The sequence below is a fragment of the Phyllostomus hastatus genome, unplaced genomic scaffold, assembly GCF_019186645.2.
Source record: "Phyllostomus hastatus isolate PE091 unplaced genomic scaffold, TTU_PhHast_1.1 phas_contig_38, whole genome shotgun sequence".
Taxonomy (NCBI): domain Eukaryota; kingdom Metazoa; phylum Chordata; class Mammalia; order Chiroptera; family Phyllostomidae; genus Phyllostomus; species Phyllostomus hastatus.
In genome coordinates, this window is record NW_025333869.1 from 3,883,634 (window position 1) to 4,027,812 (window position 144,179).

The following is a 144,179-nucleotide window of genomic DNA, read 5'->3' on the forward strand; positions in this document are numbered from 1 at the left end:
TGGGCTGAATCCAGCCCTCCACCTTGTTTTATCCAGCCTGGTGCCTTGTTTCTATCTGCCGGCAATGCTGAGCTCCTTGCCTCCAGTTAAGGAGTAGTTACATTTATACAGTCCCAAAATTACATTCAGCCCTTTGAAGGCAACTTTGAGGCTGATATGGCCCCTGGTGAAAATGAATTTGACACCCCTGCTCTAGTGCATGAAATGAATACCAACAGTATGATGTGGAAAGAGGAGCAGGGCCTGGAGGAGCACAGAGTGACTCTCACAGGAAGCTCTCCAAGAATGTGTATGTGTGAGAATGGTAGGGGACTTGCATTAGATGTGGTGCACAAGTGTGGCATGTTTTGAGTTTACTGTGCCTGAGAGATAGGGTACCTGGGAAAAGTGAGCGATTAGAGTAAGCAGGAGCCAATTCCTATAGAACCTCACCTGCTGAAAGAGCTTCTGAAGCTTGCTAGGACTCTCCTTATCCTACTCAGTAGGTGTAGTGGAGCCCCGAGCATAAATTGCAAACAAGTTCCCAGTGCTAATGCTGCTGAACTTGGACCTACACCTTAAGAAGCATGCCCTGGAAGGACTACATCCTATGGGTGATGGTGAGAGAACCAGCTAGCCAAGTAGATTGATGTCCACTTCCAGCTCAAGCTCCATGTCCAAGATGCAGACCAAAAATGTGCTGCCCCTTCTCAGATGATGTAGGTAGAAACCTCTAAAGTTAATCTGATTAAGCAATTAAGGATGCCATTGAATTTAAAGACCTAAAACATGGTGTCATTTATCCAAAAGTTACATCCTCACAGGTGTCCTTGTTTGCTCCACAAACACCTAAGCACCTATTTGGTGCTGCCCACTCCATGAGGCACTGTGGGATAGAGATAGTCTTCCATCCAACACAGTGATCACTAGCTATTTAAATTTACATGTTCAGTCAGACTGGCTACATTTCAGTGCTCAGTACCTATGTGTAACTAACAGTTGCTACACTGGACAGTACAGATACAGAACCCCCCCATCACTGCAGAAAGTTTTCTGCTGGGCAGTGCTAGTCTTGAGGGCATGATAGACACTGAACACATTAAAGGTGGCTGAGCTAACTTTAAGGAGTAGAATGAGGTTTCATGAGCAGTGACCTCATAGGGCTCAGGCATTGTAAACCATGTGGCAGTAGGGTGGTCCAGAAAGAAGCAGGTGGGAGTTGCCTTCTGTTCTAGTATCATTCTTTCTTCAATTCCCCAAGCTCCACCTGCTCCTAACAAATCCCTTTTCTGTAGTGCTCTTGAATGTGACACATGACACCACAAAGAGACCCTTCTTGAGCTGCATTTTGCAAACTGCTCTTCAGAAAGATGCCATCAGGTGTCCCCCACGTGCCCCCGCCCTGGGAGAGACCCCCAGTGCCAAAGGGCACTTAAAGTTCTGATGAGTCTGACAGGAAAGGAAACTTTACAATCTTAATTTAGCTTTCCCAAACTTACATGACCATGTAATACAAGGAGCTCTTGACATCTTTTTGGGTCTGAATTTGAGGAAAGCAGGACTGGAATACACCACCTGTATAATTTTTGTTTTGTTTTTTTTCATTTTGAAAAGCCCATTGTCAGAATATGCTGTGCAGATGAGAACTACTTGCTGCTCATGAAAGGCTGTGAGAGCCCTGGCAGTCTTGCCTTGTGCCTGCAGCACAGCTGTTTGTCATTGCCAGTCCCACACAGAGCAGGCACATGAGGGGAGCAATGTGTCCTTTTATTGATGCAGGTATGTCCAGTTACACCAACAACTGGCATACTGTGTTACAGTACAGCTTTATACTCACAGTTCATCTCACAATACCAAAACAGCATAGTTAGGAAATGTATCCAACTGGGAAAATAAAGTGGTAAACACAGATGATGTGCCAGTGGGCATTAGAACTAAGGCTCCAGTGATGTGTATGTGATAGGAAAGCTCCATAACACATGTACAGAAAATGTTCTAATGTTATATTCCAAATATATACTCTTGAGTTTCAAGTCTTTATCTCAAATACATAAGCAAAACAATATGTACTATCAATATACAACATGTACTATCTAAAACATCTAAAAAGTGCAAAAACACTGTGACAATACAGTGTAAATATTCTTGCTCCACCCAGAGCTAAAGGTGACATCAGCAGCCACTTCCTTCCTGAGGCCTTGCTCCACATCTCTAGGCTCTCCTAGGAGCTGTGGGAATTAGCAAGTGACAGGCTTCCAACTGCAGGCTCCTACAGAAGCCAGGCATATGAAGAGAGACCAGGGAGCAGTTCCAAACTATTCACAAACAAAACCTCCTGCAAGGAAAATTGAGTCCGCATGAGTTGCCCACCTCCCACTTTCTAGGGAACAGGGCAGTCCTCCTCCCACAGCCAGGAATGAGTGTGCTCCTTGAGTTTGGGATTGAAAAACACCTCCAAATTTTGGGGCAATTGTGTGTAAGCGGGCTCCAGAAGTTGCTGGCCTGGCTAATTTTCTGTTTCAGATTTCATCAGCAGAGCCCCCACCTAGAGGGGAGGAGCCACTGTCCACTGGAATACTGGTCTATGAGTTGCTTCTTTTTACTTGGTACTTGGGTTTTGAAAATGGCCCAAGTGTTCCCATCCTCAATACCCTTAGTATGCTCTTCCTTACAGCTAGGTGTTTCTTCCAGTTACAGCCTGGAAAACTGACAATTCCATAACTCCCCACACCTGACATTATTTTGGATTTTCTGTTTTTCTAAAATGTAGTTGAAGAAAGATTTGCCAGACATATTCCAACATAAAAATATGCTGCCAGGTGTCCCTCTGCCTCTCCCAACCCCATAAATCCCTGATAAAAGAAAAGGAAAATGTAAACTTTGGAAAGCCTGTGGTTGGTGGTTTGCTTCCAGAAGTGTGCAAATGAGACCTCCTGCCCTCCCAAGGCCCCACTGGAACCTGGACCCTCAGTGGCCCAGGCTTTGAGGGCAGGTGCCTACAGTCTAGGGCCAAGGATTCACAGAGCCTCTTGTCGCTTGGGGAGGGGGGGCGGTCAGAGCAGAGTGGGAGACAGCCCTCCAGTACCCTCTAAGGCACTAGCCCTGATGTCACAGACACTGACTGGGAGGGCATCTAAGCAGGTAGGGCTCACATTAGTTTTGGTTGTTTTTTTAAATATATTTTTCATAAGATGTGAATATAGTCAAAAGTAGAAAATAAAAATCTACATTTCATTAGACCAAGATGTTATCATGGATGCCATCTCCCATGATACTCTTTCCCCATCCCTCCCAAAACCAGGGCACTGCCCTGTTATTTAAAATCAACAACAACAACAACAAAACTGTGCCAAAGGTTGATGGATGAAATAATTACCATTTTTTCCCATAAAAGTTATGTACAAATGGACCCCAACCAGTGAGGCCACCTCATCTCAACCCATTATCAAGATTAAAGCTTGGTTCCCAGGTGTGCTTCATCCTGTGTCTGCAGGCTGCATCCACACCTTCAGGCTCTGTTAAGGAGAGTAGCCCTAAAGGTGGACAGAGCACAATAGTCAGGTGCTGGCAGGCCTTTCCCCAAGCCAGCAGAGGGCAGACCCATACTTTCAGTGGAGGCCTGTTCTCCAGGAACTGGTCATGGAGGGGAGGAGTCAGGGACATTCAAACTCCAAATCCTCAGCCTCCTTTTGACTGGCAGCTGTACTAGGGACATCTTCCTTTCCCTGGACTGTGTGTGTGTGTGGGGGGGGGGGGCCTTCAGCTGCCTTTCAGAAGGGCACATCTGGTATGCTCACTCCCACCCTACCCCCAGTACTCTCCCTTCCTTGCATGGAGCCAAACTTGGGGATTTATACAATAGTCCCCTTCATTTCCCTACCTTAGGGTCTTCCAGCTGTCCTTTTCCATGTGGTTTTCAGGACCTTCACTTTCAAAGGAGGCGATGAACAGTGCTGGGAAACAGGGAAGCCATTCAGAACCCATGTCCACATGCAGTCAGCCTGCCTACTATACCAGTTATCCCTTCTCAAACTGTCATTGTAGGGATGTAGCTAGGCTAAGAAGTAACTCCTAGGCCAAATGGTATAGTGACCTCTGGCCTGAACTCGTCCATGGATCCATCAGGCCTAGGGCTCCCAGCTTCCTGCTTAAGGACACTGAGAAGTTGCCTGGTTCTGTAGCACTGGCCCAAACCCATCCTGGTTCTCTCATGTGGCCTCTAGGGCCTGGTCTCATCTTGTCCTTATCCTTCATCTGTCAACTGACCCACCCTCATGAACTCACCCTGGGAGCTGAACTTCCCCTGTGTAGCATGGGGGTAATGATCAAGCCAGCCCCCAAGGGAGTCAGGGGAACAGGGACATGCACCTGTGCAGGGAGGGGGCTGCTGCTATGCAGAGGCAGCCTCACCTTCCTCGCTGTAGATGGGCGCTGTAAGCAGATAACTCTGAATCTTCTTGTCCTTTTCAAAGGGACACTTTACTTGTGTCCATGTCATAAACTCATGGATCTGTCTGGAGATCTCCCAAAATTTCTGAATGAAAAGAGGACAAATTGGATGTTCACTTGTCACCATAAGCTAAAAGGGCAGGGGATATAGATTCTGGGGTCTGCCTGCTGCTCACTTCTCTAGTCCCAGCAGGTTGAAACAGTGACTGCACAAGTGACTTCATTGAAGCACTTTGTGCAGCATCAGCACAGCAGGTGTCTCAGAGGACACTCTCTCCTGCCCTCTGCCTGGGCCATCAGGCTGGCAGCAGGGACCCCAGTAGGTCCCCATCTGTGACTCCAAGATGAGGCAGGCATCCCAGCCATGACTAGCATAGCACCAACAACTAGCACATGTCATAATGTCACTCTTTTGGGCCTGTGTGGGAATCTGTAACTCCCTCCCATCCCTTACCTGTGTGGGGTGAACACTAGACAACCTAGCTCCCCCTATACCTCCCCAAGCACCTTTGTCCTACCCTCATGCCTTTGGCCAGACAGGTGTTCACTTACATCTGGAATTCTGCTGCCTCCTCTTCCCTGCTCGAGTCCTTCTTGCTTAAAGCCTTCCCAAATCCCAAATCCCCAGGGGTGGCCCCTTCTCTGTCTCCCTGGTTGAATCAGTGCTGGGACCAGCATCCTGAGTGAATGCAGGTTCCCTGTGGCTACAAGCCCTATAACCAGATCATCCACCCAGAAGGTCAGTGCTGCTGTCACATCTCAATGTCAAATAGTGTGACCTACCTTGTAGATGTCAGTCTTAAAGGCCCTTCTGCAACAGGAGCATGGCTTTGCTGCTCTCCTGGCAAAGATGGATTCTTCCTGCCTTGGGGCAAGACTGGGAGGTCTGCCCTGCCTTATACTAGGACAGCCAGCCCCTCCCCTTGGACCACAGTGGGGCTGAGCTCACCTTGAAGTTAATGTGCCCATTGGGCAGGTGGTTAGTATGGATTTTGTGCAGGAAGTAGATGTCCTTAACAAAAAGATTGAACACAGGAATAACAATCTTCTCTTGGCTGCTGTTGGCTGTCTGAGACCTCTGTGTGGCCCCCTGGAGGGCTGTGCGGTAGTTGCAGAAGTTGCTGGATGGATCCATGTGGTGCTGTGGGTAGATAGGAGGGAGGACACACATGGTGGGTGGTGCTCCCCTTGCACTTCTTTGCAGAGCAGAACAGAGAACAAGCTGATAGGGAAGGCACTTCCCCTCTGGGCAACTTGATTGTCACTCAGAAAAGGCCTCTCTTCCAGGAGGGAAGCCCAGAGATGCTGAGCTGAGCATAAGGCCAAGGCCTTCAGGGTTGGGTCTGAGTGTCATTGGGAAAGCTGTAGAGAAGTCTCACAGCCCACACACAACTCTTCCCTGCCCTGCTGAGCCTGGGTCTCCTCCTTCCTTTCAAAGCCTTCCTTCGCCCCTCTGCTTGCACTGATAACTGGCTCCACAGACACATGTTTGCAGAAAATTAGTTCTATGATCAAATACATCTGGGCAAGGCTATGACTGAGCTTACCTGTCAGCTTCTGGCCACCCAGATGATCTAGTGCTGTGAAAAGTCAGATCAGAAAAAACCTATCTCTGCTTAGTTAGCATCAATCAACAAGTCTCATGGGCTCATTTTTGTCAAACTCTTTACTACTCCCCAAAACTCGCTTTAGGAGATGCCAGATCCGACTGAAATCAAGGATGAAAAGAGCTCAAGCTACTGGCCTTCCCAGTGTGGCCAGGTCAGGTAGGCTCAACAGTCCACACCAGCCAGTGCTGCAGGTAGCAGGTCCTAAGCAAAGGGTAGGTAGAATGTGATGGGAGGCCCTCCTCATTAGGCCAACACAGGATGAGGTTGGGTGCCTACCTCTAAGACATCAAACTTGGCCATCTTAACTTTGGACCATGTTTTCTTCAGCCGAGCCACAGGACTGAGGTTCATGCCAGCTGCAGAGGACAGCAGGTAGGGTCAGGATGGGGAGATGGGTCACACAGAAGCTGGGTGGGAAGCCCCAGGCCCAGACACTCACAGATGATGGCCATCATAGAGTTGAAGTTTCCAATGTTGAAGCACTCCCGGGCTACATCGATGAAGAACTCCAGCATGCGGGTCCGGTGCTTCTTCTTCACTACCTGGGGAGCAATCAGCAGCCTCAGCATGAGCTCCAAGATGGGGTCTTGGGTATCTTCTCCACCATCAGTCCCTGAAGGGCATCTGGCTGGAGCTGCCCTAGGGCCCACAAAGCTGTTAGACCAGGGATAGCAGACGGGGGGTGCCGGCAGTCTGCAGAGGCAGGAAATGCAGCCATGGCATCTCTGATGCTGGATAAAGGAAGGAGGGCAGGCTGAGAGAACTAAGGGACCCTGTACTGGGCAAAGAGTGCACTCCACAGATGGTCTCAGTCATCACTGAAGTCATCACTGTTGGGCGTGGTGGGGGTGGGACTCAGTACCTTCAAGGCCCTACCAATAGAGGCTTCTTATCTCTACTTTGTTTCAACATCTAAGGGGGCAGGAACATCTGGTATCTGAAGTAGCACTGTGGGATTGGGGAGGAGATGGTGCCACCCTGCCATATCCTCTGTGCAGTGCTTACCCGGCACACCTCAGTGGCCACTAGTAGGCTGAGGCAATTGAACCAGTTGTCATAGGCCTCCAGGCTGTAGGTCTTGGTCAGGTCCCCTTGGCACTGGGGAGAACACAGCAGGTCACAGGAAGACCAAGGATGCTGCCAAAGGGTGCTGCCAAGCCATGCCCCAAAATGGGGGAGCAGGAACCTTGGCCAGAGGAAGAAACTGAAAGTGATGTTGGATGGAGGCAACTGGACAGGTCCCCTTGGCCAGCCTGTGTCTCCAGGATGCCCAGGGACAGCCTTGGAGGACAGGCTGGCTGCCTGAGGTCCTAGGACTGTTAGACCCCTCACAACATGTATTACTCTATGTGGCCATCTGCCGAACACTTGGAGCAGGTGCCAGGAGGCCAGACCCACATCCACGGGGTTTTGAGGTCAGGCAGTCCAAAGGTACTCAGGTATGCTGGTGGGGTTCCCAGCCACCCTGCATGGGATGTTGCTGCCAGGCCCATCCTATGGCCACAGCCCCTCACCCTGTGCTTGTCTGGAGTGTCCACATGGCTGATGATCTTCATCAGGTCCTGGGGGTGAATGCTGCTGACTCTCTCCTGCAGTGGGGGAGATAGCACAGGGGGTGATAAGCCTGCTGCCCTTGGACAAGCCCCACATTTGAGGTGTAGGATATATTCAGAGCAGCAGCCAGGACTAGTTGGGAAGTGTATGCAATGGTCCCTCCTTGACTACAGCATCTAGCCAGTGGGCAGGCCCTGCCCAGGCTAAAGTACTCCAGGGATTTGATAGCCCCTCCCCCAGAGGAGAGGAAACAGGGCTTCAAGGGAGCAAGAAGGGAGCCTCAGGGTAATGACTGCCATGCACAGGAGAACTTCCCAGCCCAGAGCACAGGCAGGTAGAGGTGACAGAGTAGAGGAAATAGCTCTCACCCTTGAAGCCCCTTACCTCCTCCCAGGCCAGTCACTTCAGACCTTACTACCCCAGCCCCTCCCATTAAAGTAGGGCTGTTGTGCTCCTGGGGACCCAGGCACCCAGCATAAAGAAATCTGCTGTTTAGGTGGCCGCACACTAGCTGGAGGCAATGGTCAGGGCTGGCAAGCAGGGTTTACCTGAAACCCCAGTCTGCCTAGTGAGGGCAGCCCTGTAATGCTTATATTGAGAAAGATACTGGAGGCTAGTGGCTCTTGATGAGCATAAGTGAATGACCCCAGGCCCTCCTTGGACAGGCATATGGCAGCACTGACCAGCTCAATATGAGTCAGCTGCTGCGCCAGCACCATGGGGTCACAGCACACGCCCAGGATATCCTTCTGAGTGGTCGGTGGCTTGGCCTTCATGATGGGCCCTTTGTCTACAGTTGGTGAGCAGAGCCTCTCTCGAAGCTCCTGAAGCTGGCTCCGGGCAGCCAGGGATAACAGCAGGTTCTGTGTCATTTGGGCAATGGCCTTCTTCACTGTGCCACTCTCCTGTGGAGGTCAGGAAGCAATGGAGGCACCTGCATGGAATGGCAGCAAGACTACCACCTCTCTGCAGGGACCCATCTCATCCCCAGGGATATTCCTGACTTTGAGCCCACAGCTCTAACCAAACCTGCCATGAGCACTTGGGCCTGACAGAGTTGGGTAAGTGTGGGCTCCTCTGATGCCGTTTTGGAGATGGTGGCTTAGTGGGCTGTCCTGTGAAGAAGGGCCCCTGCCAGAGCAGGGCCAGAGCTAGGCTTCTGGGTCTGAAAAATGTAACTTCACTGGAGCTGAAGGCAGCCAACTGAGCTACTTCTCAGGGTCATCCTACAGCAAGAGGGATGAAGGCATCTAGAAAGGTTTACTCTGCAGTTAGGAGCCTTCACTCTCTGGGTGTGAACAGCACTGGTCCTTCCCAAAGCACTCCCTGAACTTTCTGAGCCCTCTGGGAGCAGCTGAACGTGTGGAGCACCTTCATCATCAAGACACAGCCAGCCTAGGCTCCCCCTGGGTTCTCCAGGTTCTTGTCTCCACTGAAGGCAAGAACAGGCTGGGAGCCAGGAAAGGTAGACAGGCTCTTACCCTTCTCACTAAGCCCTCACTCTACCCACACAGAATCCAGGAAAGGGTGGGGCCTAGGCTCATTCCACATTCTCAGGGTGAGGCCCACCCCACTGCTCAAGTTCCCCTACTTGTCAAGGGCAAGTCTGGCCCACTGCTGCCCAAGGTAGGGGAGATGACAAAATGGAGGCACCCAGCAGTCCTCATGGGGGAGCGACAGGGAAGGGGATCACATTCAGAACTGCCTCTAAGGACTCCTCCCCACAACACTCAAAGGAGCTCCACCAGAGTTGAGGGAGGACCTCACCTCATCACACTGCATGACCCAGTGGGTGATGGCCTTCAGTTCAGCCATGGCCTTCTCATCCTGGAAGTCACAGGGGAAGGCCTCTGTCCACTCCTTTAGCAGCTGCATGATCTTGGCTGAGAAGGTCTTCAATATGGCCTGAAGGGGTGGGCACAGAGGGAGTTCCAAACCACCAGAGTGAGCAACAAGATGATGAGTGGTATACCAACTCCCAAGGACCCCTGTGCTGGGGCACTGACAACTCCCAGCCCGTCCTCTTGGAGTTTTGTTATACTTGCTTTGTTTCATATCCCCCTGGTGGAACCTGAGAAAGACGATACCTACCAAGAAGGACTCCTGGTGGCTAACTGGACCCCAATTTTTAAAAAACAGCTTAGCAGCTATTTCCAAATGGGCCTCTCACACAAGCCATGCTTCAGAATCTTGCACTGTACTGCCTGTGGGCACTGTACTTCTCCCATGTGAGCCAGACCTATTAAAGGAGTTACTGGAATCTTATTTCAATCAACAAGACTGAGGCTTTCCCCATCCAATTGGAGCTTTGTAGCTATATCTCCATTAGCATCTTCATCCACCAGAGCAATTCCATTCTGATCAATCAGGACAGTGCTTTTGGGGATCAACGTGCAAAGATATGGAGTACTCATTTACAAGGAAAGACCAATCAGGGAAGAGGAGTGCGAACTTCTCTCTCTATACAAAGTGAGTTCCCCTCTTTCTTAGGGGGCATACTTTCCCTTTCCAATGCCAATAAAGGCTGCATTTCCCTGGCTGGAGCTGAAACACCAAAGAAGGCTGGCCAGAGTGCCTCAGAGCTGCCTCAGAGTTGTGCTGCTTCATAATTGAGCTGTAACACTATTGAGTTGTTCCATAGCCATGGTATTTTCACAGCTGTGCTATATCACAATTGAGCTCTTTTGCACTGAATAAAGTTTCTTTCTTCACCACACCCCAAAATGGGGATTCTTGTTGGCAGTGAATTGATGACAAAACCATCAGTTGGCACCGTTAATTCAGCTCTTTATTTTTTCATTTAAGTAAATTCATTTTCACAAAACTTGCCCCGTCACTACCATGGCATAGAAAACTAGTTTAATTTTTTTGTAGTTAGAAATTACTCATAAAAAAGAATGCAGTGAAAACCAAGCAAATTTTTTAGCAATAAATAAGAGACTCTTGCCTGTCTCCTCTCAGTAGAGGCAGGTTAACAAGTGCTGGGAAGGAACACAGACACCTGGAGGCAACCTCCTCCCCATTTTGTGTCATTAAAGGTGGTCCTGACAGTCCTGCTGTGGCTCCACGAGAGGAGAGGAGGGAGTGTCAGATACTTGGTGGAAGTATCCCCCTGAAATGCCCACATGGACCCACAACCACCACCACCCCTGCCAGCTCCTGTGCCACCATCACTTTTTCTTGCCCTTCCTGGTTACCTGCCCATTCCTGTCCAACCTGGATCATTCCAGGGTGCCCACAACTGCCCTCAGGGCCAGGCTCCTAGAGGACCCAACTCCACAGCCCTGTACCTTCCCAAGCCCCCTCTGCTTCCTCCAACCTGCCTGACTCTGGCTGCCCCAAGCCTCCAGCTGGTCCCTTAGTAATGATTTACCACACCTGGCAAAGCCTCCATTAGCCAGCCCTATGATCCCACAGATACTGCCTCTGGCCAGAGTCTAGTGCAAAGATATCCCAGAAAGCTTTGCTGTTATTTCCTCCAACTGCTGATGGCATCCACACTTATCAGGAGCCAGAGTCCCATCAGAGTCCTGCCAAGCATGTCACCATGGACAGAGTCTGGCAGGCTCAGCTCCAGCTCCTCTCCCTTAGCATCCCCACTCACCCTGTTCTGGGTTATTTCTACCTGTCCCTCAGGAACTTTTCCTGATAGCCAAGCTTTTGTCAGAATCTGTCCCTATCTCTGCCCTGCAGAACTCCAAGACAGTCCCTCTGAGGAGGAGACTCTGAGAAGGCATGGGCATTCACAGACCTTTGCTGCAAACCCTCCAGAGCTCAGCTTCATGGTGGGAAGATAGCAGGGAATGCCATTAAGAAACAGGGACAGGCCCTGCTGTGCCACAGACTGCATTGCCAGCTCTAAGAGCATGCTCACCACCCCCTCTTCTACACCAAACCCTGAGTTTCTCAGACCTCACCCCAACACCCAGGGCCTAAGAACTGAGCTGTGGTTTCTTAACCATCCTGACTGCCAAAAGCCTGGCTCAATCAGAAGGGACAATAGTGGCAAACATCCCTGTTTGAGTCACTGAATACTCATATGAGCAAGCACCAGACTGAGGGTACTGCTACCTGACCCTTTTGAGGAGGCAGTGACCTAGGTCCCTTTGGCTTCTTTTTCACCAACTGCAGTCAGGCTTCCATTGGAAGGTCCTAGCACTGATCAGGAGAGCTAGCAGAACAGTTCACTGGGGCCCTTCCTTGGAGGAGATGTGAATGCCCACCAACAGTAATTACTTCCACATCATGGGAGGTGAGCCATGTCCCAGGTATGCTGCCATCAGGGAGGACCCCAGGCTAGGCTCAACCAGACCCTGTCTTGCAGCTCATTCTGAGCATGTTCTCTTGGAGTAGGAGTGGGAGTGTTAGCCAGGGACACAGAGACAGGCAGCATCTGGTAAGCACACCTTTACCTTCTCAGACCCAGCCTCCAGCTGCTGCCTCTGCTCCAGGTAGATCTGCCCCACACGGACCAGCAGGTCATGAGGGGGTATGAACACCCGGGAGCTCAAGAGAAATGTGAAGATGTACGTTCCCTGAAGAAAAGAGGGGAAAAAGAAAGAAAAGGGAGAGAGGGAAAAGTGTAGGTCAGACCTGGCAGAGCCCCCAAGCCTGCTGCTCCACTTGGCCCTGCTACCTCCCAAGCCCAACATCACTATGAAAGTAGCCACATTATCCGCATGGTTTACTTCACCTTGGATTCCCTTCTTCTCTCTCACTGTCATCCAAATCCTGCCCACCTTGCATGGAACAGATCAACCCCACCTTGCCACAGCTCAAGGAGGCCTCCCTGATGAGCTCAGCTCCCAGCAGTCGTGCTCTGATGGGCTTCTCCCCACCCTCTGTCCTACCCCCAAATGGGTGCTAACATAGCACTGGATGTTGGCAAGACTCTTCAAACCTATGTGAGCCTGTTGCCTATTTCACTGTGCTCCCTGAGCCTGGCTCCAAGCCTGCTTCTTCTCCATGTTTTTACTGGCCTGCTCTATGGGCCCTTGATGATGGGGTGTGGCCTTGTCCATGGGGCAGGGTAGGGCCTCATTGACCTCAGTACCTGTGCAATCACTAATTTGTTATGGGCCTTGTCTAAAACTGCCACACCATGGCACTGTTCCACATGTATGTGCCCTCCTCACTGGGCTTTGCAGTGCAGACTCTGAGGATTCCTTATGATCTGAGCTGAAAAGTGGCAGAGGTAGCCCCAGCCACACCATGAGAGGGGTTTATGCAATGGACGGAAGGACAGAGGAAGAACAGACAGAGCCCCAGGAAGAAGGGAGGAGTTCTGTTATGGGTGGGCCACAAATCCCCAGAAGCTTAGTTGTCTCCAGCACCATTAGATAAATGCTGGGGCGGGGGCGGGGGGGCAATTCCTTCCGACTTTCCCTAGGCCATGTCTGACTCAAAAAGGCCAGGGAACCCAGCTCTGCCCTGTGGATAAAGTTGTCACTGGAAAGGCCAGTGCAGCTTGGCTCTTGAAAGGGAGCAGGCAGGCACAATGTCACTGATAGGGGAACTTAAAGAGTTAAAGAATTCAGCTTTAGTTACAGTTGATAGGCTTAAGTAATTAATGCATGTGTAAGGCTATTGTTCCAGAAACTAGAATATATAACCTACAACAGTGGTCCCTAACCTTTTAGCATGAGGGACTAGTTTCATGGAAGACAATTTTTCCTCGGATGGGGTAGGGTGGGGAGACAGAAACACAGAGCTCAGGAGGTAATTTGAGTGAAGCTTTGCTCACTCACTCACTGTGACAGAAGATGGAGCTCAGACAGTAATGTGAACAAAGCTTTGCTTGTTTGCCTGCTCCTCACTTCCTGTTGTACAGCCCAGTTCCTAACAGTCCATGGACTAGTACTGGTCCACAGCCTGGGATTTGTGGACCCCTGACCTACATGATTCCAGAAGGTCAACAAGCAAGTCAACCTTTGTGTCCCAGGGTATCTGTAAGTGATAAAATAATATCTGAGCCATTGTGTGCCAGGGAAAGAATGACTGTGATGCAAATAAAAAAGGTGTTGACCAGTAGATAAAGAAATAGTAGGAAAACTGCTGCCAGACTGCAATTCTTATCTGATTAACCCTTTTCCAAACCACTTACCTACCCTTTTCTTCTCCTTATAAAAAGGTCAGCTTGAGGTGAGATGTTAAGATGGTGTTTAGGGCACATTACCTCCCATCTTCTCATATCACCAGCATTTGGATAAGTGACCATAAAGATTCAATTCTTGTTTCTAATTATTCATTCTGGTAGTGACAGGCAGCACAAATGCTGACTTTCCCAGTTTCATTTTCTGGTGACTGGGGGAACACCATGAGGACTCTCCAGTAAGTCTGGGTATTTGACAGGGAGTCCCATTGGCTGCCTGGATTGGGGGCCCTGGGTGTGCTGATTTGGGGACTCCTTAGCAGCTGTCAAGTGATTTCAGTGAGGACTCTCCTCCAATTCTGGGCATTCCTCATTGCCTTCACTTTCAATCGAATTGCTGGTTCAGTGTTACAGTCTTGGGTTACAATTTAGAATGGTCATCAGAAATTAAGATGCCTTTTGGTTTGTGTGATGTTACAGTGCTCTGTCTGGTAGAATGGGCAGGGGATCCTCCATTCTGGAAACAGCCCTTTGAGGCTAAATCTGACTGATTGGTTAACCTATGCTTATGAACCTATGGCTAAAAATGGAATGTTTTTATTGCAATAATGCTTGGCTTATGTATAATTTGGACTCAGGAGAGTCCAGGCCACTGAATGGGTTTTTAAATTACTATACTACATGGCAATTAGAGTTGTTTTGTCAAAGATCAGGGAAATGGAATGAAATACCTTATGTACAGGCTTTTATGACTTTATACAATAGAGATGAAGATGCAGGACTAAAAGGAAATAGATTGATGGCCCAGAAAAAAAAGGGAATTTACCTGTGGCAGATAGCAGAAGCTCAGAAGAGAGGGACCAGGAAGATCAGGATGTCATGGCTGCTGTAAGCATGGTCAGGGTTCCCATGGCCCCTCAAACCCCAGGGAATCCTCCTCCTTACCCAACTGAGGGAGCTGAAGGAGGTGAGCCTGAACTTGTCTCTCCATCCCAAGCCCACAAGGGAACCAAATTTAGAAGAAGACAAGCCCCTACTGGGGCAGGGCAATATCTCATGTGAAGACTTCCAGTGGGAGTAGCGCCAGGGCCAGCCTGCTGGATATTATTGGGCATACACTCCATTTTCTACATCTAATCTGTTAAACTGTAAAATCTTATAGAAATGATCCTTCTAAAATGATGGACTGAGTTATGTCAACTTTTGCCATTCACCATCCCAACTGGTAGACTTACTGAATAAACCTTACTGAATATTTTGCTTATGAGGGATGAGCAGAGATTGGTACTGGATAAAGCAAATAAAGAGGCATGGAGACTGCACCAAGAAAATACAGATGAGGCTCCCAACTGTACTAACGCAATACTTTTAACTGAGCTCAACTGGAACACTAATGAGAATGGCCTTCTTCTCTTAGAGTATTATAAGATGTGCATCCTTGAGGGACTAAAGAAAGAAATCCCTAAGCATAAAAGTCTGAGTATGTAACATGGTGTAACAAAAGTGTTCTGAGGACCCCTTTGAGTTTCTTAGAAGAATACTTGTCAAAGAAATTAGATCGCACTTTGCGGAGGTGGCCAGCTTGCTTGAGAGCTGGGGCAGCCACCTATGAGCTTTTATAGGAAGCTGAAAAGTTCTTCTTGGGACAGCCATTCACCATTTATGCACCCCACCAACTGCTGAGCCTACTAGAACAAAAAGGAAATTTGTGGCTTACTGCTGGAAGAATGGGCAGGTATCAAGCAATTCTTCTTGACAATCCCAATGTCTTTCTCAAAATTGTAAATTAAATCCTGCCTCCTTTCTCCCAAACTCTGACTTGGCTGTGCTGAAGCATGACTGTACTGAAATAATTGATGAAGTCTATTCTAGCAGAATTGATTTACAGGACCATCCTTGAGAAGAGGCAGACTGTACTCTATATGCAGATGAAAGCAGTTATATGGAAAAAGGAAACAGAAAGGCTGGGTATGCAGTTGTGAGTCTGGAAGGAACAGTAGAGGCCAAGGCCTCACTGCTGCTTAGAAAGCTGAACTGACTGCAGTGATGAAGACACTAGAATTGTCCCACAAAAAGAAAGTGAATGTGTATACTGACTTGAGGTGTTCTTTCCTAATTTTGCCTGCACGTGGTTCCATCTGGAAGGAAAGAGGACTATTAGCCTCCAATAAAAAAAATTAAGCATGCAATAGAAATTTTAAAATTATTACAAGCTGTTCAGGTACCTTTACAGATGACAGTTATGCACTACCTGGGGCATTAGAAAGAGGACACTGAAGTGGGTAGAGGAAACAATCTGACCAATCAAGCAGCAAAAAGCCGCTAAAGGTACATTTATAATGCCTTTGGTATCTGTTTTAGACTTGTCACATTTTTACCCTGAATATTTGACTGCAAACTTACAGAAAGCTAAGAGCTTGGGTCTTGATGAAGAAGGCTCCAATAGTAAATGGAGAAAGATTAAGAAAAGGATTATATTGCTTCCTGAACATTAAGTAGAGCCAGTCATGAAGCATTTGCATAGTGAGCGACTCCACTCACTATGGAACAGATTCATTAACCACCTATATTAAACCATGACTCATAGGTCCTAGAATTTCTAAAGCCATAAGGAAAACAACAGTTAGATGTGTTGTATGCCAGAAGCATACCCCAAGACAGATTCCCATGAGAAGAAAGAAAGAAGTAATCCCAAGAACAGTGCCCATTTGAAGACTAGCAAATAGACTTTAACCAGATACTGAGGTTCCGAGGATGGAAATATTTGTTAGTCTTTGTTGATACATTTTCAGGATTGGTAGAAGTATACCCTACTAGACCTGATAAGTCCTCAGAAATAGTGAAAGCCCTACAGAAGGAAATAATTCCTTGCTTTGGCCTAACTGGCAGCATACAGAGCAATAATGGACCTGCTTCTGTTTCAGAAATTATACAGAAAGTTAGTAAATTTTATGAATCAGGTGGAGACTTCATACAGCATGGAGACCTCAGGTTTCTGGGAAAGTAGAGATGAATCAGACCTTAAAGAAAAATATAGCCAAACTGTGTCAAGAAAATCATCTCCATTGGCATCAAGCTTTACCTATTGCTCTGCTCAGGATAAAGGTGGTTCCTCAAAGTGGGGTTCAGTTGAGTCCCTGTGAAATTGTACACAGGTGACCATTTTAGGCTATGATTGGGGAGGGAGATATGTATTTAGATCAAGAAGTGAAGGTACAGAATTATGTACAACATTTAAATCAGACCTTAGCTGTGATTAATGACCTCACTTGTATTAGAGTCCTCTCTTCCACAGGTTCTCTACATTCCTTTGAGCCTGAAGATAAGGTGCTACCTAAGACTTGGAAGACAGGAAAGCCAAATAGAAGAAAAGTGGACTGAACCTAGGGATGTACTCCTCACTGCCCCAACCATGACAAAATTGTCAGGAATAAAACCTTGGCTTCATCACATCAGAATAAAGAAAGCACCAGAAGAACAATGGATCCACATGAAGACCTGAAAGTCATCTTTTGAAAACAATGACATATTCTCTTCCCATGTTATGGAGAACTTATTTCTTTCAAACAAGATGAAAATATCTGGGTATATTTAGTAAACATTTTTTAAATATCTCTCACTTTTGTCTTATAGGAGGAACCTTTGTTGAACAAACTTTTACTTCATGTCTTGTAGGTGTTTGTACTTCCCTGGAAAGCCTCCAAAATTATTAATATAATTGGGGACCTATGGTAAATCTAAGGACAGGGAAATGTTTCCTTTAAAAATCAGTAATGTAGCCCCAGCTGGAGAGTGTACAATCTTTGTCAATTGTACTAAATACCATTTTATGTTTTCAGCAGATTTGGAGATGAATTGCAAAACTATCACTAATATATTTTATCCTTCAGTCACATCAAATTGCCTACAGGATGGTTTTTAACATATAGAAGGAGAGTTTACTCCTATATGCTCAACAGTAAAATTATTATCTCCATATAAAACTAGTTTCCTAGAAATAAGATGATTAAAACTAACAGCGGGGGATGATAGGGGAACACAAGAGTTAAACATTTCAGCTTTAGTTATAGTTGTTAGACTTAACTGATTAATGCATGTGGAAAACTATTGTTTCAGAAACTGGAATACATGACCTATGTGACTCCTGGAGGTCAACAAGCAATTCAACTTTTGTGCCCCAGAGGATCTGCAAGCAATGGAGGTGGCATCTGAGCCACTGTGTTCTAGGAAAGGAATGTCCATGATGCAGATAAAGAATTCTTGGTCAGTAGATAAAGAAATATTAGGAAAATCCCCATCTGACTACAATTCTTATCAGATTAACCTTTCCCAAAACCACTTACCTACCCTTTTTCTTCTTATAAAAATGTTTGTTGTAGCGTGGATGGAGCTGGAAAACATTATGCTTAGCGAAACAAGCCAGTCAGTGAAAGACAAATACCATATGATCTCACCTTTAACAGGAACCTAAATAACAGAACAAAGAAATAAGCCAAATATAACCAAAGACACTGAAATAGAGGACAGGCTGACAGTGACTGCAGGGGAGAGAAGAGGGAATTTAAGGGGACAGTGGGAAGGGTTCACAGGAATAAACTTAAAGGATACATGGTCATAAACTAAGGGGAGGGTGGTAATGGGAGGGAAGTGGGGAGGGTGGGAGGGGGGACTGGATTGGGAGTAAAAAGGAGAAAACTGTATTTGAACAATGATTAAAATTAAAAAAAAGAAAAAAACTCTAAAAAAATGTTTGTTGTTTTGAAATGAGATGTTAAAATGGTTTTTAGGGTATATAATTGCCATCTTCTTGGAATGTCGGCATCTGAATCAAGTACCCATAAATATCCAATCCTTGTCTCTACTTATTGGTTCTGGATATGAGAGGCAGCACAAATGCCAACTTTTCTAGTTCCATCACCACTGCTATCAGAGGCAGAAGGGAATCTCATATGCCAAGTGAACTCTTTCTCTCCGTTCCAAGAATGTACCCACCTCATCTTGAGTTGAAGAGGAAGGCTCTGGATTGTAGGTGAAGCCTGGCCAAGGTGGTGTGTACCTGTGCCCTAGGGTCCAAATGCCAGCAGGTGTAGCAGGGCTATCCCCTCTTTATTCTGGACTATGGTGGTTCATGCACAAAGCAAACTTCCCAACTCAGGGACAGGACAAGTGCAGGGAAGGGCCTCACCTGGACTCTGAGGAATTGGCCTGACCTTTAGACATCTCTTCCTCCCCTTGGGCCCTGCCCATAAAATATGTTGTTTGCTTATGTTACCAGGACCATCTTCCACCTTCCTGGAGGCCACAGGGAAGTCACTCCTCACTGGCCTGCCATGACCCTCCCCTGGCCCTCCCTCCTCATCCCAGAAGGAGCTTCCCCTGGAACCCCGGTCACCCCACCTTTCTCCAGGCTCAGGCACTCACATCAGGGTAATAATCCACTGTGGGGACAAGGTGCTCCATCAAGGCCTCCAGGGACCCGGAGATGAGGCGTCCATCCTGGAAGATGAGGTCCCTGGAACCACTGGCCCCGCCTCCTTGCTCCCCCATTACAGGCTGCACCTGTTCACTACAGCTGGGCCCAAGTATGCTGGAGAAGATGATGGAAGTCTGGGGCATAGTTTCTGTGAGAGAAGAACAAGGCCATGAGACATCAGAACAGCCTCCTTTAGGTCCCCTCCTGGTCTTCATGGTAAGTGGTACACCATTCATGAGACATCAACTCATGTAGGAGGGCCTGCAGCCACTGGATGTCTGATAAGTATTTCTTCAGCACCTGCCTCATGTACACCATGCCTCATTCCAGGTGCCAGGACACATAGAACCCAGCCTCTTAGGATTCTGCCCCAATCAGAGAAAAAAAAAAACAACTATGGAGAAATACAACCCAGGAGGAGAACTTGAACATATGACATGGAAGAGGTGAGATGGGGCAGCCTTGTTAAGGTGATATTGGGACCCACCAATGTCATCAGCTGTGTAGCTCCCTAGGATAAGAAAGGAATGTTCTAGGCATAATGGATAGTGGGTGCCAAGATCCTGAGGCCAGTGTATGTGGAGGGGATGAGCAGGGAGAGTATCTGAAGAGTAATAAGCCAGATCATGCACATTCTCAAGGGCCAGATTATTGTGTGTTGTTTCTCTGAGTAAGACAGAAACTGAGGGAGCTCTGAGCACAGGAGTGACCTGACTCAGGGTTGAAGGTCACCTTGGCTACAATGTAGAGTTCCAGCAGTGAAGGGATCTGAAAACCAGTTGGTGGGTTTTGTCATAACCCAGGGAGAGATTTCTCAGGTCAGGTGGTAGTGAGACAGGCTAGTCAGCCAGGACAAGCAGAATAGGGAAACTGAGACAGATAGTTAAACAGCCAAGCAGTTTATAGCCACCTAGTAAATCACAAAATCCTATTTTCCCTAACCAAGGACACTTAAAAGTAAAAGGTTTACACTTCTCCCCAATCAGGGTGCAAATAGCTTAAACCACTTTACTCAGGGAGATAGATAACAAAAATCCAATTAGTGCCATTTGTGCCCACCATACCCAAGGATGGATAAAGTCAGGGGAATAAATCTTATTTTGGCACATCAGCGTAAAGTTGATGAATATGCTATTGAGATCTCCCCTAAGACCTCCCTTAAACTCCCAGCCTTTGAAAACCCTCAAGATGAAGGACCCAGCACACATTTTCCCACTGGGAGCACACCTGCACCTTTCCCTTTCCCCCTAGAGGTGTTACCTCTGCCTTTCTCTCTCTTAAACTCCAAGGGCCCTTCTACTACCTCAGTAACTTTCTAAATAAGCTTTCTTTTATAATTTGAGTTGTTGGCTCTGAAATCTTTCTTTGCTGAATTCAAGAACCAAGGTCCAATTTTGCCACCAACACCGTTGGTAACAGTAACAGAGGAGGAGGGGAGCAGGATTGACTTTGGACATGTAAAGAATGGTCTCTGGCCTGAGTGACTGACCAGCAAAGGGAAAGCATGAGGGTGGGGTTTGAGGAAAGATCTAGAACATGCTTTTGGACATGACCTTTTGAACTTGAGATGCCTATTAGACATAGATGTCGGGCAACAGTCTAGGGACTGGGTGTTCCCATGTTGGGGCTGCCCACTGTGGCCTGGCCCTGTGTAATGGAACAGAGGGTTCCCACCTCATGCTATAGTAAGGCCTCTTCTGGAAGCTCTTGTGAGGCCTGGGAGAGCCCGTAGCCCTCTGGTTCTCAGTTTCCTCACTGCCTAAGGCAGACAGCTGCACCTGAAAGGAGCTTTATGGGAATTTGCCAGCCTGAGGCCTTGAAAGATAGTGCTCCATCAGGCTGGCCTGGTGTGGCCTGAACCCCCACTCCCATCCCCTTGCTCAAATAGTCCCACCCTTGGAGGGCAGGCAGGCTGAGGTTGGAGTGGAGGAGCAGGGCCTTTCTGCCTTTATGGGGCTATGGCCAGGCTATGTCCTCTCCAGTCACTGGCAAGCAGGTGCCCCTGCCCCATTGCCTGCCTCCCCAGGCAGCCACATATCCTCCCTCTCTGGTGGCAGGGCTGCCTCCTCATGACTAGGAAGATGGAAAGTGCACACACCCTCCCCGGGCTCCCTTGGCCCTCAGTGCTGACCTTGCATTGATACCACTGCCCCTAGCCCCTCTGACCCAACTGGGGCAAGCCTCTAAACCATTCTGGCCTCAGCTGCTCCACTGTGCAGAGCAAACCATAGCCATGATTATTTTTCTGCCATGAGAGGGCCCGGGCTGTTGCCCTCCAAAGAGGGCACAGGCACAACAGGCCCTTTCCCAAAGCACAGCAACTGAGCCTCCTGGCCAAACACCTAGAAGCCTCCATAAAATCCCCTGGAAGTCCTTTGCAAGGAGGTCAAGAGGTCATGGCAAGTCCCTGCGATGAGGCAGGATTGGAACATCCATGGCCCACACTCAGTGCTGCTTCACCCAAGATGGGGGCTCAGATTTACAGACACACCACTCAGCACGTGTCACAATGCACATTCTTGTCCCTGCCTTATTAGAAACTTGGGGCAGGCCCTCTGTTTGAGCTCTAACAAGCCCTCTGGGGGTTCTGATGCAATTTAGACAAAGAACCCCTGACTTGAGCAAACTCTGCATTTTTTTTTAGATGTTGAAACAGAAGGGAAGGATCTTGGCTGAGGAAATCCTAAGGTTTCTAAGTCCAGACCAGGTGTCACTACCTCCAGGAAGCCTCTCTCGATTGATCCTTAGACTACTGATGCACAAGGCTGGAAATGACCTTCACATCCTTCTGCCCAGCTGGATCCTGGCCCATGATGCTCAGTAACTATAACAAAGGTGGGCTCTCCAGGCACCTCAGTACCCTCAGCTGTTCTGTTGTGCTATCACTGAGCCCCAGCACTTCATCTGAAACCCACGTGCTGTGAAGCAACTTCCCCAAGATCACATACTTCTGGTTTCAAAAGGTGAGTGACCTAAGGTGGTATCCTTGGTCAGCTGGACCTCCTGATCCTGATGAAGGCTTCTTCATCAGAGTTGGCATTTTTTGAGCCACTGGCCTCTCCTGCTGTTGAGGCTGCACGCTATTTTGAACTCAGCTCCAACTCTGCTGACCATAATGGGTGGTTGAGCCTCACAGGAGGCCACAGGACTGAGTTTTATGCAGGGCACAGGCCCACAGCTGCACCCACATGCTGTCTGGGTACAGCCCAGGAGGCCTATCACTGCAGCTTAAGGCAGTGGCACCTGCTGCAGCAGCTGGACCAGGGATCCCACAACTGGACTCCCCAACTGCACAAAATTCCATATTTGTCATTTTTTAATGATATCAATATAAGTATACATGACGTGTACATAAATGCTTAGAAAACATCTAACTACCCACAGCCACACTAACTATAGAGTGTATTGCAAGGTATAGAGAGGATATTCACTTTCTGTTCTAAATATTTGTAAGCTATCCAGTGACTTTTCTAAACAGCACATCAGTTTTTATCACTTTTTCAATAACTGTTTTTTAGTGCAAAAAGGCTCAGTCTTGAAATTGGCATTTTTATACAGGCACATTAAAGAGGCAAGAGCCCCAGGGCTGGGCCTGCAGAAGAGTAAGCATGACCACCTGCAAGGGTGGGCTTCGAGACCAGGGCCAGAATCCCCTTGGAGATGGGCAGAAACCACGGGAGCCTGGAGCAGATCTTCCCAACCAAGAGTCCTGCCTACATGTCACTCCTCTTCCCCTCTTTTGTGCACAGAGCACCATGGGTATCAGAGATGCCATGAACCCCTTCCTTGTCCCACCTCAGTCCCTAGAAGAGCCCATCCACTCCTGGCTATGAGCACCAGGCTCAGTGCCAAGAAGGAGGAGGCAGGTCCCCTAAGCAAGTCTCATTGGCAGGAATTTAGAGGCTTCTCAGGTTTGAATCCTTGCTTTGCAACAGGCCAGTTCCTTGTTCCCAAACAAGTCTCACAAGCCTCAATTTCTTCAGCTGTTAATGAGGAAGAGGACAGGACTATTCCTGCTAAGCCCTCTGGCATCTTTGCTGGCCACCCTAACCTGCCTTGTGGTCCCTGTGTTCTTACACTGACAATCCAGCAAGAGCAGGAACTACAGGTTCTAGCCACATATGTGTGTGTCCATCACCTTCACCTGGCACCCTGCTTAGAAAAGGGTCACTCAGAGCAGAGCCCAGAAAATCTGAGCTTCCTTCTTTGAAGGAAACACACAAGAACAGTCATAGTAAGAAAACAGTAGCTAAGACTCTGTATACTTCATACTAACCATCAGTGACATTAATACTAGAGCTTAATCACCTCATTAGTCCTCACAATAACCCCAAAGGAGAAGCCATTGTTCTCCACACACTGTCTGAGGACAGCCACAGAGAGGTGAAGTGCCCTAGGCCATACAGCTAGACCACAGCAGTGCCAGGATGACAGCAAAGGCAGCCACGGAGTCCTGAGCCCACTACTTCAGAGACTTGCTGGGAGAATTAAACCAGGCTGGCCTGGAAAATGCTGCACCCTAGACTTGGTATTACCTCCCCCTGAGGAGCTGACTCCTACAGACATGTGTGCTCAGTGTTCCCCAAAAGCACGGGGGTGCCCAGGACATAGAAGCACTGGGTTACTCTAGACACATAGGCCCCCAAAGGCCCCAGAGAGCTAGGCCCTTCAAGGATGCTCAAAATAAATGCATCCCAGAGCTGTAATATCACCAGAGATTTGTACACAGCATGCATTCTGAGTCAGAACACCTTAACTGTCTTCTGGAGTTTTAAATTCTCTCCTCAAACTTTGGGGCTGCAATTGGGGCCATTACCTGCTTGATCACTAAAATGCAGGACCTTGAGTTCCAGCCCAGGCTGACTGGGTCAAGCTCAAAGTTTTTTGGGACATGCTTGTCCCTTTGAGAGGTTTAGTCTGCAGGTAAAATGAGCTAGCTTCATCCTGTCAGTGCCTCTCAGCTGTGGCCATGCACCAGAATCTCCTGGGGAATTTTTTTAAAAAATCACTTTGACCAGCACCCACCTCCATGATTCTAATTTAACTGGCCTGGGGTATAGCCTGGCATTGCCATTTCTTCAAGGTTTTCCAGGTGGAGTGAGAAGCAGGAAACACAGGGAGCATCTCTCCTGACTTTGTGGACAGCTCAAGAAGCCTCCTGCGGCCAGGCCCAAGGGATAGGGAGGATAGCACTAGGGTGGACTGGCCTTCTGTACCTGCTTCTGTAAGGCCCAGGGATGGAGTACACAGACCTATGTCTCTGTCCCAAGTCAGCTAGGGCTGGCCTGGACAAAGCAGCAGCACTTTGGGGCGGGGGAGGGGGGGCAGTTAGGAAAGAGACTGGTACCCAGCCTGCTTCTTCTGACTCTCCTGTGTTCAGGCAGGAAGAAAAGCACCTTCTAATTAAAGTACAATTGGCTCACAGTCAAGCAGATGAAAGTGAATCATGCTGTCCTAAAATCCAGGGTTTGCAAGTTTCCCATCTCCCACGCAGGGTCAGGGGGATACAAGGTCAGACTCACACACCCAGAAGCAGGAAGGAGGGGTCCTTCTGTCACCTTGGGGGAGAGCAGGTTCTGAGTTCAGAGGCAGTGGCCACATGCTTGTTTCATACCTGGGTTAACCTGACTCTCTGAGGGCACCACCAAGAAAAGGAAGTCCTCCCTGTATCCTCCTGGCCAAGCCTCAAGGGGTGCCTAGGTGCCAGATGAGAAGGCCATATCTTTTGCCCCTGCATAGGCAGAGCAAGGGCTGCTTGGGCAAAGGCTCTGTCTAATGAGCCCTTTGCCACCTCTCTGGATGAGCTCCCATCAGCAGTGTCCAACTGCCACTAGCAGGTGGGTGGGCCAGATAGTCAAAGCAATAAGGCATAGGGGCTTCTTGTGGCTGCATTTTTGCCCTTTCCATCTTCTCACCCACTTTTTGGACTCCCCTACCACTCTTCCTGACCACAGGCAGTCCTGGCCCACCAGACTTAGCCAAGGTACTCCATCTGGCATATCACCTGCTGCTCCCCAGAGAAGAAAGTGGCTGCAGTAGGGTTCTACATCTGCCTCTGCTTCAGGGCTCATGCCTGCTCCCCTCACCATTGTCCAGCACAGGGGATGCCCCTGGGCTCTCACAACTCCATTCCTTTCACACTCTGCCCTTCTACTTGTGACCATCCATCTGCACCACCAAGACCTTTCCTGTGCTGTTAGCTCTGGGTCTGGTATTTCAGTGAGAGTCCAGGTTGAGTCAGGAGACACTCACAGTCTTGACCACAGTGGGGAAGGCTCTGAGCTATGGAGCTTCAGTTTTCTCAGCTGTACTGTTTCTTGCTTCTCCTTTCTTGCAGGGCTGTGATGGTGATTAGATGAGAAAATGGAAGCTAAGGTCATTTCCTGGGAGTCATACCAGATGCTATACTGTGCCACCCACATCTGTGCTTCAGTGTCACCACTCAGCAAACTCACACTGCTACCACTTCTGACCTCTCCTTTCAGCTGTCAGTGCCTCTCAGCTGTGGCTGCACACCAGAATCTCCTGGGGAGTTTTAAAAAACAACTTTGGCCAGCACCCACCTCCATAATACTAATTTAACTGGATTGGGGTATAGCCTGGGCATTGCCATTTTTTCAGGGTTTTCCAGGTGAAGTTGGAAGCAGGAAGCTTCCAATGGCCTCTGACCTAGACCTTACAGCTGCCAGCAGGCCACATGTCTGCTGTCCTGGACTACAGGTTCTCACCCTATGGATCCATCCAGTTCATATGCACAACCCTGAAGCCAGGGCAGGGCCAGGTAATATCTGGAGCAAATGTGGGTCTATGGGACACTGGACCCAGAAAGTAAATTCTGCTTCCTCATCCTCAGTGGACAAAAGCTTCACAGAGTCCACAGTCCCGAGTCCTATGAGAAGACCTCCTCTGTATCTATGCACTCTCCCTCTTCCCTCCCTGGACCACACTCCCTGACAAAGTGCTCACACATGAGATTTGCCTAAGGCTCTGATCTCTAGAAAAGCTAGCTCAGAGAAAAATGGCCATTGTCTTGTTTCCATATGCCTTCCCACATCTAGAACAGGCACATGCTGATGGCCACATCTGTCAGACAGGGACAATGGCTCCTGAACTTCATGATGCAGGTGTGGGAATGCATGAGGGGAAAAGGCAAGGAGTATGACTTCCAGCCCAGAACAAGTGTTTACACATCAGTATATACAGTGTCATGTCAGTACAGATGGAAACACCATTCTCTAAGCTCTGCTCAACTTGGCTAAGGGACTACTTCAACATGGTCCTCAGTCTCTGGGTCCTTTCCACAGGGTATAGTCTGGAGCTCTGAGTCAATGTAGCTCAGGTCAGAAGCTCTTTGTGGGGACTCAGACAAAAACTTTAGCTTCTGAGCATTTGCAAACACCCCACACTATACACACATGAACACATGCACAGTACACATAGGCACATACATACACAGTACACATACAGAAGACACAATGGCATGCACATGCAATGCACACATAGTGCACACAAATAAAGTAGACAAACAGTGTGATTCACAGTTCACACACATACAAAGCATAATGGCATATTCATACAGCATGCACAAACATACTGCATGCACACAAACAATATACATAGCACATATACATGCTACTCACAGTGTATGCACAGAGCATGCACAAATACACAGCACACACATAGTATTCCCACACAGTATGCACACACAGGGCACACACAGAAAACATGTGGCATGGCATATATACACACAGTACACATACAGTGGACACACAGTGTGTGCACATAGGCACAGAGTATATACACAGCACACACAAGAGACATCTCTTGTCTCTCTGTACAATGCACACATATGCACAGCACACAAACTGCACACAGTACATGCTTGGATACACAATGCACACATGTACACTTGCTAAGGAACACATTCCTCAAAGCATTGAGAGAATGGAAGCTGCCTGGACTGAGGGCTCATGGGAAGAAGAGGGAAGCTCAATGAGGACAGCCTGAGTATGAGAGACTTCTGAACCTTTTGGGAGAGTACAAGAGAGATCTTAGACAGCTCCAGTGCTGTAAGAGATTCTGGGAGAGATGGGGAAAAAAGAGTTTTAGGAACTTTTTGTAGATTATGAGCAAAATTCCCTTTTGCAGCCTCCTCAGGAGACTTTAACTAGAGATTTGAGGGCCACTCTCTGCTACAGTGCTTTCTAAAGTGGTCCCAGCAAACTAGGGCCAGGAGGAATCTGTGTCCATCCATCAGGTAGAAAAATAGAGAGGAGGATATCAAAGCTGGACACATGCCCTAGGAGGGGTAGTCCTGTGCATGCACATGTGTACACTTTTTGTGACCTGGGACACAGTCCTCCTACTCACAAACTCAGTTTGTACCTGAAGTGGCCTATAGAGATCCTTCACCTCGCTCCATCATTCCCACAAACCCATGGTCTCAGGAAGCAACGGCTGTAGCAGTGGCCCAGATTCTTCTGGGCCAGGCTGCAGGCCTCAATATGACAGCATGTGCACAGTCAGAGACAGCTGAGGGCATCAACTGCACTCGTCACTACACCTTCACAACTTTTTATATGCACTCACACTTGTCCAGCTTGAATAAGGGTTACATCTTTTCCCTAGTGCTTTTCCTGCATCCTGTACCAAAAGACCCAATAAGCTCCAAGGAGGCCTGACACTGCCCAATGGTCTTGTAAGACTCCCACAACTGAAGTCACAAACAGTACCTGGGTAAGGAATACAAATGATGGTGACTCCAAAGAAACATCTAGTTACTACAGTATCTGTGTGCAGAGTTGTCATGTTCACAACTGTTTGGGGCAGCCCTGCACACCTCTTTGGAAGTGTCCCCACACCCAGGGTCTCCTCTCACAGGGAGTCCTCATCTCTTGTCTCCCAGCCCTCAAGGGTGAGGGTCCCTGCCCAGAAGCAAGGCCTGTGGGCCACTTGCTGTTTAATCCCACTCGAACAGGATGGTAGGGAGGGGAGAAAGCAGAAAGAGACTCAGGGTGGCCAGGTGGGACAGGGGCCCCATCCTTTAGGAGCCACATGGGAGGGGTCACTGTCTGCCCACCAGTGGGCTCTCAAGCCCTCTGATGCCTAGCTACCTGCTCCCAACAACTGTTTTGCCCTCTAGGGCACATTCTGAAGGCAGGGAGGCAGGAGTCAATGAGCATTCACCCCCACTTCCCCACAGTACCTGCACAAAACATATTTCCCAGCCCAGAGGACTAAAGGAGAAACATTGGAAGGTGTCACTGGTGATAAGTAGATGGCTTCTGATGCAGTCAACTCTGCCCCAGCTAATAGTAGGAATAACAGTCTGGGAAGGGGACATTCTCCTGCATAGCTGATCAGGAACAGTACCAGGCCTCCAGTCAACTGTGAAAAAGAGGAGCTGGCTGGGGCAAGCTCCTAGTACACAGCCAGAATTTGAGGATCCCTTCCAGATCCTACAGTCTGAAATTCTGGAAATTTCTGAGACACATAGAAGCAGAGACAAGCTTTCTTTTGACTAACTTTTAAATGTTTATCATCAGAAGTTGGAGCCCAGTATGTGCTGGGTCTTACACATATCATCTCATTTGATGCAATCCCTCTAGCCCAGGAGGCAGTACAGAGATGCCCATTTCTCAGATGAAGAAGGCCTAAGTTTGTTCAGGCAGCAGTGGTGATACATCTGCCCAGAACTGCCTATCTCACAGCCCTGCTCCTTCTCAGGACTGTCATTTCTCCTCATCATTGTCCTTGGCCTAGCATGACCCTCTAAGCATCAGGTAAAGGCAGAGGCCCTCACCCTATACCTATGGAAAAACACTCATTCCTGGGCATTCTGCATATGATTCCAGGGATTGATGGGCTCCCAGAACCTCATCCGTGTCACCAAGTTAAGAATCCCAGCTTCCTGAAAAATGGGCAAAAATGGCCCATAGGGTCTACCCTACATGAGACCCCAGGAATCTTCCCAAAAGGGAAGGAGGGGTGCCAGTAGCCCCTGTCTCTACCAAGCTTTGCACGGGGTTCTTCTTTCTGAGGCAGCACACATGTGGGCTTCTATTTTTTAACTTACTCAAAAAAAACACATGAAAATGGAGACTATTTTTAAGCTCAGCAAGCTGCAAAGCATCACAATTAGCAACTGAAGATTACACATACTGCTAGCCTCCCTTCTCTTGGCTGGGAGAGAGAGAGACAGAGAAAGTACTGTAGAGAACAGGGTGCCAGCCTTGTGCCCCGACCCTGGTGGGCCACTTAATCAAGAGGGAAGATTTTGGCAGAGATTTCAGAATGGATGCTTCAGTGGAGCTGTCTTGAATTTCATCCTGGTTGCAAAAAATATTCAGCCTTGATGGGAGCTCGGCAGGAGCCCCACTGGCAGTTAGAAGACACAAATGGGGAGATAAACATGCTGGATACTTGGACCAGGACAGCAACAAGTGAGCCCAGCTCTGCCAGGGACCCTGTGCCAGCTGAGGCTGGGCCTAGTGTCCCATCTGCAAAATAGACTCCATCACATTTTCAGAGACTGATTGTCTGGTTCTCTGAAATCATGTGCACTAGTGTGTGGCAAGAGGTAGAGTGCTCCACAGAGCCCTTACTCCTTGCCCATTCATTCATTTGTTCATTCATTCACAAAGGTTAACAAGAGCCCACCTAGACACTGCAGATACAGCAATGAAGGAAGCAGGGCCCCCTGTCCTGCTGAGACCCCACAGGAGCAGGCTGTGGCTAGCATGCACAATGACCGCACAGACAAGGCCCTGATTTTATGGGATGGAAGAGGATCTGTGCTCTGGAGGAGGAAAAAGATACTGGCCTTCCTAAGGAGGTGAGGTCTGAGCAGACTTGAAGGACATTTCTGGAAAAGGAGGAGTGCTGTAAGCAGAAGCAGGGGCTGGAGCCTAAGCACTAAGTCCCCAAGACCTACGAATCCTTTATCTCATTTGGTTTCTGGAAACGGTCTCTGTTGAATACTTTCTACTTACTAACTCACTCCAAAATAAGTATTTCCTCATTATCTGCATCATCCCTGCTAAATGTGGATCTGTGCCAGGCTGTCCCCTAACCTACCCTAGCCCCTGGAGTCAGGTCACATGGAGTCAGTCCCCTCCCAGGACTCTGGGCAGGGAGGTATGGAGGGTGCCCTTCCTGCCTTCCTCCAGCACAGCCCAACCCAGGCCTGCAAGAGGTCTCCAGGTTGGCTCCTCAGGCCAGAAAATGAAGTGCCTCAGGATCTGACAGGTGACCCCCTAGCGGGGCAGTCTAGGGGGAGGGATTAGCAGAGGGTGCCTTCACTTTACAACAGTAGGGAACTCTAAGTCTGATCCTGCAAGTCAAAGCAAATTTGTACATGAAGTGCTTGTTTATATGCATGGTCCCCACCCTTACCACATTTTCAGGATTCTTTGAGCCAATGCTAAAGTTTCTAGTAATCTTTAGGGGGTCCTCTGCATTAGTGAGGATTTGGGCCTACCCTTTGGATCCTCTCTTGTCACACCACCTGAGGAGGGAGAGTGGGTGAGGGCTACCCCTGCCAGGTTAAAGTCATCAGGATACTAAAGGTGGCCTCTACACTCTGGAACCTGTGTCTCTAAATTATAACTAAGAATCTGCCTGCCTGGGAGAAGGAGAATAGAAAGCCGGATGTTCAGCTGATGAGCCTAGGGTCCCACAGCACTTATTGGCTCAGCCATCCATGGTGAAGGAGTGAAGGTCAGGTTTCTGGGAGGCCTCCTAGTTTGGACAGAGGCTCAGAAACACACAGGGGAAAGGTTGGAGTGCATTGTGCCTCTATTTTCTGTGCTGTGAGGCATGGGCTTATGTCTTGAGCCTCCTCCCTCCCACTGCACGTGGCAAGAATCAGGCTTCACCACCCTCCCCCACCACCCCAGCAGGACAGGTCAGATAGCAGAGGCAGCTGCGCCATCTTAGTTTCCCCATCATCTCACTTAACCTTCTGTCCTCCAATCCTGGTGATAACAGGGTGCTGCCAAGAGGGGGCCCCCAAGTAGGGATTTGGAATGGGGTCCAGAACTCAAGTTGTCTAGGAAATATTAGAAAGACATATAAAATGTCCTTACCGCCCCCCCCCCACCCACAGGTGTGAGTTGGGGGAAGGGGCACATGGAGCAGGAACATGGAGAGCTGTTTTGTGCAGCCACAGCTTTGCAGCTAATCCATGGCATGGTCATTTAACATATCTATAACCTTTAACTGGCTGCATAGATATGTTAAATAACTGTGACCATGCTCTGAGCCAGGGGGATGGAAGGAACTTCCCCTCAAGATGTAACTGGAGGGTAGGTCCCCCGAGTTACAATGCCTGTGTGGGAGCTTGGAGAAGATTAGCTCCATGACATGGGGCCACACCTTCCCAGACTCACGATGGCAGCTCAGTGAACTTGGAATAATACAGGAATGCTGGCAGGTGTAACTGATTGTAGGAGAAGTCAGAAATAGGGGTACAGAGGAAGATTGGTGCAGGGATTTAAACACAGACTCAGCAATCATTGAAGAGGGAGTCATGAGGTTTTTGCCAGAGTGGGGATCCCCACAGCTTTAGTAGGGGGAACCACCATGTGGCTTTAGCAGAGAATTGCCACTCAGCTTTGGTAGAGTGGCAACCGCCCCCTCCGGCCCCCTGCAGCTTTGCAGAGAGAGCCACGCAGTTTTGCCAGAGTGCAGACCCCTGCAGCTTTGGTAGAAGAGGACCACATGGCTTTGGGGTACTCCCTCTGACTGCGTGGCTTGGGAAGCAGAAGAGACTTTGCCTGGAAGAAGGGTGAAAGAATTCTTGCCAGTAGGCCATGAGAAGGTGTCACATGGCTTTGGATTAGAGATTCTGCCTGGATGGCTACACAGCTGACAGTATCAGGAGCCTGGACCCAGGACATTTGCTTCTTCCTGAGTTATGGTACCCTGAATTAGGGCAAGGGGAGAAGGAAGCACTGTGGGTGTCTGAGGGTATCCTAAAGGACTTTGATATTTTAATGAAGACAATAGGTCACTATTTTAGGTCTGTATAGCATTAAATAAACATTTCCTTTCCTTTTCACAAATCTCTGGCATTGAGAGATGCTTTTCCTATAAGGCGGCAGACATAACAAACCCAGTAGGGGGTCCTTTTGGTAGTAGTGTATTGGTGTACCCGCCTTGGCCCATTTGTTCTGTAACACTGGTTTTCCCCAACTGGGTTCGCAGACCAGAAAATGCAACAAAAGCTGGTAGATAAGCAGTAGAGGGGTCACTTCATCATGGCCTCTTGGGGTCCTGCCTGCAATGAAGGATGTTGTGGGGGAGATGGGAGGGCACTTCCATTTGTGAAAGACCCCAGGGTTGCTAAGGGCAGCAGGTATTGGATCCTCTGTCTGGAGAAGCCCAGGACTGCCTGCACCAAGTACAACCTGCCTCCCTTCTCAGGTCCTCTTTCCTCAACTCACTTCTCTAATTCCCCTGTTCTTGAAAGTTCACTGTTCCTCCCTCCCATTCCCACTCTGGAACCCAAAGCTTGTTGGAACTATTAGGACTGCAGTCCCTGGCTGGCCTCCAATCCCCACCTGAGGCCAGGCAATACTTGCCCAGTGACCCGCCAGTGGCCAGGCCCTCTGGGTGTTATCTACACAGAGCACAGGCAAGTAACACCTACTTAAGAGTCTTCTTGCTTAGCTCACCAACATTTCCAGAGATTCTAGATGGTGCAAAATGTTCTGGAAGCCAGGAGCCTGCAAACTGGACCTTGCATCTGCTCCCAGGGTAGCCCCAAGCCTGTCTGCCCCCCAGTTCAGGTGGTTGGATCCTAGAACAAGGACCCACTTTCCCCAGCTCTGCTACCTGTCCACATGTGGCTCCTCCACCCACAGGGATGGAAGGGCTGAACATCAACAATCCCCAACAACAGAAGCGTACAAGCAGGAAGCTCCCTGCTGGGGACTGTCCTTCCCCTCCACAAAACCCAGCTCAGTTCTCCCTAACTTTGAGGTGAAATGTATCCCCCTTAATCTCCAGAATCCTTGGTGATGCTTGCTGGGGTCACACAACACAGATACTGGCTGCAACCATAAGCTAGGGGTCCAGCAGGCTGGGAGTAAGGCCTGGGCACCCCATGAGCAGGGAGCCAGTACCTTCCTCTGCAACTCCAGCACCTATTTCACAGGTGGCAGTGAGTAGGGCATGAGGCTACTGTGCTTAGGACATGCTTAGTACCTGCTGATGTGGGTGTTCACCAGAGCTATAGAACACTGATGGACACTTGTCCTCAAGGTTAGTCACTCCCTTACTAGACACCGATTATGGAGGCTGGAGCTGCTCCCCTCCCTGATCCCACCTCTGGGCCCCACTCATCTTCTCATGCCTAGCACAACCAATGTGCCCCTCTGCAAACAGGGAAAACATGGAGAGAAGCTGCCTCCTGCTTCCAGGCAGGAAGGTCCATGGCCTGGTTGCACTGCCCTGTCCTGGCATGTGGGCTCTAGCCAGGGGCGGCTGGTTGGACAATGCCTGAGGTGGGCAATGGCAGGAATGACACAACTCTGTAGAGAGGCATCTTTAGTCCCCACCCTCCTCCCTCTGCACCCTTAGGAAGATACAGATACAGCTGGCCCCTTCCTTGCAGCTCCCATCTTGGCATCCTTCCAGCCCAGTGGGGCTACAGAGCAAGGGGTGAAATTTTCATATAAACCAGACTTCAAGAAATCATGTTCACAGATGCCATGAAGATGGCCATATTTATCCCCGTGTGCCCTCTGGGCTGCAAGCCAGGCTCCTGCTAGGAGGCTTCTGCCAGGAGGCCACTGCCATGGTAACCAGAGCTAGGCAACACCTTGCACAGCACTTCCTCTGCAAAGGCCTGGCCCAGGGACAGGCACAGATGCTAATAATTATGGCTTTATTACCGACACATGATTTATGTTTTTCCTTCTGAATTCCTTCCTATTTCTAAATATTATTTTCATTACTGAAGGAATCTTGTCATCTCCTCTTCACACTGCGGAGTACAAATTCTGCTAAGTCTGGGGTTTTTCTTCCTTCTTTTCTCCCTTTTTGTCCAGTCAGCTTCTGTGGCTACTCAGGGGACAAAATGTCATTGTCCACCAATAACCACTCCATTATTGAGACTGGGAAGGCCAGAGAATGAGCAGGTATGATTTCAGAGAATCCCTGCTCTTTCCTGCAGGGCAGGATGCTGTCAGGCTGGCTTCCCACTCAGGCCACTCAAGGCCCTCAGGGCTGTGAGAGGATGCCTGGGGTCTCCTATCCCTCTTCACCTCTGGCCTTTCTTGCTCTTGAGCCAATTCCATCAGTTTCCACAGGAGTCACCCATCACTCCCCATGTGGGTGGGTGACTCAAACTCCGGAGGCTGAGCTGCGCCTGGGCTTGGACAAGAGATTGTGAAAACTGAGATAAACTTGGGAGTCACTCCTGTCATTTCTGAGAATCCCCTCGAGGTACCTCTGAGGTGGAGTGGGGAGGGGGGCTGGATGCAGATTCCCACCTCAGCTGAAATTGCTCCTCTTATATCCCCTTTGTTTATGGAGCAACCACTTAAGACTGCTGCTAAGCAGAATCTGACCTGTGAGGGAAGAGGACCCCAGGTTCCAGGAGGGAGCACCTTCCCAGTTCTTTGTCTGAGAAGTGGCATGACATGCATGGCCATGAGCAAGCAAGGCATGAAGGAACTGTGTCAGAGCTGAGTGTTCTTGAAAGGCAGGGAGGCTGGGTCCCTCTGGATGAACAGGTGGGACAGGGTATAGCCATGGCTCAGGTCTTTCCAGGAGTGAGTGGCAGCCTCTACTGCCCCAAGGCTGACTGGGGGTGCTAGGATATGGAAAAAAAGAACAAAATTCTTCTTTTAAATAACATCTAATTAGACTCAGTAATAATTTTCCTTTGTGATTAAAAACAAATACAAATCCATTTCCTTCCCATGAATTTTCATCCTTTTGGCAAATGCCCAGAGTGGTACACCAGGAACCCACTGTGCTTCAGGAGCAGAAGTATCTGAGTCCCAAGCAAGGGGTTCAGAGAGGGACACCAAGCTGTCTGCTGGACCAAGGGAGGCAGCCTTATCCAGAGGCCAGATTCTCTCAGAAAAAGGACCAGAACATCTGTCTTAACTCTCCAACAAAAACATATCTCACCTCTTGTGTCACTCCCTGCATACACTCCCTGTGTCCCCTGGTCCTGGAAGTTTATAGCCAGGAGGCCAGAACCTGACCAGCCCCCAAAAGTACCAGTGGTACAGCCATCTCCATCCCTTCCTGGGCAGTGGACCCTCACACAGTACAGCATGCTGCTGGCATGGCAGATGAAAGAACAAGGCCCAAAGGGCTTTGGCCATCAACCCTTGGTATTAGGGCTCCAAAGCAGGGTAGCTAGGTCTGAACACTGGTGAGTATAACCATCATGACCTGATCTGAACCCAGGACCATCTGTGCAGGTTCAGGAGAACAGCAGAGGAGCAAGGTGAAGACTTGTGGGAGCTAGATAGCACCTCTGCAAGGGGATGATGCCTGGCCAGGGTCAGAGGGCCAGCCATGCATGTGCCCTGAGGGGCCCTGTGCTGGGCAGGCAGATTCGGGTCCTTCCTGAAACAGCCCAGCACTCTCACTGCCAATGAGTGACATTCATGACCATCTTACACATCCCCACAGCATCCTCCAAAGTATTCTTGTCCATTTTCCAGATAAGGTGCAGCCCAGGAGGCTAAGGACAACCTGAGGCCACACAATTGGTCAGGCAGAGGGAGCCAAGGAACCAGCCCTGGTCTCCTGCCTGTAGGCTAGTTCTTTTTGTCAAGGACTGAAAGTGAAAGGAACATTCTTAAAACATGTGCCTGCTGTGTTCAGAAGGTGGGCCTGGTGATGAAGCTGTCCTGTATGGGCCAGAGAGACAACTAGAAGAACAACTAGAACTTTCTGCATTTTTTGACAAGTGATACCCAAGAGATACCCAAGAGACAAGTGGTGGGAAGGAATGGAATTCTGCAGTGTGTCTCTCCAAGGGGGATAGAGACATAGAGAGACAGGTGCATAAATACCAAATCCTAAGCACAGGATGGCATGCTTTTCCATCAGAGCATTCATCCACATTATTCATATACCACAGCACCAATGAAACCCCCCAAAGAGTCCCTAGACTGAATGTACAGGTGACAGAATAATATGGCCACACAGCTGAACAATAATAAACAAAAGGTGAACCAAAAAAATTCACTACTTGATAAAAATTTCCCCAAATTATGTTCATGTTGAAAGCAATCAAAACTCCCACTACAGAAACATCAGAAAAAATCACCCTTATAACTCCTTGTGAAATTTGATATGGCCAAAGCTGTACTCAGAAAAGTTCATATAATTCAATATATTTTCAATAAAGAAGAAAAATAAAAACAAATGAATTAAATTCTTGATTGAAAAAGCTAAAAAGTGCTTCTAAACAAAACAGATGTACAGCAAACTGGAGGAAGGAATTACTAAGAGATAAATTAGTGAATTTAATTCAAGAAAGAGAGTAGAACTTGCTAATTAAATTCAAGAACTGATTTTGTTTGAAGATGCAAATTAAAAAATAAACCTCTGGTGATTCTAATCAACAAAAAGATGGAAGAAAGGAAGGAGACTGGCAAAGAGGGAAGGAAGGTGGAAGGGTGGAGTGTTGGGGCCCTCCCTGCCTGGTCTCAAGAAGCTGTAACGCCCCGTGACTTAGGCTGAGTGAGAGACCTCTGAATCAGGAGCCACTAAGGAGACAAAACTTATTTCCCTGGCATGAATGCTGCCTGTTCAGTGCTTGGCCTCCTATGCTTGATCAGTTAGCCAATGACGGGTAAGATTTCCCATGGGTGGGGGGGGGGGTCACCTAAGACAGGCATGATCATGAGGAGGCCTCAGGGAAGAGACTCAGGGCTGTGGAAATGAATGGGTGGTGCAGTCCAGACCAGACTCGGTGGACCCCCGGGGTAATCAGGCCTGGGACATAGAATATGCAAGATCCTGTGAGATCTGCTTGCTGGAGGATGCTATTGAATTAGAATATGAAGGCACAGGCAGGAAACGAGACTAGCCTTTTAGGTCTTGTAGTGATAACACCCCAAACTCTGAAACTCCAGAATCCCAATGGGAGTTCTGCCAGTACCTTTGAAAATTACCTACTTGCTTGATCTTCCCTGCCAGACTGGAATCCACAAACTGTGTCTGTATTCTTAATAAAAATGTACTGAGGCAGGGACTCGGCATGCTCTCCACTAGAGAGAGTGGCCGTTTTGTCCCTATTTCCCCACAGGACTCGGTTGTCCCTGTGTATGTTTTTCTCATGTTTTGATGAGCATCTGCAGCAGGGATGGATACTGCTGGCCAGTGTCCCCCACAGTGGAGGCTGGGGGGGGGGGGGGGAGAAAATGCAAAGATACAATTATTAGGAATGAAAAAGGGAATTTAGACACAGATATGGAGAAGAAACTTTAAAAGAATACATTATGTAACTCTGTGCTAAAAGCTCTGAAAGCATTTTGAACTGGGATATTATCTAGAAAATATAAATAACCAAAATAGACTAAAAGTGTTTAGAACCCAAACATCCCAGTAACCATACTACAAATTAAGTAAGTTGACAGCAAACTAAGCCTCAAGGAAAAATAAAAGCAAGCCATAGCTGATACCATTTCTAAACTAAATTATTTCAAGCCTTGGAGACATAATAATTTTATATGATATTTAAACTAGTTCAACTACAGAATTCCTATTCATAACTAATCATAACTCTGATTTATAAATATTATAAATATGTCCCTTAATAGAAAAGTACATATATACAGGGAAGTAAGCAAAGCATAAGAAATATGGTCAATACTATTGTGATAACTATGTGTGGGGCCAATTAGGGTGCTGGAAATATTGAGGGTAAAGTATATGATTGCCTAACCACTAAGCTCTACTCCCAAAACCAATACATCATAATAATAATAAAAAGAAAAGTACATATAAATTTTACCTTTGAAAATAGATGAAAAATACTCTAAGCATCATATCATTAGAATGAACTGGCAGCACTTTAAAACATAATCAAGTCTGAACCCTGGGATTTAGTCACTGGAACATGAGATTATTTCTCTCAGAAAACCTAGTAAATCAACACATTAATAGGTCCATGGAGGAAAGAAAGTTGGTGATTTTGCTGAATATAGGAAAACATTCAATGAAACTGAATATCCATTCTTGGTGTATATTATTGGCAATTAACATAGGAATGGAGTGTATTGTTCATAAAGAAGAATATCTACTTGAAATTTAAGGCCAAATTCAGACTTAACAGTAAAACATTAGAAGCTTTCTCATTAAAATGAAAAAGAAAGCCAAGATTTGTTATTATTTAATGTGTGTTGGGAACCACCTGGTTTCAGAAGCTGTACCCGCCCCCCCCCCCCCCCATGGCTAAGGCTGAGTGAGCGACCATTATACCATAAACCACTAAGTAGACAAAGCTTATCTCCCTGGCAGGGCGCACCACTTCTGCTCTTTTTACTTCACCCTGCCTGGCTCCCAATGCTTGATTGATTAGCCAACGATGGGTAAGATTCCTCCAGGGAGGAACGACCTAAGACAGGCACGATTGTGGGGAGGCCCTAGGGAAGGCCTCCCTAGGCCTTCAATGATTAATGAGCTTTACCTGTATTCCTGTGCAAAATGAACCTAATAAAAGCCCACTGAGGAAAAGGCTCTTGGTCTTTCTCCTTTGAGAGAATGGCTACCATTTCTCTCCAAGCAGGTCATGTCTTGGTAGACTTATTCTCATCTGTGGCAGACAGGGGACTCTGAGGGCAAAGCTCCCCCACAAATGTGACTTTGCACCTTTTAGAAACACAGTATAAGAAAATAAATAAAAGATGCATTAGAATTGGAGAGGTAGAATGTAACATATATGTGGTAATATGATTAATTTCTTCAGTTTTCCAGGAAGCCAAACTGAAAATCTATTAATACTAAGAGAGTTCAATTATCAATGACCTGACACACATTTTTTAAAAAAGAAATCAATAGCTTACCTATCTATCTCCCTAAGTACAGGTGTCCCCATCCCCAAAGACAACCCCATTCTGTCCATGGGGAGCAGACACTGAAATGCTCAGTCCAGTGGCAGTGAGGGAGGGGTACGTGTGAGCAGGTGCCTGCATGGTCAAGGGGCCCTGGGGCCTCCTGACTCTGCACATCTCCCAGCCATTGGCCAGAAACATGTTTTCCCCAGTGAGCCTGCTCCATCACCCAGGCCTGCCTCTGGCCCACAGCCCTCTCTCCTGGCCCATGACACTGCACCACTCTGTCCTCTGGGCTAGACACTGCTGGCTTCCAGTCTTCTCTAAGAACTTGCTGTCCATCTTCTAAGGATGCTACTCAGCCAGTCCCAGAATGAATGTGGGCTCCCTCTACTTCTGGTGCTGCTGCAAGCCTAGATCTCAAAGCCTTGGCTTCCACTTGTGTCCTAGGAAAGCAACCTCATGAAGGTTAAATGAGACCTGTGATCTGTCTCCCAGATCCTCTAACTCACACTGAAAGGCAGGGGGCAGCTGCTAGGACAGCTACACTGACTTTTGGAAAAGCCTTGGGTTGGTCCCAGCCCAGCAGGTAGGTGGCAGGTGGGTGTGAGCAGGTCATTGAGAGTGGGGTTATTTTGCTAGAGGCTGAGACACAGTACAGTGGGTTGTCTAGAGAAAACCTACTGGTGACTGTGAGGCCACAGGGCCAGAGCTCTTGGAAGCTGCGGTGTTGCAGAGGGCAGAGAAGCAAAGGTCCACAGTTGAGGCTCTGGCTGTCATTATATGCTTTCACCTGACCACTCACCCCAGGGCCCCTCTATATGTCTGTCTCTGTGCTTCCCCTAGTCTTGGAACCCACAGGCACCCAGCCAGCATAGAAGCTGGCACAGTGGAGGCATCCTGGTCTGGGAGAGAGTTCTGAACCCTGACCTCCTAGATGAACTCAGGCAAGCTGATACCCTTGTGGGCCTTGATTTTCCCATGTGTAAAACAAGGAAGCAGAACTTGGCAGTCTACACAGGCTGTTTCCTGACCATGGGATTGTTTCTTCCTTCCTTCCCTCACTTATTCAGTCAACAAACATCCATGAGGCCCTGCTGACCTGTGCCTCACACTTGGAAATAGAAGAACTCATGGACCTTGGGACCAGAAGAGACAGATGTAACACCATAGTGTAGTATGAGAAACTTGTGATTAGGGGTTTTGCTAGGTACTGAGGAGACATAAACATGGGAGAACTAACATTGAAAGGAGAAATGAGGAAGGGCTTTCTGGAGGAGGTGATTTTTTGAGATGGGCTGACAACAACCAGGAGTTTTCCAGTGAGTTAGGAGAAGAAAAAGCAGGGCAGTATCACAGGTCCAGCTGACACCCCAGTCCAAACTGTCTCAGCCCTCCTGTGGTCACTCAGCAGCTCTCCTCAAGTGTGAAGCTCAAGGATCCCAGAGGTATGGAGGAGGGTACAGGCAGCTTCCTCCGGTACCCCAGCTTCATCTTGGGTCCAAGTCAATCTGTACCCATCACAAAACCAATGTATAGTCTCTCCCCCAAGGTGGGGGGCCTTCCCAGAGTGCTCAGCCTTTGAAGACTACACCACTGTGGTCCCTGTGCTTGGTAGGTATGCGACCTGCAGGTGGTGCTGTCCTCTGTGCCCAAGGCACATAATAGCCAAGTCATTCCAGATACAGGGGCTCCTTCAGTTCACCTTCCCTCTCCAGGTAGAGCTCCCACTGCAGGAGGCCCAGCAAGATGGGGACATAGCACTTGGGCAAACTGGGCCCAGGGCCAGTCTGTCCTTAGCCAGCCTATAGAAGTATAGGCAGTGTGGTCAGGAAGTGGCAAGGGGCCTGAAGGGAGGAGCAAGCTCAGGCTCTGAATTAGCATTCCAGGTCAGATCTTTCCCAGAACTTTAGACTCTCTCCAGGGTGATGTCACCTGGCAGTAAGGTGGGTAGTCTTGCCCACATCCCTGCCTCCAGAACCTGCCACCCTGCATGTCACACACAGAAGCCCAACCTGAGGCTCCAGAAACATCCTGGCTGCCTGCTTCCCCTTGCTGTCCACTGCCTGCAACCTACCCCTCACCTGCCCACCTGCATTCTTTGTCACTTCTGCTGATGGTGATGCTGTCCTTCCTGGAGTGGCCTGTCTCCTCTCCATCTGTAGCACCACAGTTCTGCTATCAGCAAGGCCTTATGCTTTACCTTCAGAGTGTTTCCAAACTGGCCCTTCTCTCCTCCTCCACTGCTACCTCCCTGGCCTGAGCCTCTAGATCACTACATTGGTCCCAATGTCCTCTCACCTGCTCTGCTCTTGACACCCTGCCTCTAGTCTGGCCTCTAGACACACAGGTGGCTTCCTCTTCAAAGTCATGCCAAGTCTTTTTTTTTGGTGTACTCCTGTGCTCCTACTGTTACACATTTCCCTCACTCCCCTTCATCAGGTCTTCATGTATAGGTTACACATGCTAAAGCCTTCCTTGACCACCCTAACCAAGGTACAAATGACTCACCCACATTGGTAGTCAGTACTCTGGGCAACAAACTGTAGGACCCCTGCTTGCCAGGCTAAGCAGGATTGACATTACCAGTCCTGGTGAGGCACTCCTCTGGTCTCTAGTGTCCCCATCTGCACTTAGATATCAGCTTCATGCTAAGGGAGATTGAAACAGTTGGAGCACACTGCACCTGGATCACACTGCTAGGTACATCTCAAAGGGAGGGTTTTAATAAACAGTCGTGAAAATGCAATACTCCTTCATGCTCAGGATTAATTCTAGGATAGTTTCTTAGCTTACTTCCAGTACAGAGGAAGCTACCCCTCATCCTGGAGCCCATACTCCTTGAAACTACCCTGGAGATCCACTCTCCTGAAATACACAAGCATATGTAGTCTGTAAGGCAGAATCCTGCCCCTATACATGCCTCTTCCTTTATTTCACACATACCCCATATATAAGCATGCTGTAAGTTTCACATACTCTCACTCGCACCCAAGTGCCTACTTCATCAAAGACTCCCCCATCTCCTAGCAACATATCCAGGGCAAACAGGTGGTTCTGGGCCCTTCAAGTCTGAGAAATGACCCAGAGTCATCTTGGCTTTTATAAGCCTGCCAGTCCCAGGGGTGCCATCCACTTGGGCACCCTGTCTCCTGTCTCCCCTAGCCATGTTCACCTACAGGTGTCCCTACCAGATTTGCTAGTGCACTTAGCCATAGCTGATCACTGGCATCAGCAGTACCTGTTGGAAGGGCAGTAGCAACCTGGGCCACCCCACTCTTATGAGCCCTAGGAGCTGCCCATCTGCCAGCAGATGCCCCTGTGGAGACAATGCAGAAGTGATTCCCAAAGGCAGGCTCCCTCTGGGTCAGACAGAGGTATTCGGGATGGTTACACTCCTTCCCAGGAGGTCAGCACCCTTTCTCCAGCTCAGAGACACAGAAATCCCCCACAGTGTGGTCCTGCTATAATCAAGGGGTTGCCCTGGAGATTGTCCAAATTGCCACCTCCAGTACCTGCAGCCCTACCTGAGGCTCCAGAAACATCCTGGCTGCCTGATCTTTGCACTATCCACTTCTCTAAGCCTGCTCACAACCAGAAACGCTGAACAGGGCAGGGTGGGGGTAGGGGCAGGAAGGAGGTAAAGCTTGTCAGGGAACCAGGTAGAGGCAGGTCATGGCCCAAGAAGTTGGGATGGGGTCAGGTACTGCAGGAAGGGCCTCAGGTGGATGTAAGGAACAAGGATTGGGGGCGGTGAGCTGCTCAACTGGGGCCTGGCAAGTGAAATGCAGGGCCGGGGGACACAGGAGACACTTTAAGTGTCTTACCTTTTGCCCAGGAGGTTATAAGAAAGCTGTCTTTCCTCCTGCCTACCTCTTCTTGTTTACCTGCTATCTTACCACTTACAAGATTGACTACCAGGCTGAATCTTGATTCAGTATTTTGGACAGTATTTCTGTCTTGACGAATTAGTGGCTTTGCTGGGTCCATTGGCTGGACAACTTGGAGACAGCTGCCCTTTTCTTAGAGCTCTGTCCCCATCCCTACTTTCTCTACTAGAACTGAAACTCACTTCTCACTGCTTCAATGCCTGTACTATTGACCATGGCCTTTTATGGCTCCTATGGGTGAGCAATGGGGGAGGAGAAAGGCACAAGGCAGAAACAGCCAGGGCTGCAGATCGCTGGCACATCAGCAGTTCAGCTCTTTTTTTTCATTGTTGTTCAAGTATAATTGTCTCCATTTCACTCCACAATGCCCCCCTGCCCCACCCATCTCTGCCTCCCATCCCCTTTGGCTTTATCCATGTGTCCTTCACACTTGTTCCTTGATGCCCCCTCCACATCATCCCCTATTATTCCTCTCCTCCCTCCACTCTGGTTATTGCCAGTTTGTTCTTTATTTCAATGTCTCTGATGTATTTTGCTTGCTTGTTTGTTTTATTGATTAGGTTACACTTATAGGTGAAATCATATGGTATTTGTCTTTCACAGCATGGCTTGTTTCACTTGGCATAATGCTCTCCGGTTCCATCTGTGCCATCGAGAAGGGTAGGAGCTCCTTCCTTCTTTCTGCTGCATAGTATTCCATTGTGTAAATGTACCACAGTTTTTTGATCCATTCACTTACTGATAGGCACTTTGGTTGCTTCCAGCACTTGTCAGCCCTTAAATTTTCAAACTGTCCTTTTCTGCTGCATATGCTTCTGATTTCAGGCTAGCTGGATGATACAAAGCTCAAGCAGCCTCTGCAAGTGACTTGTGACACCACCAGGACCAGTCTGGGTACTTGTGTAAGGGAGTACAGGCTTAATGGGGTGTAGACTTAAAGAGGCAAGGCTGAGAGGCCCCAGGGTACCCCCCACAAGCCTAGCTTGGGGGTTGTGGAAAGCAGCAGCACCAGGATTGACAGTTATTTTGCATATCAATAACAGCAGGCTAGCTTCACAGCCTGCTTGGAGCCAGGGAAATATTCATGACTTTGACCTGTGATATAGCTGAGAAGCAGCTTTCCCATTACAGTGCCTATGAGCCTGGAGATGGTTTGTTCCACACCATCGGGCCACACTTGCCCAAACTAACTATGGCAGCCAAGAAAGGCAGAGAATACAGGAGTGCTAGTAGGTGTAGCCGATTGTGGGAGGAGTCAGAAATGGGGTTATGGAGGAGGTTCCAGGTTGGGATTTAAACAAAAAGGTGGCTTCCAGGTGGGACAGGGAGAATGTGACACCATGGGGCAAGAAAAGGGGTGAAATGACTCTCCCTGGCAGGCTCAGAGGAGGTGCCACCTGGTTTTGGATTAAGGACTAGAGATTGAGGCAACACAGCTGATGGTGCTAGGAACCTCGGGAGACCTGCGCAGCTGAGCACAGATTACTGGGAGGAACCAGAGGTGAGCTGCAGACTTCTGCTTTTTTTTTCTTCTGGAGGGGCAGCACTTCTGATTGCCATGTCCTGAGACTGGCCTGATTGGGCAAAGGGGGGAGGACAGGACTGTGTGTTTGCAGGTGTATCTTTATTTCTAAAGGGAGTGAGATTTAATGGTAGAATTCTGCCATTTTTCTGAACCTGTATAACATTGAGTTAAACAGTTTCTTTCCTTTTTACCAAACTCTGGCTTTGAGAACCACAGTTCCTAACAGAGCCACAGTTCCTATCATGGTGGTGGGAAAAGAACCATAGAATAAAAAGACCCAGTGGGGAGGGGCATTGTTTCTGTAACACTTGGGCCCTGGGCCTGCATGGCCACCCCAGCCCTTGAGATGGCTCCAAAAAGGATAAGCCCTAGGATCCTGTCTTGGAGAAGCCTGCCAGGCACATATCTCCTGTCCTTAGCCCTGTCCAACAGTCTTGCAGAACATCTGGGACCTACGGTGTCCACATTATTGTCTCAGAGAGTCCATGTGGACAGTTAAACCCCTTGCTGCCACCTTCACTGAGAGCAAGCCTTCTCCTCTGCCTCTCTGGATGTTACACATAGCCAGATGAGGTGACTGGGCTGACATGAAGCCCCAAGGTGTCTTCCTATATAGTCACAGAGTGGTTTCCTATGTGTGCTCACCCACAGAATTCACCAGAAACCCCAAGGACTTCCCCAGGAGGAAGGAGGACCCCTCTGCCCCTTGTCTCTTCCAGGAGCAACCTTGCAGCCATGATAGTGCCCTATCCTTCATTCACAGGTATAAGCTCAGCATTTATGTGTATACCTGGACTACACATCCTCTGTGGTGCCCAGTGAGAAAAAGAAACAGGAGTGCTAGGGCTGACTCCTTCTGGGTTGTTCCCCTGCTTGAAGCTGTGAGTGGGGGTGGGTGCAAGAAGCAAGGTCCTGTGGGGAGGGGTGTGGGGACCCACAAATGAACCCATTACCTTGCCTGAGTCAGCTTTAGAAAGTGGAGAATAAAGAGACAGAAGATGGTGGTGAGATAGGTGGGAGCGGAGCCTAGTTCTCTCTGTGCCCAGCTGGAACACCTAGCTGATCTTCTGAGGAACAGAGTGAACAGCCAACTGAATCCCAGCTTATATGAAGTTTGGAGGCCAAAAATTGTAGAGGACATTGAAAAACAGACGGTGAGGAGATTGCACTGGCACAATAAGGTCCCTGGAATCTGCGTGGGGACCAAGGCTGCTGTGGCTCCCCGCTGGGTGCCTGCTATAGGATACTTGGAGGATAGATCACCAGCTCCCTCCGCTACCAGAGCAGGGAGGGCAGCCCAGCACCAGGAGGGACCTGGATGCTTGAAGTTGCCGGGGGTGGGGGGGGGAATAGAGATGAAGTGGGAAACACACAGAGGCGGTATACACCCACTGGGACTGTGGACTATCGCTAGGACATTCATTACCAGAGCAATTGGGGAGCCAGGCAACACCTGGAGAAGGGAGAAGAGTTGGGTCATGTTGGACCCTGACCCGGATAGTCTCTACACTGATTAGAAAGTTGGGCTGTATCAAAAGCTGGGTGCTTGTTAAGAATGACAGGCTTAAACAAAAGGCTTTTACTAAAAAAAAAAGTCTCGCAGCTACTTTTTAAGGAACTCTTGCAGTGGCTGGCTCACCCCAAGGGTGATTTGAGCTGCACACCTGTGCTCAACTCAGGAAGCTTGCTGGGCAGCTGATTTGCCTGTCTTGCCCTGAGGCTAGTTCCAGCTGCTTGCCTGTGCAGCCTCACATCTGAGTCCTGCAACTTGCCTGGAGGCTGACTGGAGCCACCTGCCCTGTGGCTGATTCTGGCTGCTCTTGGTACCACTCACCCTGAGGCTGATTTGAGCTGACCAATGGAGCTTGACTCTCGCTGCTCACCCAGATGCTGACAGGTACTGCTTGCCTGGCAGTGGGCTCTGGCCATGGTGGGCTTGCAAAGATCAAGGAGGAGGTGTACCACACAGACCTCCATGCTACTGGTGGATTAAAGGTGCAGACCTGGTGCAGATGGACAGTGGGGGCCCAGCAGCTCATGGAGGACCTGGGCTGGAGGCTGGGCAACTGTGAATATTGTGACCCAGACCCGGTCCCCCTCCTCCCAAAACCATAGGAAGGGAGAAAAGTGAAGCTGGTCCTCCTGTTCCTGTGGCATCTAGGAAGACAAACAGACTCTCTCGAAAGGTTTAAAGCCATCAGGAGGCTTTTTTTTCTTTCCTTTCTCTTTTTCTTTCTTCCCTCAAGTGAGACAATAAAACCTGGAGTTGTGAAAGGTCCAGAGACAGACCCAAAGGGGGAGCACAAGGCTAACCCCCAAAACTGACAAACCGAGACAGATTTCACTTTGCTATCCCATAGAACTGGCATTTTATTGTTTATTTGTATTATTATTTTTTTAGTTATTTTGTTTTATTGGTATTTTTATTTCTCTTGTTTATGTTAGGTTTTCTTTGTTTTATTTCTCTGTTTAATTGAATTGTTTGACTGGTTTTCCTTATTCTCTCTTTCATGTTGTATTTTAGTTTTCCTTCTTTCACTTCACTTGTGTTCTAATAATATACTATTCTTGATCATGTACTTTCATTCTTGTTATCCAAATCACATATTTCTTGTCATACTATTGTTGTTCCAGTACTACTGTAAAATAATTGTTGTCCCATATAATTGTGCATACTACACAGCAACCCTCCCTCATCTTAGCCCACTTCACTTAGAATCCTGAGCATTATTATTATTGTGGTTAATTCTATTCTCTCTCACACTATGCCTACATTCTATCCTTTACTCTCACTATATCACATCATCTAACCTTGCACAAGTGCACTATTTTCTGGATTCAGCTCACAATCCTTCTCCCCTCTAACAAGAGTCTTATCTCTCACCTTTTATAAAAAGTGGCTATTTGGGTGAAATATCAGTCATCACCATACTTATCCAAAGACTCTCCTATCTCTTCTCTGCTTGTTGCTACTTTAAATCCCATACAATACTCTCCTGCTGTCTTAACCCACTTTGCCTACCCCCCTGCCACTGATCACATACAAGAATAGGTGGGAGCTGTGAAGATCAGTATATCTCCTGCAGGAGAAAACCCACCAACAAAGGAACCACAAAAGGTAAAAATCCAAGTACAATAGGAGAGACCACACAAACAGAAGAAAGGGCAAACCTAAAGCATTCAGACAAAGAGATCGAAGAGACCACACCACTGAATCCCATAGAATTCCTACCATAGAAGTTCACCCTACAAAAAGGCAGCCAGCTAGGGAAACATCAGAAACAAATAAAAATTATCACCTAAAATGAGGAGACAAACAAGAACCTGTAATCAAAAGAAATGGAAGTCTACCCACTAAAAGAGCTAAATGAAATGGAGGTAAGAAAACAGATATAAAATTCAACATAATGGTTATAAAGATGCTCAAGGAACTCACAGACAACTACAAGGAACTGAGCGAGAACTATAACACTATGAAAAAGGAAATAGAAACTATAAACAGACTTCCAGCCAAAATGAAGGCACAGGTAGACACACTGTGCCTCCTCACACAACCAAAAGAAGGACAAAAACAAGTTTAAAAAGAAAAAATAACTAGAACTGATACAAAATTGAACTGTATGGAAGTCTGACAACCAAGGAGTTAAAGAATAAACATTCACCCAGACTGGTGAAAGGGCAGAGATGGGCAGCCAGGTGGAGAGGACTCATGGTAAGTCAACAGCTGGAGGACCGGGGCAGGCAAGGCAGTGGCTGGCAGAGTGGATGGTATCCCACATTCACCTGTGGGTAAACCAGGAGGAACAACTGGGGAGTGAGACAGATGGTGCAACCCAGGGTTCCAGTGCAGGGAAATAAAGCCTCAGAACCTCTGACTGAAAAACCTGTGGGGGCTAAGGCAGTGGGATAAACTCTTAGCCTTTTAGGGCAGTTCGTTGGCGAGACCCACAGGGTCCTAGAATGTACACAAACCCACCCATCTGGGAATCAGCACCAGAAGGGTCCAATTTGCTTGTGGGTAGTGGAGGAAGTGACTAAAAGTTGACCAAGAGCAGAGCAAGCAGCATTGTTCCCTCTTGGACTGCTCCCTTACATACAGCAACACAACACAGTGACCTGGGTTGCCCTGCCCTAGTGAATACGTAAGGCTCTGCCCCTTACTACTAACAGGCATGCTGAGACAAAAAAAAAAATGCCCAAATGAAAGAAAGGATCAAAGCTCCAGAAAAAACATAACTAAGAGACGAAAGATACCCAACCTATCAGATGCAGAGTTCAAAACACTGGTAATTACAATGCTCACAGAACTGACTGAGCTCAGTTGCAAAATGAAGGAAGAAATGAAGGCTATTCAAAGTGAAATAAAAGAAAATATACAGGAAACCAACAATTAAAAGAAGTAAACTGGGACTCAAAACAATAACTTGGAGCACAAGGAAGAAAGAAACATTCAACCAGAACAGAATGAAGACACAAGAATTCAAAAAAAAAATGAGGAGTTGCTTAGGAACTTACTAAAACTTTAAACATCCCAACATCTGAATTGTATGGGTGCCAGAAGGAGAAGAGGAACAGCAAGACATTGAAAACTCATTTGAACAAATAATGAAGGAGAACTTCCCCAATCTGGCAAATGAAATAGACTTCTAGGAAGTCCAGGAAGCTCAGAGAGTCCCAAAGAAGCTGTACACAAGGAAGCACACACCAGGGCACATAACTACATTACCCAAGATGAAAGATAAGGAGAGAATCTTAAAAGCAGCAAAAGAAGAGGAGAGAGTTACCTACCAAGGAGTGCCCATTAGACTATCAGCTGATTTCTCAAAAGAAACCTTATGGGGGAAAAAGGGACTAGAAAGAAGTATTTGAAGTCACTAAGGCAAGGACCTACATCCAAGATTACTCTATCCAGCAAAGCTATCATTTAGAAAGAAAGGGAAGATGAAATGTTTCTCTGATGAAGCAAGTTAAAAGAGTTCATCATCACCCAGCCTGTATTATATGAAATGTTAAAGGGACTTACCTAAGAAAAAGATCAAAACTATGAACAGTAAAATGATGACAAACTCACAACTATCAACAACTGAACCTAAAAGACAAAAACAAAAACAAGGAAGGACAGGATCAGAATCACAGTAGTGGGGTTCACATGGAGGGTTATCAGTGGGAAGGGGGAGGGGAGAAAATGGGGGAAACAGTACAGGGAATAAGAAGCATAATTGGTAGGTACAAAACAGACAGAGGGAGGTTAAGAATAGTATAGGAAATGTTGAAGCCACAGAACTTTTATGTACGACCCATGGACATGAACTAAGGTGGCGGGGTGGGGTGCAGGGCAGAGGAGAATAACAGGGAAATATGGGACAGCTGTAATAACATAATCAATAAAATATATTTTAAAAGAAACTGTAAACAAAAACCAGGAAGAAATGAACAATAAAATTTCAGAAATACCAAACACACTAGAAGGAATTACAAACAGGCTGGATGAAGCAGAGGACTGAATTAGTGAGCTGGAAGACAAGATGAAAAAAAGCACCCAGTCAGAGCAGCTGTGCATAAAAAAATACTAAAAAAATATGAAGATTGCTTAAGGGAACTCCAAAATAACATGAAATGCAATAACATTCAAATCATAGGAATACCAGAAGGAGAAGAAAAGGAACAAGGGATAGAAAACCTGTTTGAAAAAATAATGACAGAAAATTTTCAGAACTTAGAGAGGAAAAACATGCACGTTCAGGAAGCACAGAGAGTCTCAATCAAGATGAACCCACAAAGGCCAACTCCAGGACATACCATAATTAAAATGCCAAGTATTAAAGACAAAGAGAGAATCTTAAAAGCAGCAAGGGAGAAACAAGAAGTAATATACAAAGGGGCTCTGATAAGGCTAGCAGCTGAATTCCCAACAGGAACACTCCAATCCAGGAGAGAATGGCAAGAGATATACCAACTAATGAAAAACAAAAGCCTGCAACCAAGATTACTCTAGCCAGCGAGGCTCTAAATTAAAATGGAAGGTGAAATATGGATTTTCCCAGACAAAATAAGGTTGAAAGAATACATCTCCACCAAATTAGCCCTACAAGATTTTCTAAAGGGACTACTATAAGAAGAGAAAGGAAAGAAGTGAAAGAGAGAGTAACACAGGTACAAAGGGGGAAAATGAGCAAATACCTATCAATAATAACCTTAAATGTTAACAGATGAAATGCTCCAATCAAAAGACATAAAGTAGCTGAATGGATAAGAAAACATGACCCACATATATACCTGCTTACAAGAGACCCATCTTGGAACTAAAGACCTACACAGACTGAGAGTGAAGGGTGGGAAAAAATATTCCAAACAAATGGACAGGAAACGAAAGCTGGGACAGCAATACTCATATCAGACAAAATAGACTTCAAAAGAAGGGCCATAAAAAGAGACCCAGAAGGACACTTCATAATACTCAAGGGAAGAATTCATCAAGAAGACATAAACATTATAAACATATATGCATCCAACATAGCAGCACACAAATACATTAAAAAAATCTTGGAAGACTTCAAGAAAGATATTGACAGAAACACTATTATAGTAGGGGATTTTAACCCCACTGTCAAAAATGGATAGATCATCCAAACAAAATATAAACAAAGATATTGCAGCATTGAATAATGTCCTAGATCAAATGTACTTAATGGATATATAGAGAGCCTTTCATTCTAAAGAAGCTAAAAACACATTCTTTTCAAATGCACATGGAACATTTTCAAAGATAGACTACACACGATAGGACATAAAAAAAAAAACCTCAACAAGTTCAAGAAAGTTGAAATTATGTCAAGAATTTTCACTAACCACAAGGTTCTGAAACTAGAAACCAACCTCAAAGAAAAAACTCAAAAACAATCAAAATCATAGAGACTGAATAGTGTACTATTAAACAATGAATGAGTCAATAATGAGATCAAGGAAGAAATCAAAAAGTTTCTGGAAACAAATGAAAGTGAACTCATGACAACCCAAAACTTATGTGAAAGCAGTCCTGAGAGAGGTTTAGTGATACAGGCCTACCTAAAAAAGATAGTAACATTTCAAATAGTCTAACCCTACATCTACAAAATCTGGAGGAACAATAACAAAGACAGCCCAGAGCAAGTAGAAGCAAGGAAATAACTAATATCAGAGTAGAATTAAATGTCATAGAGACTAAAATCACAATTCTAAGGATCAATAAATCCAGCAGCTGGTTCTTTGAAAAATAAACACAATTGACAAGCCTTTAAGTAGACTCATCAAGAGAGAAAAGAGAGAGGACCCAAATAAACACAATCAGAAATAAAAGAGGAGAGATTACAACTGATACCATAGAAATACAATGGACTGTAAGAAATTAATATAAAGAACTATATGTCAAGAAATTTTAAAACCTAGGTGTAGTGGACAAATTTCTGAAGGAGAAGCAAAAAGCCTGAATAGACTAATAACAACAGATGAAATTGCAGCAGTAATCAAAAAATTTCTGACACACAAAAGCCCTGGACCAGAGAGTTTCACAGGAGAATTTTACAAAGAGTTTAAGATAGAGCTAACCCCCTATCCATCACAGACTGTTCCAGAAATACCAAGAAAGCAGAACACTCCCAAACTCTCTTTATGAAGCCATAATCATCCTAATCCCAAAACTAGATAAAGACACAACAAAGAAAGACAACTTCAGGCCAATATCATTGATGAACATAGACACTAAAATCCTCAACAAAATATTGGCAAACTGCATACAGCAATACATTAAAAATATCATACAGAATGATGAAGTGAGATTCATCCCAGTGATGCAATGATGGTACAATATTCACAATCAACACATGTAATATATCACATAAAAAAAGGAAAGACAAAAATCACATGATTATATGAATAGATGCAGAAAAAGCATTTGATAAGGTACAGCACCTATTATGATCAAAACACTCAGTGAAGTGGGAATAGAGGGAGTATCGCTTAACCTAATAGAGGCCACATAAGAGAGACCTACAGCCAACATCATACTCAAAAGGGAAAAACTAAAATCTTTTCCACTATGATCAGGGACAAGACAAGGTTATCCACTTTTACCACTTCTATACAACATAGTATCAGAAGTCCTAGCCACAGCAATCAGACAAGAAAAGGAAATAGAAGGCATCTAAATTGGAAAAGAGGAAACAAAACTCATTATTTGCAGATGACATGATAGTGTACACAGAAAATCCCAAAGACTCCACCAAAAAACTGCTCAACCTAATAAATGAATTTAGCAAAACACTGGGATACAAGGTCAATATTCCAAAATCAAAGGCCTTTTTGTATGTCAACAATGAAATACCAGAAACAGAAATCAGAAAAAAAAATCCCATTTGATATAGCAACAAGAAAAATAAAATAACTGGGAATAAAACCTAACCAAGGAGGTAAAAGACCTGTACTCAAGAAAACTACACAACACTGAAGAAAGAAATTAAGGAAGACACAAACAAATGGATGCATATACCATGTTCATGAATTGGAAGAATTAACAGCATCAAAATGTCCATACTACCCAATTCAATGCAATACCTATTAAAGTGCCAATGGCATATTTCACAGATATAGAACAAACATTTCAAAAATGTATTTGGAACCATAAATGACTCTGAATAGCTACCGTAATTTTGAGAAAGGAGAACAAAGTTGGAGGGTTCACAATACCTGATATGAAACTACTACAAGGCCACTGAAATTTTGATACACCTGGTACAGGCATAAAAACAGACACATAGACCAATGAAACACAACAGAGAGCCCAGAAATAAACTCAAGTCTCTATGGTCAATTAATTTTCAATGAAGGGGTAAGAAGCATAAAATGGAGTAAAAATAGGCTCTTCAACAAATGGTGTTGGAAGAACTGGACAGCTAGATGCAAAAAAAAATGAAACTCGAGCATCAACTTACACCATCCACAAAAATAAATTCAAGGTGGAGAAAAGAGTTAAATATAAGTGGTGATACCATTAAAGTTCTAGAGGAGAACACGGGCAGGAAAATCTCACCTATTTCATGCAGCAGTATTTTCACTGATATGTCCCCCAGAGCAAGGGACATAAAGGAAGGAATAAACAAATGGGATCTCATCAAAATTAAAAGCTTCTGCATGGCTAAAGAAAACAGCATCAAAATAAAAAGAGAACCAACTGTATGGGAAAACATATTTGCCAATGATACCTCAGACAAGGGTTTGATATCTAAAATATATAAAGAACTCACATGACTCCACTCTAAGAAGACAAGCAACCCAATTAAAAAATGGGCAAAGGACTTGAACAGACACTTCTCCAAGAAGGACATACAGAGGGTCCAGAGATATATGAAAAGATGCTCAGCATCACTAGCCATTAGAGAGATGCAAATTGGAACCACAGTGAGATACCACTTCACACCAGTGAGAATGGCCATCATAAACAAAGCTAAAAAAAAAACAAGTGTTGGAGAGGATGTGGAGAAAAGGGAACCCTAGTGCACTGTTGGTGGGATTGCACACTGGTGCAGCCATTATGGAAAATAGTATGGAATTTCCTCAGAAGACTAAAAATGTATCTGCCTTTTGACCCAGCAATTCCACTGCTAGGATTACATCCCAAGAACTCTGAAACACCAATCCAAAGGAACTATACACCCCAATGTTCATAGCAGCACAATTTATAATATCCAAGTGCTGGAAGCAACCTAAGAGTCCATCAGTAAGTGAATGGATCAAAAAATTGTGGTACATTTACACAATGGAATTCTATACAGCAGAAAGAAAAAAGGAGCTCCTACCCTTTGCAACAGCATGAATGGAACTGGAGAGCATTATACTAATTGAATTAAGCCAGGTGGTGAGGGACAAATACTATATGATCTCACCTTTAAGTGGAACCTAATCAACAAAACAAGCAAGCAAAATATAACCAGAGACATTGAAATGAAGAACAAATGTACAGTAACCAGGAGGAGATGGGAGGGGATAATGAGGGGGATAGGGTGAAGGGTTTTCAGGAACAACTATAAATGACACATGGACAAAACCAAGGTAGGGGTGGGATCATGGGAGGGAGGTGGGGATGGCTAGAGTGGGAGTTAGAGGAGGGGAGAAAAGGCAGACAACTGTAGTTAACAACAATAAAACTTAAAAACTGGAAAAAATAAAACAGAGCAGGACAAAAAAAAAAAGAAAGTGGAAATAGAGCTGCATTGGTGTTGCCAGTGGATATCTGTTGGGGACTTCTGGAAAGAAGAGGCACATAGGAAGGGAAGCCCCAGATGATGAGAACTGAAGATAAGCCCAGGAACAGTGTGTCTGCCATGACCACGAGAGGACTCTCTGAGGATAGCAGAGTAAAGAGCAGGGAAGCCTGATTCCAGGAATTCAGTGACCCTGGATAGCCTCACAAGTGGACACACCTGGGACAGATGGGAAACTGAGACACTATTATAACAGGACCTATTATAACAGGCTCCTAATTAGTGTCTCTGCTTCCACCCTTGCTGCCTCAAAACAGAAGCCAGAGGCACCCTCTTAAAACCTGAGTCAGCCTGGCTGGCATAGCTCAGTGGATTGAGCACAGGCTGTGAACCAAAGCATCACATTCCCAGTCTGGGCACATACCTGGGTTGCAGGCCACAGCCCCCAGCAACTGCACATTGATGTTTCTCTCTCTCTCTCTTTCTCCTTCCCTTCTCTCTCTAAAAATAAAAATAAATTAAAAAAAAAAAAAGCTGAGTCAGGTCCTGTTCCTCTGCTCAGAACCCCCAATGGAATACAAACCAGAGTCCTAGTGGCCACCCAGGCCCTGCTGACCTGACCCCATGAGACTTACCATCTCATTCCCCTTCACTAGCTCTCTGTGCCAGCCTCCCTAGGCCCTGCCCATTCTCCCTCTACATGAAGTGCTGTTCCCCAGGTGTATGCAGACTCTACCCATTAGGTCTTTACTGACATGTATCCTCTCAGTTGACATATTTATAGTGTCTCTCTCTAGTCTTGCACTTTCTCTTCCACTGACCTTTTCTCTGCATAGTTACTGCAGTCAACATATTCCTTCTACTTAATTATTTGTCTCCCTTAGGGAGAATCTGAGCTCCATGCAGGCAAGGCCTTCATTTTGTTCCATGCTATGCACAAGTGACTGTGACATGTTTGCACATGAAGCACTTGACACCTATCTATTGAATAAATGTGTGTCTGTGTATATCTGTGCAGATGTAGATACAGCTGTAAAAATGTAACACAGGCCTTATAGTCAGAATACAAAGAACTCATACAAGTCAAAATTTAGAAGACCCAATTTTTTAAAAATGGGCAAAAGACTTAAGGAAATGTGTATATATAAAGATATACAAAAGGGTGATAAACATAAGAAAAAGCATTAAACTTTATTAGTTATCAGAGGAAGGGAAATTAAAACCACAGAGTGACACTGCCATATACCCACCAGAGCAGCTAAAATGAAAAGGCAGAAAATGTCAACTGCTGACAAGAATGTTACCCAATGTAAACCCCTGGCCAACAGTGGGAACATAAGCTGGTCAAACCTCATGGGAAGATGGCCCCACAGTGCCTGTGGAAGCTGAACATGTGCAGACCCACCAGAAGTGCTTATTCACTCCTACTAAAATGTAACAGGGTGCAGCCAAGAGAGGGGCCTCAAATAGGGATTTGTAATGGGATCCAGAATTCAAGGCATCCAGGAAATATTAGAAAAATATATGCCATGTCCTCACCCCACCTCCCCCACAAGGCAGAGCTAGGGGATGGGACACATGGAGCAGGGCTATTGGGAGCTGTGTCTTATAGCAACAGCTTTGCACCTAACCTCTGGCATGGTAAATTAACATATCTATAACTGGTTTCATGGATATGTTAAATAACTGTGGCCATGCTTTGAGCTAGGGGGATGGAAGTGACTTCCACCCAAGATGTAATGGAGGCAGCTCCCCCTGGTTATAGCACCTGCATGAGAGCTTGGAGAAGACTGGCTCCATGCCATGGGGCCACACCTTCCCAGACTTACAATGGCAGCCCAGTAAAGCTGGAAGAATGCAGGAATGCTGGCAGGTGTAACTGATTGTAGGTGGAGTCAGAAATAGGGCTGCAGGGGAAGATTGGCACGGGGATTTAAACCCAGGCGCAGCAGCCCTGTGAGAGAGAACCACGTGGCTTTGGCAGAGTGGGGACCCTGTGGCTTTGGGGTGGTCCCTTTTGCCACATGGCTTAGGAAGCAGGAGAGACTTTGTCTAGAAGAAAAGGGGTGGAAGGACTCTTGCTGGTGGGCCATAAGAAGGTGCCACATGGCTTGGGATTAACTGGAGATCATGGCGGCAACACAGCTGATGGTGCTGGGAGCCTGAATCATGGACATCTACCTCTTTTCCTGAGATTCCCAGAGTTTGTGTTGTTGGGCTGCCTGCACTCAGTGATAGTCAGGAACCTGCTGGGACATGAGGTAGCCTATAGGCCAATCAGCACTCTTGGAGTGGTCACTGGTCTCCCTGTGGTGCTCACACTCCAGCACACCCAGAAGCTCCATGGAAGTTATGCCCAGCACCCATGGGAGGGGTGGGAAGTGCCAAATTCTCTCAGCTGCTGACCTTGTCCCCAAGGGACCTGGATGAGCTGGGCATGACTTGATGTCCACTGGAGAACCTATACATGCCTCTGTATTTCCCTAGCACTGTCCCATAAGCCCCCCGCTTTGTAAAATAGTATTCTAAGCAAATGAGTTACTAATGTTCTAGGAATCACTGCAGTAAAGGTATGTGTGTGGGGTGGAGAGTGGGGATAGCTAACCCTACATATTGCAGAAGTTACTGCTCTGTCCAAATAAACAGCCCCCAATATGGCACAAACCTGCCCAGGACTCTCCTCACAGCCTTTACTTGTCCTTCAACTGTGGCCTCCCCTTTTTGCTAATGTGGTAACAGATTAAGGGACAAGCTGTCCACCCACTCTGGGTGTGTGGCTAAGTGCATGTGTGTCACCAAGTTTGTGACTAACTGTAACAGACTGTTTGGGATGTGGCTGCTCATTGCCCCTAGATCCTGCCAGTGCTGCCCCACTAATAGGTCAAGTGGAGAAGAACCTCAGCTGACCACAGGATTGTCAGGTATATGAGCACAGATCCCTGTCCTCAGCCTAGACTTCCAAAGGCCTACCCCACCTGCTGTGCACACAGTGGCGGCAGTACTGAGGGACAAGGTAGGCCAGACAGGGACCTGAAGAGTGCTCGCAGGGTGATGAAGCTGACTGGAGAGAGACATGCCTTCACTCTGCCAGCTGGTAGCCACCCTGACACACAGCACTGTGTCCTACTGTGCCTGGAAGGGAACTTAGCCCTCCTGCAAAGAAAATATATGGCAGAACCTGGTAAGGAGAAGCCCTTCCTCTAGGTCTAATGCAACCTGAACTCCTTGCTCACCAATGGGGCTGTCTTGGTCATGATGCTGAGGTCCTAAGGGCCACATCACTTCTGTGCCTCAGTACACACCTCAGGAAAGGAGGATGTTTACCTGGAGGGCCTGGAGATCCCTTGGTTGCTAAAATATCCAAACAGACCAGATGTCTCAGTATTCCCTCCCTCCACTCAGCCAGGCTCTCACTCACCTTCTCTGTCCACTCTACAGGTATCCTGGGTCTCTTCCAACAGGGCACAATTTCTGAGGGGGCCTGGTCAGACCCAGAGAGTTCTGGAAGGGGGAAGTGCCTGGGAGGCAGGGCTGAGAGGACACAGAGGTCCTAGTGCTCAAGAAGGCACACTGGTACTGCAAAGAGCACCAGGAGGTGCTAGACTGTTAGAGAACAGCCTTTTGCAAAGGGAGTTGGGGGTGTGTAAGGAGAGAAATCTCTCCTGTGTTTGTGTTCCTGGGAGAAGATGCAGACAAGAGGAGAGTCCTTTATCCAGGTGAGGTCTCTATCTAGATAGAATACAGGAACACAAGCTATAGAGGGAGGGAGGAAAGGAGGCAAGTCTGGGCTGAGCACTCCTGGGTCTTGTCGTCCCAGAGAGGAGGTGAGGGGAAGTTCCTAGCGGTACCTCTCCCTGAGCATGCTTTCCTGGAGTCCTGCTGCCCCTTCATACTGGTCCCCTACCAGTATGGGCTGGTAGAGGTGAGCAGAGCATGGACCAGAGACCTTGCACAGAGATCTCTGGGCAGAAGTGGAACTACCTGTCCATGGCTGCCAGCAGGGCCCTGTGGGCCACTGCCCAGGTGCCCACCAGTGGGTGGTCAGCCTCCTGGGACCCAGGACCCTGGGATAGAGGGGTGAACCAAAAAGTTCTACAAGTACTACCAGGGCTACCTGAGGTCACACCCCAGTTCTTTCCATGGCTCCATCCAATGGTCTCAGAGAGGCCACACTCAGGCTCCTGCTCATGAAAAAATAAATTTCTCATAAGCAAGGCTTCCCTTTAGGCAACAGTTCCTAGTCAGGCAAGTTTCTGGAACAAGGTTGTTGCTATCTTTGTGTGACCAGCAGCCAGCACTCATCTTTTGAGGGCAGAGGAGGAGGGAGAACACTCTCTAGGAGAAATGCAGCCAAAGCCTAGACTTGCCTCCCTGGCAAGTGCCAGCAGTGGAAGCTGCAGAGGAAGGTGGCTGTTCACCAAAGTCAGACTCCCACCAGACAGAACAGCAAGGCCCACCTGCTGGATGTTCCCTGGAAGGTTCTATTCCTCTGGCACTGACATCTGGCCCAGCTGAAAGTCTGCCCTGACATTGAGGGGCCTGGTACATAGAACATCCCTCTTGCTAAGGCTTATGGCCCCAGGCTTAGAAATTCTGCTGTGGGAAAGCTGACCCTGGAGTGATCACAGGAAGGTCAGGCTGAGGTGAAACTTTCAGGTCCTGTAAGGTCCCATGGCTGAGGGACAGAGATCCTGAGGCTGGGGCCTCCAGAAGGTATGAATGTTGTCCCCCAAGGCAGTCCTCTGGCCTTGGGGGACAGCAGGGCATGTGGTCCAAGAGAGTTTTTGTTTGTCTCTGTGTCATGGTGAGGTAGGGAGTGCACAGACTCATTGGCGTTGCCACTAGACTGTATGTCATTAGCAGAGAGCCCTTGGACAGGTCATAGTAAGCCTCAGTCCCCACCCAAAATCAGGACTCAGGATGTTCTTTCTCACAAATGGTGCTGAGACAAAATTTGATTTGGGTGAATGCTGGTTATTGTGCATCCTTTAGGCAGAGGGGCTGGTAAGCTATGAAGGCAGGACATGTAGGTGGCACAGTTGACACTTCCTGGAAACAGGTGGGATATCTGATGAACACTAAGTTAGAGACAATACAGGGGGAAGCACATGAGCAGAGAGAAGGACCATTTGGTCTTTCTCCATTGTATGTGTAAAGAAACTCAGTTCTACACAGTGCCTTGTTCCCAGGCCCACAGGCATGCTGGAGCTAGGAATCTCATTGTCATATCCAAAAGATAGAGGATGATTGAGGCGAGATGGCCCAGTCTACTGTCCTTCTGCTTCGGTCATGGGTATCACTCTGGCCCACCCCAGCCCAGCTTGTTTTTGCATTCACACCCGCCCCATTCTTGTTGGTCACCATGACAATAAGCACTGACAGGGTGCCCTGTGGTAGAAATTCTATCTTGGTTTGCACCAACCTATAAACCAAAACACTTTAGACAACACTCCACACATCTCACGGGTGAGAAGACAAAGGCCCAGAGCATAAAGCAAGGTGGTACAAACATGGGACTGACTTGTCTCCTGGGAAGCTTGTGGCCTCAGACCAGTGTCCCCCATGGGTGCCCTGGTTCCAGTGCTTCAGGAAAGCAAGGTTCTAGGATCAATGCTGAGCACTGGGCTTCACCCAGGGTTTCTTAGAATCTCAGCCCAAGCAGGGCTTCTCATCCTTATTTATAGTGCTTTCATGAGAACTAGAAAAAGGCACACTTTGCCCCAGCAGGGCATGCTACACAAGCAGAAATCCAGTTGGCTCCCAGCCCACTTACCCTATGGCCTGGCACCCTTGCATTGCATGTGGCAGCTGTGCTCTACAAGGTCCACTAGACAGAGCATTTCTCAAAGGTATTTGACCACAAAGCCACTTTCTCTTGAGTGTTCCAGGAGACCTGCAGGGATTGAGGATGGCCCTTGTAAAGTGTCCCCTCCCCTCAACCCCACCCCACCGGGTGGCTGGCCACACTGGTCTACCCAAGAACCAATCCTAGTCCTCCTGTGTGTTTGCAGCACTGGCCCTGCCTGCATGTGTGCTTTTCTCATCTGAGCCCAGCCTCACAGGTCTGAGCTGCCCTGGAAAAGGCCCCTGCCAGGCAAGAAGCTGGAGTGAGGCTGCCTTGCTTCTAGGTGCTGCAGAGACACAAACCCACCATCTCTCCTCCATCACTGAGAATGAAGATCTCCATCAGCACAAATGTGCTGTTAGGATATACGAGTATGTTAAGATACCGTAGAGGATTTGAAATGTCTTTTCACATGAGGCTTCCGGGAATCTGTCTATCCACTTTAGTGTCCTGGAGACCAGGGGACACAGATGTCTCCTGAACCTCCTATTGGATCCACTCTCTGACAGTTCTGCAGGCTAGGGGTCTACCCAGGACTCAGCTACACTATAGAGCTGTCACAGACACAGAAGCAGAAGGGGAGGAATGCTGGGCTCAGAGGTTCCTCCAGATAGGGGCTCCCAATCCTAAATAAATCCCTCAGAACTTGCTAAAAAGGCAATGTCCAGGACCTGGCCTCAGAGACCCTGCTTCCAAAGGTGCATGAGGACTCAGCTGCTTTGAAAGACAGCATGAGAACTTGGACGGGAATGCAGGGCCACATATTAAGAGACAGACTGTGCAAATGCACAGAATGGACAGTGAGAAGCCTGGAAGAAACTTAGGAAGTAGAAAGCAGGGACACAGGACATGAGGGTCAAGGGTCAGACTCAGGTAGAGGGCCTAGTGAAGTTCAGGGCATCTGTGGGGGCTAGAGGATGGAACTGGAGGTGGAAACATCAGGAGGAGGCTGCTGGGTCACCTAGGCAGGCAAGGCCAGGGCAGAAGGCTTCCCTGAGATGAAGGAAGTCATGATGTGCAACCATGCTCCCATAAAGAGCCCAATGGAAGTACCCATTAGGAAGAGAAGGCTGGAGACTCTCCCCATACACAGCCCTCAAACCCATCCCATCACCTAAGCAAAAGACTGACTTCCTCAGAATCCGGCTACACAAAGTGGCACAAGGACAAGGAGTGAATGTCCTTGTGGCAAAGCCTCCATCCATTTCTGGAGCCTAGAAAGAGAGGGAGGGGTACGCAAATGAAGAAATAGGAAAGGTCTGTCAAGAATAAGTGAATTGCTTCACGGCAACAAAAAGCCCTGCACTGTTGATTTTCACCCATGAAATCTGCAAAAATTATGTTAAAAAATGAAGTATTAGCATGAGTATTGGGGAAAGGACATGTCACGGGCAGGAAAAGGAAAGAAATAGATGACAAAGATTGGTTTCCACTCCTTGGCGGCAGGCATTGTTTAAAGCACAGAGCATCTGTGTGCATACGCATGTATGTGTGACCTTGTATGTGCACATGAGTGTGCATCTCTTGTGTTTATGCATTTGCACATGTTGCTTTGGTCACAAGTATGTCAGTGCTGTGCAAGCCTCCATGGGCACATGTGTGTGTCTATAAAACAGATGAGCATATACACACTGCAAGTTACTCAGGGGGTCACTCATCTACTGGCCTCCTACCCACAGGCCCTCATTTTGCTCTTCTCTTAATTTATCCTTGTTGAGTGCTTCCCAAATTTTCTCCAATGAACACGAATAGTTCAATCTTTGGCACAGCACAATCAATGCATGTTCTTTCCTTAAAACCAGGACTTGAGGCTTTGGAGCTCCTCCTGAGAACACCTGGTGGGAGGCAGGGCTGCACTGACAGTAGACCACTAAGGTCCTTCACAGGCTTGCAGAGAAAGGACACTTTGTTCCCATCAGGGTGAGGGATGGGTGTGAGCATCTGAGAAGCCTGAGGAGCCTCATGGTTGGATGTCAGCAAAGCCCACATCAGGCAGCATGGCTGTATGGGAGCAGCCCCCTCCAGACACCTGGGTCCTTGAAGGACTCTCAACTCTTTGTCAAAAAAACCTAGCTGATCCCCCAAGCAGTCTCAGCTGCCTGGAGCATGTTTTGGTGTGTGTTCTCAGCAGTGCTCATCACTTTTCCTCCTCTCCTTAGACTCCACAAACTTCCCCTCCATCGGGCATACCAGAAGGCTCTGCTTGGTGAAAGGGCAGGGACACTCTGTAAGAGCTGATTGGGGATAGGTGAGTGGGTCCCTGAGCCAGCCCGACAGGTGCTCTCCTCTCTATACAGCCTGGGTTTTATTGTCTTGGTATCCATTTGATTTTTACTTATGTTATTACCCAGCCTCCAAATTGTCCTTCTCCCACTGCCCCTAATGCCTCTCACCTCCTGCAGGAAGCCTTCCTGACCCTTGGAGCAGTCTCAAGGGCTTCACCCTTGGACTGCCAGACCATTCACACATGTAACTTATCCCCTAGTCTTCCTCCCAACATCTCTCAAGGAGGGCTAGTGGCTTCCTGGAGGGACTCACTGGGAGAATTAAAGCTTCTGTCTAGGCTCCTTAAATCAAATGCCCTGTATTAGATTAGTGGTGTCTGACTCTGGTGAAGGTGCAGAGAAATAAATCACTAGGGCCCTGGATCAGCGTCTGTCCTTTGTGGGTTCTTCAACAATTGGTTGGTAATTTGCATTCATAACTAGACTATTCACATACTTATTTTAAAAAAGATTTTATTTATTTTTAGAGAGAGAGGAGAGAGGGAGAGGATTATTAATACAAGAGAAACATCAATACATTTGCCTCTTGTATGCACCCTGACTGGGGACTGAACCCACAACCCAGGCACATGGCCAGACCAGGAATCTAACTGGTGACCTTTTGCTCTGTGGAACAATGCTCAACCAACTGAACCACACCAGTCAGAGTCACTTATTTATTTCTTTAAAAGCTTATTTCATTTAGCATAATGCTCTCCAGTTCCATCCTTGGTGGGGGGTTGGGGAATGCAGACAACTGTAATTGAACAACAATAAAATAATTTTAAAAAATAAAAAAATACTATAAAAGAAAGCTGATGAACATTTACAATGTGCTGAGTTCTCAAAGACACAGTCCCTGCTTGAGGATTTAACTTTAGGGCCATGGGATATGGGATGGTAAACAAGTGAACAAATGAATAAATGAACAAAATTACAGCTAGTGATGAGAGAGGCTATGCCATAATGTGAGCCTGGAGCAGAGACTTCCATGCTGGGTTGGAGCCAACCTATGAAGGTATCAAGAAAGAACATGCCAGGCAGGGAGCATAGCAAGTTCCAAGTCCCCAGTGCCAGAATGAACTTGGTGCACAGAATGACCACTGTCAGGAGCTGTAGTGAAAGACACCTGGACACCTATGGCTATCTTTAGCATTCTCCAGAAGCCCTGCAGAGTGCCTCAGTTTGAGGTTGGGGGTACAGGGAATGCTACCGGAGAGACTTTCACACCTTCTGTTGCAGAAAGCCTTGAAGGATTCTGACACCCTCCTTTGAGGCCCTCAGCAGTCACAGTGTAAATGGGATGACAGCTTTAACCTCTTTGGGTCTGAACCTGTAGTAGCATTTTCTGAAACGGATGGAAGCTCTTCACTGTTTCAGATGAGCCCAGGCCCTCCAGGAATAGTCTCAGGGCTGCAAATCATCGGACTGGCCACACCCCTTTTAGTCTCCCCACCCAGCCCTCTGAAGCCCACCCCAGACCCCAGCATCTGCCCTCCCCTGGGGTCAGGGGGATCCCTTCAGGAGAGGGCTGGCTTTGAAGATCAAGGCTTTGTTTCCATTTTTAAAGGGGAAAACAAGGTTGAGACCTTTAATAAAGTAGGATGTGAATCAGGGATATGAATGCTCAGTTCTTCCGCATCTCTCAAAATCCACAACTGCAGGTGATGGGGTAGGGTGAGAGTATCTTGGGAATATGTATTCCCTCTTTTTCTTGAAATCTTATGTCTGTTTTATCCCCCCACTCCCAGAAGATGTCCCAGGACCATTCGTGGTGACTGCCTCTCTCCTCCAGACCCCAACCCAGAGACTGATTGCCTGTTCCCTGGATCCTTCCCTGTGCCAAGAAGGGTGAGCCTCTGGGCTGCTGGCATTCCTGGGCAGAATCCAAATGCCTGCAGTATGAGGTGCAAGCATGGCTTGTGGGGACTTTGGTTAACTCAATATTCAAAAACTTCTTTTTCATTAAGAATAAACAGATGTCACAATCTTGTTCCTCCCAGCACAAGATGAAGGGACTTAGGACCAGCCCAGAGACACAGCTGATTCATGGCTGAGATTTGTGTTCAGGCAGTGGACTAGACCCCACTAGACTGCGGGCATAAGGCAAGCTATGCCCCTCTCTGTGCCTCAGTTTCCCCACCTGGATTGGTAATGTCTAAGGCCCCTGCAGCTGGTCTCCTCTGATAATACAGAATAAATTCCTAAGGCTTCTGGGAAGAGAGGTGGAACCAGCAGTGCAGGCAGGTCTGTCAGCCTAGCAGGGGTAGCTGAGACGCTTGGTGCTACCCCCTCCCACTGCTCCACTCTCAGAACTGGAGACTCCCAGATAACAGCACACCCCGTCCAGTTCTTCTGGTCTTTATGTGGGAAGGACTCAGCTGTGATATGCTGCCTCCCTGCCCCCCAACCTCCTGCACCTCAGTCATTAAGGACATGTGATCCCAGTCTGGCCAGAATGTGCCCAAGGCCCACAGAAATTATGGGGCCTGGCCTCTTGTGTCTCTGCATCCCCTGCCTCTGGCTCCAAAGGGTCAGTACTCATGGGTCCCAGGAAGTTCTCTCAGTCCTGACTGCTGGGTGTGCATAGTGCCTTGTCCTGGTGCCCACTGCTGCCCTCAATGTTAGAATGGCAGCCTGAGCCCTACAAAAGGAGGAGACACCACTTTCTTCCCCTCCTGTGCCCTTTGGGAAGGTGCAAAACCAGGTGAAGACTGAGGTCACCTGCCCTCTGGTTAGCCAGGAAGAAGGCAAGGGCCACCCTGAAGTTCAGTCCTAGAAAGACAAGAGTCACCATTAGACTCTTGGCCTCACATTTTTTCTGCTCTGTGGAGAAGGCCTAGGAAGCTTGAAAGCAGCTGGATAACTGCAAATTGTGGCACCCCATCACAAACATGTCTAGGTCAGGTTTCTCATTTGGTTGTTCCTGGAACAGGTAAGACTCTGGAGGATCTGTAACCACCTAGGGATGCCCAGAGAAGGTGTGGTGTGGCTAGGTCAGTGACTGCCCTCCCTCTCCTTTCCACAAGGTCACCTAGCTGCTACCCACAGTTCTCAGAGGAGACTCTGACACATAACACATATTTGAGATCATTGATGAGTGAGAGTGAGTGAGTATATATGTATGTGTAGGTGTTTGGGGTAGAGAATGCTCAGGACAAGCTGACCTGGGTGGGTTTGGGAGGGAGTAAAGGGTGGTTAAATTCTGCCTGGATTAGGAGGCAGTCAGGGCTAACCTGGCCTGTGTTCTCCTAAACTGTTACTCCATGGGGGCCCCAGACTCACAGGAGTCTATAGTGACCCATTCACACACACAGTCCCCCGGCCACCCAGACATTTCTCTGTGCACATGTCCTGCAACTGCCTGGGCAAAGGCACACTGAGACCCACCCCTTGCACACTTTGGGCATTATCTAGGCCCAGTGCAGTAGCTGGCCTGGCAGGAAGCAGGTGAGGTGTGCCAGAGCATAACGCAGGTGCATCTGAGTTCCCTCTTTAGGAAAAGGTTCGAATCATAGCAGAACATATGGTCTCTTATGCTTGAGCTTCTTTGTTTACTTCACTGACTTTAAATATTTTGGAGAGTTACATTATTCTTTTTGAGTTTACTTATATTTTATTCCAGGTTTTAGGATTCAGGGTCCCTCCCTCCCCCAGCATTCATTGTCCCATCCCCATACCTACATAGAGTTCTACAAAGGTCCTAAAACCCTGCAAAGGCACCCAGATGACTGTGAGGATTTCATGCCCTCTCCCCTAGCATTCTCTCTCTTGGCTGTCTGTGATGGACAAGGAAACCATGACAATCACTTGGATATCTGAGGAGAGGAGAGGCACTGGGGCACCCTGAAGGAATGTCAGAGGGGTGGCTGGTTGGTTGACAGCTATGTGAACAGGTAGTAGGCCTCTGGAAATTATGACCTCCTCCCTCAAGAGGGTTGCACCTGCCTGTCCATGAGCATCTGTGCAAAGACAGAGCCTGTCTTGAGCCAGAGAAAGAAAATGATACTCCGGGCTGGTAGAAAGAAACTCTATGCCAATTGGACATAAGGTGAGTTGTGTGTACATGAGCCCATATGTGTTTTGGTACACATGCCTATTCCTAGAGCAGACACAAACATTCCCAGGAAAGTTCTTTCATAGTCATTCCCAGAATCAAGGCTCTGAAGGATGCCACCATACCCTCTCCTCTCATCCCAGACAGCTGCAGTACCCTGAAAAATGCCCTGAGTTCCTGGCCATGACTATCTGAGTGGTGACCCAGGGCCAAGGCTGGAATGGCCCCTCCTGAGAATTCCAGGTGAAATCACACAGGTAAGAACAGGGTATGTGCATTTTCCCTTCCAGAGTCCCACATCTGTCCCCGGAACCCCTGAGTAGTGAGCATGGCCTATAGAGAAGTATGCTTCATTCTTCTAGCTAGAACCAGGGTCCCAGGGAAGAGGAAAACAGACCTACCTGAACAGGGCTTATCTATGCATTCACACATTTATTTTCCTAGTTTGCTTGTTTCTATTACACATTTTAAAATTAAAATGTGTAAAAGGGAAAATGTGTAAAAGGAGGGAATATATGCTCATGAGAATATTCAACAGTACAAAAGATTATACAAAGAAAAATACATTCCCTCTTACCCCAGGCTACAGCCCCTCCCGAGAGACATCCACTATTAACAGTTTCATGTGTGCAAACTTCCAAAATTTCTTGGTACTCATGAAATTATTTACATCTGCACACAGGGTTCCTTTACTGAACTAAAAAGCTTATGCTTCACACACTGTTTTCAATTTGCTATTTTCTCTGAGGAACTCTTCATATTCTGTAATAGTTATGAAGGGGGAACTCAAGAGTTTTAAGTAATAATTAATAAGCTAAGTAATTAATGCATGGAAGAACTATTGTTTCAGGAACTGAAGGTATGACCCACCCTGACTGCAGAAGACCACATGCAATTCCACCTTTGTGTCCCAGTGGGATTGCAAGCAATCAAGATGGCATCTGAGCCATTGTGCTCCAGGGAGAGATGTTCACTGCCCACAACACAGATAAAGAACCACCAGCCAACAGATGAGATACTGCTGCAGCTTTTATCTGATTAATCTTTTTCCTGCATTCTACTTTTCTCATTATAAAAAGGGTCTGTTTAAAATAAAACATAAGATGGTCTTTTAGGGTACATAACCTACCATTTTCTCAGATCACTGGCCATTTGAATAAAGCATCAATAAAGATTCAATCCTTGTCTTTACTGATTGGTTCTGGTGGTGACAAGCAGCATAAATGCCAACTTTCTGGTTTCAGTTGCAGTGCATTCTGCTGGGTGGCTGGGCTGTTCCATGCATAAGTTCCCTAATAAAAGGCACACAAGGGTGATATGGTGACCCCAGATATCCCTCAATGAGTGTTCTTGGCCAAAGGTCTTAAGTCATATGTGTCCATATATGAAGAATAAACTCTTGAAGTTGAATGTGTTGGATCAAAGATTATGTGCATTTTAAGTTTAAAGAGATATCACGGAAGTGCTTTCAAAAGAGCATGGCCAAATGTCAGCAAAATGGTAAACACCTCCAAAAACCCTCTCTTGTCCCATAAAAACAAGAAAACTAGCAAAACTGATCAGAATCAACTTTTTAAAAAAGAACTTTGGTAATTAATCAAGGGCTTGGAGTAAATTAGGGAGCATTTGTTCACACACACATACACACAAACCCAGCTGAATCTCAGTAAGAATCATAGGCTTTGTGGTGTTTTAACTTGCCCTAATCCTGCCCTCTCCCCACACTCATTAGCTCCCAATGCCTTGAAAAGTAAAACCCCACACTTGTCATGAAAATTCTGGAAGCTATTGGGGAAAGCTGAACAGGGATGATATTCTTTTAAGGTCTCATTCCAAAAAATTGTCATTATTTTTGCAAGTTCCCCAGAAGAGGCTATTTTCAAGAATGTCTATATTTGACCAGACTCAGAGTTCACCTAGTACAAAAAGCTTATTCTCCAAAGGAGGTTTTGTATTCTACAAAGGAGGCTCTTTCAGTGATTAAGTCTACCAGAAAGCTTGCAGGCAGAGGCATATTTCTGGGAGCTTTGAGAGTTTGCCTGAAACTCCCCCAGGCCCATTGCTGAAGAGGCTGGCCTTGAGGAGCAGGCTTGGTTCTTTCTGCACTAACCCAGGCCCAGCAGAGGGAACCAGAAACTGTGGATCACTGATACTTTCAAAGAGGTTACTCAAAGCCAGTCACAGGTAGTGTCTGACATAGACTGGCACAAGAGTCTTTGCAGATCTACCTAATACACAGAAACAAACACAAGGAGGCAGGAAAAATGGGAAGACAAAGAAATAGACCCCAAATGGAAAAAAGAGAATTCTCCAGAAGAACAGCTAAATGAAATTAAGACAAGCAATGTATCAGATATAGAGTTTAAAGTAATGATTATAAGGATACTCAACAACAAAAAGGACATAGAAAGCATTAAAACAAGAACCAGTCAAAAATAAAGAATGCAATATCTGAAATAAATAATACACTGGAAAGAATTAGCATAGGTTAGATGGAACAGAGGATCAAAGCAGTGATTTGGAAGATGAGATATAAAAAATACCCAATCAGAACAGCAAAAAGAAAAAAAAATCTTAAAATGAGGATAGTTTAAGGGACCTTTGGGAAAATATGAAGCTTAACAACATCCACAAAAAAGGGATACCAGAAGGAGAAAAGACAGAACAAGGAATTGAGAACCTATTTGAAAGAATAATGACCAAAAACTTCCCTAACCTAATGAAAAAAGAAGACATACAAGTCCAGGAAGCACAGTCCCTGACAAGACAGATGAAAAGAGGTCCACACCAATACACATCATAATTAAAATGGGAAAAGTTAAAGACAAGGAGAGAATCTTAAAATCTGCGAGAGAAAAGCAGTTAGTTACCTACAATGGAGCTGCCATTAGACTGTCATCTGGTTTGTTGACAGAAACATTTCAGGCCAGAAGGGATTGGCATGAAATATTCAAAGGGATGAATAGCAAGGACCATCAACCAATGCTACTTTACTCAGCAAGGCTATCATTTAAAATTGAAGGAGAAATAAAGAGCTATTCAACAAGAAAAAGCTAAAATAATTTGTTGCCACAAACTAGTATTGCAACAAATGTTAAATGGCTTGCCTAAGAAGAAGAAAAAGATAAAAAAAGCAGAGAAAAATAGTTAAAAATGAAATGGATTAAATACGTATCTATCAATAATCACTTTAAATGTAAATAGCTAAAATGTTCCAATCAAAAGGCACAGGATAGCTGAATAGAGAAGAAAACAAAACCCATATGCTGTTTTCAAGAGACCCACCTCAGAATATGATATACACACACTAAAAGTAAAGGAATAGAAAAAGATATTTCATGCAAATGGAAAAGCTAAAAAGAGCTGGGGTAGCAACACTTATATTTGAAAAAATAGGATTTAAAACCAAGACTATAGTGAGAGAAACTACAGAAAGAAGGAAACCACATAATGATAAAGGGAACAATCCATCAAAAAAATATAACCAACCCTAGTAAACATTTTTGCATCCAACATAGGATCACCTAAATATGTAAAGCAAATCTTGATGGACATAAAGGGAGAGATTAACAGAAATATAGTCATAGTAGGTGATTTTAACACCCTACTGACCTTCCAGGCTGAAAATCAACAAGGCAAAAAGGAGATGATGACCTTAAATGACACACTAGATCAAATAGATTTAACTGATATCTTCAGGGCACTTCATCCCAAAGCACCAGAATATACTCTTTTCAAGTGCACATGAAATGTTTTCTAAGACCACATGTTAGGACACAAAACAAGTTGTGATAATTTTAAGAAGATTGAAATCATATCAAGCATCTTCTCTGCCCATAATATGGTGCAACTAGAAATTAGTCACAAGAAGAATACTGAAAAATACATAGAGACATGGAAGCTAAATAACATTATTAAACAATCAATGGGTCAATAATGAGATCAAGGAAGAAATAAAAAATTTCAGGAGAGTTCAGGGGAAAAGGGGAAGGGTTTACAGGAACAAGTATAAAGGACATATGGACAAAAACTAGGGGCAGGTGGAAATGGGTGGGAGGTGAGGAGGGCTGGGTGGGTGGGCTGGGATGGAAAATTACACTTGAACAATAATTAAAATAAAATTATTGAAAAACACAAAATATACCTTGAAATAAATTAAAATAAAAGCACACCAACCCAGTATCTACAGGACACAGGGAAAGTAGTCCTAAGAGGGAAATTCATAGCATCGAAGGCCTATCTCAAAAAAATAAGAAAAATCTAAAATGCACAATCTAACTTTACACTTGAAGGAACTTGAAAAAGAACAAAAACATATCCCAAAGTGAGTAGAAGGGAGGAAATAATAAAGATCAGAGCAGAAATAAATGAAATACAGTCTAAAACTCAATACAAAAGATCAATGAATCTAAGAGCTCACTATTTGAAAAGATAAACAAGATGGACAAACCTGTAACCAGACTCATAAAGACAAAAAGAGAGGACCCAAATAAATAAAATCAGAAATGAAAGAGGAGAAATAACAATTGACACCAAAGAAATACAAAGGATTGCAAGATATATTATAAACAATTACAATTCAACAAATGGGACAACCTGGGTGAAATGAATAAATTCCTAGAAACATATAATCTTCCAAAACTAAATTAGGAAGAACCAGAGGTTCTGAATAGACAGACTATATCTAGTGAAACTGAAGCAGCAATTTACAAACTCCCAAACACAAGAGCCCTGGACTGTGTAGCTTCACAGGTGAATTTTAGCAAATATTCCAGGAAGAACTAACAACCTCTCTTTCTCAAACTATTCCCAAAAATTCAAGAAGATAAAACAACTGCTAAACTCATTCTACTATCCACCATAATCTTAATTCCAAAAATAGACAAAGACACCACAAAGAAGGAAACTTATCAACCAAAAATCCTTAACAAAATATTAGAAAGTGAATACAGTAATACATCAAAAAGATCATACACCATGGCCAAATGGGATTTATTCCAGGGATACAAAGTTGATACAACAATTGCTAATCAATAAATGATATATCACATAAGCACAATGAAGTATAAAAACCACATGATCATATCAATAGATGCAGAATAAGAATATGAAAAAATCTAGTTTATGATAACAAAACTCTCAGCAAAGTCAGTATAGAGGGAACATACCTAATCACAATAAAGACCATGTATGACAAACTCACTGCCATCATCATTCTCTTTGGGCAAAAACTACAAGCATTTCCCTTAAGATTGGGAACAAAACAGGGATGTCGACTTTCACCTCTCTTATTCAACATACTTTTGGAAGTCCTAGCCACTGCAATCAGACAAGAAGAAGGAAAAAAAGGCATCTAAATTGGACAGGAAGAAGTAAAACTATCTTTATTTGCAGATGGCATGATTCTGTACATAGAGAGTCCCAAAGATTCTGCCAAGACACTACTAGAACTGATAAATGAATTCAGCAAAGTAGCAGGATATAAAATTAATACCTCGAAATCAGCTGCATTTTATACACCAATAACAAACTATCAGAAAGAGAAATTAAGAAACCGATCCCATTCACAATTGCTTCAAAAAGAATAAAACATCTAGGAATAAATTTAACTAAGGATGTAATAGAGCTGTACTTGGAAAACTATATGACACTAAAGAAATTGAAGGTGATATAAATAAGTAGAAGCACATACTATATCCATGGATATGAAGAATTAACATTACTAAAATGTCCATACTACCCAAAGTAGTCTATACATTCAGTGAAATTCCTGTCAAGATACCAATGATGTATTTCACAGAACTAGAAGAAATATTTCAAAAAGTTATTTAGAACCACAAAAGACCCCAAATAGCAACAGCAATCTTGAGAAAGAAGAACAGAGTTGGAGAAATTATGCTACCTAATATCAAACTATACTTTAAGCCCATAGTAATCTGAACCACATGGTACTGGCATAAAAATGGACATTTTCAATAGAACAGAATAGAGACCAGAAACAAATGAACACCTTCATAGTCAATTAATATTTAACCAAGGAGGTAAAATATACAATGAGTTGAAGATAGTTTAATCAATAAATGGTTTGGGGGAAATTGGACAGGTACACACAAAAAATGAAACTAGACCACCTTTTATACTACACACAGGAATAAATTCAAAATGGCTTAAATACTTAAATGTTAGACCTGAAACCATAAAAATCCTAGAAGAAAACATAGGCAGTAGAATCTTGGACATTTCTTATAGCAACATTTTTTCTGCTATGTCACCTTGGACAAGTGAAACAAAAGAAAAATTAAACACATGGGACTACATCAAACTAAAAAGGTGTTTCACAGCAAAGGAAATAATCAACAAAATGAAAAAACATTTCACTGAATAGGGGAATATATTTGCTGATACATCTGATAAGGTGTTAATATCCATAATTTGTAAAGAAATTTTAAAACTCAACACGGAAAATCACAAACATTCCAATCAAAAAATTGGCATAGGACCTGAATAGACATTTCTCAAAAAAGTACATAGAGATGGTCAATAAACATGTGAAAAGATGCTCAATGTCATTAATCACCAGAGAAATGCAAATTAAAACCACAATGAGATATCACCTCACACTTGTCAGTACAGCCATCATCAATAAATCAACAAACAAGTGCTGGTAAGGATGTAGAGAAAGGAGAATCCTCATGCACTGTTGGGGGAATACAGATTGGTGCAGCCAGTGGGGAAAGCTGTTTGGAGTTACCTCAAAAAATTAAAAAAGGGACTGCCATATGACCCAGTAATTCCACTTCTACGAATTTATCCAAAGAAACCTGAGACACTAATTCCAGAGAATATATACTCCTCTATGTTTGTTGCAGCATTATTTACTACAATCAACATTTGGAAGAAACCCAAATGTCCATTAGTAGGTAAGTGGATAAAAAAGGCTGTAGTACATTTATACAATGGAATACTATTCAGCCATAAACAAGAAGAAAATTTTACTCTTTACGACAGCATGGATGAACCTGGAGAAGATTATACTAAATACACTAAGCCAGTCAGAAAAAGACAATTGCCATATTGTTTCAGTTATATGTGGAATCTAATGAAAAAACTGAACTAACAATCAAAATAGAGACAGATTCATTGATAGGGAGCACGCTGACAGCTCTGTGGGTGTGGGTTAGGCAGAGGAGGGATCAAGCAAAAAGGAGGGAAAGAACTCATGGACATGGACAATAGTGTGGTGATTGAGGTGGGGAGGAAGTAAGTGGAGGTGGAAGAGGGGATGGAGGGATAAATGGTAATGGTAAACTATAATAAAAATTAAAGTAATTATTACTAGAAACCAAGGACATTTTATAATGATGAAAGGCTCAATCCATCAAGAGGCTATATCAATTATAAATATATTCAGCTAATACCAGAGCCCCAAAATTTAAGAAGTAACATCTGATAGAATTGAGGAGAAAATAGACAATTCAACAAAAGTAATTGGACACTTCAACCCTCCACTCTTAATAATGGATAAAACAACTAGGTAAATCTGTAAGGATACAGAAGTCTTGAACAATACTATAAAACAACTAGAACTAACCAACATATATAGAACACTTAACAACAGCAGAATACATTTTCTGCTCGAGTGTACATAAAACATTCTCCAAGATATACCATATGTTAAGTCATAAAACAAGTATTAATAAGTTTAAAGTAGCTGACATCATACAAAGTATGTGCTGTGACCACAATGGAATAGCAGAAGTCAATAACAAAAAAAATCTTGGAAATTCACAAATACCGGGGTGGGCAAAGGTAGGTTTACAGTTGTTTGTATGTAAAATAATATGATAATTAATAAACAATACAAGAATAAACTGTGTTTTGTGTACTCACCACTGTAAACATACTTTTGCCACACCCTCTTTCACATGTGTGAAATAACACAATCTACTTCGAAATAACCACAGGACAAAGAAGAAAATCACAAGGAAAATTTTAGAATGCTAAATATAAATGAAAATTAAGGTATAATATGCCAAAACTTAAGAAATACCACTAAAATGGTGCTTAGATGAAAATTTATAGCTGTAAACATCAGCATTTAAAATAAGATCTCAACTTCTATCCACCATTGTACTGGAAGTTCTAAACTGGGAGATTAGGCAATATATAAGAAACATCTACATTCTAAGAGAGAAGTAAAACAATCTCTATTTACAGATGACATGATTGTATATAGAAAATCCTAATCAATACAAACACACAATTAGTACAAATAAATAAATTCAGCAAGGTTGCAAAATAGAAGATCAACATACAAAGATCACTTTTTATTCTGGTAATGAAGAATCTGAAAATAAAATTAAGAAAACAATTCCATTCACAACAGCATCAAAAAGAATAAAAATTCTTAGGAACAAATTTAACAGAAGTTGTTCAAGATTTGTACACTGAAAGCTAGAAAGCATTAGTTGGAAGAAATAATCTAGTCTTAAATAAATAGGAGGGAGGAAGATGACAGCAAGATAGGTGGGACCAGAGTTCACTTCCCCCTGTGCATGTGTGAAACACCTAGTTGATCTTCTGAGGAACACAAAGAACAGCCAATGGTATTCCACCATATATAAAGATTGGAGATGAAAAATTGTAGAGGACATTGAAAAATCAGACGGTGAGACAATAAAACCTGGAGCAGTGAAAAGACCAGAGTTAGACCCAGACAGGGGTCATCCCAACAACAGAGACAGTGGGGCAAATTTCACTTTGCTACTGCAGAGGAATTGCAAGGTGGGAGCAGTGAACACCAGTACACCTGCTAGAAGAGGAAAGAAATCAGTGAAGGAACCACCAACAGGTAACAATGGAAGAAGCTGAAGGAGGGAGTGGGAGCCACACAAACCTCAATCCAGGACCAATTTGGAAGTACAACTAAATGGTAGAGAAATTACCCACAACAAACAACTGAACAAGAACAAGAGAGAAGCCACAAAACCTTGTACATACAGAAGAATCAGCTTCAACACAACCTGCCTACACCTGCGCAACAGAATACAAATCATGGTGGAGAGAGTGACCCTTTGTTAACCACCTGGAGGGAAGGACCCAACAACAATCAAACCCAAAGACAGACAGTCAACATAATTACTAGCCAAAAACCAGTGAGCTCAGGAGATTAAGGAGACTGCACCACTGAATCTCACAGGTATTCTATCACAGAAGTTGACACCATAAACCCAAGGAGCCAGAACAGATCAATTCAAGAAGCTAACACTAACAAGAAGAGTCTCACAAACTATGGGAAGACAAAGAAACAATCTCCAAATGAAAGAAAAGGAGGAAGCCTCAGAAAGAATACTAAGTGAAATAGAGGCAACTCAATTATCAGATATTGAGTTCCAAGTAATGATTATCAGGAAGATCAATGAGCTCACAATGAGCTACCAGAAACTACAGGGAGGCTACATTGAAAACACTGTAAACTATATCAGCATGAAAAAGGAAATGGAAACTATCAACAAGGGCCAAGAGGAAATGAAGAATACAATTTCTAAACGGAAGAACACAGTAGAAGGAATCAAAAGCAGGATTGATGAAGCAGATGATCGGATCAGCAAGCTGGAGGACAAAATAGAAAAAAACACCCAGGTAGAGCAAGAAAAGGAAAAGAGACTCAGAAAGAATAAACAGGTCATAAGGGAGATGCAAGACAACATGAATCACAACAATATCCATATAACAGGGATACCAGAAGGAGAAAAAGAAGAGCAAGGGATAGAAAACCTATTTGAAAAAGTAATGATGCAAAACTTTCCTGATTTGATGGGAGAAAAAAAATCACACAAATCTAGGAAATACAGAGTCCTAATCAAGAGGCATTCAAAGAGGCACACTTCAAGACACATAATAATTAAAATGGCAAAATTCCAAGACAAAGGGAGAATCTTAAAGGCAGGAAGGGAGAAACAGGAAGTAACATACAAGGGAGCCCCTATAAAGTTAGCAGCTGACTTCTCAATGGAAACACTCCAAGCCAGAAGAGAATGACAAGAAATATTTGAAGTAATGGGAATCTGAGGCCTGCAACCAAGGCTATTTTACCCAGCGATACTCTCAATCAAGACAGAAGGCCAAATAAGAAGCTTCCCAGACAAAAGAAGTCTAAAATAATACATCTCCACCAGATCAGCTCTGCAAGAGATGCTAAATGAACTGCTTTAAAGAAAGAAAGAAAAAGAGAGAGAGACAGAGAGGAACACAGGTACCAAAAAATGGCAATAAGTACCTATCAAAAATAACTTTAAACATAAATGGATTAAATGTTCCAATAAAAAGACATAGAATAGCTGAGTGATAAGAAAGCATGACCCACACATATGCTGCCTACAAGACACCCACCTCAGGACAAAAGACTTATACAGACTGAAAGTGAAGGGCTGGAAACAAATTTTCCAAGTAAACATACAGGAAAAAAAAAAAGCTGGGGTAGGAATGCTCATATCAGACAAAATAGACTTCAAAGGAAAGAGCCATAAAGAGAGATCTAGAAAGTCACTTGATAATACTCAAAGGAAGAATCTACCAAGAAGACATAAACATTGTAAATATATATGCACCCAACATAGGAGCACCCAAATACATAAAGAAAATCTTGGAGGACTTCAAGAAAGATATTTTAAGCAACACTATTATAGTAGGGGATTTTAACACCCCACTGTCAAAAATGGAAAGTTCTTCCAAACAAAATATCAACAAAGATATTGTGGCATTGAACAATGTCCAAGATGAAATGGACTTAACTGATATAAATAGAGTCCTTCATCCCAAAGAAGCCAAATACACATTCTTTTCAAATGCACATAGAATATTTTCAGAGATAGACCACACGATAGTACACAAAACAAGCCTCAACACATTCATGAAAGTTGAAATTATATCAAGCATTTTCTCTGACTACAAGGGACTGAAATTAGAAACCAACCCCAAAGAAAAAATCCCAAAACACTCAAAATCATGGTGATTGATTAGCATGCTATTAAATAATGAAGGGGTTAAGAATCAGATCAAGGAGGAAATAAAAAATTTCTGGAATTAAATGAAAATTAACTCACAACAACCCAAAACTTATGGGACACAGTGAAGGCAAGTTCTGAGGGAAGTTCATAACGATACAGGTTTACCTAAAAAAGATAGAGACATTTCAAACAAACAACCTATTCCTATGCCTACAAGAATCGAGGAACAACAACAAAGACAGCCCAGAGCAAAAAGAAGGAAGGAAATAACCAAGATCAGAACAGAATTAAGTGACATAGAGACTAAAAGCACAAATCTAAGGATCAATGAATCCAGAAGCTGGTCCTTTGAAAGACAAACAAAATTGACAAGACTGTAAGCAGACTCATCAAGAGAAAAAAGAGAGAGGAACCAAATAAACACAATCAGAAATGAAAGAGGAGAGATTAAAACTGATATGACAGAAATACAAAAGATTGTAAGAAATTACTATAAAGAACTGTATGCCAAGAAATTTGAAAACCTAGGTGAAATGGGCAAATATCTAGAGGAATATAGTTTTCCAAAACTGAATGAAGAAGAAGCAAAAAGCCTGAACAGACCAATGACAGCAGACAAAATTGAAGCAGTAATCAAAAAACTCTAGACACACAAAAGCTCTGGACCAGAGAGTTTCACAGAAGAATTCTACAAACCATTTAAGAAAGAGCTAACCCCTATCCTTCACAGCCTATTCCAAAAAATCCAAGACTCCCAAACTCTTTTTATGAAGCCAGCATGATCCTAATCTCAAAACCAGATAAAGACCCAACGAAGAAAGAAAACTTCAGGCCAAAATCGCTGATGAACATACATGCAAAAATCCTCGACAAAATACTGGCAAACCGCATCCAACAATATATTAAAAAGATCATACACCATGTCCAAGTGGGCTGCAAGGATAGTACAATATTCACAAATCAATAAACATGATACATCACATAAAGAAAAGCAAAGATGAAAATCAGATGATCATAGCAATAGATGCAGAAAAAGCATTTGATAAGGTACAGCACCCATTTATGATAAAAACACTCAGCAAAGTGGGAATAGAGGGAGCATTCCTCAACATAATAAAGCCCATATATGAGAGACCTATAGGCAACATCATACTCCATGGGCAAAAACTAAAATCTGTTCCACTAAAATTAGGAACAAGACAAGGTTGTCCATTTTCACCACTTCCATTCAACATAGTATTGGAAGTTTTAGCCACAGAAATCAGACAAGAAGAGGAAATAAAAGGCATCCAAAATGGAAATGAAGAAACAAAACTGTCATTGTTTGCAGATGACATGATAGTGTCCATAGAAAATCCTATAGACTCTACCAAAAAACTGCTTGACCTAATAAACGAATTTGGCAAAACAGCCAGGATACAAAGTCAATATCCAGAAATCAAAGGCATTTTTGTATATCAAAATCAAACATCAGAAGCAGAAATCAGGGGAAAAAAAACCCTTTTCATATAGCAACTAGAAAAATCAAATACCTAAGAAGGTAAAAGACCTGTACTCAGAAAACTACACAACACTGAAGAAAAAAATCAAGGAAGACACAAATATATACTGTGTTCATGGATTGCAAGAATTAACATCATCAAAATGTCCATACTACCAAAAGCAATTTATAGATTCAATGCAATACCTATTAAAGTACCAATGGCATATTTCACAGATATAGAACAAACACAGATATAGAACAAACACAGATATAGAACAAACACTTCAGAAATGTATATGGAACCATAAATGACCCCATTAGCTGCTGCAATTTTGAGAAAGAAGAACAAAGCAGGAACGATCACATTCCCTCATATGAAACTGTATTATAAGGCCACTGTAATCAAAACAGCCTGGTACAGGAATAAAAACAGACACATAGACCAATGGAACAGAACAGAGAGCCCAGAAATAAACTCAAGTCTCTATGATCAACTAATTTTCAATGAAGGGGTAAGAAGCATAAAATGGAGTAAAAAATAAGCTCTTCAACAAATGGTGTTGGGAGAACTGGACAGCTACATGCAAAAAAAAAAATGAAACTCAAGCACCAACTTACACTATCCACAAAAATAAATTCAAGGTGGAGAAAAGAGTTAAATATAAGTCATGACACTATTAAAGTCCTAGAGGACAACACGGGCAGGAAAATCTCATATATTTCATGCAGCAGTATTTTTACTGATACATCCCCCAGAGCAAGGGACATAAAGGGAAGAATAAACAAATGGGATCTCATCAAAATTAAAAGCTTCTGCACAGCTAAAGAAAACAGTATTAAAATAAGAAGAGAATCAACCATATGGGAAAATATATTTGCCAATGATACCTCAGACAAGGGTTTGATGTCTAAAATATATAAAGAACTCACATGACTCCACTCTAAGAAGACAAGCAACCCAATTAAAAAATGGGCAAAGGACTTGAACAGACACTTCTTCAAAGAGGACATACAAAGGGTCCAGAGATATATGAAAAAATGCTCAGTATTGCTACATATCAGAGAGATGAAAATTAGAAGCATGGTGAGATACCACCTCACAGTGGTCAGAATGGCATCATAAACAATTCAACAAACAACAAGTGTTGGAGAGGATGTGAAGAAAAGGGAACCCTAGTGTACTGTTGGTGGAATTGCAGACTGGTGCAACCACTATGGAAAACAGTATGGAATTTCCTCAAAAACTGAACATGGATCTGCCTTTTGACCCAGCAATTCCACTGCTAGGATTATACCCTAAGAATCCCAAAGCACCAATCCAAAATAACCTATGCAGTCCAATGTTCACAGCAACACAATTTACAATATCCAAGTGCTGGAAGCAACCTAGATGCCCATCAGTAAATGAATGGATCAAAAAACTGTGGTATATTTCTGTAGGAGACCATTCTGTGTGGCGTGGGCCCAGCTCCCACTTGGAGATGCACAGAACCCACACCCAAAGATATCTTCTCCCATGGGGAATCAGGCCTGCAATGTGCCTAGGCCACTTTGAGTCTTGCTCTTGCTAAAAAAATCCCTCACCCTGAATTGAGGACATTTCCTGCAAAGTAACTTCCTAAAATCCATGCTAAACCTTCCAAGGATGAGTGTAACTGGTTCAACCACTTTTGCCTTTTCACTTGCAAATATCCCTCTTCTGTGATGTGATTAGCGGCATTGGTTCCTTTGTTTTCTGTAAAAGGTAACCACCTAAAGTGAACCTGTGTACAGTAAAAGAGGACCCTCATGTAATATGCTGAGAAACTCAATAAAGGGTGGTCACAGCAAGGGCCAAGGCTTTTGCTCCCCTTGAGAGAAAATCCATGTTGTCCCTTTTCCTCCACCAGACTCAGTAGTCCATGTGAATGTCTCATTTCATCCATAATGACGCAGACATTGCCAGCCAGTTTCTGCATCATATTTACACAATGGAATTCTATGCAGCAGAAAGAAAGAAGGAGCTCCTACCCTTTGTGACAGTATGGATGGAACTGGAAAGCATTATGCTAAGTGAAGTAAGCCAGGTGGTGAAAGACAAACACCATATGATCTCACCTTTAACAGGAACCTAATCAACAAAACAAACAAAGGAGCAAAATATAACCAAAGACACTGAAATTGAGAACTGGCTGACAGTGACCAGAGGGGAGAGGGGAGAGGGGAGGGAATTTCAGGGGAAAAGGTTGAAGGGTTTTCAGGAACAATTATAAAGGACCTGTGGACAATAAGGGGTGGGGTTGTAATGGGAGGGAGGTGGGAAGGGCTGGGGGGTTGGGCTGGGATTGGGGGAAAAGGCAGAAAACTGTACTTGAACAAAAAATGTAAAAATAAATAAAGAACAAAAACAATAAATAGGAGGACATTCCATGTTGATGGATCGGAAGATAGCATTGTTAACATGGCAGTACTCCTCAAATTGATCTTCAGATTCAATGAGTTCCCTATCAAAATTCTAGATGATTTTTTTTTGCAAGCTGTTCTTAAAATTCACATGGAAATAAGGACCTAGAATAGCTAAAGCACTCTTTAAAAAGAAGAACAAAGTTGAAATACTCACATTTTCTCCATTTTAAAACTTACTACAAAGCTACAGTAATCAAGTCTGTAATAATAATAGCTCAAAGATAGATTTATAGGCCAAAGGATTAGGACCAATAGTCTAGAAACAAACCTATACATCTATAATTGATTGATTTTCAACAAGGGTGGCTAGGTAATTCATGGGGGAAAGCACAGTATTTTTCAACAAGTGATACTGGTTAATAGGCATATGAATAAGAATGAAGTTGAAACTCTACCTCACACTATGTACAAAAATTAAATCCAAATAGATCCAAGACCAAGCTATAACCATAAAACTCTCAGAAGAAAACACAGTTGTATATCTTTGTGACCTTGGATTAGGCAATGGTTTCTTGGACATGACATTCAAAGCATAAGCAACCAAAATGAAAAGAGATGAATTAAAAACTTTTGTGCTTCAAATGACTCTGTAAAGATATTGAAATGGCAACCTCCAAAATGGGAGAAAAGTGTGTACCATATGTATGATAAGGGTGTAGTATCCAGAATAAATAAAGAACTCTTATGATTTAATAATAATAGACAAATAGCTGGATTAAAATAGGCAAAGAATCTGAATAGACATTTCTCTAAAGAAATATACAAATGAAAAATCAGCGCCCAGGCTGGCGTAGCTCAGTGGATTGAGCGCGGGCTGCGAACCAAAGTGTCGCAGGTTCGATTCCCAGTCAGGGTTCATGCCTGGGTTGCAGGCCATGACCCCTAGCAACCGCACATTGATGTTTCTCTCTCTCTCACTCTCTCTCCCTTCCTTCCCTCTCTAAAAATAAATAAATAAAATCTTTAAAAAAATCAGCACATAAAAACTTGATGAACATCATTAGTTATTAGGGAAATGCAAATCAAATCCACATGAAATACTACTTCATACCTACTAAAATGGTTATAATAAAAAAGGTGAATGATAACAAGTGTTAATAAAGCTGTTGAGGAATTGGAACTCTAGTACAACGCTGGTGACAATTAAAATTGTGCAGTTGCTTTGGGAAACAGTCTGGCAGTTCCTTAGGATGTTAAACATACAGTTGCCAAAGAGTTACCAACAATTACAATCCTATGTATATAGAAAGTCATTTGAAAGCTCATGCCCACATAAAAACTAGTATATAAATGTCCATAGCAGAATTATTCATATTATCCACAAAGTGGAAACAACCCAATTAATGAATAGCCAAACAACATGTGGTATATCCAAACAATGAAATATTACATGGCAATAAAAAAGGAATGATGTTCATGATACATGTATGAACCTTTAGAATATCATGCTAAGGAAATAATACCAGAAACAAAAGGCCACATATCATATGATTCCATTTACATGAAATATCCAGAATAGGCAAGTCCACAGAGTCATAAAATAGACAGTGGTCACCAAGGGCTAGCAGGTAGGGAAAGGGAAACTGGCTGCTAATGGGTATAGAAGTTTCTTTGGTGGGGTAATTAAAATATCCTGGAGTTAGATAATGGTGAAGGTTATATAACCCTATGAATATACTTAAAAACACTGAATTATTCACTTTAAGTGGATGAGTTTTATGTTTTGTAAGTTATATATTTCAATGTTAGAAAGAATAAAGAGATTCTCCAAGTTACATTCCCAAGTCAGCACCCAATTACCCTCTCATTCAGAATAATGTAATAGGTGATAATGATCTCATTGCAGCCTTAATTTGTATTTCTTTAATAATGAGCAAGACTGAGGCTTTTAAAAAAAGGCATTTTTTTCCCTTGAATTGACTGTTTGGGGTTTGCCCCTGTATTCAAATGGCTCGTGGATTTTTTTCTTACTCATTCATTAATTACATACTGGGCACTTGCCTTGTACCATTCTAGGCACTAGAGATACAGTCATAAATACAATAGACTAAGTCCTGGCCCTCATGAGACTTCCATGGCAGAGAAAATATACAAATACTAAACAAGGAAGTATACACCAGCTGTCAGTAAGTGCCATGAAGAGAACTAAAGCAGGCAGGTAGGACCAGGAGCAAACAGGGGAGGCAGGGGCTTTGCTGGCTAAATCAGAGAGTCAGGGAAGGCCTCTCTGTAACATGACTTCTCAGCCAAGACCTGAATGTAGAATACATGTAGATCCAAGGGAACGTCAAGTGCCAAGGCCCTGGGCAGAAGTATATGTGGCCTATTCAAGAAAAAAGGCCTGTTCAAGGCCAGTGTTGGTGGAGTGGAGTGAGGGTAACAAGAGATGAAAGCAGACCCTGCTGGGCCTTGCATTCATTTTCTAGGGTTACCGTACACTTTACCACAAACTGAGAGGGTTTCTGTTTGCTTAGAACAACAGAAACATATTCACCCATAGTCTGGAGAGCTAGAAGTCTGAGATCAAGGTGTCAGCAGAGCCATGTTTCCTCTGAGGTCCTAAGGAAGAATCTTTCCATGCCTCTTCCTAGTTTCTGGTGGTTGCCAGCAATCCTCAGTGTTCCTTGGCTTACAGATGCATTATATTAGTTTCTGCCTTCATGCTCGTATGCCCTTCTTCCCTTCATGTACCTAATATCTCCTTATCTTTATAAGCACACCACTCACCCTATTTCCAAACAAGATCACATCATAGGTTGCAGGTGGATGTGAATTGGGGGGCACACTATTCACGCCAGTACAGGCTCCTCTTGAGATCCTGGGATCTGCATGTGTCTGCAGTGCTCCTTGCCTCTTTCGTACATCCACATACTCTTTTTACTTCCTACTGCAGTGGGATCTTTAGATCTAAAGAAAAATAGCAAAACCTATGGTTTTATAAGAGCACCCTATATAGGAAGAAATCCTCTGACTTATAGATTGGTGAACTGAGCACATGCATTTGCCTTTTACCCTTCCCAACCTCACTAAAATAAAAGAGCACAGAGCAAAAGTTGTGGAAGAAGGAACAAGGTGACTCACACTTCCGGAAAATGGAAGGCAGATGGCTGCAGGTGGATGGTCGAAGCCACAGAGGAGCCTAAACACAAGAAACCCCAGATTTCAGAGGAGAAGTGGGCCATAAGAGCATGTGGACAGGAGGGTTCACCTGTACTCTCAACACAAGACAAAGATAGGTCATTACTGGGCTGGGAGGCAGGGGTAGACAGCCCATGGAGAGTTACCCTCTAAGCAAGCCTCCAGCATGTAGCCAGGTGCCTTAAGTGAATCCCACTGAATTTTGGCACTATGGGGAGGGGTGATATGCAGATGGCCAGCCCTCTCCACCCAAACCTGCCTTACAGCAAAGTGCTGACACATCCCATCTCACTGCACGTAGTCTGCCTGGGAATTTCAGGCAGGTAAGAGACACTGTGGGGCAGTCTGTAGGGTAGAGGGAGCATTCATCAAGCTCCCAAAACCTCTCCTTAAAATAGACAGGAGGCATGAACAGGCATGAGAGAAGAATGGACAGGAAAAAAAAAAGGCCAAATGGCCAAGGGAAGAACTGACCCTAGAGGAAACAGATACTAGAAGTAACAAAAGGAATCTAAAAAAGCAATTGTGAAAGAGAAAGGGACTTGAGAAATTTTACCATGTAATGAGTAGGACACTACAGCTGAGGACCTGGAAGAACTGCAAAGGCTCCTCCCTAATGTTCAGTTTCTTGTTGCCCCACCCAGGCAGTTTAGCCTGATCTGTGTTTCCATATCTGACCATGTCTGTCCATCCCCACTGGAATGCTCTAGTCAAGTAGCTATCTGTTCTCCCCTAGGGAATGGCCTTGACCTCTTGGTGGCCAGTTTTACTGCCACCCTCCTTCTGAAACCCTCTCCATCTGCTAACCACTCTATAGATGGGGTCCTAAGTGTGGCTTCTGTCTGTCCCAACTTCTTATAACCTTTCAATGGCTTTTCACTGCTTCAATGAGGAGAAAACCTGGTGACTTAGCTGTAAAGGCCCAGACTCACCTTGATGGGATTCCCTATTGCTGTCAAATGGCTCTGCTCCCTCCTCCCACAGGGCCTTTGAAGGGGTTGCTCTATCTACTCAGAAAGCTCTTCCTGCCCAGCCTCCCTGGCCCTTACTCCCTGCCAGGATTGAGAGATCTGGAGCCTTCTCGACATGACACTTCCTAGGTCACAAGCTGAGACCACCCAATGACTGTCTCCCTACCAGACCCTCAGCCTCCTTGACTAACTCCTTTCAAACATAGCTGCTTCCCTTCGATCTATTTGGCATTATTGTGAGTTACTTTCACTTGAAGAATAACTTCATTGCCAAAGAAAGATTGAAGACACTTGCAACACACCACTTTGCCTTCAATTTGGAAGAGATGCTCACAGCAACTGGCTTAGCCTGAAGGATGCTAGCAGGCAGCTAGCTATTTGGCTGTGCTCTGTAAAGTCTGGCCTGAATATTGTGTCTGTGTGCTGCTGAGCAGGGGAGCTTCTTGGTGGGGAGGGGGACTGCAGGTGCCTCTTCTCAGCAGGAAGGAAAGACCCAGGACTGAGAACCAGTTTCAGGGGTGGATGGAGCTCTGCCTTCTCTGCTATCAGGCCCCCAGCTGTAGGCTCAGCCTTTTTTCAGACTGTTACAGATTTTAGAGTAAGATAGAAAGCACGTTAATAATATACCCTCAATTCCCAGGAATCTGGGTTCAACATTCTCAATGAGCACCACTGCTCCCAAGGAACTGAGGCCAAGGAGATTGGGCCAGGGTTCCTAGAAGGAAATGTGGGATAGGATCAGGGCAGGAAACTACATCCTGAGCCAGACAGCAGAGAACTGGCCAGGTGGAGCTAATTTAGGCATTTGGCTCCAGGGTCTGATCCTTAATCAGTGAAGATGCTTCTACAGATGTTTCAATTTGTGCATTTAAAGTTTATTTTTAAAATAGGATTATTCCAGAGGTATCAAACTCATTTTTACTGGGGGCCATATCAGCCTTGTGGTTGCCTTCAAAGGGCCGAATGTAATTTTAGGGCTGTATAAATGTAACTACTCTTTAACTAGGGCAAGGAGCTTGGCGCTGCTGCTGGTTAGAAACAAGATGCTGGGCCAGATAAAACAAGGTGGAGGGCTGGATTTGGCCCATGGGCCTTGTGTTTGCCACCTGTAGATTATTCAGTGCCTTCTTCAAGTAAAGTCCCCTGAAGGAGGCCACACAATGCACAAAGAATTCCCTGGCAGCCTGGTGAGGTTTCCAGATCTGCAACCCCCCACTGAGGTGGCTGGCACATACCTTTCATATCTCTGAACCTCAGTTTCTTAGAAAATGCAGTGTGTGATGTACACTCAATAGGAGAGGTGCAGCTCTCAGCCCAGCAGCTCCTCCTGGCACTACCCACACACAGATGAGGCAGAGATCTCAGGGAAGTGACTGCAAAGGAGGGATGGAGACCCCACCACTGGATGCTCAGAGCAGCTGTGAATCTTCTGGCTGGGATGATTCATAGGCCAACTTCAGATCAACATGCATCTGTCAACAACCACAAGGAGACCATCATCCCAGCAGACCAAGGATAGCCCAGTGTCTGCCTATTGTTTGGCATAATTCAATCTCAAAAAGTGTCCCCCATCTCTACCCAACAAGATTGCTGAAAAATAGACTTGTGGGCTTACCCCCAGTCTGACTAAACCAGAATCCCTGGGGCTCTGACCTAGGCATTTATACTAACCAAAGTGCATTAAGGTTGGAGAACCCTTGGAAAGTAGACCAGATACCCCAGGTAGACCCTTCACTCTCAGCTCCCTGTTTATACCTGCCCCTCACCTGGCCCCTTAGTCAGGCCAAAACCATCAAAGGCACCTGAGGAGCTTATGGCTCAGCTGTTTTCCTACCTGCTACCAGGCCCAGGGAAGTTCCTATAGGGCAGAGGAAAGAGAGGCAGAGGATGGTGTGGGCTGTCCTACAGGAAGAAGGCTCTACCCAGCCTAAGGAATGGAGGAGGATTGGTAGGAACCTAGACCAAGCAGAGGCTGCTAGAGTCTGCTGAGCATTGAAAAGGTAGTTTAAGGAGGGACCCCTACCCCAAGGAGCAGAGTAAGAGTCAGCAGTGCCTGGGTGTCACACAGAGCAACACAAACTGTATTGCAAACTTGGTGTCCTGAGGACACTTCCCTGGCTGTAGGGCATGGAAGGTAGTTGTCACCCCTCTAATGGATGCCAAGCCATGAGGGAAGGGCTGGAGAGGCACTTGAAACCCAGATATCTAGCAGGAAGGGCTGTGAGAAGAGGCTGCTCTGGGGTTGGGAACTGGATTCACCTGTTCTGTGACCCCATTTCTGAGACTTGTTTTCCTTTCCCACCCCGGTCCAGGTGTGCAGCTAGGGTCAGCCAGTAGTAGCCAATAGCAGCCACCTAGAACACCCAGATAAGCCAACCATCAAACCCTTCCTTTCCCTAGGGTGGGGTGTAGCCTGGTGCTGCCTGCCAGCACCTCCCAGGCCACCCCCTCGCCATTCTGTGACTTGGGGCTTTACCAGATGCCCTGCAACAGGCAAAAATGCTGAAGCAAGAAAACACCCACCCACACATATGTACAAAAGAAAAGAAAAAAACACATAGGTTGATTTACTGTTCCTCATTTGCAACAGAGCAGGAGGTACAGGTGTGTGTGATGGATGCAGGCAGTTGTGAAAATTGAGATGTCAAACCAGAGCCCACAGCCATGCCATCATCTTACCTTCAAATGTGGCCAGTGAAACACAGCACAGTCCTGTTCACTGTGCAAACCCTGAGTAGACTGTAAATTATGCTCAGTGTAGAAACTGCAGAGCCTGGACTATCAAGACTGTCAGAAATCTAGGTTGTTGCCTCAGCACTCCAGCTCAGCAACTCACTCAGACCAATGGGTATCTGCACTTCTGCCTCCTACCTTGGCCTGCTCTTCCAGGACTGGACCATGAGGGAGGACAGAGCAGTGCTGGCCAAGGACAGAAGCCCTGCACTACCCCAGCTCTGCCTAATCTAATCACATGAGTCCATAAAATTGGGAGCCTTCCTGTCTGTGATCAGAGAAAAAGATATGACTGTAGGGCAGGATACAAAGATGGAACAGAACTTCTGCTGCTGTGAGAAGCCATGTGTGAGACCTAGAGAGTCTCTAGGAGCCGAGGGACTGCCCTGGCAAACAGCCAGCAGGGAACAGAGCCTCAGCCCCACAGCACCTGGATGAGCAGAAATATTCCTCCCTTTGAGCCTCCAGAGAGGAAGGCCAGACAGCACTGTGACCTTGGCCCACTAAGACAGTACTGGCCTCTGACCCATAGAACTGTAAGATGAAAAATGTTATTGCAGCCACAACATTAGTAGCATTTTATTAGCACAGCTGCCTGCTCAGCAGGTCCCTAGGGCCATGGCAACCAGCTCTGCTTGGGAGCACTCGGGTGCTGGCCACAGCAGCACCAAGAAAGGGGTCTTACACACCTCCTGGGCTCAGTGCCACAGGCCCATCTGGACATAGCTCTGGGGGCCACCGACACCCAGTAGTCACTCTGCAGCCACACACACACATAGCTGACAGCTCTGTATGTCTGTTCCTGCATGCTCAGGAGCTGGGCCTGGGTCTGGCACCATCTTCCTAACCCTGCAAGGCTGCTATGAAGACTGAAGAAGACATGCAGACAGGACCTGCAATATGTCAGCATACGCTGGTACCTGGCAAATGTGTTCCCTCCAGAAATGCCCCACATGATTCCAATTGTCCAAGGAAGAAGGGAGCTGAACAGAAATGCCCAACATAGGAAGCCCAGGAGTCAGAGGGGATGCCAAGAGGACAGAGAGTGCAGAGGGAGGTTGCCTTCAGGGTCCTCTCAGTTACTCAACTGTGACAATGACACAGAGATAATTGTGAGTGGTCCTAGATACTCTGCATGCTGATGGCTACCTGCTGTTCGCTGTATAGATTTGCATGGTGCCTGCTGAGGCCACACTTCCTTGGGCTGCTTTCATGGCAGGGCACTGGGCCATCCTTCCCCAGGACCCTCCTGCCCAGCTCAGACCACCCTAACAGCTACTTTTCATTTGAGCTCTGTGGGCCTAACCCAAACTTCCCAGGTAGCAGTCTGTGATCTACAGTCTTCCTGTCTGGTCCTTCCTATGTTATCCTCTAATTCAGAGCTGACAGTGGCTCTCCAGCTCCCTCTCTTTTTTTGTTCCCTCTGATTTTAATATTCATATTGTCATAGTATATTGTTTTTCATTTTTTAGAGGTAAAAACAGATCTGTTTATTTTATTTTTTTAAATATTTTTTTTATTTTAATTGTTGTTGCAGTACAATTTTCTATCTTTTACTTCCATCCCAACCCACCCACCTGGCCCTTCCCTCCTCCCTTCCATTTCTACCCACCCCTAGATTTTGTCCATGTGTCCTTTAAATTTGTTCCTGTAAACCCTTCCCATTCTCCCCTGAAATTCCCTCTTCTCTCCCCTCTGGTCACTGTCAGCCTGTCCTCTATTTCAGTGTCTTTGACTATATTTTGGTTGTTTCTTTGTATTGTTGTTTAGGTTCCTGTTAAAGATGAGATCATATGGTATTTGTTTTTCACTGCCTGGCTTATTTTGCTTAGCATAATGCTTTCCAGCTCCATCCACACTATTGCAAAGGGTAGGAGCTCCTTCTTTCTTTCTGCTGCATAGAATTCCATTGTGTAAATGTACCACAATTTTTTGATCCATTCATTTACTGATGGGCATCTAGGTTGCTTCCAACACTTGGCTATTGTAAATTGTGCTGCTATGAACATTGGGGAGCATAGGTTGTTTTGGATTGGCGTTTCAGGGTTCTTAGGATATAATCCCAGCAGTGGAATTGCTGGGTCAAAAGGCAGATCCATTTTTAGTTTTCTAAGGAAGTTCCATACTCTTTTCCATAGTGGTAGTACCAGTCTTCAGTCCCACCAACAGTGCACTAGGGTCCACTTTTCTCCACAACCTCTCCAACACTTGTTGTTTGTTGCTTTGTTTATGATGGCCATTCTGACTGGTGTGAAGTGGTATCTCACTGTGATTGTAATTTGCATCTCTCTGATAGCTAGCGATATTAAGCGTCTTTTCATGTGTCTTTGAATCTTCTGTATGTCCTCCTTGGAGAAGTGTCTGTTCAAGTCCTTTGCCCATTTTTTAATTGGGTTGCTTGTCTTCTAAGAGTGGAGTTGTGTAAGTTCTTTATATATTTTGGAGATTAAACCCTTGTCTGAGGTATCATTGGAGAATATGTTTTCCCATACAGTTGGTTCTCTTTTAATTTTGATACTGTTTTCTTTAGCTGTGCAGAATCTTTTTATTTTGATGAGGTCCCATTTGTTCATTCTTTCCTTTATGTCCCTTGCTCTGGGGGATGTATCAGTAAAAATGTTGCTGAGTGAAATATCTGAGATATTGCTGCCTATGTTCTCCTCTAGGACTTTAATGGTGACATGGCTTATATTTAACTCTTTTATCCACCTTGAATTTATTTTTGTGTATGATGTAAGTTGGTGCTCGAGTTTCATTATTTTGCACGTAGCTGTTCAGTTCCCCCAACACCATTTGTTGAAGAGACTGTTATTACTCCATTTTATGTTGCTGCCCCCTTTGTCAAATATTAATTGGCTGTAGAGACTTGGGCTTATTTCTGGGCTCTCTGTTCTGTTCCATTGTTCCAGGTGCCTGTTTTTATGCCAGTACCAGGCTGTTTTGATTACAGTGGCCTTGTAATACAGTTTGATATCAGGTATTGTGATCCCTCCTAGTTTGCTTTTCCTTTTCAAAATTGCAGCAGCTATTTGGGGTCGTTTATGGTTGCACATAAATTTTTGAAATGTTTGTTTCATGTCTGTGAAATATGCCATTGGTACTTTAACAGGCATTGCATTGAATGTATAAATTGCTGTGGGTAGTATTGACATTTTGATAATGTTAATTCTTCCAATTCATGAACATGGTATATGTTTCCATTTGTTTGTGTCTTCTTTAATTTCTTTCTTCAGTGTTGTGTAGTTTTCTGTATACAGGTCTTTTACTTCCTTGATTAGATTTATTCCTAGGTATTTTATTTTTCTTTTTGCTATATTGAATGGGATTTTTTTCTTGATTTCTGCTTCTTTTGTTTCATTGTTGGTATACAAAAATGCCTTTCATTTCTGGATATTCATTTTGTATCCCGCTGTTTTGCCAAATTCGTTTACTAGGTCAAGCAGTTTTTTGGTAGAGTCTATAGGATTTTCCATGGACACTATCATGTCATCTGCAAACAATGACAGTTTTGTTTCTTCCTTTCCAATTTGGATACCTTTTATTTCCTTTTCTTGTCTGATCACTGCGGCTAAAACTTCCAATACTATGCTGAATGGAAGTGGTGAAAGTGGACAACCTTGTCTTGTTCCTGATCTTAGTGGAAAACATTTTAGTTTTTGCCCATTGAGTATGATGTTGGCTGTAGGTCTCTCATATATGGGCTTTATTATGTTGAGGAATGCTCCCTCTATTCCCACTTTGCTGAGTGTTTTTATCATAAATGGGTGCTGTACCTTATCAAATGCTTTTTCTGCATCTATTGATATGATCATGTGATTTTTGTCCTTGCTTTAGTTTATGTGATGTATTACATTTACTGATTTGCTAATATTGAACCATCCTTGCATCGCTGGGATGAATCCCACTTGGTCATGGTGTATGATCTTTTTAATCTATTGTTGGATGCAGTTTGCCAATATTTTGTTGAGGATTTTAGCGTCTATGTCCATCAGTGATATTGGCCTGAAGTTTTCTGTTTTTGTTGTGTATTTATCTGGTTTGGGGATTAGGGTGATGCTGGCTTCATAAAAAGAATTTGAGAGTCCTCCATAATTCTGGATTATTTGGAATAGTCTGTGGAGGATAGGGGTTAGCTCTTCCTTAAATGCTTTGTAGAATTTTTCCTGTGAAACTATCCAGAACCGGACTTTTCTGTGTCGGGAGTTTCTTGATTTCTGCTTCAATTTTGTCTGCTGTTATTGGTCTGTTCAGGCTTTCTGCTTCTTCTTAATTGAGTTTTGGAAGACTATATTTTTCTAGATATTTGTCCATTTCACCTAGGTTTTCAAATTTCTTGGCATACAGTTCTTCATAGTAATTTCGTATAATCCTTTGTATTTCTGTGGTGTCAGTTGTAATCACTCCTCTTTCATTTCTGATTGTGTTTATTTAGATCTTCTCTCTCTCTCTCTCTCTTTTTGATGAGCCTGCTTAAAGGTTTGTCCATTTTGTTAATCTTTTCAAAGAACCAGCTCCTGGATTCATTGATCCTTAGAATTGTGTTTTTAGTCTCTACGTCATTTAATTCTGCTCTGACCTTGGTTATTTCCTTCCTTCTGCTGGCTCTGGACTGTCTTTGCTGTTATTCCTCCTCTTCTTGTAGATGTAGGGTTAGATTGTTTGTTTCAAACGTTTCTATTTTTTTTTAGGTAGACATGTATCGCTATGAACTGCCCTCTCAGGACTGCCTTGGCTGTGTCCCATAAGTTTTGAGTTGTTGGGAGTTAATTTTTGTTTGTTTCCAGTAACTTTTTAATTTCTTCCTTTATTTCATTTTTGACCCATTCATTATTTAATACCATGCTATTCAATCTCCATGATTTTGAGTGTTTCAGGTTTCTTTCCTTGGGGTTGGTTTCTAGTTTCAGTCCCTTGTGGTCAGAGAAAATGCTTCGTATAATTTCAGCTTTCTTGAATTTGTTGAGGCTTGCTTTGTGTCCTATCATGTGGTCTATCTTTAAAAATGTTCCGTGTGCATTTGAAAAGAATGTGTATTTTGCTTCTTTGGGATAAAGGGCTCTATATATATATATCAGTTAAGTCCATTTCATCTAGGGCATTGTTCAATGCCACAATATCTTTGTTGATATTTTGTTTGGAAGATCTGTCCATTTTTGACAGTGGGGTGTTAAACTCCCCTACTATAATTATGTTGCTGTCAATATCTTTCTTGGAGTCCTCTAAGATTTTCTTTATGTGTTTGGGTGCTCCTATGTTGGGAGCATATATATTTACAATGTTTATGTCTTCTTGATGGATTCTTCCCTTAAGTATTATGAAGTGACCTTCTGGGTCTCTTTTTATGGCCTTTTTTTGAAGTCTATTTTGTCTGATATGAGTATTGCTACCCTGGCTTTTTTTTTTTTCTGTCCGTTTGATTGGAAAATTTGTTTCCAGTCCTTTACTTTTAGTCTGTGTATATCTTTTGTCCTGAGGTGGGTCTTTTGTAGGCAACATATGTGTGGGTTTCTTATCCATTCATGCTTTCTTATCCATTCAGCTATTCTATGTCTTCTGATTGGAGCACTTAATCCATTTACATTTAAGGTTATTACTTATAGGTACTTATTAATTGCCATTCTCATACCTGTGTTCCTCTCTCTCTCTCTCTCTCTCTCTCTCTCTCTCTCTCTCTCTCTCTCTCTCTTCTTTTCCTTAAAGCAGTCCCTTTAGCATCTCTTGCAGCGTTGGTTTGGTGGAGGTGTATTCTTTTAGACCTCTTTTGTCTGGAAAGCTTCTTATTTGGCCTTCTATCTTGACTGAGAGCCTTGCTCATTTGGCCTTCTATCTTGATTGAGAGCCTTGCTGGGTAAAGTAGCCTTGGTTGGAGACCTCTGGTTCTCATTACTTGGAATATTTCTTGCCATTCTCTTCTGGCTTGGAGCGTTTCTACTGAGAAGTTAGCTGCTAGCCTTATCAGGGTTCTCTAATATGTTACTTCTTGTTTCTCCCTTGCTGCCTTTAAGATTCTCTCTGTGTCTTGGTATTTTGCCATTTTAATTATGATATGTCTCGAGGTGACCGTCTTTGGGTTTCTCTTGATTGGGGCTCTCTGTGTTTCCTGGATTTGTGTGACTTTTTCTCTCATCAAATCAGGAAAGTTTTCCATCATTACTTTTTGAAACAGAATTTCTATCCCTTGCTCTTCCTCTTCTCCTTCTAGTATCCCTATTATATGGATATTATTACGTTTCATATTCTCTTGCATTTCTCTTAATCCCTCTTCATTCATTTTGAGCCTCTTTTCCTTTTGTTGCTCCTTCTGGGTGATTTCTTCTACTTTGTCCTCCAGCTCGCTGATCCGATCTTCTGCTTCATCAGTCCTGCTTTTCATTCCTTCCACTGTGTTCTTCAGTTCAGAAATTGTATTCTTCATTTCCTCTTGGCCCTTGTTGATAGTTTCTATTTCCTTTTTCATCTTGATATAGTTTGCAGTGTTTGCAATGTAGCTTCCCTGTAGTTTCTGGTAGCTCATTGTGAGCTCATTGAGCTTCCTGATAACCATCGCTTTGAACTCAGTATCTGATAGTTTAATTGTGTCTATTTCATTTAGCATTCTTTCTCAGGCTTCCTCCTTTCCCCTCATTTGGGGATTGTTTCTTTGTCTTCCCATTGTTTGTGAGACTCTTCTTGTTAGCCTCGGCTTCTTAAATTGATCTGTTCTGGGTCCCTGGGTTTGTGGTGTGAACTTCTGTGGTAGAATATCAGTGAGTTTCAGTGGTGCAGTTTCCTTGATCTCCCAAGCTCACTGGCCTTGGGCTGTCATTTAAGTTGTCTCTGTGTTTGTCTTTGGGTTTTGATTGTTGTTGAGTCTTTCTTTGGTGGTTCATTTCCACCATCTGGTTAAATGAGGGTCACTCTGTCCACCACCTCTTGTATTTTGTTGTTGTGCTGGTGAAGGCAGGTTTTGTTGAAGCTGGTTCTTCTGTGTGTATAGGTTTTGAGGATTCTCTGTTGCTCTTGGTCAGTTGTTTGTACTGGGTTCTGTCTCTAATGTTTAGTTGTATTTCCAGATAGGTTCTGGATTGAGGTTTGTGTGGTTTTCACTCCCTCCTTCACCTTCTTCTGTTGTTATCTGTTAGTGGTTCCTTTGTTGTTGGGTTTCCTATTCCAGTGGGTATCCTGGTGTTCACCGCTTGGGGGAAGGCAAAATGGTTTAAGATGGCAAGAGAGTATTCTATGATATTTACAGTAGCAGCCAGAAGAGAAGAGATAGGGGATCCTTTGACTATGTAACACCAAGGTGTCCCAGGTTCGATTCCCAGCCAGGGTACATGCCTGGATTGCAGGCCATAACCCCCAGCAACCGCACATTGATGTTTCTCTCTATCTATCTCCCTCCCTTCCCTCTCTAAATAAATAAATAAATAAATAAATAAATCTTAAAAAAATAAATAAAAATAAAAAAGGCAGATGAAGGAAGGAAGAAGAGATAAAATTGGAGGAAAGAAAGGAGGAAGTAATAAAACAAGAAAGCAGGAAAGAGAAGAAAAAGAAATTAAAAGAGAATAAAAATAATAAATTTTTTATTATTATTTATTATTTATTAACTGTGATTTTCCACCCAGCTAGCTGGTTTTTAGAAAGGATGGAAGGAAGATAAGACTCTTATTGGGGAAGGAAGGATTTTGAGTTGGATCTAGAAAGCAGTGAGGTTGTGGGAGGTCAGATTCTGAGGTAAGGTAAGAGTAAAGGATAGTAAATAGATGTAGTGTGTGAGAGAATAGATTTAACCACTACAGTAATACAGTTCAGGAAATTTTGAAGTGGGCTAAGATCTGGGAGGGGTGTTGTGAGGTATTTACAACTGCATAGAACAGCAATTATTTACAATAATATTAGAGCAACTATCATATGACAGAATCTATGAGATCTACATAACAAGAATAGGGAGTATAGAACCTTGAGTAGTGTGCTAATGGGACACAGATGAGGTGAAGGACAATAAATTGTCAATACATTATAAAAGAGATATCAGGGGAAACCTGTCAAGTGATACAATATACCAACCTAGCAAAGCATACTATACAGAAAAAAGAGGAATACAAAAATACTATTTAAAATGATGTAAGAATAATAGAGAAATAATAATAATACAAATATGTAATAACTTGCAGGTTCTCTAATAGCAGAGTGAAATTTGTCTCACTGTCACAGCTGTTGTGATTCCCCTTCTTTGGGTTCAACTCTGGTCTTTTCACAGATCCAGGTTTCTGTCTCACTTGTAGGTATTTAAAAAATAAAAATAGCCCTGGCTGGCATAGCTCAGTGGATTGAGCGCGGGCTGGGAACCAGTGTCCCAGGTTCGATTCCCAGCCAGGGTACATGCTTGGATTGCAGGCCATAACCCCCAGCAACCGCACATTGATGTCTCTCTCTATCTATCTATCTCCCTCCCTTCCCTCTCTAAATAAATAAATAAATAAATCTTAAAAAAAAATAAAAATAAAAAAGGCAGATGAAGGAAGGAAGAAGAGATAAAATTGGAGGAAAGAAAGGAGGAAGTAATAAAACAAGAAAGCAGGAAAGAGAAGAAAAAGAAATTAAAAGAGAATAAAAATAATAAAATTTTTTTAAAAATGAGAATTGTTTTAAAAAATAGAATAAAATTAAAAAGTCTCTAGGTTTCAAAGTGGCCAAACTATTTTTCTAGTCTTGCAGGCTGAGGCAGGATGAGGGGTAATTGTTATGGCTTTTCTTCCTTAGGAATCGGCACTCGGTCATTGGCACACACTGTCTGGGGAGCTATGGTGGCTCCTGGCCCTGAGTCCTGGGTGTGGGAATCAGTTCTTTCTGCAGGGTTACTGCTGTGAACTGGGGTGCTGCAATGTGCTCCCACTTGCTAGCGCCCTCACGCACAGGCGCCCTCACCCTCCGCAAATGTCTCACCCTTCCCAGCGCTATGAGGGTGCTCAGGTTCTCCACACAAGCACAACCCTCTGTGAAAACTAGGAATTGCTGTCCGGCTTGGTGGCAGGGAGGCCAGCCATTGCAGTAGGAGAATTCCCCAAACAGTGTCTGTCTTTTCACTCCTTCCTCTTGAGAAATTACTCCTATTCAAGCCTGCTGCTCCACACCTGAGCCTGGCTTCTCCCACAGCCCTACTCTCCAGCCAGACTGGTGACTGTGGGGGTCAGGGCCCATTGTATAACCCAACCCTGCCAGTGTCCACAGACTCTGAGGGTGCTCACAGCCCTTGTGTGTTTGCTAGCAACTGGGTTCCTCTCAGTGCCACTCAGACCCTGTTTGGCTGGGGATGGAACAGTTGTCCCAGCTCTCCCTCAAGGACTCTGTGGCAAACACAGCAATGGGTGCTGGGCCTGGGGCTGCAGCCCCCCGACCCCACACTGGTCCCTGGGACCCTACCATATTGCAGCACTCCTCTCACCGACTGGTTTTTCAGTTCCACCACAATCCTTGGTGCCCTATTTTCACATATGCTAAGGTGTGTGGGTTGCTTGCTCCTCTACTCCGTAGATTGGCCAGGATTCTCTCCTGTGTGCAGAGGGAAGCCGAATGTGCTTCTTCCTACTCTGATGCCATTTTCCTTCCTCCCTCTCTCTCATATAGCTAGTCTAGTCCTTCTGACTTCTGCTTCTAGGTGGACTTGGAACTGACACCTTCATACCCATGTCACACTATACCGAGTCTCTTGGGCTTGAGCAGGAAGATTGGATGATGGGGACGGGAGGTCGATCAGATGGCCCTGCTCAGTGGACAATTTGGTGTTGCCCCTCCATAAGGCTGTGTTTACTAAGCAAAGTACATTTTTGCTAAAACAAGTCTGGAACCATTATAGCTCAAGGTCACTATGAGGTGAACTTCAAGCAGGGGTTTTCCCTGGATCCTCTAAAATCATGGCTAAAGTTCACATGGTTGGCCATATGAACAATGACACAAGTGACACGTGGCACGTCCTCTTTAGGATCTTACTACATGAGACCCCCTAGTGTGGCTGGTGTCACTGCCTCATACAGATGAGACAGTGAGCCTCTGCACCCAAGGGCCAACCCCAGTACCACTAGAAGCTCCTGCTCCTCAGTAGCCCTGGCTACAGAGCACAACAGGGAAAGTTGGGGACTTTCCTTTTGGGTACAGGCCACCAAATATCCAGGCATTCAGAGAGAAAACCAAGAGGTCCTTGGGTTTCTAGCACCCTTCTGGGACATTGCAGGCAGAGGAAAGCCCAGCCCTGGTCCTCTGGCTCATCTGAGGTGGAAGTGACACAGAGGGAAGTGCATGGGGATGCAGGAAAATCCTCCCAAAGTCACTGACCTGCCACAGGCTCCTCCCAGGGGCCCACACCTGCCTGTACCACCAACTCACTCATTTTGGCTGATTTTGATGTCCTCATTCCCCTAGTTGTCCACCTGCTAAATTTACCTCCTTCCCACCCCTGTCCACTGCCACCACCCTTGCCTAACTCATCACCCTGGGCCTGGACCCCTCTATGAATATTCTAGACAGTACTGCAGGCTGAGGGGGACAGCAGACTTTAGTGCTGATGCAGTCTAAGGCTGCACCTTTGCCCAGTTTGTCCAAAGGCTAGGGAGAGTCTGGGGGGACCTGCCATCCTCATCTCTCTTATACTGTAAGCTCCTGAGGTCAGGGACTGCTCCTTATGGAGCTTCCTGACTCCTGCGATCCCACTCATGGGTGTTTGGCATGACCTTTAGGACTGAATGTCTGGAATTAAAACATCACAACTGTCATTTACTTGTTACAGTAATTCCTGTGATGGCCCATTTTACAGGACTGAAAACTGAGGCCTGAGATATGAAGCAGTCTGTTGAAGACACAGGACACTGGTCAGGGTTAACATTGAAACCAAAGCCCAGACTCCTATCTCATGAGCACCTGGAGCCTGGTGCTCAGGGTGGGGATGGGGCCAACCTCTGGCTCAGCACCACCAGGTGGTAGGTGTGTGACCATTCCCCGGAACCCTATCACCCTTGACTCCTCTGAGAAGACAGCTCTGAAGGAAGATCCTGTAGCCACCAGGCCCTGGTTCCCAGCTCTGCCTGTCTGCTGATCACACCCTACTCCTCCAAGGAAGGTCAGCCCTGAGCAGGACAGGGGCATCAGCACAATCTGGACTCCACTCTGAAACCCTCCTTCTTCCTCTGGCTGCCAAGCAACATTAAAAGCTGCCTCATGCATCTGAATTAGGGAGGCTATTCCAACCTCACCTCCTTCTCCCCCTTCTCTACCTCCCTGCAACTTCTGTCAGTATTTTTTATTGTATCATCTGTGCACTGTGTCCCCTACGGGGTGGGGGGCAGGGTAGGGAAGCACAGTCTGCTCATGAGGTGACCCAGAGTGGACCTGGCTGAAGGGAGACCACAAGCAATAACTGTCCTGGCCACATAGGCCAGGCCTGCTATATAGTACTTCCCACACTCAGCCAGGTGGGCTGGGCCAGGCCTTACCCACTCCTGCACCTAGACCATGAGAGACTGAGCTAGGTAAGCCCATGTGAGTCTGGGGTTGGGAGCCCTGGGGACCTGTACAAGGTTGGGGCACTGGGGAAGGCCAGGCCTCCAACAATGTGTAGCATTACCTTGCCCTAATAGGGGTGTCCAACCTTTTGGCATCTCCGAGCCACCCTGGAAGAAGAATTGTCTTGGGCCACACATTAAATGCATTGTGACACATAATCACACACAAAAAATCTCATAATATTTTAAGTAAATTTATGTTTTTGTGTTGGGCCACATTCATAGCCATCCTGGGCTGTATGTGGTCGGTGGTCCTCATGTTGAACACCCCTGCTAGAACACAGTTACAGGTTACTTGCTTTTATAGAGGAGGCATCTGATACTCAAAGGGGTGCAGCCACTTATGCAAGGCAGAAAGTGGCAAAGCTGCACCCTTACCACCTGCATGCTTCTTAAGCTATCCAATAGAGGAGATCATGTGGGAAAGCAGTCTCTCAGTTTCTGGGCCCCAAGCTCTGGACACGAGGGAGTGAGAGGAGAGCCCAGAACTGAGCAAATGCTCAGTACTGGGGAGTCAGTGTCTCAGAGTGTGGGAAGCCAGGATAGGCAGGTGGCAGTCCCAAGGCAGGACTGGGGCATCTCTGACCCAAGGCCTGTGCCTGGCATCTTTGGCACCTCCCGCCAGCCATGCCCTGAGGACAGCCCCCAAAACAATCCAAAGGCCCACAGGGCCCCTTGTCAGCAACAGTCAAGATGGCCATCTGGCCAAGGGACTCAGGCCTCAAAAAGGATGATGGACACCACCTGGTCTCACTCAGGCAGCACTGCAAGGGAAGGTGGCTGACCAGCCCACATGGAAACTCAGGCAGACAGTCTCTGTGGGACTTGTGAATGGGTCCAGCTGACATTGTGTGCTGAGCCTCTGTGTACCCTAGGGAGAGTTGGGGTTGTCTGTCTACCTCACAGGTGGAAAAACTGAGGCTGAGGGGATCACAGTTCTTGTCCTGAGCTCAGTCAGGCTGTCGGCCTTGGCACTGAGCTGACCCTGCTGGCTCAGAGTGTGGCTCCCACTACATCATGTGGACAGGAAGAGGAAGGGAGTCTGACCACCTCAACTTGCACAGCAAAGGTAGCAGAGAAGTCACTTGCAGTGCTACTTCATGGACAACCTCTATTCAGTGCTATAAGCAAACTCAGAAGCCAAACCTGCCAGGGGTTGGCCATAGGGCTTTGAGCTACAGCAGGGAGCTGGGAGCCCAGAGCCCAGAGCCCAAAGCCCAGGTCCCAGAGCGCAGGGCTTTACCTAGGGCATGTTGATGGAGCTCCTATCTTTTTTCCATCTTTCTCCCCTGTAACAGAGAGAAAGCACTGGCATCAATTGTACACCCCTGGTCTACAGAGAACCTGCTGGAATCCCTCGGTGCACTTTCCTAGACCCTCTCATTGCATCTGACCAGGAGTTCCCCTTCCCTCCCCTATCTTCTGGGCCTTTGAGGCCCAGAGGAGAAACTAGAACAGGCCTCTGTCACTCTCAGTAACTCCCCTCACTGGCACCTCTGAATGAAGTGCCAAGAGCCCCCACTGCTCCTGGAGCAAGTTTTGTCTGCAGACCCACAGCTGAGCCACCCTCCCCTATAGCACTACTTTCTCCTCTGCACCTCCTGGCCAACTCCTTAACCTCTCCAGCCTCCTCATCTATAAAATGAAATGGTAGGAACAGTCCTACCTTGCAGAGTTATAAAGAGAATGGATGAGTTAGTACAGCTGGGGTGCCTGCCATCCCCATATGGAGCAAGCCCATGTAAGCCTAGGCATCACTGTAATAACCTCCTCTACCTCTACCCCCAAGCATCTGACAGGGCATATCTGGGCTGCCCTCAATAAACCCCTATGTCCACAGCCCATGTCAGCACCTACAGAGCAGGAGAACAAGCCTGCCAGCTTGTCTCTGGGGTCCCCCAGCCATGTACAGGGCTGAGAGAGGGAGGAGGGGCTACAAGAAGCCTGAGGATGCTTCCTGTCCTTCTTTTTCTCACTCATGGAAAAAGCCCCAAAAGTCACCGCTGGTCCAGTCTTGAGCTTCCTCTCATTAGAATCTGTGGCATACTGTTCCCCTAAGGGAGGGTGAGAGCAAGTGGCTCAACTGTTGGGGAGGAAGGTGGAGGTCAGGAGGTACAGTCCAGGTTGGGGTGACCTGTAGGAATATGGGCTGGATGAGACACAGCTGCAGGCTGTGAAGAAGCAGTGCAGGGACAGAGGCTGCCCAGCCCTCATCAGGGCAGCCTCAGGGCAGGGTCCAGTCTGGGTTGGAGTTAATGAAGGACCAGGCAGGCCTTGGCCCAGCTCTAGGCCCTGGACCTGAAGTAGTCCAGAGCACAGGCTCCCAAGGTTCAGGCTCCCAGGGTGAGGCTCAGGGCCCAGGCACATAGCAACCTGGGGGCAGCAAAGGGAAGCCTTCACTTTCAGTGGGTAAACAAAGGTGGGCAGGGAAGGAGGATGGCATCTATGGTGGAGTGGAAACTAGTAGAGAGTCACTGTGGGTGATGAGAAAAGAGATCCAAGGGAAAAGGTGTGGTGGGCAGCATGCTGGGGTCTCCCTGGACAGTAAACACTGCTCTGTGGGTGAATGAATGAAGTATATAGTTTTGCAGCACCAGATGTACTCTCTCCCACCTAAGATTTCCCCTGGACTATGAAGGGTCAGAAGCCCCCACCCCACAAACCCCTTGCAGAGGCCAAGTCTCTGCCCATATCCATCCAGGACCCCACTTACTTGCCCCTTGTATTTCATGAGGGGCCCCTGCTGTGCCCTGGGACAGGTAAGGAAAGGGCAGGAGCTGCAGACTGGGCTTTGTGAGCAGACAGAGCCTTAGGACTTTAAATATCTCCAGTGACCTCCCTGTACCTTATGGGAGGCTGTCTACTCATAACAAAGACCTCCCCACCCACCTGCCAGGTCTGACTCAACCTTGTTCCTTTGCCAAGACTGTGTTCTCTGTGGCCACACCACTGAACTTGCCTTTCTTGCTCAGGGATGTTCAGCACCCTATGCGCAGGCTGCCTGGCTGACAGGCAGACCAGAAGGACCATGCCAGGAATGGGGTCCAAGACTCTGCAACACCACTCCCATGGCCTAGACCCATGGCTGCCTCTGGGCTTCCCTGCCCAGAATCCCCCTCATGAGAGGTTTGAGAGTCCCAGTCCTTCCTCCAAAAAGATTCTGTTCACTCTGTTCCCCTCCCAAAGCTTCAGAAGCCACACAAACAAATCCCATGGTAAAGATATCCATTTAACTTGTTATTTAATAACTACTTCTCCCTATATTTCTGGGGGAGGCGGGGATTGGAACTCCCAGGTCATGCACTTACTCCTATGGGCCAAAGCTTGTGTCTGCCTGGTGAGAAAGCCTGGGGCTCTGGGGACAGCCATACAGAGTCTGAGTCCTGGTACTGACTCTTATTACTTCATAACTTTTGTTGGGTTTCTCAGGCTGTCTGAGCACACTTTGTGCTTCTGTAGAACTGGAGAAGAGCCTTGTCTTAGGGGATCTGTGGGAGCAAAAAGATCTCATATGAAAGCTCCTCAGAAAAAGAGAAGAAAGCTCCTCTGAAACCCTTACCTCTCATCCCACCCAATGTCAGTGATCCTTTGTCAAGAGATCAATTCAAAGAAGGTCCCCCAGGTATAGTTCCCTTCTAATGCAGTGGCTCTTGCCCCAGTCTTGTTTTGCCCCAGGCAGGGAGAGAGATGCCAGCAAGACAGTCAGCCCCTGAGTGTCCTGGAAACCCATCCAAGTTTCCAAGCTCCTGAATGCCAATTATGGTAAGTCTAATTCATTTATGCTCTCTGAGAAGCTAGGTTTGGTGACACCTGAGTGACTGAGCAAGTGTGTTAGGGTGATAGGCAGGTATGGCCTGGGAAGTGACCTCCCCCATGTCCTGGGCCTGGATCAGCCACCAACCTCTCCTAGAGGGTTTTAGGTAAAGGCAGGCACCACAGCCCCTGAGGACCATCCCAAGGGTGTAGTTACCCAGTCTGGGGGAGATTTTGGCCCCATAATTCTGTGACTCATGCTGAGAGTCACCAAAAGCCACTGGGCAGCTCTCCAGGGATCAAAGCAAATATGATGAAAAAAAAGCTCCTGTTTTATGTTGAACTCGATAGTTCCTGCACTGCGGCCCCAGTGTTGGTCAGATATATACCCAGATCCAAGTGCAGTGAGCATTCAAGTCCTAATTCGACAATGTTCTGGGCTTGGCACTCAGTAGGATTTAATGGGCTCAAAAATGCAGGCTGTGGTCTGGGAAAAGCTTGTGATCCAGAACCAAAAGGAAGGGTCTTATTCTTGTCCAGGCCTGAAACTCTGGGCTGTTTGGTTTTGAGAAGTGATTCTCAGACTTTATCAGGCAATAGAATCTCCTGGAGGGCTTATTAAAACACATTGTGGCCCCTCCCCAGTATTTGATTCAAAGGTCTGGAGTGGAGCCTGAGAATCTGTTTTTCAAACAAGGCTGATGCTCTTGATCCTGGGATTACACTTTGAGAATCACTGATGTAAACTCAAGGTTATGTGAGGGCCTGGGAAGCAGGCGTAAGGAGGCACTGAGCACAGAGCCAGAACCCTACCTGGCCCAGCCCGTGGCTGCCTCGGGGTCAAATGAAGCCCAAGCAGGGCTGGGCAAGGCTAAGAACCAGGTGCTTGAGATGAAAGCTGCACTGCTGGGAGGAATAGCCCAGTCTTCAAGGAAGGAATCCTCAGTTGACTATACCCTTGTCTAGTACTGCTACACACACTTGGACAGGAGGTCCTGAGAGTTTCAAGAAACTCTTTTTCTCCTGCAGGCTGCATTTTCTCCTGCCTCTGGGCCCTTGTCCATTGTTTTGCTGCTGTCCTCAACACTTCACCTAAGGGGATACTCCTGGGCACCCAAGCAAGCAGAGCCCCAATAATTGGTCCCACATCTCCGGACTCCCACCTCAGTATAGAATCAGATGTACATCAGGCCAGGTAGCCCCTTGTTTGGCCACCTCTGTGGCCTCAGCACATGTATTGTGAGGCAGGCAGCAACTGCCAGGTCACTAATTCAGCAGACATGGTTGGGTGCTTGGGGGAAGGGGAGGGCAGAGGAGGCTGCCTGTATACTTGGAACCCTTCGTTCATGCACCACTAAATCCTAGTTCGCAATGCCCCCACTCTGAGCCAGGTACTTCACTGGAGCAGAGTGTGCAGGTCAAGGCCAAGCTGCAAAGGGCCTCTTTTCAAGAGGGGAGCAGGAGGGCTTCTGGGTATGCATTCTGCACCTAGTGTGTTCTTCTGGCCAGGAAGTCAGAGACCCTGTGCTCACTACCCATGACCCACCCTACCATCAACCCTTCCTCAAGGGATTTCATCAGACCATGAAGGAGGCACAGCAGGACTGGGGTAGAGCTCAGGTCCCCAAAAGTCAGCATGAATGGGGCAGGGTGCTGAGCTAAGGGCCAGAGCCCAAGGACCTGTCGTGCTCTCCTGCCTGTGTCTGCAGAGGCTGTATCAGACCAGCTCCTAGGCACTTCTTCATCACACATTTCCACCTCCTTAGGCCCTCCATTGTGAATACCCAGCTCCTGTCTGTACCCCATATGTTCCCTGCCTCACCCACTCCTGCAACTGTGAACTCTGCCACCTCATGGAGGTGCCACTTGTCTGATATACCCTAATGAGCTCAACCACACAGAGGCATCTCTTTGGTTTCAATCAATTGTGGGCCTGTTGGGACCTTCAGCTTCCTCTCCCACCCTCCTTCCTAATGCACAGAGGGCTCACATTCATGATACCCGTGAATGGAGAGAGGACATACAGCTAGGATGCACTTCTCCCCATATCCCAGGCAGGTCTCACTTCATGCATACTCTTAACTAACCTCCCAGACACACAGGCATTTCTGCTATAACATGATGAGTCATTCTGGGAGAAAAGCCTCAGCTGCTCTAAGGTCATTCCTCAACATATCAGGACTAATGGGAAAACCAGGTTGGGCTGGTCACCCCCATGAGTGTGATGTCATAATCAGGAACTGGTCAGCCACAGTGACAACCACAGTAAATACCAGCTCAGTTAACAAGGCCTGCAAAGTCATAGCAGATAAAGGAATACTATAGGAAATATAGGATTTCACCTGGAAAAATGGTAAAGGCAACTTGATGAAAAGGAGTGTTATTGGAAGAGGCTGCTGAGTTGTGGAGACAATTGCAAAGATCAGAGGAATCCATGTATTTGCAAAGGAAAGAATTAAGAACTTATCCTACTTTGGTTAATGAAATAATTTCAGGGAAACTAAATAGCCCTGGTTGATGAGAGAACATTCTTTACAAAAGAATTCCACAGGTGCATTTGGAAGAAATGAGGAAATATCAATAGAAAGAAAATGCTGGGTGCCATACTTGACTCAGACAGTGGTTATCATAGGTTGAAACCATCAGAAGAACAAGCGAATGAATACCAGAAAATGAGGGTCTATCCTCCCACCTTCATACCCACTGCAACCATGCCTGACTTAGTAGACTTCTGCTGCAATGCCATGCCAAGAACAGGGTTAGCACCATGAAGCATTCTTGCCAAAATAACATATACCCCCATAAAATGAAGTTGTCTGAGCCAAATTCCAGTTTAGAGGAAATACTGGGAGTGGAGGAACTAGTTAAATGACATCATGAGGAAGCAAACACACAAGTCTCAAAAATAGGATGGTCTACAGACAACTGACCAAGTTTCTTCAACAAGCCAATGGCTTTAACAAAAAGTAGTAGAAGAGGCTGCTTGAGGTTAAAGAGGCTTAAGCAAAATAAAAACCAGATTTCACATATGGATTTAATTTGGTTACCAATTTTAAAAACCAACTGCAAACAGGCATTTTCAAAACAAGGAAAACTGAATATATACTGGGTGTTAGATGATAACAAGAAATTGCTGTTAATTTTGTAAAATGTGATAATGATTTTGTGGTTTTGTTTGAAAATGACCTGATTTGTTTTAGAACCTCACATTGGAGTATACAGGGGCAAGCTACTGAGGTCAAGGATTTGGTTTCAATACTTCAACCTAAAGGCAAAAGAATAAGAGCAAAGGAAAAGGAAAGAAAGAGAAAGGGAGGAAGGAGAAAGAAAAATTATTAAGTGAAGCAATCTGATAAAATTTTAACTGCTGAATCTGAATAATGGGAATATGGGAGTTCATTACTCTATTCTCTTTACCTTTCAGTGCATTTGAAAATTTTCATAACAATAATTAAATTTAAACCATGGTATCAGCACATAAATATACATTCAGAGAAACAAAGCAAACAAGAAAATCTAGAAATAACCTCAAACACATATGGCAGCTTAGTACATGATAAAAGTAACATTTCAAATCAGTGAAGAAAAGGTTATTTATTGAGTGGCATTAGACAAATGAGTGGCCATCTGGAAAAAAAATCAGTTTGAGTCCTACCAGATGGATCAACTATTTACATTTGAAAAATGAAACTATAAGCCTATGAGAAGAACAAACAAAAGAATCTCTTTATACTTTCTGAGTAGAAAAGCTCCATAAAATAATGGGTAGGCAATCATTTGTGACCTACTGAAACAGAAATTTCATAAGGTTCAAACCTAATGTATGTCACAAAGCCATAAAAAATCATGTCTGGCTACATAAATTTTTAAAAATCTTCAAGTAAAAATCACAAAAAAACAAATTAACATAAAATAAATTAGGGGAAAGATGTGAGACTCATATTCCAAAGTGTCAGTTTCCTAAATATATACAGCACTTCTATGAATCAAGAAAAATATCATAAACCCAACAGAAATAGTGTTAATCCAAACAGCAGTTCACAAAAGAAAATACAGGTAGATCCTATATATATGAAATATGCTTGATCTCATTCACAGTAAGGGAAATGCTAATAAAATTGCAACAAGATAATCATTTATCACCCATCAATTTGGCAAAGACGAGGGGGTGGAGAAACAGGTGCTCACATACTTCAAAAACAGGAGTATAAATTAATATAGCTATGAAGGACATTTTGGCAAAGTCCATCAAATTTACAAATGCACCTCCATTTCACCCAGCAATTCTGTTCCTAGGGATTTATTCTACCGATATACTCACATGTGTACAAAATGATACATGTGCAAGGATGCTCACTAAAGCACTGCTTATAAAACGAGAGTGAACACAGTCTGAATAGCTAGCTACCTTTCAGTGTCTGGATGAATGAATTATGAAATATCCATCAGCGGGAGACCACGCAGGTGTTAAAAACAGCAAGGCCACTCTATGTACTCTGAGATGGGACTCCAAAATGTGCTGTCAAGAGAAACAAAGTGAAGCACATGGCCTGTGATATGTTGCTGCCACTGCATAACCTGAACTAATTAATGCACTGCACACATGTATAGATCAAAAATGTCAGGAGGGTACTCAGAAGCATAATCACAGGGCCTCCTCTGAGAGGAGCCAGGAGTTGGCAGGGATGAAGGGTGACATAGGGATGGGAGGAGACATGCTCTATATGAATCCTTTTTACTTTTTGAATTTATGGGGTGGGGGAGGGTAGCCCTCCATACTGGGGAAAGGAAGAGCTGGGGCAGAGAAAAAGGGAAGCAGATAAGAAAGAAGATAAAGTGCAGTGCATTACCCATAGCAACCTTCCCAGAGTCCCCACCCACATGGCCACGCACAGGCCATGCCTCTCTTTTGGCTTCCCAGGGCACCCCAAACTCCATGCTATTTCTTCCATCTCTGCCCTTCTCCCAATCAGTATGCCCCAGGCTATCTCCTGGAGGTACAGGGCTCTCACATTGGAGCTGAGGACATAGTTGGTGTAGTAGGTCAGATGCCCCTCTGTTGAAGCCATCCACATGTGGACATGGGTGAGCTGTGAGGTGGTATGAAACATCAGCTAAGCCACAGCCAACTGGCTCACCCCAAGGTGACACATCATCAGTGGCCCAGAGCTGTTGTCTACCCTGGCCTAGATCCCCAATTTTCTGTGGGTTTCCAGACATGACAGCATTTTCCATCTCAGGGCATGAGACTAACTGTTTCCTTTGCAGAGATCCCCCTGCTTCAAGATGTCACTGTGGTTTTCTACTTCTTCCTTCAGGGCCTTGCTCAACTTCTGCTTTCCCATGAGGCTTCCCTAAGCACTCTGTTCTAAATTGAAGACCCTACACTCCTTCCTTCTGCCCCCATATACCCTGGGCCTGGCACACATGTTCTGCACTTGCACCTGCACCTCTGGGAATGGGATGATGACAGCACATCTCCCCAGGTTCTTCTGGTTCTTCAGTGGCTTTGCCTGAGTCCATCTCAGAGGAGGTGTAAGCAATACCTAACAGTGTGGGTTTCACAGGCCTCCAAAGGCCACATGATATATTAATGGTAAGGGGCAGGCCTTGGCTATCCAGCCTCAGACACATTTCATACAGTCTTGGAACCCTGCCACTACACAGGTGACAATTTTCATACCCACCTTGGACCAGCCTGTGTCTAATTGCCCCTCCACATCTGCTTCCGATTGTGGGCACCTGGGTGCCACACCTCCTCCGGGCCTCAGCCCCACCTCTGTCCTATTTGGCCTGTCAGCACCTATTAAGGGACATTCTTCTGCCCAGACTTCCCCCATTTCCCTTGCCCAGCAGTGAGTGATAGAGCACTAACCAATGAGAGCTTTCAGGGTCCATGTGCACTACTCATGCATTAGGCTGTGTTTATTATTGCTACTCCTCCGATAACGTCTGTCTGCAGCCAGGGCTCCTCGGAGGAGGAGGACATGTGGGTTTCCTTGGATGACATGTGGGTCTCACATTAGCCATCCCTGATGGCCTGGGCAGGGTCATGCCCCTCTCAGGAATGACATGTTCATGGGGTCACAGTCCACTTTCCTGCCACTGCCCAGGGCCAGATAGTCAGCACTTCCAACCAAGACACATAGCTGAAGCCAGGCCATGAATACCACTCATGCCAGAGCTGTGGAGGTCCAGAGGTTCCAGTGGTCATCTGAGGGAGAACGTTTACCACTCCACGGGAAAACCACATCTACCACAGGCAAGCTCAGAGTTGCTGGGGGTGTGCAGGGAACAGATGTGGATGCACGATGGGAGCACGCTTATACAGGCCTGCCCTGCCTCTGAACCACAGACACCTGGGACTCTGGAAACACTGCTCTAGTCAACCTGTCCTGGAGAGACAGAGAAACAGAGGCACAGTTCAGTTTAATTCAACTCAGCGTCATATAAATAGGTGCATATATGGCTGTTTAACTCTGAGGTGGGAGATTCTGCATAGGGCACCCACTGCTGACACTGACAAACAAGGCTGCCCTGTCAGGAGGCCAAGGTGAAAGGCAGGGCAGGGTGAAGATCCTTTCCTAGTGGGGAAATAAGAGGGTAAGGTCAAGGCTCTCCACACTCCTACCCTGCCCTCATCTTCTCGTGGCCAACCTAGTGCCCATTGTCCTCAGCTCCATGGGGAGAAAAGCCCTTAGGAGGACAGTGAACAAAACCCCCTACCACACACCATTTGAGACCATAGGTGCAGAGTGTATCTCCCAGGGGTGAGGCATTGGCCACAGCAGGTACAAGGGGTGCATCGCATAGGGAGGCTTTAACTGAGCCCAAGCTGGAGAAAACAGAGGGAGTAAGGACAGGTGGGTATGGGAAAATAGGCCACCACCTCCTTTCACCTCATGGGGCCACAGGTGTTTCAGCAGGAAGGGACTTGGACCCCCATCTTGATCTCATCATGTGCTGCATTTCAGAGGCAGAGAGCTAAGGCTGGGTTCCAAATCTTACTCAGCAACCTCAAAGCCATGTGATCTTGAGTTAAAAAGAAGAAACTCTTTCTGTAATCCCAAATTGATTAGTCTCTGTCCTCCTAGCCCTAGCTCCTGCCCTCAGAGAAGGCCTCAGGTCCTCCAGCATCCAGAACCTCCAAGTCTGGAGCAGAATCATGTACATTGGAACCTTCCATGGAAAATGCTGCTGAACCTGAAAATCTGAGAAAACTTGAAGTGATCTCCCTGGCATCACAGGAAAGTGCTTTGGAGCCTGGCTAACCCACCAATGTCTACAGGCCACCAGGTTGCACTCATGCAGGCCCCTCGGGCCACAGTGACAGGTGTCATGCTCTCCCAGGCCAGGTGGCCTGGTGCTGCCAGGAGGGCCTTCCACCCAAAACCGCTTGGGAGTCCTGGTGGCAGGGGAACTGTTAGACACATGTTTTACCACAGATCCATAAACTTGTATGAACCCAGTCAGAACTGCACAAATGAGAAGGTTTTTAGTTTTATACTTAAAGGAATAAATTGAATTGAAAACAGAACTTGTCCTCAGTGAAGTTTATAAGCTCTTCACACTGCACCTTGGTGATGTCCAGCCCCTGGAGAGCTTCCATGGACTCCAGGATGCCAGCAACACCTGGCCTGTGCCACCACTAAGGCAAAGACCTCCCTAAAGAATTTACGGCCCTCTTGATAAAAAGGAGCACCATTTGAAGCACAGAGGAAGAAAAGTACAAAGTGTGTGACTAGGGAAGGCAAGGAGAACAAGATAAAGGGGAATGTGGAGCTGAGAAGGAAAGCAGCTTGGTTTGGGCAGGCCAGTGGTCCAGACATCAGGGAGCTGCAGAGGAGCCTGGCAGGTGTGGGGTGGGCTGTCAAGCCTGTGAGGCTGCTGCACCTATTGCTCTCACGGACCAGGCCCATGGACCCTCTTTGTGCCAAACACAACCACAATGACCCTCACTGTCTGCCCACTCAGCTCAGCCTCTCCATACCTCTTTCCAGGCCAGTCCATGTGTCACCACCCCTGAATTTGGCTGCAAGTAACCAGAAAGAACTCATGGGCCCAATTGATATAGGCCATGCCTAAGTGGGGACTCCAGAGAGTTAACTATCACTGGGCACAATGGCTTGGAATGGATGATGGCTTGGAATGGAGACAGTGACTGGAGCTGGAGTGCAGGTCCTAGACCCCCAGGCCAGAGCTCTTCAACTTACACTTCCCTCACTTGCCTGGGGTCAGGGATCCTCAAGTATGGTTGGCTCCAGACAGCCCTCAGTCTTAGGTCCTTCCTTCCCTGGTCTGCCTAGCCTCCTGCCATTGAGTCCAGTGATGACAATCATGAGGGTCAACCAGTCCTTCCCTAGGTAAACTTACAGAGTCCATCCATGCACCAGCACTACATGCAGTCCTGAGTCCAGAAGTGAGCAGCATGGAGCAGAAGACATAGATGCATATGGATGTACCCCAGGAAGATGAGACATCATAGCAACATAGCCAGTGCTGTGTGAGGCAGGCCACAGGACCCTGCAAGCAGAAGCAAGCTACCTGGGATACCATGCGAAAAACAGGTAACTTCTTGCCTGATGGTGGTAACAGTGCAACCTGGAGCAATGCTTCTGGGGCCAACACAGATTCCTAGGCACTCCTACTGGCCTGGGGCACCTGTCCCCCAGGGCTGCTGGTATGCTGCACTGTTCACACCTGCCACTTTCTCCCTAAGACTGAAGGGGACAGCAACTAGCAGCAGACCAGTACATAGGACCAGAGGTCAACTCTCTGCCTCACTGTGACACAAGCTTGTGGTTCAGTCTACAGTCCAGAGTTCCTCATAGGCTTAGACTGAGGAGAGACTTTGCCTGAAACTGTATCTTTGTCAAACTTCCTCCCTCTTCCTACCATGCTTGCTCACCCACTTCCAGGGTCTCTTGAGAGCACACCTTCTACACCTCCTCCATCAGAATCCCCATCTCGGGCTTTGTGTCTGAGGAACCTGACCTAGCCATGCCCTTCAAAGGCATGGATGAGATAAGCAGACATAGGCAAAGCACTTAGAAGAGCGTCTGACATAGGACATGCTAATTACTGCTATTTTAAGTCCCTGGTGCTTGTGGAGGAAGGGCATCCCAATGACCACAGAAGGTAGAGAAGCTTCGTGCTGGGATCCATGTCCAAACTGAAATCTAAGATGCAAATGTGAGTTCAGGGAAGCATGGGAGACAGGGGGAGTCACAGTCAAAGGCAAGAAAAGAAATAGGTAAGAGCCAGTTCAGATCCTGGACATGGGGAGGCTCTGGGCAACAGGAAGGGCATAGGAAGATCAAGGGAGGTACCAAAGGAGCACGTTACCTGTAAGGAACCATTTCTCATGGGATGGAAATGTAGCTCAGCTCCCATGTGGAAAACCAGGGGGGAGCAAGTTGGCACACAGGACCATGCCCACAGAGAGGTTTTCTCATGGGGAATCAGGCCTGCATTGTACCTAGGCTGCTATGAGATTTGCTTTTGCTAAAACTCCCTCACCCTGAATTGAGGCAGCAAGTGCTTACTGTAACTTCCTAAAGTCTGTGCTAAACTTCCCAGGTATGGAATGTAACTGGTTCAACCACTTTTCCCTTTGGTCTGCAACATCCTTCCCTTTGAAGTAATTAGCAACATTCTTTCCTTCGTTTTCTGTAAAAGGTAATCAATCACCTGCAGTGAACCTGTGCATAGTAAATAAGGACCACTCTCCAAGTAATGTACCCAGAAAAGCAATAAAAGCCAGGGCTGCTCTCACCTCTCTCTCACTTAGAGAGCGGCCACACCATCCCTTTTTCTCCACAGGACTTCTGTAGTCCATGTGTATTTGTTCATAGGAACCACAACACACATGGATCCTGCCAGCCTGGATATACATCAGTTACCCACAGTCCAAAGTGCTCCTTGGCACAGAGGAAAACTTCTATCTCTGTCCTTCCCTTCAGACTCAGGAGACTCATCAGCAAAACTGGTATAATGATACCTGCATTAAAAAATGTTTGGTACATTAAATTAACTGACGTCTTATTGAAACATTCAACAGAAACTTTGGGACAATGGGCTGGTCACAGACCCCTCCCTAGTGCTTGCCTGTGAGAATGTACACACACACACAGGCCCAACATACCAACAACCTGAACATGGACAAGGTGGTCCAAGGGCTCTGCTCACCACCACACCTGCCTATTGTCCTTTCCTCTCTCTACTCCACAACCTTGAGCCTTTCTTGACATGAGTCATTTTATGGAAATCCCTCCTTTTTCCTTTCCTAATAGTATCCCCAGTCTTCTTACTTAATAACAGCTCTTCAGTCTCAAACTCTAGACATGCCTGGAGTTCTTCCCTCCATGGCTGTGAATGGCTGTGACCTGTGGCTGAATCCTGGTGACCGCCTTGGCCAGAGACCATGCTTTAAAACCCCTGGTCTCTGCAAGATCCTGGGCAGAGCAGCTCCTCTAGAGCTGACCTGGCTGAACTGCAAAAACAAGCAGGGGTTTCCACACCTCCCTTAGGTACTCCAGCAGTCCTCAGAAGGCCTGGCCCCCACTCCCTGCCTCTAACCCCTTTCTTTCCAAGGCACCCACTTTCCAGCCATTTCCCTATTGCCAAGGCCAAGTAGGAGGACCCGGACATGAACTTCTCAAAGAGCTGGGCTCTCCACATAGGACCAACTGGTGACACATTTGCAGTGCCACTATGGCTGCCCCACAAGTGTCCCTCATTATATTTTTATCATTTAGTTCCACTGTCAGTAATGTCCATTATGATTTATTATTTGATACAGTAAATATTTCCATGTGTTTTAAAATTTCCAAATATTAGACATTTTAAAACTATTTTTATTATTAATTTCTACCATAACTGAATGATAGGCAGAAAACATGGTCTGAATCACAGTATTTCTTTGATATACCTCCAGGTGTTTTCACAGCTTGTCTATAGGCACTTTTTATGCAACTTCCCATCATTGGGTACAGTATTCTTCTCGTGCCACAGAGCTTATTTAGCCACAGAGGGCAATGCATGCATTGTAGGCTGTTTCCCCTCTAGTCCCTGCCCCATGCAGGATATCCATTTGTGAAAGTGGTTTGAGCTGCCCTGGCTCTTTCCAGAGGAACAGCTCACATCCTTGACAACCTTGCTCACTGTCAATCCTCCATCCCGAGTTCTTGAGAACCCTCTGCTGACCCCACAGTAACCCCAGGGCTCCAGTGCTCCAAAATCACCCACAGCAACAAGTATTCCAAGATACCATTAGCCACACTTACCTTTATGGGGTGAGCTGGGCTCCCAGGCCAGAGGAGGGAGAGCACAGGGCTTGAGAGGCCCTATCTTGTGGTGGGGCCCAGCAAGGACCCTGGCCTTCAATGGGCAGTGTATGCAGGACATGGCTCTGCCCAAAGGCAGTCTTAATGTTCTCCTACTAATGGCCTCATCTGCCAGCAGGGGCCACCTACTACTAATAACAATAATAATAAAATGAATTGCTGAGTAGCCTGCTCTGAATGATTAACTCTGCAAAGGCTCCACTAGGAACTCCACAAGCTTTTATGTGAACCTCCAATCCCATCCAACCCTAATCCCCTAATCTCCCCTGCCACCCTTCCCACCCTTCCTCCCTGCCCCTCAGCTCTGAGGGCTGAAATCTGAGTTCTGCTACTGGGGCCAACCCTCTGCAGTCAGCATGGCCAGGGTTGTGTTACCTCATTGAATCAAGACCATAGCCTCAGAGGAGGCATGAAATCAGAGAGTGCCTATTCAGATTTTATAGCTGAGAGGTCCTTGGGCACAGAACCAGTCTTCAGTGAAATTTCAGGCAGGAGAACTCTGGGCCTCTGAGCTGAGTTTCTACAGTTACAAAACGGGGCTCCTTACTCTAGGAAGTGCTCGGTGCTATGGCTGGCACATCACCCCACATCTCAAGTCAAAGGCCTTCCTGGGCCTGCCTGGTGACCCAGTTATGGCTGGGATCCAGGCCATACCCATAGGGAATTGAGGCTTTATGACATTCACACCAGAGAGGTTGGATACCAGAGTCTCAGAGAGCCTCACCAGCAAACCAGTTCAGGAGAGGGAACTGTACAATGAGCAGCTTTGGTGGGGGTAAGCAATCATGCTCTGCTAATAAACCCATCAGAATACATCCTCTCCCAGCCCCCTCAGCTTCTGGGTGAGCCAGAAGGAGGCTCTTCCATAGCCTCCTCTACTCTTTGTTAACAGAGTTGCCATGGCAACCAGATTCAGGGAGAACTCTCTTCAAGGTAGAGTCCAGGGGTGACACTTGCATAGATGGAAGTGGTAGTGACAACAGGCAGGAGCCTGGCCTCCCACTACTCCCTAGAGACCTTCCCCCTCACCTGTCCCAGTGGTTGTGGATCTGATCCCTTCTCTTCTCCGTGAATACGGATAGTACAATAGCCTGGGCGAGACACCCTCTTGCCTCCACAGGCTCCCACAAATCTGTGCCTCTGCCTTACCACACACAACTACTCACAGACTTTCACACACTTCCCACAAATGTTTGCTGAATCTATCAGTGCAGACACCATTTCTGAGCTCAGGATTCATTTGGGGACAAGCAGGTATAGACATGACTCCAAGGGGTCACAGACTGACAATTATACAGAGGCAGCACCAGCAGAGGCTCAGGGTACCTGGCACAACATGTGCATACAGAAAGGCAACCCCAGGAAGGCTAGGAGCTGACAAGGTGGGGAGAGAGGCACCTGCATGGAAGCAGAAGGCTCTGAGTATCTTTATAAAGAGAAGGTTAAAAAGGTCATCTGCCTGTGGTGTGAAAACAGACTGCAGGGGAAAGAGGCTGCTGCAGTTGTCCAGGCCAGGGGAAGGCCAGGTGAAGGATGTCTGGGAATAGGGACAGTGAATGCCTGTAGATGTCCACATCTCTGAATACCAGTTCCCTGGAGTGAAGGGAGCACAGCAGATTGGAGTGGGAAGTGAGGATGTGAAGTGAACAAGCAGAGAACATGACTTCAAAGTCCACCTGTGCAAGGTGGACAAAAGGTTGGAAAATAGCTGCAGAGGGAGATAGCTGAGAAAGATCTGTTGTTGTGTTTAAGCTGGGAGAAACTTTATGCAAGTAATTTCACCTGTCAACCAGGACAGCAACACCTCACCTATGAGGAGGTGCTGAAAGAACTGGACAAATGGAACAAAGTGCCCTCTGAGTGCCCAATACAGTGCACCATGAGGCTGGCTTCCTGACTCAGGGTACTTACCATGTATATACCATAGGAGAAATGGGCTGCTCTCCTCTGAAGAGTCAAGGAGACTCACTCTCTTCCATGAGCTAGTGCTTGCCCACCACTCCCTGAACTCACCCTGTACCACAGAGAACACCACAGCCTGCTCAGAAGGAACATGGCAGGATCTGAGCTCCTGCTGCCACCATGGACAGTTTAGGATCAGCCTGCCCCTGCCCATTGTAGATGACCATGATGGAAAGAGGGACGACAGGCACTTTTCTCCTGTGCTGACTACATCCCAGCACCGCTGCACTGACCTTGAGGAGCCTCCTGTCAAATAAGTGAGATGGGCAGAAGCTTCCCAGGGCAGGACCACTGGGTGTTGTTCTAATCATGCTAAAGAGCAACTATGCAATTCTTACAAAATGTGGTTCTTTTTCAGATGAGAGCATTCAGACACCTGAGGTCATCACACTGTCCACCCTCAGGCAGGGACAGCAAGGGGATAGGTATCACTCACACCCCCACCCCACCCTGGCCCTGGCAGGCATCAGAGTGGATGCTAACACTTTCACACTCTTGGTGACACCTCTAAAATCCTCTCTTTTCATGGCCTAAAGCCCATCCCAGGAAGCCCATTCCCAAGGCTCTCTCTGCCCCAGGGAGCCTGCTCTTCCACCCTTGCCCTGGCCCTCCTACACTCTGGGCAGTCCAGGACATTGTGGGGCTTTTTGTTTCCACGGTTCCTGCCATTCCACTGCCAGGCTGACTTCTGCTGACCTTTCCAAATCTGCTCCAGGTTTGTTAGACTGGCACTTCTTGGTGTCCCCAGTGCAGGGACATTCTGAACGGGTCCATAGAGGCCAGCCCCCTTTGGGCCCCCTGGCGGCCGAGGCATCCTTTGCATTCACTCTCTGATACACATATATACACAGCCCTTTGGGCCCAGGAAGAGATGAGAAGGGCATGCACTCTGAAAAGAGAGGAAAATGGCCTCCTCAGACACTCTCAGGTCAGAGGGCTCTGACATGCGACCAATAGGTGTCAGAGGCCCTCCCTCCATGGCAGTTTCCCTGCTGATACCACTTGAGCCTCCATGATGATGACCTCCCTCCTCAAAACTTCCTTCTCAGACTCTGCCTCTGCCTGGAAAACATGTTACTAACTAAACAGTCATCAGATGGAGGTAGGTACCCAAACACAAAGGAACAAGCAACAGCCTGGACTGCACTGGGGTGAGTTGGAGACACTGGAGGCAGATCTCAGTTCAGAGAAAACCAGTCCTAGTGACCAGGGCTGTAGCTCCCTCCCTCTGGAGGGAACAGGGAGGAAGGTCATCTGCAGGGACAAAGATAGATGGGCCAGGACTGGGGGCCACACTGAGCTACAACTACCTGGACAGGTCCTGATCTGCATCTCCGTCCCTTCTACCATGGCCCTGGGACCCACCCCCAGCAGGCCCTGTGGGGAAGCCAGGGGGCACTCTTCTAGGAAAGGGTCACACAGATATGTGCACCCTACATGAGCCACCACCACGACCACCACCACCACCAACCCCTACCCCAGGGAAATGGCTGGACCTTAAAGGCCCAGCTTCTATCCCTGCACCTTCACTTGACCTATTTGACAAATGTGGCTCTGTGACACATGTGGCTTGAAAATGAGATTCTGTGGTTAAAAACCAACAGTCAGCCAAAGCTATTACAATCCTGCTCATCCCTCTCTTATTTGACTGAAGGAGACAGGTGGGCTCAGAGGCTCTCAGGCCATCCTTGAGCATCTGGCCTCAGTGTGCTCTCCTCTGGAGGGCCAGGTGACAGAGAAGTGGGTCTGTTCCTCACCTGCCTGGGGGGCCACTTGTGCTAGGGACACCCTCCCCACTCAGCTAGGCCCACCAGCCACTGCCCTTGCTCAGGCCTGATCAGCACAAATGCCATTGGTCCCAGCATTTCTCCTTCTTCCTTCTCTGTTTGCAGTTATTAAGTTATACCAAAATAAAAAACAAACAAACACACAAACAAAAAAAACCCCTCCACTCTGTGTGAACTGTTCCATTTCCATGATTATCCAGGTGGAAGGGAGCCATCAGGCTGGCAAGTTTGAGAAAACAAACTTGCTGGCTGACAATCAGGTACCATGGCATACGTGAAGACACTTGTTTGTGCTCCCAAACCCAGGGGCCATTTGTAAGAGTGCACAGCTGCCCTGGGAGTGTGTGTGGGTCTGAACTGATCACTGCTTTCCCAGGAGCCTGTGAGTTCTGCTGCCCTCCTGCCAAGGCTGCTGGGTCACTATAGCCCAGATCCCTAATAAGAAAAAAGTGCTGGAGGAATAGAGAACTCAAGTGCCCCAGCCAAAGTCCTACACTTCCTCCTATTCAGCATCCCCTCCTTCTATTCTAGGCTGGGATCCTTAAGTTCCTCTGCAAAGTGTCCCCATATGTCAGAGAGGGAAATGTCCTCGTAAGTCACTGAAACCCTGGTGTCATTCTACAGATGGGGAAACTGAGTCTCGGAGGGGCCTGCAGATGTCAAGACTTGTGGCCTACGGACTCCCTAGTTCTCTGCTTGTGACCAGAGCTGCAGCTTGCTCTCTAGGGTCCCTTTCCAGGCAGGAAGAGCCTGGACCCAGGTAAGGCTGAGCTGGGCAAGACTGCCCAGAGGGAAATGGGAGACCCCTGAGGAGCAGAACAGGCCACTACCTCTGTGAGGTTCCCCTGCATTCCAACCTGACTCTATGTCCTGGGCCTCTGGGGCTGGTGGCCATCTAGGCCCTTTCCTTGCTCCAGAGGGTGGGAGAAGAATGACATTGGTAGGGAGGATGAACCAGATGGGACTCCCAGCTCTAAAGTCGCCACTATCTCATCCCCAAAGCAGCGCCCAGAAGGCAGGCAGCATCCCTATGAATATACATCAGCTTCAGCCCTCAGAAGCGGCTACCAATGCAGGGGCAAGGGCCTTCTGAGTGTCACTCCCTAGACAGCAGGAGCCCTCTCCTGCAGCACACATGCATGCAATCAGAAAGCTGCACCTCCTCCAGGCTTTGCTCCTTGCTCCTTGCAAGGCCTGGGGCAAAGGGAGCATGGTCCTTCAAATGACCCTGCCCACGGTACAGAGGGAGCCACTTCACCCAGGCTGGCTCCCCTCAAATTAGGAGCTCACCCTCAATTCCTCTCCAAGTAGCAAGGGAGTGAGATGCCTTTGCAGGGCCCAGAAGGCAGACTAGCAAATGGAAACTTACAACTGCGCAGCTCCGAGCTCCACGGATTCTCCAGCCTCCTCTTCCACGCTGTGGCAGCCGGGACAGCAGACTTGACTGCCAGTTCCCACCCCCGCCTGCTGCGTGCTCTTCCCCACACCCAGGCCAAGACCGCCCGGTGCCCTGCAGGGTCCCTGGGCTGGGGATCCCGTCTGTGTCCATCAGTGGGTGGAGTTCTCTGCAATTCCGCTCTGGGCACCCGCCCACCCTCCTTCGCGCACATCCCGAGGAGCGCGCGGAGAGACTAAGGATGGGCAACTGCTGCCTACCTGGGTCCAGGCCAACGTAGCTCCTGCACAACCTTGGCACCTCAGTCGCGCCGCGGAGAGCAGCGCCTGGCGGGCGCTGGAGGCTCAGGCTCTGCCTGGGGCCAGCGGCACCCGCCCACCCTCCGCCCCCGCGCTTTGCCAGCTGCAGGTAGAGCAGCTCGCTTGGTAACTGGTGCGGGGGAGCCAGAGCGAGCAAGCAGCTCTGAATGGGTCGGGGAGCGGGCACTGAGCCGGCAAGAAGCGAGGGTGGGGGCGGGGGTGCAAGAACTAGGGAAGAGGTAGGGTGCCAGGAGGGCGCATTGAGAGGGGGACCGAGGCGCCAGGAGAGGTGGAGTGGGCAGCCAAGACGCTTGGGCGAGAATCGGGGATAGAGGTGGAAAAGGGGTGGGGGGGGGCCGCAGGGAGAGAACGGGCCAGGCTTTCACTTTTAAAAAGATCGGGCAGCAAACAACCAAAAAGGTAATGTGCCACCTCATTTGAAAGATCATTTGGGGACTTCAGCAAGTTGCCGATGTTTTTATCAGTGACATCTGACAGTGAAAGCACTTCCGTGGGCAAATCCTGATCCCTATGATTATTCCCTTTGACCATCACAACCACTTATAAATCTGGTATTGATTTTGTACCCACTGGGCAGAGAAAACTGATGGTCAGGGAAGTGAAGTGACCCTACAGGATCTCTGTAGTCTCAGAGCAAAGGTCCAGACTCACCTTGAAATATTCCATCGTCCCCATTTTTCAAAAACACTAAGAAAAGGATCCAGATCTTCTGGCTTCCTATAGAGCCTCCTGTGTCTCTGAAGGGACATCCCTCTGCTCTGGCGACAACCACAGGAGCCCAGAGTGACCCTTGCAAGCAGCCCAGACTCAGGTATTGGCCAGGAAGCCTACAGGGTGGAGATGGCTGGATGGAAGAGTGGGGAGGTGCCCTATAGCCTCCCTTGGAGAGACTGAGGACCTTCCTTATTCATTCATTCAGCTCATGTTTATTGAACACTTACTGTATGCCAGGCGCCATGTCTGGGCACCATGATCCTGGTGTCAGTGTCCCTGTGTGGCTGAAATGCATTCTTGTAGGAAGCATACAATAAAAGCACAACAAAAACATTTCATATGCCAAATGATGAAGATTCTGTAAGGAAAAGTATGGCAGGAAGAGATAGGGAGTGCAATTTGTAGAGTTATTTTACTTTGGTTAGTCAGGAAAATCTTTGCTGAAAGGGTGGCTGAGGCAAGCCATGATGAGTTTGAAGAATGAACATTTGAGGCAAGGGAACAACAAATGCAAAGGCTCTGAGATTGGAATATGCCTTGGGCTTGTGCAGGCAATGAGGACAGAGTGGTGTGAAAATGAGTGAAAATAGAGAGATTCCAGGAGCTGCCAGAGTGAACAGATTAGGAAGAGCCTGGTTGGTCACTGGCTCTGACTCAGAGGGAGTTACAAAGCTGGTGGAGGGTTTTTGCAGACTAATGTCATGGTCTGACATTTGTAGTATAGTTGTTTTTTTTAATCATTTGATTATGGAACTTTTCAAATATTTACAAAAATAGGAGCTAAGAAGGTATAATAAATCCAATGGCCCCACTTCAATGATTATCGATACAAGGACAATTTTGTTTCATCTATACCCCCATCCACCTCTCCATATATTATTTATTATGTATGTTTTGTAAATATAATCTGTATAGGTGATAGTACACAAATTATAAATTTGTGCTTGATTGATCTTCAGTTAGAACATTAATAATCATCTTGATTTCCACTGTGGGAAGGTTTTAGATTACATATTCATATTCTTTAATAGATATAGTACTGTTAATGTAGGTAGCTAGATAATAATAAATAAAGGGAATCAGCAAAGGAAATCAGACATTAAGAAGCCTAATAAACTGGGAAGCTGAATCCAATATTGGGTCTGCTTCACTAGGAAGCTACAGCTTCACATGCTCCCCAGGACTACTGGTTTGTTCCCAACAGATTGGGTGTGGAGGGGGATGAATAGAACAATAAAGTAGAAATCCCTGTGCTGTGCACATGCCCAATAGAAGCCAAGATGGCACAGTGGAATGTGCCTTTACTATGAGGCCTGCACAGTAGGAACTAAGATGGTGACCTTATGGCCTATCTGTCTAGCCTGGGAAATGATTGGATTGGACAATGGACACAGGATCCAGAAAGATTTAGGAAATGAATTGTTTGGGGGAAGGACCCAGAGCAGCCTGTGAAAGATCAGGAAATTGATTGGTTAGTTTGAAAGAATATCTTGTTGTTCCTAAACCTGAAACATATAAACCAAGTTTAACAAAGAGAGCTTGCTCTCTGTTTCTATCCCTGCCCTGCCCCAGTAATGTGCTCAAGCATTCTCTCTTCATAGCAGCCATGGGTCTAGCAGCTGCATGGCCAGCAGCACTGCAGACTCAAAGTGTGGGCCTGAGCACAGCACCAGTGAAGTGCAGCTGGGAACACAGACTAAGCTAGCTGGGTGAGAACAGATATGAAGTGAACCAATGGCATCAAGTGTCTGAACACTGGCCCTGCTACTGGGCCTGATGAAGACATTGCTGAACTTTTTTCACAGTGGAATGGAGATAAACTCAGGAAACCCTTTGTGTTTATGTCAACTTCAATAAACCTTACCACTTATCCTCCCATACATTGGACTCCCGGAATGCTTTCCTTGCAACCCTGTGAAAAGACCCCATTTCCACCAGCAAGAGGACCATGCAGATTGTTCACTTCTTCCTATGTTGCTTTTGGTAAATTACATTTTTGAAATAGTTTCAAATAAATCAATTCTTTGATTTATTGACATGTCCATAACATCCTTGAATTATCCCTCAGATGTCTGCAGAGTCTGTAGTGATGTCCCAATTTTCATTTTAATATTGGGGATCTTTGTGTTTTTTTAAATACATTTTATTGATTATGCTATTGCACTTGTCCCAAATTTTCCCCCTTTGTCTGAACAGTAGCACCCTTCTCTCCAGCAATTCCCTGCCCCTTAATTCTTGTCCATGGGTTGTGCATATAAGTTCTTTGGTTTCTCCATTTTGTATACTTTTCTAAACATGCCCTTGTCTATTTTGTGCCTACCAATTATGCTGCTTAAAACCTGTACCTTTTCTCTCATTCTCCCCTTTCCCCCTCCCAGTTGATAACCCTCCAAATAATCCCCACATCCATGATTCTGTTCCTGTTCTGATTGTTTGCTTAGTTTTTTTTTTTTTAGATTCAGTTGTTGATAACTGTAATTTTTTTTGGCATTTTAATGTTCATAGTTTTGATCTTCTTCTTTTTCTTAAATAAGTCCCTTTAACATTTCATTTAATAAGGGCTTGGTGATCATGAGCTTCTTTACCTTTACCCTGTCTGGAAAGCACTTTATCTGCCCTCCCATTCTAAACGATAACTTTGCTGGATAGAGTAATCTTGGATGGAGGTCCTTGACTTTCACAACTTTGAATACTTCTTGCCAGTCCCTTTTTGCCTGCAAAGTTTCTTTTGAGAAATCAGCTGAGACCTGGCTGACATAACTCAGTGGATTGAGTGCGGGCTGTGAACCAAAGCATCGCAGGTTCGATTCCCAGTCAGGGCACATGCCTGGGTTGCAGGACACGGCCCCCAGCAACCGCACATTGATGTTTCTCTCTCTCTCTTTCTCCCTCCCTCCCCTCTCTAAAAATAAATAAATCTTTAAAAAAAACTTACTTTAAAAAAAGAAAAAAAATCAGCTCATAGTCTTATGGGAACTCCTTTGGAGGTAACTCTCTGCTTTTCTTTTGCTGCTTTTAAGATTCTCTCTTTATTTTTAACCTTTGGAATTTTAATTATGATATGTTTTGGTCTGGTCCTCTTTGGGTCCAGCTTGTTTGGGACTCTCTGAGCTTCCTGGACTTGTATGTCTAGTTCCTTTGCCAAATTAGGAAAATTTTCTTTCATTACTTTTTCAAGTAAGTTTTCAATTTCTCGCTCATCCTCTTCTCCTTCTGGCATCCCTATGATTTGGATGTTGGCACATTTGGAGCTGTCCCAGAGGCTTCTTATACTATCCTCATTTTTTTGAATTCTTATTTCTTCTTGCTATTCTGGTTAAATGTTTATTTCTTCCTTATGTTCCAAATCATTGATTTGAATCCAGGTGTCCTCCCCTTTACTGTTGTTTCCCTATAGATTTTTCTTTATTTCACTTATGATAACCTTCATTTCTTCCTTTATGTTGTTAACATACTCAATGAGTTCTTTGAGCATCCTTATCACCAGTGTTTTGAACTCTGCACCTAATAGGTTGGTTATCTCCATTTCATTTAGTTCTTTTTTTCTGGTGTTTGGTTCTGTTCTTTCATTTTAGCCATATTTCTCTGTCTCCTCAATTTGACATCCTCCCTGTGTCTGTTTCTGTGTATTAGGTAGAGCTACTTTGACTCCCTGTTTAGTAGTATGGCTTATTGTAGAAAAGTAACCTGTGAATTGCGTAGGGCGGAACCTTAGGTAATCGCCAGGGTGGAACAACCTGCTTCTGCACTTTGCGGCTCTGTGTGGGGGGAGGGTTCAGAGAGAGGACAGTGCTGCTGCCTGGCTTCTGGAGGTTTGCCCAGCACTCGCCCTTTCTCCAGTTTTATCCACCACATGTGAATGTGGGACCTTTCAGTCAGCCACCACAGCTAACCACTCCATGCCACACCACATCTCCTCACATCTCCACCCTTCTCCATGTGTCCACCCCTCCTACCTATCTGGATGAATGTGGCCTTTTAAAATCCTTGATTGTTGGAATTTCATACACTTTGATTTTTGACAGTTCCGGGTGTTATTTGTTTTGAGATTTAGTTGTAATTCATGCTGTGGTTGCGTGAGGAGGATAGGAGTGTCTACCTATACCTCCACCTTGACCAGAAGTCTCAGAGATCTTTGTGTTTTCCCTTTCTTTTCTTCAACAGTCTTGCTAGAGTTTTATCAATTTTATAAGTTTTTTCAAGGAAACAACTTTCAACTTGGTTGAGATTTCACTGTGGTACCTTCTATTTGCTGTCTGCCCTTAGTTTTATAATTTCTACTTTCAGTGGGGGGAGTATTTATTATCCTTTTTTCCCAGTTTCTTAAATTGGAGGCTACACTTATTAGTTTTCAACCTTCTTTTCTACTATATACATTTAAAGCTATAAATTTCCTTTTAAGCACTATTTTACTGTCTTTCAAATTTTAAGTGCATTATTTTCTCATTTAGCTCAAGATGTTTTTTAATTTCCATTTTGACTTTTGGCTCATGGGTTATATGGAAGGGTGTTTCTTAGTTTCCAAATATTGGGGGATTTTCTATTTATTGTCCTGTTATTGATTCTAATTTAATTATACAGCAAAAAGAGGATATACTCTGAATGGTTTTAATTCTCTGAAGACTGCTCATACATCATTTATATACTAGAATACAAGTTCTGTCCTGTGAAGTCATCATTGTTCATGCATGTGCATTCCAGTCCACTCTCCTTGGCTGCCAGGTTACAATGACATCATATAAACCATTCTCGTTATATTAATAATGGTTGGACTTTTTCTGGACAGACTTCATATATTCTGTTTTGGTAAATGTCCCATGTGCCCTTGAAAAGAATGAGTACTCTGTATATATCAGTTAGGTCAGATTGGTTAATCTCTATTTTACCAAATTGTATCTCATATTTTGTCAGTTTCTGAGACAAACTGGAAACAACCCAAAAATCCTTCATTGAGTGAATTAATAAACAAATTGTGAGATATCCAGACAGTTGAATTCTACCCAGCAACAACATGAATGATTCTCAAAAGCATTATGTAAAGTGAAAGAAGCCAGACTCCAAAGGATATAAAGTGGATGATTCCATTTTTATGATATTCTAGAAAAGGAAAACCTGTAGAGAGAGAGAAGATCAGTAGTGCCCAGAGGTGTGTGGAGTGGAGGAGGGGAGAGTTAACTCTAGCTTGGGGAAATTTTTAGGAGTCATGAAAGTGTATGAGTATCTTGATTTGTGGTGGTGATCACATAACCCCATGCATTTGTCAAAACAAAGAAGCTGCATACCAAAGGAGTTAGTTTTCCTGTATATACATTTTTAAATAATTTTTAATCTCCAATATAATCAGGGGCTGCTATAACTACCTTCCCATCTCTGTCTGTTCAGGTGTTGTCCATAGGTTTTTATTTTTTCTTTCTTTCTTTCTTTTTTTTTTTTTTGCTGTATCTATTATTATGGGGGTGGGGGAATCAGGATGATTCATTATTGCTAATAAATACAGCATTGCCACTGTTGCCAAGAAGATAAAAAGTCTCTAGAGTGCATAGGGGAAGCGGAGGGAGTACTTAAAGGCTTGTTGCAATAGTCAGATGATGGATGATGGTGACTTAGACCAAGACAGTCATGCTTATGATGATGAGAAATGTTTGCAACTGGACATGTACTGCAGATAGAGTCAGAAGTGCTTGAATCAGAAAAAAAATGGTGGAACAGGTAATCATTTTTCCTCAAGTACTCCTGCAGTCTACCTTACCCAGGTCAGGGAGTGCCTCCAGAGGTGCATCAGCATAGGAAAACACTGGTAGTACTCTATGCATTACTTTATTTGGGCAGACTTTGGGGTAAAGGAAGTTCTGCAGGTTTGGAAAGTAAAACACATATGTCCATGACAATTCAGCCACCCACTGTGCCTGTTAGACCCAAACATTGTTTTGCATCAGATGCCCCTACTTTAAGACCTCTGTTTCCTTATTGAGTTTCAAATATAAAGCTGGCACACTTACATCACAATATTGAGTGCTGAAATCTTGTGTCACTGTGGTTCTCATTCCTTTTCATTTAGAATCTGAATAGAATTATATTTCAAATACCTGTTAAAAAAAACCCAACAGCCTCCCATCAGACCAATTGCACCAGCTTACAACATTTTTCTCCCATGGAGTCCAGTGTATACTGCCCTAAGTACTTCTATGTGATTCCTGCCCAAACCAGGTTGCCCAGGATTTCAGCTTTCTCCCTCCTGCCTTCACTTACCTCCACTTTTAGCCTTGTTCCCACAGAACAGGCTTCCAGCTGTTGCCTTGCCCAAACCCTAGGTCTCCTTGCTTCTCTTACCTTTGTGTCCCCCACCTGGAGAAACTCCATTGATAGACAAATACAACCATGACTTCTCCAGATATCCCCTCAAGTATCTAAGTGCTGCTGGAGGCAGTCATACAGCCCTGCTATCAATGTATAAACTCTCAATAAACTCACCAGTGGAACTGAGAACTCAATACTGCTATCCATTCTCTGATGGTTCTCTTGCTTCTTTTCTTAACTGTGAAATATGTAACACATACAGAACAGTGTAAAAAAGTATGTATACATTTTCAAGAATAATCGCAATGAGAATCCACATGAAACTAGGACTTAGGTTAAGAAATAGGGCACTTCCAAGACATGAGAAGCTTCTTTGTGTTCTTTTCCAATGGCTTGCCCCTTGTACTGTCTCCCACCTCCCTCCAAGAGGTAACCATTATTTGTGTGATAATTAAAACAAGTTCAGCTTCATGCTGCTTGAAGGCCAGTGATCAATCTAGAGATAGGAGTTTATGAAAAAATTGGTTTATTCAAGAACCAGCAACAGAGATCCAAGATGGTAGTAGAGTAGACAAAATCTATACCCACCTCCCAGAACAAAACTGGAAGTGCAACTAAAATATAGATCAATAAACCTTAATAACCAACTGAAGACTAGCTGAAAAGAAGTCTTATAACCAAGGATTTACAGAAGAAGCCACATCAAGACTGGCAGGAAGTGTAGAGATGCAAAAAGGGCTGGCCCAACTTACACAGGCAGTGGCTGAGGTTCTGGAGAGATATCTCTGTTATGAAGGGTGGCTCCTCAGATAAGCATGGGATCTCAAGCCCAAGCTGAGCTCTGCATCCCAGAGCTCCAGAGCCGGGAAGAGGCCACATAACATACGGCTGTGAAAAGCAACAAGGTTTCTGTTTGCCAGGGAGAGACGGGAGTTGGCTAAAAACTCAGGCACCTTCCTAAAGGGCCAACACACAAAATCACTTTTGCAGCCACTCACCCTGAGCTCCAAAAAAGGGAAAGTGAAGCAGACTAGAGTGAAAACAGAGACTGGGGTTTGTGGCTCTGGGAGAGAGCTGAGGGGACAACCACCAGGACTTGCTGTGATGAGTCACTGCCCATGCCACCACAAGGCATCAGCCTGAAGGAAAGCAATTGCCCCAACCTCTGGTCTCCATGTCAACTCACCCTGCAGAGCTTCCACCCTGCTGGGCCAGGAGTTCATACACTGTGTTTGGGGATGATTACCACAGTCGGCCAGACAGAAACTTGACCTCACCCATGAATGGATCAAGAGTAATAAAGTCTCAAATAAAACAGGAGAGCCCATATAACCCACACAAGGGACATCCCTGAATCAACCAACAGAGGCGATCAAGGAGACTGTGCCACTGGGTCCCACAAGACACCAACAACATAAGACCACTCTATCAAGGCTGTAAGTTATGGTAGATCTACCTAACACATAGAAACAAACACAAATAGCCAAAATGGAGAAACAAAGAACCATTCTCCAAATGCAAAAACAGAGGAAGTTTTCAGGAAATAAAGTAAAATGAAATGGAGGCAATTTATCAGCTACAGAGATCAAAATAATGGTTATCAAAATGCTCAAGAACTTAAGGAAAGAATAGATGAAATCAATGTGAACTTAATCAGAGAGATAGTAAGCATAAAAAAGGACATGATAACCATAAAAAAAGAACTAGTAAGAAATAAAGAATAGAATATCTAAATGGAAGAAACACTGGAAAGACTAAACCATAAGTTAGATAAAGCAGAAGACTGAATTGGTGATTTGGAAGACAAGATAGAATAAAATACCCAATCTGAACAGCAACAAGAAAAGAAATAAAGATAGTTTAAGAAATCTTTGGGACAACATGAAGCATAAAAACATTTGTATCTTATCGGTACCAGGAAAAGAAGAAAAAAAGCAAGGTACTGCAAACATATTTGAAGAAATAATGACTAAAATCTTTCCAAACCTGGTGAAGGAAAACAACACACAAGTCCAGAAAGCACAGAGAGTCCCAAACAAGAGGAACCCAAAGAGACCCATACCAAAATACATCATAATTAAAATGGGAAAGGTAAAGACAAAAAGATGATCTTAAAAGCAGCAAAACAAAGACAGTTAGTTAACTAGAAGTGAGTTCACATTAGTCTGTGAGCTGATTTCTCAACACAAACATTGCAGGCCAGAAGGATTGGCATGAAACATTCAAAGTGGTGAAAAGCAAGGACATAAAACCAAGACTGCTTTAACCAGCAAGGCTATCATTTAAATTTGAAGGTGAAATACAGAGTTTCCCAGACAAGAATGAACTATAGGAGTGTTACTACCAAACCCATATTACAAGAAATTTTAAAGGGTCTGGAGGAGGAGGAAGAGGAGGAAGAGGAGGAGGAGGAGGGGGAGAAGAAGAAGAAGGAGAAGGAGAAGAAGAGGAAGAAGAAGGAGGAGGAGGAGGAAGAGGGGGAGGAAGAGGAGAAAGGAGGAAGGGAAAGGAGAAGAAGGAGAAGAATGATGATGATGATGGAAAGGAACATATAAAGAATAAAATGGTAATAAATATCTACCTATCAATAATCCCTTGAAAGTTAAATGACATAAATGCTCCAATCAAAAGGCATAGAGCAGCTGAATGGATAAGAAAACAAGACTCATATACATGCTGCCTACAAGAGACCCACCTTAGAAGAAAAAATACACAAGGACTAAAAATAAAGGGATGGAAAAAGTTATTTTATGCGAATGGAAATGAAAAAAGCTAGAGACAAAGAAGGACACTACATAAAGATACAGCAAACAATGTAACAAGAGGAATAACCTTTGTAAACATTTGTGCACCCAACATAGGGGTACCTAAATATATGAAGTAAATATTGATTGACATAAAGGGAGAGAATGACAGTAATACAATCAGAATAGAGGATTATACAATGCATTGACATCAATGGATAGGTCTTCCAAACAGAAAATAAACAAGGAAACAGCCTTAAATAACATACTAGGTCAAATGGGTTTAATTGATATCTTCAGATAATTTCACCCCAGATCAGAAAAATATGCATTTTTCTCAAGTGCACATAGAAAATTTGGGGGGCTACACTACTGTCAGGACATGAAACAAGTCTTGATAAATCTAAAAAAATTGAAATCATATCAAGCATCTTCTCTCACCATAGTGGTATAAAACTAGAAATCAACCACAAGAAGAAACTGCAAAACAAACACATGGAGGCAAAATAACATGTTACTAAAAAATGAATGAGTCAACAATAAGATCAAGGAAAAAATTTTAAAACTTCTAGAAACAAATAAAAATGAGAAAAGAACAACCCAAAATCCCTGGGACACAGCAAAAGCAGTCATGAAAAAGAAATTCATAGCATTACAAGTGTACTACATAGATCAAGAAAAAGCTCAAATAAACCATCTCTAAAAAGAACTAAAAAGGAACAACAAAGCACAAAGTAAATAGAAGAAAAAAATAACAAAATCAGAGCAGAAATTTAAAAATAAAGTCCCCCCCCACACATGCACAACAGCAATAAAACCAAAAGCTAGTTATTTTTAAAAAGTATATTTTATGGATTATGCTATTATAGTTTTCCCATTTTTTCTCCCCCTTATTTCCCTTTGTCCAGCACCCTCCCTCCATTTCCCCCCTTCTTAGTTCACATCCATGGGTCATACACATAAGTTCTTTGCCTTCTACATTTCTTATACTATTCTTAACCTCCCCCTGTTTATTTTCTACCCACCACTTATGCTTCTTATTTCCTGTACCTTTTCCCCTATTCTCCCCACTTCCCCTCCCTGCTGATAATAACTCTGCATGTGATTTCCATTTCTGTGATTCTGTCCCTGTTCTAGGTGTTTCCTCAGTTTGCTTTTTTAAGGTTCAGTTATTGATAGTGTGAGTTTGTTGTCATCTTACTGTTAATATTTTTTATTTTCTTCTTTTTCTTAGATAAGTCCCTTTCACATTTCATATAATAAGGACTTGGTGAAGATGAACTCTTTTAACTTGACCTTACCTGGGAAGTACTTTATCTGCCCTTCTATTCTAAATGATAGCTTTGCTGGTTAGAATAATCTTGGATGTAGGTTCTTCCCTTTCATAACTCTGAATACTTCTTTCCAGCCCCCTCTTGCTTGTAAGGTTTCTTTTGGGAAATCAGCTGGTAGTCTTATGGGAACTCCTTTGTGGGGAACTGTCATTTTCTCTGGCTACTTTTAATATTCTCTCCTTATCTTTAATCTTGGGTAATGTAATTATGATGTGCCTTGGTGTGTTCCTCCTTGGGTCCAACTTGTTTGGGACTCTCTGAGCTTCCTGAACTTCCTGGAAGTCTATTTCTTTTGCCAGATTAGTGAAGTTCTCTTTCATTATTTTTTCAAATAAGTAAATTCCTTCATCAGTTTTTCACACTGAAAAATTTCTTGCTCTTCCTCTTCTTGGTCTGGCACCACTGTGAATCAGATGTTGGAGCACTTAAAGCTGTCCCAGAGGTTCCTAAGCTTCTCCTCATTTTTTTTTTTTTGAATTCTTGTTTCTTCATTCTGTTCTGGTTGAATGTTTATTTCTTCTTTCTGCTCCAGATCCTTGATTTGCATCTTGGTTTCCTTCCCTCCACTGTTGGTTCCCTATATACTTTTTATTTCACTTTGTATAGCCTTCACTTTCTCCTCTATTTTATGACCATACTCAACCATTTCTGTGAGCATCCTGATTATCAGTGTTTTGAACTGTGCATCTGATAGGTTGCCTATCTCTTCACTGCTTAATTCTATTTTTGGAGTTTTGATCTGTTCTTTCACTTGGGCTATATGTCTTTGTCTCAACACACCTGTTATGTTGTAAGGAGTGGAGCCTTAAGTATTCACTAGGGTGGGACAACCCACTTTGCTGCATTGTGGCACTGCATGTGGGGGTGTGGTCAGAGAGGGAACAGTGGTGCTTGCTCAGCTCTTGGTTGCCTTTTAGCCACTTCCCCCACTATCCCCAAGCAAATTGATCACTTTGGGTGCTGATTCCTGGATGGATGGGCTTGTGTATGTTCTAGGACCCTGTGGGTCTCTACAGTGAACTCCACAGTGAGGCTAGGAGTTTCTCCCACCACCACAACCCCCACAGATTTTTACAGCCAGAGGTTTTGAAGTTTTCTTTTACAATGCTGAAATCCTGGGTTATGTGGTCTATCTGTCTCCCTAGTTATTCCTCCCAGGTTATCTGCATGCAAATGTGGGGTGGCCTTGTCTACTGGCTGTTGCCTGGCCATGTATCCTCTCCACTGTGGCTTTTCATCTCTATTCCTCCTACCAGTCTGAATGAATGTTTCTTCTTTAACTCTTTGGTTTTCAGTCTTCATACAGTTTTATTTTCTGGCAGTTCTGGTTATTGTTTTTGTTTTAAAATTTGTTTTGTCCTTCTTTTGCTTGTGTAAGGAGGCAAAGGGTATCTCCCTATGCCTTCATCATGGCCAGAATTCCAAAAGCGAGTTCCTTGAAGAGATAAACAAAATAAATCTTTAACCAGACTCATCAAAAATAGTCTTCTTTAAGAAGATCAAATATATGAACAATAAAATGGCAATAAATACATACCTATCAACAATTGGATCTAAAAACAAAATAAACAAACAAGGAGAACAGAAACAAAAACACAGAAATGGAGAATGTTTTGATGATTACCAGTTGGGAGTGTGGTCAGAAGGATGGGTGAAAAAGTTGATGGGATGAAGAAGTACAAATTGGTAGTTACAGAATAGTCATGTGGATGTAAAATACAGCATGGGGAATAGAGTAGCCAAAGAACATATATACAGGACCCATGGATATGGTCAACAGTGTTGGGATTGCCAGAGGGAAGGGAGGCTTGCTGGAGAGGGACCAAGGGGGGAAATTTGGGTCAACTGTAATAGCATAAACAATAAAATATAATTTTTAGAAGAAGAAAAAAGGAGAGAGGGCCCAAATAAATAAAATCTGAAACAAATAAAATGAGTGACGACTGACTACACAAAAATACCTTGGGTTGTAAGAAATATTACAAACAACTATATTCCCACAAATTGGACAATCAGGACAAAATTAATAAATTCCTAGAAACATACAATCTTCCAAAACTGAATCAGGAAGAATCAAAGAATCTGAATAAATAGATTATAACTAGTAAAATTGAAGCAGTAATCAAAAACTCTCAGCAAACAGAAGTCCTGGATTGGATGGCTTCACAGGTGAATTTTACCAAACACTCAAAGAACTAACACCAATCCTCAAACTACTTGAAAAATTTCAGGAGTACGAAAGACTCACAAGCTCATTTTATGAGGTAAGCATTATCCTAATTCCAAACCAGATAAAGACACTACAAAGAAAGAAAGTTATAGGCCAATATTCCTGATGAACATAGATGATAAAATTCTCAACAAAAGAGCAAACCAGATCCAGCAATACATTATAAAGATCACACACCATGATCAGGTGGAATTTATTCCAGAAACACAAAGTTGGTTCAATATTCACAAATCAATAAACATGATACAACACATAAAAATATGAAATAAAAATCCATGAGTGATGTGGACCCTGGCTTGTGGGGTCCACCACATTGTGGATGAGATATAAGAAATTCACACAGACTACTGATTCTTGTGGAGGAAAAGGGACAGCATGGCTTCTCTCTCAAGGGGAGAAAAAGCTTCTGCCCTTGCCTTGACTGGCCTTTATTTCTTTTCTGGGCACATTACATAATGTTCCTCATTTATTATGCACAGGTTCACTTTAGGTGGTTACCTTTCACAGAAAACAAAGGAGATGCTGCTGCTAATCACATCAGAAAAGAAGGATATTTGCAAATGCAAAGAGAAAAGCAGTTGAATGGGTTATACTAATCCTTGGAAAGTTTAGCATGGATTTTAGGAAGTTACAGTGAGCACTTGCTGTCTCAATTCAGGGTGAGGGAGTTTTAGTGAAAGCAAGTCTCAAAGTGGCCTAGGTACATTACAGGCCTGATTCCCAATGGGAGAACCTATCCATGGGCAGGGGTCCTGTCTGGGCCCACACCATGCAGAATGGCCTCCTATACATGATCACATCAATACATGCAGAAAACATATTTGATAAAATTCAGCACCCATTTATGATAAAAACTCTCAGCAAAGTTGGAATAGAGAAAACACACCTTGGCATAATAACGGCCATATATGATAAACCCACAGCCAACATCATATTAGTGGGCAAAAACTAAAAGCACTTGATTAAGATATGAAATAAGATAGAGATGTCTGCTTTTACCCATCTTATTCAACATAGTACTGGAAGTTCTAGCCACCACTATCAGAAAAGGAGAAGATATAAAAGTCACCCAAATTAAAAAGAAAGAAGTAAAACTCATTATTTGCAGAAGACAAATATATTGTATATATTGTATATAAAGAACCCCAAAGATTCCACCAAAAATTTACTTGAACTGATAAATGAATTCATTAAAGTAGCAGGATAATAAATATCTAGATCAGTTGAATTTTTATATACTAATAACATACTATCAGAAAAAATTTAATAAAACAATCCCATTAACAACTGCTTCAAAAAATAATAATATATCTAGGAATAAATGTAACCAAGGAGGTAAAAGACCTGTACTCAAAAAATTATAAGACATTAAAGAAAGAAATTAAAGATATAAATAAATGTAAATATATACCTTATTCATGAAGAGGAAAATCATAAACATAATTTAATTATGTTTAATTATTAACATAATTAAAATGTCCATACTACCCAAAGCAATTTGTAGATTCAATACAATTTCTATGAAGATATCAATGGCATATTTCACAAAACTGGCATATTTCACAAAACTAGAATATTTCAAAACTTTACATGGAACCACAAAAGACCCTGATTAAGCCCCAGTAATCTTGAGAATGATGAACAAAGTTGGAGGAATCAGGTTACCTAATATCAAATTATACTACAAGGCCATAGTAATCAAAACAGTTTGGTGCTGGCATAAACATAGACATATAGATCAATGGAAGAGAATAAACCCATAACTTTATGGTCAATTAATATTTGACAAAAGAAGCAAGAATATACAATAGAGTAAAACTAGTCTATTAAATAAATGGTGTTGGGAAAATTGAACAGATACATGTAAAAATTTTTAACTGTACCACCTTCTTACACCATACACCAAAATAAACCTAAAATGGATAAAAGCCTTAAATGTTAGACTCAAACCCATAAATGTCCTAGAAGAAAACCTAGGCAGTAAAATTGAACATTTCTCATAGCAATATTTTTTTCTGACATATCACCTTGGGCAAGGGAAACAAAAGAAAAAATAAACAAATGGGACTAATCAAACTGAAAAGGTTTTGCACAGCCAAAGAAAGCATCAACAAAATCAAAAGACAACCCACAGAATGGGAGAACATATTCACCATTACATCTGAAAAAGGTTTAATATCCAACATTTATAAAGAATTACACAACTCTTAATTTCAATTTCTCTGGTTATATTTTGCTTGCTTCTTTATTTTGTTAATTAGGTTCCAATTAAGAACAATCTGACAGTAACTAGAGGGGAGGGGGGAGGGAAATAACATGGGAAAGAAGGGAAAGGGTCATAAATGAATATGTATAAAGGACCTATGGACAAAGCTAAAGGTGGGTAGTATTGAGGGTGGGTAGGGTAGGGGAAAGTGGTGGTGGAAAAATGGAGACAACTGTATTCAAACATTAATAAAATACATATAAAAAACTTATATGACTCAACACCAAAAAAATTGTCAAAGACCTGAGAAGACACTTGTCCAAAGAGGACATACAAGTGGTGAATAGACTTGTGAAAATATGTTCAAAGTCATTAATTATCATAAAATTTCAAATTAAAGTCACAATGAGATATAACACCTCACCTATCAGAATGGCTATCATCAATAAATCAAAAAATAAGTGCTGGTAAAAATGTGGAGAAAACAGAACCCTCATGAACTGTTGATAGGAATGCAGATTGGAGCAGCCACTGTGGAAAACAGTGTGGAGTTACCTCAAAAAATTAAAAATGGAAGTGCCTTATACCCAGCAATTCTGCTTCTGGGTATTTATTCAAAGACACCTGAAATGCTAATTTGAAAAAATATATGCACTTTTATTTTCATTGCAGTGTTATTTACTATAGCCAAGATTTAGAAGCAGCCTAAGTGTTCATCAAGTGAACACTTGGATAAAAACTGTTATATTTTTATACAATGGAGTATTACTCAGCTGTAAAAGTGGAGAACTTACATTTTGCAATACCATAGATGGACTGGAAGAGTGTTATGGGGAGTAAAATAAGCCAGAGAAAGACAAATACCATATGATTTATTTATATGTGAAATTTAATAAACAAAAAAAAATTAACAAACAAAATAGAAACAGACTTATAGCTGCCAGAAGGGAGGGAGTTGAAGGACTGGGTTTAAAAAGGTGCAGCAATTAAGCAAGCAAGCAAATAAACAAACAAACAAAATCTCATAGACAGACAGCAATATGGTCATTACCAGAAGACAATCATGGTGCTGGGAGGCAGGAGAGGGTAAATGTAGGATAAATGGTAATGGAAAGAGACATGACTTGTGGTGGTGAGCACACAATACAACATACAGGTGTGTATTATAGAATTGTACACTTTAAACCTATATAATTTTATTAACCAATGTAATCCTAATCAATTCTCTAAAAAATAAAAAAGCTGGCAGCTTGAGAAGATGAAAGATTCTCATCACAATGACCACCTTAACATCTTAGTGAAGGCAGTGGTTTATATGAGCAAGAAGGGGAAGGCAGAATAAAGAAAGTTGGAGGATGTTGTGCACTTTCATTTGTAGGTTCCTGGTGCTGTGTGAGAGTTAGCACAGTCTGCTCCAATAATCATTTTGCCAGTTGTAGGTGTGAAAAATAAGTCATTTTGATAAACTTTGCCTAGTTATTTGTGTAAGACCAGCAAGAATGGTAATTATTTATATGGATTTTAAACATCTGCTTTGCTGGAATTCTTCATGAGGAATCTTCAGATTGAACTTAAAAATGCCTCTCAAGACTAAGGAGTCAAGCTACACACCTGCCATCAGACTTTGCCTGCCATACCTATAGATTTGGGGTTAATTCCTTTCTTCTCAAGTTTCTCAAACTATCCTGAAGTACTTTTTTTTTCATGTCCCAGAAAACAACTTTTGTTCCATATTTCGAAAGACTGATGTGAACAAGTAAGGAAGGCTGTTTTGCCAAGTGAATTTTATTGTCTTCCAAAGTCAATCTTAATTCTTTAAAGCTATGCATGCCTTTTGCAGAGGCGACATTTCAGTCAAGGCCTTAGTAATAAAGACAGTTTCCAACTAGGTCCTATTATAAAGAGGAGAAATTGTTATTATTGAACTTATTCAAACAAACATTGCTATAAAATTACTCACTAGGAGTTTCCAAATTCTGGGAGGATCAGATGGGGGGGGGGAATATAAATGTTTCAATACTGCTTTAAAAGTTGAATTTACCAAATTGCTAAGTTATATGTAGTTTAAAAGAAACAAGTTTCCTCTTATTTGGAAAAGAAAGGATTAAAAAATAGTAATTACAAATGAAAAAAATCATAAAAATTTACAATTTTTATCAGCTTGTTTAGTCCTGTGTAATTAAACATGTTTTGCTTATCACATTATTTCACCAATTCTCTTAACCTTGCCTGATGATTAAGGGTGATAGGGTCAGTGATAATTACAAAAAGTTCACAAGGCTGTCAGTCAGACTCATGATTTTGTCAGTGAAATGGGTGTCTAAAGGTGTTGGAAGGTATACCCCAAGTGGAAAACATTTTCTAACAGTTTCTTTGACACTATGAGGGCATTAGACTTGTGGTAAGGGAAAGCTTTAACTCATCCAGAACCTACACATAACAATGAGAACATATTGATAACCCAAACCAGTGGTAGTTGAATAGAGTCCAGCTCAATGTACTATACAGATGAAGAAATGCAAAATCTGAAGAAATGCACATTCCAGGGAGCTGGGAAGAACTAAGTACCTATCTTGGGTTTCCTGCAGCCCCTACTATTCATTTAACTTACAGCCATTGTTTACTCACCTTAATTTCTCTGATTCAGGAGCAGATTGTTGCCATGTTATGAGGACATCAGGATAGCAAAAGTCTGACAATAAGGGGTCATTTTTGCAAAAACAGAATGAACTTTATCCACATGTGCCACACTGGACACTCAGGTTCAGTTGCTGTAGTGTGTCCCTCAATTTTGATGGCAGACATCTTATGTCAGTACCTCAGCAATTTCCAGCAATTTCACATACTTTTGGATCATTTATAACATATAAAAATACAGCATGAAGACTCAATGTTATTTTTTTAATTTGACATTGCTTCCCATATAATTTCAACACACCAAAATAAAGCTAATTAGTTTAATAGCTCTCTTTTGTAAAGAGAGAAAACTAATCATTTTAAGTGTTCCATGGCCCTTTTGGGATATATCTCAGTTATTCCCAAGTCAAAACGCAATTAATAATTTTAATTTTTAAATGTATTTTATTGATTATGCTATTACAGTTGTCCCATTTTCTCCCTTTTATTCCCCACCATCCTGCACATACCCTCCCACCGCATTCCCCCACTTAAGTTCATGTGTATGAGTTATACATATAAGTTCTTTGGCTTCTACATTTCTTATACTATTCTTAACTCCTCCTGTCTATTTTCTACCTACCATTTATGCTAATTATTCTCTGTACCTTTTCCCCTCCCTCCCTTTCCCATTCCCCCACTGATAAGCCTCCATGTGATTTCCACTTCTGTGATTCTGTTCCTGTTCTACTTGTTTGCTTAGTTCATTTTTGTTTTTGTTTTAGGATTGTTATTAATAACTGAGTTTCTTGTCATTTTATTGTTCATATTTTTTATCTTCTTTTTCTTAGATAAATCCCTTTAACATTTCATATAATAAGGGCTGAGTGAGGATGAACTCCTTTAATTTGACCTTATCTGGGAAGCATTTTATCTGCCCTTCCATTCTAAATGGTAGTTTGCTGGATAGTGTATCTTGGATATAGGCCCTTACCTTTCATGACTTGGAATACTTCTTTCCATCCCCCTCTTGCCTGTAAGGTTGCTTTTGGGAAATCAGCTGGTAGTCTTATGAGAACTCCTTTGTGGGGAATTGTCATTTTCTCTTGTTGCTTTTAACATTCTCTCCTTATCTTTAGCCTTGGATAATGTAATTATGATTGTGCCTTGGTGTGTTCCTCCTTGGGTCCAACTTTTTTTGGACTCTGAACTTCTTGGACTTCCTGGAAGTTGATTTCCTTTGTCAGATTGGGGAAGTTTTCCTTCATTATTTTTTCAAATAAGTTTTCCATTCCTTGCTCTTCTTTTTCACCTTCTGGAACCCCTATGATTCAGATGTTGGAATATTTAAAGATGTCCTGGAAGTTCCTAAGCCTATTCCATTTTTTTTTTGAATTCTTGTTTCTTCATTCTGTTCTGGTTGGATGTTTCTTCTTCCTTCTGGTCCAAATCATTGATTTGAGTCCTGGTTTCTTTCTTGTAACTGTTGGTTCCCTGTACACTTGGAGCTTTGATGTGTTCTTTCATTTGGGCCACTTTTTTTGTCCCAGCATGCCTGCTATGTAGTAAGGGGGGGAGCCTTAGGTGTTCACCAAGGCAGCACAACCCACGTCGCTGTGTTGTGACAGTGTTTGTTGGGAGGATCCCAAGAGGGAACAGTGCTGCTTGCTCTGGTCTCTACCAGTTTTCAGGCAGTTCCTCCACTACCCACAATCAAATTGGGCCCTTCTGGTGCTGATTCCTGGGTGGGCGAGTGGGTCTAGGACCCTGTTAGTCTCTCCAGTGAATTCTTCTGTGAGGCTGGGAGTTTCTCCCATGCCCTCAACTCCCACAGGTGTTTTCAGTCAGAGGCTTTGAGGCTTTATTTCCCCATGTTGGAACCCTGGGTTGCTCGGTCTATTTCACTCCCCAGTTGTTCCTCTTGGTTTATCTGCATGCAAATGTGGGCCACCCAGTCCACAATCTGCTGTCTCACTGGGTCTGCCACCCACCACCTTGCCTATCCTGGTCCTCCAGCCACTGCCTTGCCTTGCCTTGCATCTCTGCCTCTCCTACCTGTCTGGATGAATGTTTCTTCTTTAACTCCTTGGTTGTCAGACTTCCATACAGTTCAATTTTCTGTCAGTTCTGGTTGTTTTTTGTTTTTAAATTTTTAGTTGTGCAAGGAGGCACAGTGTGTCTACCTATGCCTCCATCTTGGCCAGAAGTCTCTAATAATTTAAATTTTAGAAAGTTTGTCAAAAATATATTAAGAGGTTTGGACATTTGACTAAATAGGATCATGAGACATTATGAAGCAATTATTTAACTAAATAATTAAATTAAATAGTTAAATTATCCATTTAACTAAAGTAGTCATAGAATATTACAACCATAAATACATATACATAAGTTTAAGTAATTGTTAGGAAAAACTCAGTTTTTATTGTTGAAAAGATTCAGTTCCTTAAGCAATCAAGGACCTGATTAAAACTACATAAAACACAAAAAAATATTTTTATAGAACATATAAGATCTTTGCTTACTAGGTAGAAAATTTTTCACAATATCAGTGGCACATTAATAGTCCTTACAAGAGATTTAAGAACATTTTTTAAGCAGGATAAATATTATTAAAGAATACACCTAAAAAAGTCTTCTATACTACTTACATTTATTTAATTTACTTCTTCCTAACAATTAATATTATATTACTGATAATATTTCATGATACAAAGTTGCTTTTCTTGCTGACAAATTTTACAAAGGGGCAATATAAACTTATTTGACTAATAAACCCAGATAGAATAAAAAACTATGATTTAAAGTTGATTATTTTACAGTTATGCTTATTTGATCAAACCAAATGCAAACCAGATTTAATATCAAATATTTTCCCAGATCATGTGATTATGAAAAGCATTTGGATTATTTTCTTTTAATATATTTCAGAATTCTCATATAAATACTTGTTTGTTTAAACCAATTTAGTAAAACTTTTATTTTATTTTATTGTTGTTCAAGTACAGTTGCCTGCATTTTCCCCCAATCACTCCTCCCTACCTCAGACATCCCCAACTCTCTCCTCTGATTCCATCCCCCCTTGGTTTTGTCAATGTGTCCTTTACAGTCGTTTCTGAAAACCCTTCCCTTCTTTCCCCCCATTAACCCCTGCCACCTCACCTCTTGTTACTGTCAGTTCTTCATTTCAATGTCTCTGGTTATATTTCACTTATTTGTTTGTTTTTTTGGCTAGGTTCCATTAAAGGTGAGATCATGTGGTATTTTTCTTTCACTGCCTGGTGAATTTCACTTAGCATAACGCTCTCCAGTACCATTCATGCTGCTGCAAAGCATAGGATGTCCTTCTTTCCTTCTAATGCATAGTATTTCATCATGTAATGTACCATAGTTTTTTGATCCATTCATATACTCATGGGAACTTAGGCTGCTTCCATCACTTGGCTATTATAAATTGTGTTGCTGTGAACATTGATGTGCATATGTACTTTTGTACTGGTGTTTCAGGGTTCTTGGAATATTATCCCAGCAGTAAAATTGCAGAGGCAAAAGGCAGTTCCACTTTTAGTTTTTTGAGGAAATTCCACCGTTTTCCACAGTGACTGCATCACCCTGCAATCCCACCAATGAACTAGGGTTCCCTTTTCTCTGCATCCTCTCCAACACTTGTTGTTTGTTGCTTTGTTTATGATGGCCATTCTGACTGGTGTGAAGTGGTATCTCATTGCAGTTTTAGTTTGCATCTCTCTGATGGCTAGTGATGCTGAACATCTTTTCTTATGTCACTTAGCCCTCTGTCTGCCTTCTATGGAGAAGTGTCTGTTCAGGTCTTTTGCCCATTTTTTAAATTGGGTTGTTTGTCTTCCTGGAGTGCAGTCGTGTGAGTTCTTTATATATTTTGGAGATCAAACCCTTGTCTGATGTATCATTGGCAAATATGTTTACCCATACATTTGGTTGTCCCATACATACCCATACATTTTAATGCTGTTTTCTTTAGCTATGCAGAAGTTTTTTATTTTGCTGAGATTCCATTTGTTTATTCTTTCCTTTATAAACCTTGCTCTATGGGACATATTGGTGAAAATATTGCTGCATGAAATATCTGAGATTTTCCTGTCTATGTTCTCCTCTAGGACTTTTATGGTGTCATGACTTATATTTAAGTCTTTTATCCACCTTGAGTTTATTTTTGTGTATGGTGAAAGTTGGTGATCAAGTTTCATTTTTTTCTTTGCATGTAGGTGTCCAGTTCTCCCAACACCATTTGTTGAAGAGGCTATATTTACTCCATTTTATGTTGCTATACTCTTTGTCAAATATTAATTGACCATAGAGACTTGGGTTTATTTCTGGGCCCTTGGTTCTGTTCCATTGGTCCATGTGTCTGTTCTTATGCCACTACCAGGCTATTTTGATTATAATGGCCTTGAAATACAATTTGATATCAGGTATTGTGATCTTTCCTACTTTGCTCTTCTTTCCCAAAATTGCTACGGCTATTCAGGGTCATTTATGATTTCATATAAATATTTGAAGTGTTTGTTCTGTGTAGTAGACAATTCCGTGTGGCGTGGGCCCAGCTCCCACTTGGAGATGCACAGGACCCATGCCCACAGATAAGTTCTCCCGTGGGAAATCTGGCCTGCAATGTACTTAGGCCACTATGAGTCTTGCTTTTTGCTAAAACTCCCTCACCCTGAATTGAGGACATTTACTGCAAAGCCACTTCCTAAAAACCATGCTAAACCTTCCAAGGATGAGTGTAACTAGTTCAACCACTCTTGCCTTTTCATTTGAAAATATCCCTCTTCTGTGATGTGATTAGCTGCATTGGCTCCTTTGTTTTCTGTAAAGGGTAACCACCTAAAGCGAACCTGGGCAGAGTAAAGGAGGACCATCATGTAATGTGGAGAGAGATAGAAATAAAGGCCTGTCATAGCAGAGACCATGGCTTTTGCTCCCTGTAAGAGAAAAGTCATGCTGTCCCTTTTCCTCTACTGGACTCAGTAGTCCATATGAATGTCTCATTTCATCCATAATGATGCAGACACTGCAGGCTGGTGTCTGTATCAGTTCTGTATCTGTGAAATATGTCATTGGTACTTTAATAGATATTGCATTGAATCTATAAATTGCTTTGGGTAGTATAAACAT

The 144,179-nt window shown here is 44.7% G+C and overlaps 1 protein-coding gene across 3 annotated transcripts; it reads right to left on the reverse strand.

Moving 5' to 3' along the window:
- Positions 1-1,816: 1,816 nt before the first annotated feature.
- Positions 1,817-120,650, reverse strand: RASGEF1A (RasGEF domain family member 1A). 3 transcript variants are annotated; one of them, XR_006786041.1, is made up of 14 exons: positions 120,535-120,650; positions 19,105-19,304; positions 12,005-12,127; positions 9,360-9,497; positions 8,276-8,497; positions 7,553-7,627; positions 7,044-7,136; positions 6,478-6,580; positions 6,315-6,394; positions 5,378-5,569; positions 4,390-4,513; positions 3,860-3,932; positions 3,356-3,512; positions 1,817-2,314 (listed from the first exon to the last, which is right to left on the reverse strand). XR_006786041.1 is itself a non-coding variant. In XM_045842167.1 (13 exons), the coding sequence occupies exons 2-13, from the start codon at positions 19,297-19,299 to the stop codon at positions 3,488-3,490; spliced, it is 1,443 nt and encodes a 480-aa protein (XP_045698123.1). In that variant the 5' UTR covers positions 19,300-19,304; positions 120,535-120,650; the 3' UTR covers positions 3,336-3,487. The 3 variants fall into 3 exon arrangements, 1 of the variants encoding a protein (XP_045698123.1); XR_006786042.1 differs by lacking the exon at positions 7,044-7,136; XM_045842167.1 differs by lacking the exon at positions 1,817-2,314 and having other exon boundaries at positions 3,336-3,512.
- Positions 120,651-144,179: the final 23,529 nt, after the last annotated feature.

Coding starts and splice junctions, on each gene's coding strand:
- RASGEF1A (XM_045842167.1), bottom strand. CDS start 19,299: ATGCCCCAGACTTCCATCATCTTCTCCAGCATACTTGGGCCCAGCTGT. Junction 4,514..5,377: donor ATGGGCACATTAACTTCAAG/GTGAGCTCAGCC, acceptor CTTTTCATTCAG/AAATTTTGGGAGATCTCCAG. Junction 3,933..4,389: donor GCCCATCTACAGCGAGGAAG/GTGAGGCTGCCT, acceptor CCTGTTTCCCAG/CACTGTTCATCGCCTCCTTT.